Source organism: Vicia villosa, linkage group LG3 (genome assembly GCF_029867415.1).
Source record: "Vicia villosa cultivar HV-30 ecotype Madison, WI linkage group LG3, Vvil1.0, whole genome shotgun sequence".
Lineage (NCBI taxonomy): Eukaryota > Viridiplantae > Streptophyta > Magnoliopsida > Fabales > Fabaceae > Vicia > Vicia villosa.
In genome coordinates, this window is record NC_081182.1 from 191,733,574 (window position 1) to 191,877,752 (window position 144,179).

The 144,179-nt window shown below is 34.3% G+C and overlaps 5 protein-coding genes and 1 pseudogene across 11 annotated transcripts; 1 reads left to right on the forward strand and 5 right to left on the reverse strand.

The window, feature by feature from the left end:
* Positions 1 to 6,614: 6,614 nt before the first annotated feature.
* On the reverse strand, positions 6,615 to 14,686 carry LOC131593161 (putative disease resistance RPP13-like protein 1). Its single transcript, XM_058865425.1, has 5 exons — positions 14,551 to 14,686; positions 14,405 to 14,458; positions 13,661 to 13,714; positions 7,004 to 10,190; positions 6,615 to 6,891 (listed from the first exon to the last, which is right to left on the reverse strand). Exon 4 carries the CDS (start codon positions 10,182 to 10,184, stop codon positions 7,125 to 7,127), a length of 3,060 nt encoding a protein of 1,019 aa, XP_058721408.1. The 5' UTR covers positions 10,185 to 10,190; positions 13,661 to 13,714; positions 14,405 to 14,458; positions 14,551 to 14,686; the 3' UTR covers positions 6,615 to 6,891; positions 7,004 to 7,124.
* Positions 14,687 to 23,644: 8,958 nt separating this feature from the next.
* LOC131593162 (alkylated DNA repair protein ALKBH8 homolog) lies at positions 23,645 to 27,261 on the reverse strand. 2 transcript variants are annotated; one of them, XM_058865426.1, is made up of 7 exons: positions 26,866 to 27,261; positions 26,657 to 26,733; positions 26,339 to 26,467; positions 26,065 to 26,107; positions 25,861 to 25,968; positions 25,290 to 25,421; positions 23,645 to 23,909 (listed from the first exon to the last, which is right to left on the reverse strand). In XM_058865426.1, exons 3-7 carry the CDS (start codon positions 26,359 to 26,361, stop codon positions 23,862 to 23,864), a joined length of 354 nt encoding a protein of 117 aa, XP_058721409.1. In that variant the 5' UTR covers positions 26,362 to 26,467; positions 26,657 to 26,733; positions 26,866 to 27,261; the 3' UTR covers positions 23,645 to 23,861. The 2 variants fall into 2 exon arrangements, with proteins under 2 accessions (XP_058721409.1, XP_058721410.1); XM_058865427.1 differs by lacking the exon at positions 25,861 to 25,968.
* Positions 27,262 to 44,284: 17,023 nt separating this feature from the next.
* LOC131593160 (putative disease resistance RPP13-like protein 1) lies at positions 44,285 to 66,769 on the reverse strand. Of its 3 annotated transcripts, none has more exons than XM_058865424.1 (4): positions 66,589 to 66,769; positions 66,421 to 66,474; positions 45,600 to 48,991; positions 44,285 to 45,514 (listed from the first exon to the last, which is right to left on the reverse strand). In XM_058865424.1, the coding sequence occupies exon 3, from the start codon at positions 48,983 to 48,985 to the stop codon at positions 45,632 to 45,634; it is 3,354 nt and encodes a 1,117-aa protein (XP_058721407.1). In that variant the 5' UTR covers positions 48,986 to 48,991; positions 66,421 to 66,474; positions 66,589 to 66,769; the 3' UTR covers positions 44,285 to 45,514; positions 45,600 to 45,631. The 3 variants fall into 3 exon arrangements, with proteins under 3 accessions (XP_058721407.1, XP_058721406.1, XP_058721405.1); XM_058865423.1 differs by adding an exon at positions 56,647 to 56,732 and having other exon boundaries at positions 44,285 to 48,991; XM_058865422.1 differs by having other exon boundaries at positions 44,285 to 48,991.
* On the forward strand, positions 55,832 to 56,335 carry LOC131659610 (uncharacterized). The gene has a single exon (XM_058928778.1). The coding sequence runs from the start codon at positions 55,832 to 55,834 to the stop codon at positions 56,333 to 56,335; it is 504 nt and encodes a 167-aa protein (XP_058784761.1).
* A 6,148-nt stretch (positions 66,770 to 72,917) lies between the features above and the next one.
* On the reverse strand, positions 72,918 to 115,406 carry LOC131593163 (putative disease resistance RPP13-like protein 1). Of its 4 annotated transcripts, XM_058865431.1 has the most exons (6): positions 115,321 to 115,406; positions 115,153 to 115,206; positions 89,046 to 89,098; positions 86,271 to 86,345; positions 73,393 to 76,703; positions 72,918 to 73,311 (listed from the first exon to the last, which is right to left on the reverse strand). In XM_058865431.1, exon 5 carries the CDS (start codon positions 76,695 to 76,697, stop codon positions 73,425 to 73,427), a length of 3,273 nt encoding a protein of 1,090 aa, XP_058721414.1. In that variant the 5' UTR covers positions 76,698 to 76,703; positions 86,271 to 86,345; positions 89,046 to 89,098; positions 115,153 to 115,206; positions 115,321 to 115,406; the 3' UTR covers positions 72,918 to 73,311; positions 73,393 to 73,424. The 4 variants fall into 4 exon arrangements, with proteins under 4 accessions (XP_058721414.1, XP_058721413.1, XP_058721412.1 ...); XM_058865430.1 differs by lacking the exon at positions 86,271 to 86,345 and having other exon boundaries at positions 115,321 to 115,404; XM_058865429.1 differs by lacking the exons at positions 115,153 to 115,206; positions 115,321 to 115,406 and adding an exon at positions 89,187 to 89,574.
* Positions 115,407 to 120,884: 5,478 nt separating this feature from the next.
* LOC131659611 (putative disease resistance protein At3g14460) lies at positions 120,885 to 129,314 on the reverse strand (annotated as a pseudogene).
* Positions 129,315 to 144,179: the final 14,865 nt, after the last annotated feature.

Here is a 144,179-nt window from a genome sequence, read left to right on the forward strand (position 1 = left end):
TTGTAATATTATACTATTGAAGCTTATTGTACACTTGATAACATGTGAAATATGGATTGATTACTATTATCTACATGGTTATATATAGTATGAATAATTACTTGAAGTATTGATTTAACCATTGTATTCTGTTATACTTTCTTCATAATGGTTCGTATTCTCACCCTTCTGTTTTAATGTTGCCCTCATTGGCGACATGCAGGTTCTGGAGTTTAGTAGCCGCGTGTGACCTAGCCGGAGGTTCTTCCTTGGTTATTGGAGACTAGGTAGTGAGTCGATGCTCTGGTCATGTAACACTGGGTAGACTAGGTGTATTGAACTCATGTTATATTTGCGTATGTATTATGCTATGAATTGTGAACTTATTTATTGGTTATATGTCTTTTGAGAGGCTTACAAGCCAAACCTTTTGATTATGTTTTATGTTGAATTGAGACTATTAGTCGATGTATGATCATGGTATGGGACATGAATCATTATAAATCACATGAGTATCATATTTCCGTTGTGAATGCATATCCAGGTTAAATTGTGATTTGATATCGAGTGTTATTAAAATGACCAAGAGTATGGTGCTGTGTAGATACATGATGTCAGTTTTTTTTTTTTTTAGGTTTTTAGTTCTTCTAAAAGCATCGATGTGACGCCCTTTTGAATTATATGCATGTTATTCTCTGATTTTATATTGAATATTTTGGGGTATAAAAAGGGGTGTTACACTATCTCATAACAAAGTCAGTCAACATTTGTAGATAATTTAGTCTCCTTCTCTTCTTTGGCATCGTCTTTATTGTAGTTCCTTCCAAATTAAGATGGCGTAAACTGTCAAGATTGTAAAAATTTAAAGGAAAGTCAATCGAATTTTCACACCCTTCTAGTATCAGAGTCTCTAAATTATAAAGCTTACAAATTGAATCGTGCAACTTTTTAATCTCTGCCCAAGATAGGTCTAGATAGCGTAAAAGCTTTAAGTTGTCTATCTCACTTAAGTCAGTGTTGATGCAGTATTATCAATCAAAAGTGTAAGTATTTGTTTTATCGTATCCACATAATTAGTGTGATATCATTTCCATTCAATATTTACTATGGCTTTAAGCGGAAGTTTGCAAGATATTTAATGGTTAAAGTTACCAAATGTAAAAAGCTAATAAATAAAGTTTTAGAGAGATGAAAACTTGTCATGATTGGATTTCATCAACCGATAGAATATACAATTTTCCAATCAATTATACACAATCTAAACATTCGTCAATTCCATTATGTATCGCTCACAATAGAGTTTATGTCTAAACATCTGATGAGATTTCAACCTTTTAATCCACGATCTCTCATCCTATTAAACGGTTCTAACCTTATTGTCTAATCGACATCTCTCAGTCTATTAAGAAATACGGAGCATTAAGAATCAAGACTCTATGTGAATGTTAGCTTAAATCTATGTCTAGAGTTTACAACCTAATAGATGTTTATCTTAGATCAAGTTTTGAACCGTATTTCTCAATAACAATTCAAACCCAATAAGGTAACAAGTAAAAAAAACCTCAATATAGATTCATAAATAGATTGTGTACAACACCATAATTAATAAAAATACATTTCATTACGATAAAATTATATCCAATGTTAACAAGAAATGGATTTGGCCACTCATGGCAGCTAGATACAAAGAGAAGAGTGAAGATGAACAAAGATCAAACATAATTTCTTGATGATTGACGCGTGCCCAGCTTCGGATCTTCAAGATGCGCCCTCTCATTTTGTTTTCTAAGCCCCTCTCCAAAATGATGTTATACATCTAAAAATCTCAACTGAAGTCTATTTATAGAAAATAGAAAATAGCATATTGTGATAAGCACAAAATTTGGTGCAGCTAGCAGAAAAACAACTTAAACCGTCATAAATAAGTATAAGCACAAAATTTTGGACTTACCACGGTTTGCGCTAAGCACGGAAATTGAGGCTTAGCGGGGTTTCCTGTGCCCCCCCCCCCCCACACACACACACACTCGCACACACACGCACACAAAAAAACACACACACACACACCTGAAGTTACTAAGTTGAAAAAAAACAGAAAACATGTTACTAGGTTATCCGGTGTGTTAAAAAATAACCGAATTTCTTCACCTAAAGTTATCCGGTTATTGAAAATATTACAAATCGGAATTCTGCATGTTGTGCTATCCGGTTGGCATGCGTAGTTTAGACACTTGTCAGCTTCAAATTACTCATATGAATAGTAAAAGTAAAAGTGAAAATAGAAAATGACAAATTTAGAATATTTTCAAAATTGTAGGGGTAATAGGGATTACTGTTGGGGTACAGGGTAACATTTTCCAACTAAAACCAATCAGCAACCCGAAAAACAAAGTAAAGTCAAAATAAAAAAAATGGACACGTGTCAGGCCCGAATTCGTCCTGGATTTGTGCATAAATGTTCATCCATGTTCTTCACCATTTTGGTCTATGGAATTTAGCAAATGAATATTGAAAGGTCATAACTTAAGAAAAATGAAGAGAGATTTGGCTTAGTTTCATTGAATATTGGTGGTGAAAATTGTGAATGAGGAGGGGTTTATTTATAGGCTCCACCAATAGTGGTTTAGGAATTATGAAAAAGTTGTGAAAGATGCGTGAGTGAGTTCTAGAAGCTTAATTAATTAAATAATGAATTATGATGTGTAAATTACTGGAAAAATAGTGTCATACATTCATGTAATATATGAGATATTTTGGGCCTTCTAGAAACTTGATTTTTATTTTATGATGCATGAAAATGATTAATTAAATTGAAATGGATATTAAGATGATAAATCAAATGATCATAAATTTATATTTTTCAAAATGCACAATACAATTTTAATCAATTTTTTCCAACATGTAAAACATTGACTTTCCTTGACTTTTAATTATGATGCATGATAATGGTCAATGAATATTCTAAAAGATGATTTAAATGATTATCTCAACAACGATCAATAATGCATGAGTTTCTAGTCAAATTATGAAATGTTGATTTTTAATTGACTTTTGATTTATTTTAATAAAATGCATATGTGTATGATTATGATGACTTTATTTTGTGGACAAAGTACTAAATATGAAACTTGTCAAAATGAAATGTATCCGATAAATTTAAGAAAAGTCAGATAATATTAGAGTATGACAATTATGAGTTGTTGTAATTGTTTATCGAGCCTTTGAAAGGCTCTTCTATCAGTATATTTGTTTGGTGATTGAAGAAATGCATTTTGATGTTTTATAAAATAACAATATTAAAGATATTTAAATATTGATAGAAAAAATTGATTGTTTTTAAAACTAATTCAATTTAAAATTGTACAATTAATAAAAATATTAAAATTATTTAAATATTTTAATAGATTAATAGAAAAAATTGATAAATTAATAGTAAATATTGATATTTTAAAATAATATAGTTCAAAAACTTTTGATTAGGTATAGTTAGCAAATAATTTAATATTATAGAAATTTATTGAAATTTAATATTATAGTAAATAATATATATATATATATATATATATATATATATATATATATACATATATATATATATATATATATATATATATATATATATATATATATATATATATATATTGTTAAAGAAGTTAAATAAATTTTAATTTAAATTATATTTATATTTTTTAACAATAAATTTTATTTAAATCGGGCAAAGTTTTTATTCTATAACTTTTTTGGCAACATTTTTAATTTTTAATTATCTTGAAAAACATTTTTCTAATATAGAAAATAATATAAAAAATTGAAATATTTTCTATAATTTATTTTAGGAAGATAACGTGATAGAATTAAATGAGAAAAGATATCAATACTTTTATCAAATATTAAATTTAGACCATTAAATTAAATTAAATTAAATGATCATAAAGATTTGAGTAACTCTTTTAAGATACTCTTGGAATAAATATATATTTCTTCTCGTGTTTAAGGGATTTTCTTATTTCATCCATTGTTTTTTAGTGTACAATACGAAATTCTAAAAATGCCTCTGAAAAGTTGAAATATATTTCTGATTCGCACCACACAAATATAATTTCTTCTTTTTTTAGATTCGCTCAATTAGGGGTGTTCAAAACCAAACCAACCCAATAGAAAATCGCAAACCAAAGCAAATCAAACCGAAACCGCAAAAAACTGCATTTGGTTCGGATTAATTTGTGTCATCTTTTAACAAAACCGCACGGTTCGGTTTGGTTTGCGGTTTGCATTTTATAAACCGAACCAAACCGAATCAAACCGCATTATGTTACAACCTAACTTTTACTTAACTCACATCCAACCCAAACTTAAATTTATTACACCTTAGTCTTATGATTACGAACAATTTTCTCATCTTTACACATATGATTTTAGTCCCGATCTTCTCAAATCTCTAATAGCATTATCGCGCCTTCTTTGCCACATACATCTTCCCTATTTTTCTATAATCCCTACTCTCTTATATTCTTTATTTTCACCTTCTCATTTTTATGTAAATGTTCCCTATTTTAATTTCGTTTTTATCGTACATATTCTTCTCTAATCTCTTAAATCTTTTGTTTTTTTCTTTTTCACCTTCACTAATCTCCCGTCTCTTCTATTTTTTTCATTCTAATAATTTTTATATTGTTTTATACTATTATTTTATGTTTAGTATTCCACTTTTGTCTAATTTAATTTTTACATATTAAATAGAAAGCTGTTGTCAAAATATGATGAGTTTTATTGTTATTTAATAGTGTATGAATGTTTAAATACAAAGTTATGTTGTCATCTATATGTATATGTATGGCTCAATAAAATATTTGTAAAAAACCGAACCAACCAAACCGAACCAAACCGCATTAGTTTGGTTTGGTTCGGATTTTTTTTAAAAGCCAACCGAACCAAACCAAACCGCACGATTTTTTCTCTTGCGGTTCGGATGATTTTTTTCGTCAAAACCACCCAAACCGCACCGCGAACACTCCTCATAAAATTTATTTCGAAAATGCACTTTTGGTATAAATCGGAAATACATTTCTGATTTCTAATTATAATTTATTTTGTTCCTTTTCAATTGGATGTGAGAACATATCATTTATTTTCTTCTCTTTCTCTTTATGTGTAATGCTTTGATTAAAATGAAGCAAATTAATTATCAGTTTCTATTTTATACATTTTTGTGCCAATAACTGATCACGGTTAATTGTTAGATTTAATTTTTGTTTTCTATGACTCGAGTTTATTATTATAGAAATATATGTGCACTACAAACTCACCAACAAGCACAATACAACCACAATACTGTGTTTGGATTTATTAGTAAATAGAAATATATTTCTGATTTTTACTGGAAGTGTATTTCCAGTTTTATGTAAATACAATTTAAAAAAAGATGCGCACAAAAAATATGCTTCTGCATTTTAAGAAGTATTTTAAGAATTTCATAGATTTTTCTTTTTACTATAGGATGAAATAAGAAAATCCCTATTTTAATATGAATAATAAAATTCTTTTTTATTTTTATTTTTTATAGATACATTCCTCAAAGTGTAGTCAAAGTATATTTTGGCTGTTTTATTCTATTAATTTTGAAATATGATTGTCTTCCATGTTTAACATTTTTGGCTAAATAAAAAAATTCATGTTCAAGATAGACTCAATACCTATATATAGAAATCAACTTACTCTTGACCAAAAAAATTTTTTTACCATGTTAAACATTCTTACCTAAATAAAAAATATAATCTTACCATGTTAAACATTTTTACCTAATTAAAAAATATAATCATCAAGATTGGCTCATGGCCTATATAAACACACTCCTAACCAACATTGTATTCAAAAATCAAAACAATGGAGAGTGCAAGAAAATATTCATTAGCAATGGCACTGTTGTTGGCTTTTTTGATGATTTCATCAGGTATAACATTAATGATTTGTTAAATTTTGTTGTGATTATATTTTGTATACAATACTGTTCTTATTCTTATGTGCATCTATTATTTTATGTTGTAGAACTGGTTATAGAATCAGAAGCAGCCGGAGAGAATACAGAAATTAACCGCCCATGCGCGATTGATCAGAACTGTGTAGCTGACCCGCCAATTTGTCCACCCGACCGCATTCCTACTTGTATTAACCGAAAGTGTGTTTGTATTACTTAAACTAGGCAATAAAATGTTGTAAAATAATCGTTATGTTTGGACGAGAACTATATAATTGCTGTTAAAAAAATTGACACTATTACTATTTTCTTGTAGCTTTTAAAAATTTATACAAATTTATAGTATTTTTGTTGCTAGTTTACTGTTCTACGTACTTTGTACATGTAGCTTAAATTCCTGAAAAAAAATCAGTGTCTTCAGAAGACATCCTCATTCATAAACCACATGCAAACTAGTCTCACAGAACTTGAGAGAAAGTACATAGTTATGCAAAGGATAATCACTTGTACATAAGTGAAGCAGTACTATGATATTTCATAGCTCTAAATTCCTTCTGAAGACACAATTTCTGTAAACTATGTATGGTACAAATTTTTGAGGAAGACACAATTTATTGTCAAAAGACTTTTATCAGGAATTTGATAAAATCATGGTAGCCAGAGACTTTTGCACAACTTGAGATTATGATCAATAGCAAAATAAGAATATTACAATATCCAGTCTTAATGTTTTGTAGGAAACTAGACAACTAACAAAGTTAAATACAAACTCTTATTAACCACACAATAATCGAAAACAGTTGAAATCCAAATTTTTATTTATTTACACATATATACTTTTGAATTGATGAAAAGATTAGGAAAGTGGTTGCGCTTCATGTTGATGGCAATGGTGTGTCTTAGTCTGCAAGACCTTTGAGCTTCAGTTAGAATTGCCACTGTTCAATATGAAATTCAGAGTGTTACTATTTTGCCAAATAAAAAATTAAGAAAAAAATTAACAATGACAAACATCTCATTTCTACAGCTCAATTTAATGCTGCTCAATACCATCAATCTTCACTTCAGGGATGTGACTTATTGTATGCCAACGCTCTCCTACCTCCTTTTTGTACTTCTCTGAAAGTAATGGACAACTTACAACGTACAAACTAGAAAGGGAACCCCACTCCTATGGCAAGTGCTCAAGACCAGGGCAATTGACAATATATATCTTAACTTGAGATTTGAGGTGGAGAAAACCCCGCTCTTCTCTGGAAGCTTTCAATTTAGGACAATTAATTATAAAAAGGTCTCTCAAGTTGGAAGGGAAACCTCCCATAGGAAGAGATTCTAATTCTGGACAATCACGGATTTCTAGATATTCAAGATTGGGGAACAAGTGTAGTGAAAAAGGCAAGGAGGAGAACTTCCATCCTGTTATTGAAAGACTAGAAAGAGAATTATAACAAGACAAATTTAAAGAGGGACATTCTACAAAGTCCTTGAAATCCAACTTCAACACTTCCAAATTGGGATTGTTGATTAAATGATCCATGGAGAACTCAACATACTGATTTTCATGAAGGACAAACTCTTTCAAGCTGGATGAAAACTCATTTATCAAAATTCGATCGCAATTCCATATTGTTAACTCTATGATGTTATCACACTTGGGAATGGATACACCCAACATTTTGCAATGCCTAATATCCAATTTCTGTAATGAAGGAAGGTGTGGAAGGAGTGCTCTTTTCAATTTGGGACAGTTTGTAATAGAAAGCTCTTTAAGCTGAGGAAACCCTTCAATACATAAACATTCCTCCCATTCAGGCATGGAGTCAAATTCCAAAACTTCAAGGAACTTGAACGGAACATTTGTTGAGCTATTGCCAAAGATCTTTATTCCTTTACAGTTCTGCAGTATAAGGGATACTAAGTTGGGTAAATCACAACAACTTAGCCAATTTGGAAACATATTGCCATTGTAGTTTTGAATAGTGAGCCTCTTCAGATTGTTATTTGGTTGAAGGGCATCCAAGACAGACACATTGCTTTCCACTACTGAACCATCAAATATCATATGTATTTCTTCTAAAAACTTCTTATCTTGCAAACGGGTCTTTACGGCATGTGTTGGATCAGTGACATTGTTCAATCCTGAAAGACAAAGTTTTCCTTGAAGGAGATTGAGACTTTCTAACTCCTCAATATCAGACCCACTCGGCTCTCCCACAACAAAGTCAGTCAGCGTTTGTAGGTTATTTAGGTTCCTTATCTTCTTTGGCATCTTCTTTATTTCATTTACTTTCAGATTAAGATGGCATAAACGGTCAAGTTTGTAAAAATCTAAAGGGAATTCATTCAAATTTTGACACCCTTCCAATATCAGTGTCTCTAAATTATAAAGCTTACAGATAGAATCAGGCAACCTTTTAATCGTTGTCCAACTCAGGTCTAGATAGCGCAAAAGCTTTAGATTTCCTATTTTATCTTCTAGTTCAAACTCTCTGTGTTCATATCTATCACCACAAAATGACAACATCCGCAAATTTTCTAGCTTTGAAAACAAATCACATTGCACATTGCCGCTTATGAAGCTTTGAAAACCGTATCGTGGTTGTTTTATCAACAAACTGTGTAATCCCTTAGCTCTATAAATGTGCTTTAATATCCCATCGTCGGCTTTCAAATCAAGAGACCACCAAATGTGGCGTGTCCTTTCAGATATACCTTGCACATTATCACCCTTCACTTGTAAGCAAAACTCCCGAGATACTGATTTAGCCAATTCATTGACAAGATCATGCATGATAAAACAACCACGTAGTGATCTTTGGAAAAATGAAATTGATTCAAGATCTTCGAATGATTCACTACCCAACTCTTCTTTACTTTTGTCACTTTTGTAGGAATTCAGCAAACCACTTGCCATCCAAAGATTAATTAAACTGTTCTTGTCAAACGCATGACCCTTGGGAATTATGGAACAAAAAGCAAAACAACGCTTCGAAATGGAAGGAAGATTATGGTAACTCAGTCTCAATACTGGATTTATGTCACTGTCTCTCTCTGATAAACACCACATATCAGTCTTCAATATTTTATCCCATTCACTTTTAGAGAACTTTCTTCTCAAGAGCTTCCCCATTGATTCCACGGCTAATGGCAACCCTCCACACTTGTCGACTAGAATCATCCTTCCAATTGATTCATAATCTGGATATTCACTCACGTTTTTGTTGCGAAAAGCATGTGTCACAAATAAATTCCAACAATCAGTCTCCCCCAATTGTTCTAATTCAAATAACTCGGCAGATTCCATGGCTAATGCATCGTCCTTATTTCGTGTTGTCACAATAATTTTACTTCCAGAAGATCCTTTGTTAAACGGAGTTAGTAAATGCTTCCAACTTTTCTCATTTGCGTTCCAAATATCATCTAGAACAAGCAAACATTTTTTGCCTGTTACCGTATGTTGCAATTGACGTTGGAGTATTTCCAAGCTTTCACTATTTGGTGAAGAATTAAATTGCTCGAGAATTTCTTTAGTGAGTCTGGTAATATCAAATGGATTTGAAACATAGACCCAAGCTTTAAGTTCAAAGCACTTTTGCACCTTGTCTTCATTGTAGACGAGCCGAGCAAGGGTGGTCTTACCCATCCCACCAAGACCAATTATGCTCAGTATTGGTGTGGGGCTGCTACTACTACCATTGTCTAAAAGTAAGAAACTTACAATTTTCTCCTTTTCACCCCTTCTACCACATATGAGAGATTCATCCACCAAAGACGTCGTTGGCGGTCTTTTTGAAGAATTCGGACCGACTTCAACTTCATTACGAGCACTTGTTCCTTCTTTCAATCTCATAACATCACTCTGCTTTAAAAGATCTTCTAGCTTATCGAGCAAGTCTTTGATCCTAGATTTAAACTGATTTGGAAAAAAAGAGCTAAATCGTTTAACCTTGCTCTTGCTCGTTTGTCGTGCACTAGTAGAAATCTCATCCAACAGCTGATCTACTTCATATACCTCGTGCTTTAGATTGTCAAGCCAAATCCTCACCTCATCTTTTTGGTACTGCTTTGTCTCTGCATCTTCCAAGACTTTATTTATAGAATTCAAAGTGTTTGTAAGTTTTTCTAGCAGTCGTTTATTGAAGAGGTTTTCAAAATATTTTGATGCAAGACTCTCAATAGCAAGTTGAATGATAGGGGTGAGAATCGCTCCTGCAACCATCAATCCTGCCATGACTACCTGTAAGTTGGTAATATGTTAGCTTCTGCTAAGCATAATGGAACAAAAACTATCTTCTACACATTGTTTCAATATCAATGTCAAACACTTAAAACATACATATTACATAAAGTGTAAAGTTCTAAACATATATTAAGAATAATGGATTGTTTCATTAATGGCACATTATGCTGCTATGATAAGAACTATATATGAAGACTATCTTCATTGCAAACAACAAAATTATTGTTACTTGTATATTTCTTCACCACTATTCTATTTTTAGAAATCAGTGTTTTTATTCAAAATAAAAGAAAAAAGTACCAAGAAGTCGATTTAATGGACACCAAACATACCTCAAAAGTAAACACCTTATTTTGGAACACAATTGCATTCCTAACTAACCATATACTCCAAACAGCAGATAACCATATCAAGCAAATTAGTATCCTTTTTATCCTTATTCATCACAATATGGCAGTAGAAAAGAATGTAACAAGGTTGGACTCAAATATACACTCGCAAAACTTTAGTTAAAGACCAACCGGTTCAAAGAATCCAAATTCACATTATAACTACAATAATTTTTGAGTTTTAGATTTTTAAAACTTAATTCTCTCTTAAAATATGGACAGTGAAAAGATTATGGATATGTTATTTCGGTCATTAAATCCCAAATGTGAGTCAATAGAGCTTGAAGAAGTTGAAGTCTTACTGATTACGCATGAGATGTGCCTTTCAGAGTTTAACAAGAAAGTTCAACTTGATGTAGCCAATATAAATCTCATACCATCCAAGTTAGAGATTGACATTACTTTTTTTCCTAAAGAATCCTCTTCTTCGTCCTTTGCTAATGGAAATGTTGTTGGTTCAAGCTTTCCCTCTCACTACTCTTTTGGTGGAAACTCCTCTTGTGGTAGAGGTGCTAGAGGAGGAAGAGGACGTGGCAGAGGCGGATTTGATAATGTTCAATGTTATGTTTGCATTAAATTGGGCCATATTGCCCCAGTCTATTATCATCATTTTAATCAATATTTTCAAGCACCAATACCCACTGAATACCATAGTTATCCTCAAGGTTTATCATAAGCATATCAAGGTCATTTCTCTAAATCGTCCTCAAACATTACCTTCATTCAGACGCTTTCTCCCTACGCAGCCTAATGCAATGCTAACCAACACCACCAATATCCTCCCTAATACCATTTCCACTTGGTTTCCTGACTTTAGAGCCAGTTATCATGCCACAAAACAACTCTCTGAATATCCAACAATGTGTCCCTTATGAAGGTCCTAATCAATTCTTTATACGAAATAACCAAAGTCTGCAAATCAGCTCCTCTAGTTCTTCATAATTTTGTCTTCAATAGCCATCTTGTTTTACATAACTATTTTCTTTGAGTTTCACTCTAACTATTGTGTTGTCAAATCTCAGGTTACTAACCAAGTACTTTTACATTGAAGTGTTGGTAGTTATGGACTCTATGACTTTAATAGTCTCAAATTCCAGTCACCAGACTCAAGTTCCAATCATCTCTATCTCTTTCCTTCCTTTTGTCTAGTTACTAAATCTATAGTTGTTGATTCTAATCTTAAGCTTCATGATACTAGTTATTCCAATATAATAAGTCTTAATCCTAACAATGCTCAGTTTTCCTGGCATCTTAAGTCTGGACACCCTAATCCCCGTACTCTACAAATTCTAACCAAGTGCTTTTACATGGAAGTATTGATATTGATGGACTATTCCTAGTCTCAAGTTCCAGTCACAATACTCAAGTTCCAAGCATCTCTTTCGTGCCTCTTGTCTAGTTACTCAATCTAGAGTTATTCATCCTAGTCTAAAGTTTCATGATACTAGTTACCCTAATGTAATTAGTCTTATTCCTTACTGTGGAATGGAAAAATCGCACATATTACACTCCACAGCCTCATGCACATCCTACACTACTGTTGCCAAAATCATCAAAAAGTAAATTTACGGTACCGCAGAGCAAATTTCTGATACTTCTTTTTGATTGATATCGAAAATTCATTGTTTTTTACAAAATTTCGGTATCCATTTACCGGAATTTTCAAAATTTCTGGTGCAATTTAAAAAATTAAGTCCCAATATTACCGGAAATTTCAAATTTGCAGTATTTTTCATATAAGGGAAATATGTGCACTCTTAAAAGAACCTGAAATTTCATAGCACTCTTAATATAGAGAAATTTCTTGTACCGAAAATTTCATGTACCGAAAAGTTCATGTGTACTTTTTCATGTACCGAAAATTTCAAATTTCCGGTACTTCTCCACATATTGTAAATTTGAAAAATCCGATACCGGAATTTTTAATTTTCTGGTATGTAGCATCAGGCACGGTAAAATTGATAAAATCAACAAAATTTCCGGTATTTATATGAAATTTCCGGTACGGTACCAAAAATTTCAAAAAAACCGGTTTTTTACGAGGATAATTTGGTAAAAATGCCCTATTTGAAGGGGTGGCAGGTATAAAATGGAGGTGACAAGTTAAATTCTCAGATCACAGCCATGTTGACTCAAGGATTCAGGGCCAGAAGCAATTATGGCATCATCTTAATTTCAAGGAGTCATTCATTTGGATAAAAAAATCCATATGCAAGAGACCAAAATACCAAATTCTTTCATTCCTTTTTTAGAGCTCGGTAGGCGAACAAAATCGTGGTTTTAAGAGACAACAGTTCTCTTATCGAGGACGTATTAGGATATCATTAATATTCAAAGAGCTTTTCTTATATGTGGTGAAGTGTATAAGAAGAGAATTAGCTGGGTTTCGTGGGAAACAATATATAAAGCGAAACAACATGGTGCCCTTGGAGTTAAAGGATTTGAAGCCGTTGTGGTACTCCATTCTCGTGTCCAGATATGGAAACTTTAAGGGCTTTATCCTAGATTCTTCTTAGTCAGTTAATACGCACAATTGGTCCATATGGTGGAGGGATATTAGGATTTCATTAGGGGCTTGTGGTAGTGACTCCAACGGGTTTGGCAATTGTAGTCCATCATGCTAGAAAGAATGAACCGAAGGTCTTCCCATTCCAAATTGGGTGAATCGGCCAAAAAATACAGGACTCCCTAAATGATCCATCTCCAAGAATCATCACTCCAAGTATCCGAGTTACACAACTTGATACGATTAACTTGCAAACAGTCAAATAGAGCAGGGAATTGCAATTCCGTATACTCCCAGGCTGCTGACAATATTATCTCAAGCTTTGAAATTGGAGGGGCCATATCCGAGCACGGTGATTGGATAACTCGCCTAAAAACCCATCCTAAGACTCTGGATGGGCTTTATAGAGATTATAGAATAAAAAAAAAAGAGAAAAGTCTTGCTTTTTTATAAAAATACAAAAATAACCAGCTGAGATAACCTATACTTAAATTTAATTGCAGAAATAAATACAAAAATAAACTGCTAAACGAAAAATAAAAATTGTAATGACAGGGAGGGAAATATGTTACCTGAAAGTGTGTGAATAAACCAGCTGAGACTAGAATCTTGCAATGAAAAAGAACCTATGAGAATGAATATATAAACATGTAAAATTCATAAAATTAGAGGTAAGGCAACACAAAATTTGCCAATAAAAAAATAGAGTTTACAAACATACATATGAGGTGACCGGAAAACGCCTTCCCGCGGTGAGAGAAGAAGAGGACACACCCTTATTTCTGAGGGTAGATTTTGTAAAGAATATATTTGGTCCGTCTTTCTTTAGGTTTGTTAATTAGGTTTGTTAATTATTGAGTGAGTTTTTGTATAGTTCTCCTCATTTTTGTGTACTGTTTTCTTTTATTAATATAACCGTATTAAAAAAAGACCACATGGTAAAAAAATATATATATTTGTGTTAAAAAAAATTTTGGATTTCATTTTTTTAAATGCACTAAGAAAACATTTAAGAAAAAATTACTGTAAAATATTAAGAAAAAACATTTAAGAAATTTTTTTATAAATAACATAAATTGCTGTAAAATATTAAATGAAATATTTAAGTGTGTGAATTGAAAGAGAGTAACTTTTGTTGCAAGAGAATACAAAATTATTTCAAAAAAATATTATCCCCAGGAAAACTAAAGAAGTAAAAAATAAAGCAATTAAAATCAATTAACTTATATTTAAATTAATTGCAGAAATAAATACAAAAATAAATTGCTATAAAAAAAATAAAAATATATTTACAGGGAGAGAAATATATTTATTACCTGAAAGTGTGTGAATAAACTAGCTGAGAGTAGAATCTTGCAATGAAAAAGAACCTATGAGAGTGAATATATAAACATGTAATTAAATTCATAAAATTAGAGGCAACACAAAATTTGCCAATAAAAAATAGAGTTTACAAACATACATATGAGGTGAGCCGAAAACGGCTTCCCGCGGTGAGAGGAGAAAAGGACGGTGGTGGAAGTAATATATTTGAAAGAGTATGCGAAAACGGAGATGGGAGTTAGCTTCTGTTTGTTATTTGAGAATGGAATGCAAAATGAAACTGTAAATGAGTTGGAAAGGGAGGGTACCTTCTATATACTAGAATAACAACTCACCCATCAATTTTAATATTTTATTCAATAGTATCAATGAATTTTTTTAATTATAATTTTTTTTATCAATTAATAAATTTTAAAATATTTTATAAAATAATGGTTAGAAAATATAGTTGTTTTACAAGGGTATATATATATATATATATATATATATATATATATATATATATATATATATATATATATATATATATATATATATATATATATATATATATATATTATTTGAAATTATTTACTCAATAGTATCAATGTATTTTTTTAATTATTGAAAAATATTAATTTTTTTATCAATTTTAAAATATTTTACAAAATAATTTAGGAAAATAATAATTATTTTACAAACGTGTGTATATATATACACTATCTATTATCTTTTGTCAATCAAACACATGATAGGATAAATCTTATTATGTTTGTATCATATCATATCCTTATCCTGTTTGATATCCTATTATTTCTCTATCATATCCTGCGCACCAAACGGACCGTAAAAGGCCTGAGTCTGGCCTCTGATAAACTAACAAAGTTTAAGTCTGACCTATGGTCTACTATAAGTGATCAGTGGATTTTAAACGTTTATTTACCGTTAATTTTAGTTGTCTTTGCTTTATTTTGTCAAGTGTTTTACTGCATTCTTCTATATTTTATGCTTTGGTTGTGTATTGTACTGTTTGCAGGCTCAAAGGAATAAATCGAGACAAGTCAATGAGAAAAGGTACAACAAGCATAGTTTTTAAGGAAGTGAAAAATCATGCTACAGGAGACCTGACGCGACCACCCGTGTAACCTGACATTGGCCATGTTAGGATGAAGTTTGGCCAAGAAAATGAAAAAGAGATGAAAGTCACGGGGCTGACACGGCCTGTGTCAGCAAGTGTGAGATCTGGAAAATTTCAGTATGTTTCTCATCGTGACAGGCGTGTAATATTTTGATCATAACTAGAGCTTCGTAACTCGGAATGACGTGGTTTCGGCGGAAAAATTTCTCTAACGAAAAGGGCTACAACATTGATGATAAAGACCTCAAAGCCAAATTCCGAAGTCAGGGGCTGACACGGGCCGTGTCAAGGGACACGACCGTGTCAGGAGGCCTAGGACAAAACAACCAAATTTTAAGCTGACACGGGTGCCCGTGTCACGGTACACGGCTGTGTCAGCATGTGACACTGATTTTATGATTTTATTTCATTTTTTTTCATGGGTTAAGCTGTGAGGGCGTTTTGGGTACTTCCAACCGACCTAAGTGAATGCCAGCTATTTAATTTAGTTTTGAAGAAGAATGAAAGGACTTTTTGGCCGAGAGAAGAATACAAGATTGAAGATAGGAGAAGATAAAGGTTTTCATGAACGGAAGCGATTGAAGATCAAATTTTATCTCCAACACTTGTAATGTCTCTATTTTATATTTTGTTTTCTTTGAACAATATAAGTAGTTAAACCCCCCAATGTTAGGGGGTGTCCCTGATTTGATTCTGTAATGATTCTGAATTCCTAAGTTCATTAATAGATTTGTTTTCTTATTCAATTTAATTGTACAAGGTTTTTATGCTTTCTTTGTAGGACCAACAAGATTGATTTACGGTTAACAACTAGCTGGACCGTGGTTGTTAAGGTTTTTGTACGATTAGACTATAGTAGATATCACCTAGGAATAGGGATACCCTATAGTTACCGGTTAACTCTTGATAAAACAAAGGCTTGATTTCATCATAATTCGCTAAGGAATTAGAATTTAGGATGAATGTTCAAAGGTTTTCTAGCTAAGGAATTAGGGGAAAATAATTTAAAGGGCGGTAATTAAAGGTTATGAACTTGTTGAAGAAATCTAGATTCAAGGTTATTACAGGGCAAATCATACACTTTACCCTAGCATGCTCTCATATTTGTTAAAACCATTTAGTCAATTTTTTGTTATTTTTATTTATATTTAATTTATAATTGCAAATCAAAACTCCAATTTAAGTTTTTGTTTAATTGAACAACGAATTAATTTCTATACTGACACGCAGTCCTTGAGATCGACATTCGAGGAATTCCCCTTTATTACTACAGAGGCAAAATAGTACACCTGCTATTTTACCGATCAATAAGCTATTTTTTTAACAATCAAGTTTTAAAAAATATATACATAACTAACCTATATTTCAAGAAAATTACCCCAATAGTCATGTTTAGGGTGTTTTCCACGTAGGTGCCATTCCATATGGCGCCTCCTATTTTTATTTCAAATTTTTCCAGTTACCTGCAGATTTTGTGTTACTTGCGGATTTACATGCGTATTTACCTGGGATTTATATGCAGACCAAATATAAAAATATTCTGTAGGTATATTCGCAGGTAACACTAAATCCGCAGATAATTGAAAAAAATTTAAAAAAATAGGAGACGCTATATGGAATGATGCCGACGTGTGAAACACCCCAAACATAATTATTGCGATAATTTTCTTTATATATGGGTTAGATATGTATTTTTTTTAAAACATAGTTATTAAAAAAAAATTCCAAATTATGTTCATAGATTTTTATATTCTATTTATCTTTTACACGAATCCTATAAAAAGTATTTTTAAAATTGTCTTTTAAATTCCAGTATATTCAAAACTTTAGTCACAATTTTATCCACTAACTCACAATTTTATACAATTAATTTAAATTAATATAAAAAATTTATACCAAATAATTTTTTAAAAATCTATCTCATTTTGAAGAGAAAAAAAAAAAGAGTTATTAAAATTTTATATTTTTTAAATTCTTTTAAAAAATGCACTCTAAACAATTATTCACTATTACAAAAAAAATTATCCTCAGAGACGAAATGCATTTAATTTCGGCTACAAACGCGAGATAACAATGGACGTCATAAAAAGTTTTCACTTTGCCCATAAGTTTTTATAAATCGAAGACTAAACTTATTTGCACATGAGGTTTGTACTCCAACATCTACACTTTTATTATTTTCAAAACTAACGGATCATACCTCTTTGTTTATGTATAAAACTGAGAGGTTAAAAAAATTTATTTTTTAAAAAAACTCGTTACAAATACAAACTACAGAATATTACATTGTTTAAATAAAATATTAAAGTACAAAAATCACTTTTTTATATACCACTTTTTTATATATTACATTGCCTTTTTTTTAAATGATTTTTATAGTGTTATATAGTTTTATGTAAAAAAAAATTACAAAGAAACTTTTTATAAAAGCTTCAAATGTAAATTTGGTCTGAATAGTTATTCTAAAAATGTTATTCTAGGTATTTTATCTTTTTGTTGAAATTTTTTTGGATATCAAGATTTTAAAAAGTCACTTAAATTTTATTTGAGCAAATAAGAATAATGTTGCCTTAGTCTCTACGGTGCAACGACGAAGTTACGATATTGACTTAATTGGTCCCCGACAACGGCGCCAAAAACTTGATCATGACTTGGTATGTCTATAGATTCTTGATTGCAAGTGCACAGTCGTATCGCGTAGCTTTAAAGATTATCGAACCCAAAGGACCAAAAATCAATCACTGTTATCTAATGTTATGGTGTAAATCTAAGGCTAATAATATTCGGTTGACGAATAAAAGGGGGTGAAGTAATTAAAAAGAGTCTAAAACTAATTATAAGCAAATGTCGGTATGTAATTTATCTAACTTCAGGGGTTCGGTAATTTATTGGCACCATTTCAAATGTCACAAAACTTCTTTCAGTGAAAACTATCAGTTTAAAAATCTTTGTCTCACACTCTCGTGTTTATTGATTCCGACTATATATTTGGACCTAGATGATCGCTCGTTGTGTCATTTAAATCTCCAAAAATACATTTTGAAAACAAAATAGAGTTTAATTAATCTTAAAGCGCTTTCGATGTATTCAAAATTAACGTTTCATTCTTACTGTCCAGTTAAAATCTCAAACTCCCGTTCTTATTAATTTTAACCTCTATACTGTCATTTACTCTCGTAATAATACAATTTTAATATTAATAATAAGAATCGAACCAGAAAAGAGATTTGATTATAAAATAAAATGTGCCAATTCGTTACCGAATCCCTTTGATTTAATGTTACATACCGGAGTTAATATATTTAGCCAGACATGGTATTTATAACATATTCAAAGCGATAAATAGCAGACGAAATTTCAGACATATTCTCAGATATAAAATTAAAATTTCAAAGCATGTAAATAACTAAAACTTGGAAATAAAATTGAAGCTTGAAATATACTTTGAGTATCAGATGCAAATCCTCCATAGACCGTTAGGCTGTTTGCTTCTTCTCTTCTCGGATCACAAATCAAATGCAGAAAAAGAAAATAGGACGAACAGTAAAACCTAAAACTAATTTTGGAAGTTTAAAAGAAAACTAAGGGGCACTTGATTTCCGGTGTAGAAATCAAAGGCTGAAACAGGAATGAAAATTTAAGACTGAAAATAAAATGCTCTGAACTGTTATCAAAAATCTCGGTAAAAAACGGTGGACCCTCAAAATGTTCATTCAGATTCCTTTTATACTGTGAGGGTCGTAACTGCTGAAGGAGAGAATTTAGGGGACATGGACGGTTTCTTGAAGAATAGCTGAAGAATAGTTCTTTTGGAAAATTGGGAGAGTAATTGTGGCTTTGAACGTGTGAAATTCCGTTGCTGAGTGAGAAAAATCTTGAAATCTGGAAACAATTACTCTTGTGGAGGGGGCCACAAGCACAAGGGATGGACGTCTCTTTTCTTCTAGATGGTTTTCTCACGCTCAAAAAAAATGAACAACAGAGTCGCCACTGACATATCTATCCACTACAAGAAAACAACACTTTAGCGTCGGTCACAAACCGTCGCTAACATCTTTAAAACCGACGTTAATAGCTGTTAGCGTCGGCTTAGTGTGGGGGGCGGGACCGTCGCTAAACACCTCGAAGCTAATAGTAGCGTAAGGCCGTCGCTACCGTAGCGTCGGCTAGAAGTGACGCTAAGTGGTCACTACTCGTTGTCCATAGCTTATACCCATAAATGTAGCGTCGGCCGCCACCATCGCTAATATATGCTACGTGGCACCATATGGTTGGGTGTTCCCTTTTACCAACAGTACATGTTGTCTATAGCGTCGGCTTAGTGGCGTCGCAACATGATGCCACGTGTTTCATTATGATAGGATAGTTGCCAATTTGAGGTTTTACGTTTTAATAGTAGCGTCGGCGGAAGCCGACGCTTTTTTTTTTTTAATTTTTTTTTCGACCCAGTTTTTGCTAAATGGTTGACGCTACTAAATGGTTGACGCTAAAGTAAAGATATAAAAAAAAATAAAACAATTGCTTATTTCCTTAGCTAGCGTCGGTTATGTGAGACGTTAAGGTAACGCTAATAGCGTCGGAGTCGGGGCCGACGCTAAAAAATTGCATCTAAAACATGCTTTTCTTGTAGTGATCCTAAAAGGAAAGGAATGCTAGAAAACCTAAAACGAATAAGAACAAGGTCTTATGACTAAAGGTAGGGTACGAAAGTCGGTTACATGAGGGGAAGGTATTAACACCCCTTACGCCCATCGTACTCGTTGGTATCCTCCTATGTTTGTTGCTATCTAAAGGGTGTGTTAACTATAAATCTAAAGCTTAATGTAAAGGAAATGCGTGCAAAAGGAAGAAAAAGAAATACAGGGAAAATAAGGTTTATAAATAGTTGTGCTCGCTTAGGCCCCGCGACCTAATGCCTACGTATCCTTTTCAGGAATCAGAGCGTCGTAGTTCGGCTCACATGTTTTTGTTTATTTGTGTTTTTAAGTGGACGAAGTTACATTTACAATCTAGCATTAGGATAACAGCTCGTTGAATGGAGTCTTATGGTTACCTATCTGCGATCGAAAGGAAGCAACGTGTCCGATTAATGGGAAAGAATGCCCTGAAGGCAAAAGAGAGGGGAAATAAATTTGTCGAGCGTTTCAAGTACCTCCCTTAAACAAGTGAGGTTTGATATACTTTTGTTGGTGTTTGTTATGATTGAGAACTTCCACTCAGGTGATCCCCTTAAACAAGAGGGACAAGAGTTTCCATTCCCTTTTTATTATTATGACTTTTATTATATGTTTTTTAAGGTGTTTTCACTGTATTTTTTAAAGGGAATTAAATACAAATATTAGTTAGATGTTTTAATGTTGGAAAGAAAAAGAAAGGAATTCTATCCTAATGGTTATGTCTACCTAAATTTAGGGTTTTAAGGGAGAGAACTAGCCTTGTTAGCATGTGAAGATCATAAGCCCTAAGATCTAAAGGAACATACAAAATAAAATCACGATTAGGAGTCAACAAGTAAGTAACATGGTCATATAAAATTTGATATACAAGCACATAGGAAAAATACTAGAAATTGGCACAAAATTGATTAGAAAGAAACTATTATTTTTATGGGATTTTTATGGAAAGAAATGAGTTAAAAAAACTATGATGATTATCCTAAAAACTACATTTTTTAAGTATATTTTCTATGTCAAAAATTGTACTAAAAGTCTAACAATTATAAGGGGAAAATAGTATTTTTGTTGTTTCTTTTTATTACCAAAAATGAATTAAAAACCTAAAATCTAATGAGGAATTAAATGGACTCAGGGGGTGTAAATTGATATAGAGTGTATGACCTAGTAATTCAGGCGCAGGCCCAAAGGAAGGAGAGTACATGTATTTAAGACACATGATGCTTAGATGTGGCTTGCATGAAATTGACAAAATATGTGACCATTATACTTGGTGTAATAATCATACAACTGGGACAATCCACTCATGTATTGACAGAGCTATCACAAATAAAGAGTGGTTTCAGCAGAATGGTACTAGTGAGCTTCATGTGCTTGAACCTGGAATCTCAGACCATGCCATGTGTCATACCCCAAAATTTTCCCATCATATTTACTCATATTTCAGTCTATCTGACTTTCAAATGCTCAAAGATATACAAAAAGGAAGCATGCAGTCTCTCTCCTAAACAACAACCCTCAAACTAGGGTTTTGATCTTCTTAAAGTATAATCAGTTTCTGACACCTCAAATGGACTTCATAGCTTCTCATATGCCTCAAAGTATCCTCATGACAAGTTTCAAGCTCTGATTCATAAGATTGCTCAGTCAACTGATCAAATGGTCAACAGTCGACCAATCAGACCTAAAAGTCAAACTACGGTCAAACCACAGTCAAAATTCCTGATTTTTGGTCAACGTCCTTATTTTTAAGTATAATTCATCATTTTATCAAGGATTGATCATGATTCATCAAGGAAAGCTCATAAATCAACAAAAGGACAAGTTGCTAAATTAGGGTTTTAAGGATAAAGTCAACCTAACTTTGACTGATCATATCTCTCTCATACTTTATCAGAAATTCCTCAACCAAAGCTCATTCTCAAGGAAACTCAATTCTTTACAACTTTGATGTTGGGCTCAAGGTCAAGAAATGCTTCCGCATAAGAGATATAAGGCAAAACATTACAGGTCCTTCTAGAAGCTCGCAAAAAGGTGTTTTTTTGTCAAGAGCCATATCTTCAAGATAAAATTCTCAAATGCAAAAAAGGTTACAAAGTGGCTTATAGAGGACATCTTGGGCTTTCCAAAAAGTCCTAGAAAACTTCTATACAATAAAAATTGAGAGAGTTATGACTTATTAAAGTTGGGCAAAATTGAGAAAATACATGAAGTGCAAAGTGGATAATTTTGATCTTTTGAGCTCATGGGCCTAAGTTTTGGTTTTGAAACTTAATCGTAAACCTACCCACGACCCAAAGGCCCATATATTCATTTTTATTATTTTTATTTATTTTAATTTTGAATTTAATCACTTAAATTTGAATTAAAATTGAATGAAATAATGAAAATAATCAAAGATTTGATTGAGATTATATTTCTATCAAATATTGAGGAATATATAGACATAAAACCAAGAGAATTTCGTGGAGAGAGAAAGTGATATGATTTGAACTAAAATAGAATGTTTTCATGCAAATTTCCAAGTCAAATTTGTTTCAATCAATCTTTTGATTCTTTCCCAAGTTTCCAACCCTAATATATACCCTAATCATTCTTCAAAAGAGGGGGACGAAAAAAGTGGAAGAGAGGCAAGGGTATCCAAAGTTCCAACTTTTACAAACATGGTGCAATTTTTGTTTTCTCAAATTTAGTCACTATCAAAGCCAAACAACTCTTTCATTCTCCTCCTAAGGTAACACAAGGTAAGTGCATGTGGTTTATAGCATATGAAAGCATCCATCATTCGTATACCATGTTCATCACGTTTGCATGACTTCTTGAATTTGGTTTTCTGCATACACTATGCCATAAAAGACCTACGACAGCGCTTATTTTGGTCTTTTAGAGCGCTTAAAAGCGCTGTCAAAGCTAGCGCTGCCGTAGGTAACGACAGCGCTTTTGAAACTCCAAAAGTGCTCTCGTAGCCCCCTCTATAGCAGCGCTTTTTCCAGAAAAGCGCTCTCGTAGCCCCCCTATAGCAGCGCTTTTTCCAGAAAAGCGCTCTCGTAGTGTCCCCTATAGCAGCGCTTTTTCCAGAAAAGCGCTCTCGTTGTCTCTCCTATAGCAGCGCTTTTTCCAGAAAAAAACTCTCGTAGCCTCCCCTATAGCAGTTCTTTTATCCAAAAAAGCGCTCTCGTAGCCCCCTATAGCAGCGCTTTTTCCAGAAGCGCTTTCGTAGGTTGCACTTTTTTTTTATGTTTTATGCTTTATTTTTTATTTTTTATCTTTTACGTTTTTTCCTTATCTTTTTCCAGAACCTAACCTAAGCTACACCAAAGTGTTTTCGTGTCATCACAGAATTTTAAAATAAATACACTGATACTCCTATTGAGAGAAAGGATAGAATAATAAAAGTAAAATAAAAAATAAAAAACAAATTATGAATATATGATAACATCATGAATCATAACACAGCCATTAACACAAAATTGTGTAATTCATTTCCATGTAACACAACACAGCCATTAATCTATTACTGTGCCATGAATGATGATACAAAAAAGCTACATGATTCTCTTTTCAAGGATAAGAAACCAAGCTTGAAGTATCATCTGTGTAATGCTGCAAGACGCATACAATTCATGACCACACGCAATCAGTATCGCCGAAGCCTTGTAATTACGAACCTGCACGCGGACAAACCATCTCTTTCCTAGGAAAAACCACCTGCACAAAAAAAAAACTGATTTAACCAACTCATTCCAACTTGTAACAACTCCTCAAACTGAGTTATTCACAAAAACATCCTCAACTCTGCACACATACGTTCATACACAAGTCAGTCCCGAAGCCAACAAAGCATGACAGTTCGGATCACTCATGGAGGCATACAGAGTAAAATATATACCACTCAAGGAGCAGATTCAAATCAACCTAAGCAAGTTAGCTACTACATTCAAAGTACTCATCTCTAAAAAATGTCATTACGACACCAGCCCCGAACATGCCGTGTTCGTGTTCATTTCTGATGGTTGTATATATACTTTTCACCAAACATCTAAAAGTTGGCCAACTACCAACATAAAATAAAATTATAAATTAGTGACAAAAAAGAATCAATAACTTTACACTAAAAGTCTACAAAGAAAACCTGGTCCATTAACTACCGATGAAGATTGTGATAATTATAGAAGCTTGGCAGAAACAAGTACCTTAGATTTTTTAGATACATTATACCTCATGAAGTGATTTGGAATTTTCTGTAAACATAAGATTCACGGATATAGGAATATATGGGGGAGACAATAATAGAAAATGTATATTGTATTGAAGTATAGGAAGAGAAAACCAACCAAGAATGTATTACAAGAGGGACCATAACAAAAGTGAACATTCTAATAAATACAAAGAAAAATAATGGCGTATAAACCAAAATTTGCTAAACCTCAAAAACCAAAAGTGCTTTTAAAAGCCTCCAATCGTATCCTTGACACCTCACATCCTTATTACTTTTAATCAACACAAAATTGACACGTGGCAACATTATTATGCTTTCAGAATCCATTTCTCAACAATCATATAAGCTTTTTTTTTAGTATAAATAAGAGATGATTCTTCATAGACCAATGTGCTATGAGTCTTATGTATGTTAACATTTTACCTTAGCCACTTTCTTCAAATTCATTCTCCTCCAATTCTCCTCCAATACAAACATCATTTTCACAACCATACTAATATAGTAGAATTCACATAAAATTCAGCTAATAGTCTCGTCTCTTTAATAACGAGTCTTGGCATAGTTGAATTCATATAAATTTCAACCAATAATACAATTAAGTGTTTAGAAAGTGTGTTAGTATATATATATATATATATATATATATATATATATATATATATATATATATATATATATATATATATATCAAATTTTGAGGTTAGTTGGCTTAAAATTAGAACTCACCTCAAACATAAAGAGACAGTGATAACAACTCAACACATGCGTTAGAGTAAAATAATAATAACTCACAAATGAACAAATAAGACAAACTTTTTATCACTAGATTAAAATTCATTGAGATTTAGTTTAGTAGTGAGTTATCATACCTTAAGTTGTTCCAAAACTATGCTATCAGAGTCAACATTCTTGAAAGTTGGGCATGATGATATTCTTTCAAATATTGGAGACAAAAATGAGGGAAGCTCACTTAAGCATCGCCTTGTATTAACATTTTGAATCTGCACAAAGTAGAAAGAAGAGTCAGGATTAATCAAAATGTTCACTTTTTTTTTTTTTTTGCAACTTATTTGTCATCTATAATATAAATTTCCAATTAGTTCAATTTAGAGTAAGATCATAAATTATGTTAAAAGAATTATTATTTTGTTGGCTGGAACAAGCGTGGATTTTACACTGATTTAGGCATACAGGGACCAAGAAATAGCAGGGGAAATCAAAATAATACTTATAAATCTCATCATAGAAAAAATCATTTGTTTGCTGGATGCTTCTTTTATTCAACAAGTCAATATAGTAACAAGTCCATTCAAGACAATGAATGTATAATTATTTGCATATTTAGAGTCTAAATTATACCTTATTAAACATTAATGGTTAATAAAAAACAATATACCACAATCATGCATGCTTCTCAGAGAAAATGGCAGTGCAACATACATTTTTCAAATAAAAATTCAAGTTCAGAAGCAGTTCTAGTGCCATATGAATTTGAGCATGCTTTTTTGCCACATGGTTGTCCTCGTAATTAATGCCAATCTTGTTAAACTGAATAAGATACACAAACACAACAAACAAAATCATACATACAGGTAACTCAACAAACAAAAATCGTACACAAATGGCAAGACAATCAAGGCATACCCCTATAGCAGCAGCAGCAGTCACACAAATGTTGTCATTAAGGCTGCAGCAGTCAAAAGCAACAGTTATACAGGAAAGTAGTAGTACTTTGAAAATATCAAATTCAAGGTTACAATATACAGATGGAGTCTTTTACGGAGTTTAAAAAGAAGTAGCTAAATCAGCCAACCAAATAAAATGAAACTGATTGCAGAACAATTAACTAATCACACCCTTCTCTGTTTCTCTTATTTGAGACAATCGTTTAATATTTTACTTGAACCAAATTACTCACATGAGTTCATCAAGGTAGCACATAATCTCTTAAAGTCACTTATTTCCCCACTAGCACTAAGAAGGGAGTGCTTTCCAATAGGCTTCAAACGCTCAACAATCTTGTAACGCAAAGTAGATCCATAAGAACCTACACCATTAGGTCATTCCATCCATCAAACACCATTGATAGCACATACAGAGTAACACAAATACTTAAACCTTTCAACAAACTTCGCAAAGATGCTGTTTTAAACAAATCAGAAGAAAACCCCTAAAAGTAAAACCCTAAAAAAGAAATTTTCAGGTGAAGTTAAGAGAGATTTAGCATCAAACAAACCTCCCATATCAGCAGCCATAAGAATCCCATCTTTGAATTTGATAGCAACGACACAAGATTCAGTTACATACGGGTACCTAAAGATGCGAAATCAAAATTTAGGGCACAGAAAAAAGTTAATAAAAAATCAAATTGCTCGTAGTAGAAACCCTAAAATCGAATAGAAAGAGGGTTGATAACGAATGAAGAGAAAGAGAGAGGATACATACAGAGTTCTCTGGCTTTCGATACGGAATCCATCGCAAGGAGGAAGGAGGATGAATCAGAGGCGTGGTTGAATTACAGTGAAAATGAAGAAGGGATCCCAAAACCTCATCAGCACGGGACTTCATCTTCGCCGCAACAGTGGTAACCTCCTTTTGAGACTTTTTCTTTTATCTATCTCCAAAGAGGATTCAAGCTCAATAATCCTGGTAGCTGTAGAGTTTTGGAGACACGGTGGTCTCTTGGTGCACGGAGAAGGTCAGGTTTCGCAAAGAAGGTATTGAGAAATCCTAACCCTAAAATTGGATAAAAGAATCTAAGTGTGGTTTGTTGAAGAGAAGGATAAACTCATAAACATGAGGATTTGAGTTTTGATAGAGGTGAGAGAAGTCAGAATTGAATGAGAGGTAAATATCGTGAGGATTGAGTTTCAATATGAAACAAAAAAATAGGGAGTAATTTTTTGTTATATTTTAAAATAATAAAATAATAGTAATAACCTTTAGATTTGTAGTTACACTAAAATCATAAAAATGTCGACACAGTGGATCGAACAGTTGTTACTATTGTTTTAAAAAATTTAATTTTAAATAAGCTACGACAGCGCTTTTAAAAGCGCTTTCATATCTTACCCTATAGCAGCGCTTTTAATCTTTATAACAGCGCTTTTTCCCTTGTTTTTTAGTTTTGTTTTTCGCGAAACCTATAGCAGCGCTTTTTCCTAAAAGCGCTTTCGTAGATGTGCTGCTAAAAGCCAAATTTGGCGTAGTGATATGGCTATATTTTAATGAGATTGGATGATTGCTTTGAGTTTGTAAGATGTTTTAGAGAAGAACAGGACCATTAATCATGAGCTTTGAGGGCTAAACCACTAGTTGCCATTGTTAGGGCACAAAGAAGGAATCTCTTCGTTGTCCATGTTCCAGGGAGATTCAAGCAAAACCAAGGCCATATTCGTGGTCAGGAGGTTATTCTAATGAGATATGGACATTTGCTTTTTTTGTTTGATGCTGATCTATGCAGGTTCCAAGTCGTGCCATGGGTGGTGATGGATTCATAGAAAAATCTACAGGAAAAAGCGTGGCAATTTCCGCAGGTAATTCCGCAGGTCCACGCGAAGAAGAAGCTGAACCGTACATTTGACTCCTTTGAATGCATGCGTGGCTCAGGGGACGCCCCTCATTGGCCAGTCAATCTCTCCGATTCTCTCTCCAAAGCGTGGCAGCGTGTGGTTCGCAGGTAAAAGTCTTGTCTTGTGGTCTCAGTTCTGATTGGTTGGTGCAGTGCATATGGGACCCAGTGTTGACTGAAGTCTGAATTCTTTAATGTTTTCTTGATATTTATTAATTACCGGCCATTGCAATAACAACAAAAGCCACCAGCGTAATTGGCCAAGGATAACATGGAATGGGATTCCAGATCTGGGTTCGATCCCAGGGGAGGTACATTGCATTTTTTATTTATTTTTTAGAATTTTTCAACTTGTTTATTTATCTTTTCTTGATTGTTTTTATTATTCTTATTAATTAATTAATTTAGGGTAACTCAATTAAGTTAATTAGGTTATAGCTTAGAAATTAGGATTAATATTTTTTTAATTGGTAAAATTTTAACTTAGTAATTTAGTTAGTTAATTTAGATAATTAAAATGTAGGGTTTTATTTAATCAATTAATTTAATTTTAATTTAATTTGACCAATTTAGTACAATTAGGGTAATAATTATTTTTAGGGTAATAATCTGATTTTAGGCTAATTAATTATTTTCAAACCCTGATTTTATTTTTGGCTAACTATTTTTCATCATGACTATTAATCACTGTTTTTTCCTTTTCCTAACCCTTTTAATTTTTGATCTGTTACCTTATAATTTGTAAGGTTTTATTTTCGCGCCCAGTTCTTCCTCTATTTTCTCTGCAGGTGTTTATTGTAATAGTTTAGGTTTATATTTCCGCCTTTATTTTTCCGCCCACAGGTGTTTATTGTAATAGTGTAGGACTTTTAAATTCTTCCTTTAATTTTTGTATTCTTTAACTGCGTGGTTAGTAATCTTAGGGAATGCAAACCTTGAATTAACATAGCTCACTAATTACAAGATAATATAACTGAATTGAACCACGTGATTGTGCCACCCACACACCTTTTATGGTAACCCTTTTTGTTTCCTGTTGCCTGTTGCTTGTTGCCTTGTTGCCTTTTCAGTGCAGAATAGTCAAGTCCCTCGGATACGAGGACGCCTCAGCAAATGTTGCCCTCAGTTCATTCTCATCACTAAAGATCATACGTCCCTATGATGCTGCTTTCGGTTCGGTTATATGATCTCATCCCTCGAGGTTGCCTAAATATGATGTGATAGTCCCTTTCGATTGCTGAGGTGTCCTCTTGGTTGCCTAATAATGACTATTCTTATCCTTCCCTTAGACTACCTGCCCTCTTCATGGTAGGGACAGTCTTATGGCGAACGATAACTACGACGACCCTTCAACCTACAAATAAAAGGACTTCCTACCCCCTATGGTATGGATAGCCCTGAAAGGCTAAAAGAACCTTTTTAATAGGGGTAATTATCTCCTAATTGCTTGCTCTGACTTAAATCTTTTTTCTTACCCTTTATCAAAAACCTTCAAAAAGGCTACACTTATTTACAAGCTAAAGTCCTTATTTCAAATCTTTTTCTTTATTCACTGCAAACCTTTTCAAACATTTCAAGTGAGCTAAGCAATTAAGAGCCCATGGAAAACCATGGATGCAAAGGGTGCCTTACACCTTCCCTTTGTATAAATTACCCCCCGAACTCAAAATTTCTTTTAAAAGGTTTTTTTTGTTCTTTTAGCCTTTCTTTAATTTGGATAAAATAAAAGTCGGTGCCGACTCTTACTTACCGCGACATTTTCTTTAAAAGTCAGTTCTCCCACCGTATTACACCATGCTATGTATTAAATCTGAGTGCCAATAGAGAAAAAAAGAAGGCTATGTTTAAATTCATCAACAAGGTGGTTGAGGTGAATGAGTATCAAAGTCAGGTTGCGAGCAGCTGGAACAAGGCTAGCAGAGGTAATTCTACTTGTGCCCTATGGAACAAGATGAGGAGACTGCAACATGTGATCAGGAAGTTGAGTAAGCCCTTTAGTGGTATTATAGAATAGATTGATAGTGCCAGAAAAGAGCTGAAAGAGGTTCAACAGCAGCTTGTGAATGATAAAATGAATGAGAATTGGATAAAAAAGGAAAAGTATCAAACTGAGAAGCTCTTGGATTTGCTTACTACTGAGGAACATATTATGAGGCGAAGGGAAAATGTTAGTTAGATAAGACTTGGAGATGGCAATAAGGCTTATTTCCATGCTTCTATTAAGAGCAAACAGGGCAAGATGCAGATCCACAAGTTATGTAAAGAGGATGGGACTGTTGTCACTAGCTATGAGGATATAACCCAGGAGGTGCTTCATTTTTATGGCAGATTGATGGGGAAAGCTCAGCATAGTCTGGAGGCTATGGACATCAGGGCTCTAAGGAAAGGAAAGCAGTTATCCTGCAATCAAAGGCAAATGCTGATTGCTCATGTGACTGTGGCTGAGATTGAAGAGGCTTTGAATAGTATTGGAGATCTAAAAGCTCTAGGGGTGGATGGGTACAATTCGAAATTTTTTAAGGCCTCTTGGGGTACTGTAAATAATGATGTTGTGCAGGTAGTGATGAATTTTGTTGAGAAGGGTGGGCTTGACAAGAGATGGAACAAGACTCTGGTAACCTTAATCCCTAAACACGATGAGGCCAAAAGCATAAAGTAGAATCGGCCAATCTCTTGTTGTACCATTGTGTACAAAATTATAGCTAAAGTGATTGCCAAAAGAATGAGTGCAATTCTCCCTAGTATCATTAGTAGGAGTCAGGCAACATTTGTACCTGGGCAAGACATCCATGACCATATACTATTGGCTTATGAGTTGGTGAAGGGATATGATCGGTAAAATAGCAAGTGTACTATTTTCTACCGATGTAGTTATTAAAGTGGAAGTTATCCAAGTATCGATCACAAGGACTGCTGTGGCACTATAAGTCTTGACAGTAATTCAATTGAACAAAAAGCACAGGGGGTTGATTTGATTGGTTTGTTAAAGATCAAACTAAGTTGAAATAAGCAATATTTAAAAAAACGAGATTTTATAATCAAATAAGAGAAAACATGCTAGGGTAGATGTATGAACCGCCTTGTAATTCGTATGACCGCTATTTCATGAAAGATTCGTTTGTGTGAGTAAGTAACAATTCTTAAGAGTTATTTTCCCTAATTCCTTAGCGGAAAATCATATGGTACATAAATTATGTTTTAATTCCTTAACAACCTAACTTTGTACCAAGAACCATGTTCATGTAATCAAGAATGGGGTGATCACAATAGTTAAACCCTTATTCCTAAGTGATTTACTATTAGTGTTATAATTCAAAAAGCGATAAGGTGGTTTGTCCGACCTAAACCTTAACCGTAAATCAAAAATCTATTTGTCAGATAGATAGAGCAATAAGCACTTTGCACAATCAAATAATTTCACACACATAAATATTCTCTAACATAAAGGAAATTAGGTTCAATGACAATAGCAATTCAGGGACACCCCCCTAGCATTGGGGGGTTTAGCCGCTCATAATATTCAAAGAAAATACAATAGGAAGATTAGACATTACAAGAAAATAGGATTGCTTTGATCTTCAATTGCAATTGCTCTTGAAGATCTCTGTTCTCCAAAACCCTTGAGAGCTCTCCTCTTTCTTCTGCAATTCTTTCGTACGTCAAAAAGTGTCCCTTCCCTCTTCCCAATTAGGTTTTAGTAGTGTTGATTCAAGTTAAAAACATGCGAAAAGTCCGAACTACCCTTAATGAAGTTGAGGCCTTTAAAAATATAAAACTGGCAAAATTGCTCGCGCCTGCCAACACGGGCCGTGTCCTGTGACACGGGCACCCGTGTTGGCCCTCTGTCCATGTTATTTTCAAAATTTCCCCCAGGCTTCCTGACACGGGCAGTGTCACGTGACACGGGTACCCGTGTCAGGCCACTGTTTTACATGTTTTCTTTGCTTTCCCCCAGGCTTCCTGACACGGGCAGTGTCACGTGACACGGGTACCCGTGTCAGGCCACTGATTTCTCCATTCTTTTGTTTCTTCTCCTGCTTCCTGACACTGGCCGTGTCCTGTGACACTGGTACCCGTGTCAGGCCACTGTATGCACCAAATCTTCACTTTTTCTTCGATTCATCTTTGTTCAGCCCTGCATTCTTCTCATGGACTTAAACGCATAAACCTGAAACACAATCACTACCAAAAACAAGCATCAAAGCATCTTAAAAACATGAGTTCTTAGCATCAAAACAAAACACACAACTTAAGCGAAACTTTCAAAATAAGAACGAAAACTATAAAAGACGGGCCATTGTGTTACCGAATTGACGAGATTTATGCCGAGAGATTGATGAAAACACCATACAAATTGGTGACCGATCACAACCCCAAACTTAGCTCGTTGCTTGTCCTCAAGCAATGCCTGAGACATCAAACAGAGGTCACCCCTAAATTTATGCTTCCACAATACAACCGTGTTTTTCACAACTCGACTTCCACCATTCCGGTCAATCATGCTAGCTTTTACTCCCCGAATTTTCTGCTCCACTCTCATGTTAAAATTCTCCTTCACCTGTAAGCTTTTTCACACTTCTCACCAAGTCTCTCACGGTTAAAAGCAATTCACTCATAAATCACGATATGCAATATCAACTTTTAAATTTGAACAAATTCTACTTTCATACACAAACACTTTGCACACACTTTTTGAGGTCTTCGGGTTGAAACGGGGCTTAGGACAGGTGGGATAAACAAGGAAACGGATACACAAAGGTTTTGGGGGCTCGGCAATCATGTTGTCTTTCTTGTTATTGTGCTTATTTAGTACGATGGGGTTTAATCATTGACTCTTGACTTCACTCACTTATTCAAGTGTTTCAAATGTACCCAAGTCATTTAGTCAGGACGAGTGTGTTTTGGTGAGTTCTATAAAATTTTTTTTTTCTTTTCTTCTCTTTTTTTTTTCACTTGCCCTTTTTGTATCACCACCCCAAACTTAGAATTTTGCACAACTTTTTCATCCACCACGTTTATGCCGAGCACAGGTAAAAGGGAAATTTTTTTTCTTTTGGCCAAGGGGTAATATATGCGGGTTTTTAAAAACAAACAAGGGATAAAGGCACAAAGGGGTTTGGAAATGGTAAACATGAATCAGGGATGGCTAAAAAGGCTCAAGGGGAAACACAAAAAAACGTGCCTCAGTGTGTGTTATCAGGTAGTGTCATATGAATAGAACTTACGCAAATTCAAAGTGATAAAGTCATACCTGACTACTCTCTCATGATGATAAATGTCTGGCTTTTTATGATCTCACCATGTTGGGCATAGCTTACAGGATCCCGAGTGCTTATTGTGTAATGTCGCTTCTTTTCCGGTTCGTATGTACCAGCTTTCAATCTCAGACCAGTGTCATCGAGTTGCGTCCAACTATTTTTTTTCAGTTGTATCAACTTTCAGGGGTGCCTCGGGTGCAAGCTTGGGTTGGATCTTTCATCCACTCGGTACTGGTTCACCTCTCTTTGACACAATCCTCGTCCTTCTGCAACACAATGTTCCTTCAAGCAAACTAATTAAAACAGAACGAAAAACTTAGCAAATAAACTGAAAATAAAAACTGAATGCAATAAAACCCCCCCACACTTGAACCAAACATTGACCTCAATGTTTACATTCAAGATAGTGAGGGTGAACTCACAGAGGGTACTGCGACTCCAGCTGCCTCTTCCTAGCTTTCACCGGAGAGACCCACCTTTTTTTCTGAAAACAAAACAAAAAGTAAACTGCATTATTAAAACCGTGGGTTGCCTCCCACGAAGCGCTTCGTTTAACGTCGCATGGCTCGACGGTCCAATACCCTTTATTAAGGAGGGTACTTCCTCCTCCAAACTTGGTTGCTTGTCACTTCCGCAACCACAAACTTATGAAGCCGAGAAGTATGGACCACTTTTCTCTTCAAGTTACTACCCACTTTCATCTTCTCACCTTTACTTTCCACTGTTTTCTTCTTCTTGATTTCTTGAATTACCGCAGGAATTTTTATAGGTGTATGAGTTGAGGCCACCTTAGAGATGATACTTGAAACTTTTTCGGGATGGTGTGGACTTTTGCTGGCTCCCTCACTTCTGATCATACCAACTTTAGATTGATTATTCCCACCAACAGCTTCTTTTTTGACTTCTAACACCTTCAGTGTTACCTCCTCATCAAATGATTTAACTACGAGTTCCCCTTTTTCAATATCCAAATTGCAGCGACTAGTAAGCAAAAAGGGTCGCCCAAGAAGGATTGGAGTCTCTTCATCCTCAGGAATGTCCATGATGTGGAAATCAACTGGGTAAACAAACTTGTCGATCTCTACCATTACATCTTCGGCTATCCCATATGAATTCTTAATAGTGTGATCAGCAAATTGCAACTTTGTTTCACTCTCGCTTATTTTTCCAATCTCCAGCTTTTTGAAGATGGACAATGGCATCAAACTCACACTAGAACCAGAATCAATTAGCACCTTTTTGAACACTCTGTCATTTATGGTGCACGGTATTGCCACCACTCCAGGGTCTTTCTTCTTAATGGGGATCTTCCTTGCTGGCGAGACTCTACCACACTTTTCAGTCACAATTTTTGTTTCATCTCCCACTTGTCTTTTCTTAGAAATTACCTCTTTCATAAATTTCTTGTATAAAGGCATATTCTCCAGTGCTTCAAAGAAAGGTAAGTTAATCTCTAACTTCTTGAACATTGCAGCAAACTTCTCAAAATCCTTCTCTTTCGAATCCTTCTTGGCCACTCTAGAGGGGAATGGTAATTTGACCACCGGTTTAGTTTCTTTCTTATTTTTCTCTTCTAGTGGCTTAACCGGTGATATCACTACTTCAGGCTCTTTTGGATTTTCTCTAATTTCTAGATCTACCTCTATGACTAAGTTGTCATCTATCTCCTCCTCTTCTCCAGGCTCTGACGCTTTCTGACTTCTTGTTGTAACAACATTAATTTTTTCTTGGTTTTTTGGATTTGCCACAATTGAGCTTGGAAGAGTACCTTGTGCTTGTGGAGTGAGATGTTGTGCTATCTGACTCATTTGAATTTCCAGATTCTTGATTGAAGTGCTGGTGTTCCTCAGATTGCTCCTAGTTTCTTCTTGGAATTGAGAGTTTTGAGCTGCCATTTTTTCAATAGCGATCTCCCAATCTTCTTTCTTCGGTACCTGTTGTTGAAATTGTTGTTGACCTTGAGTTTGGAACTGTTGTGGATGGTGCTGGAATTGTTGTTGGTATGGTGGTTGTTGTGGAGGTATGTATTGATGTGGCTGTGGTTGATATTGTTGAGTCTGAGGTTGATATGGTTGTTGGCCTTGAACCGGCTTCTGGACGTTTCCTTGCTGGTCTTTCCATGAGAAGTTCGGATGATTTTTCCACCCCGGATTATATGTGTTGGCGTAAGGATTATTCTGCCTCAACATATGAATCTGCTCAACCTGTTCTTGAGTTGCCACACAATGCATAGCAAAGTGCGGTCCACCACATATTTCACAAAGAACCGCTTTAACTGGTTCCACCTGTGCCACTGTCTGAGTTCCAATATTCATCTTTTTTAACCTTCTCTCTACCTCTGCAGCAATCTGATCCTCCATCTTAACAACCTGCTCTGGCAACTTCAAATCAATTTTACCCTCCGGTTGGCTCATGGTTCGATCATACAACTCAAGATGCTCATTAGCAGCAATTGCCTCTATGATCCTTTTCATAACAGTGGCTGTAGCAAAATTGGTTGAACCACCAGCAGCGGTATCAATAAGCTGCTTTGTCTTAAGTCGCAAACCATTCACGAAATTCTGCATCTGCTCGGTAGCGTCCATGTTATGAGTAGGACATGCAGTCAAACACCTTTTGAACCTCTTGTATGCATCCCCCAATGATTCCCCCTCTTTTTGTTTGAAATTTACAATATCATATCTTTTTCGGATGAACACCGAAGCAGGAAAATATTCATTGAGGAATGCTGTTTCCATCTCTTGCCATGTCGTGATACTTGCAGCTGGAAGTGAGTAAAACCATTCTTCTGCATCTTCGGATAAAGTAAATGGGAACATCACGAGTCTCTTGGCTTCTTCCGAATGGCCTTCAATCTTCAATGATGTTGTTGTGGTGAGGAATCTTTGTAGATGCTTATTTGCATCTTCATTGATTCTTCCCGCAAACGGCTTGCTCTCCAACTGTCGGATAGTTGAAGGATGGAGTTGGAAGTGTGCCACATTGACCGGTTGGTTTACGATGGTCATTCTTCCAAGCGGGGCATTAGCCCTTCCATAGTCTCCTAAAAGTCTCTCTGGAGGAGGTGGATCCGCTGCCATAGGTTCTGATTCAGACTCTGAATGCTCGGACGGAATAGATAGTCCTTCTTCGTCTTCCGATTCTGAAACTATAGGTGATCCCTCTTTCGATGCCAGTCTTTTCCGCTTAACTTCTCGTAGTCGTGCTCGCAATGTTCTTTCTGGTTCTGCGTCAAAAAGAAGTTCAGCTGAGGCCTTACCTCGCATACAAGATTAGACAATGCTTAATCGGAAGCACAAATAATAACAAAAATAAAATCAAAATAAAAATTGCAGAAAAATAGAATTTTAGTTGCAGAGCAACAAAATTTCAATTGACTTATTAATCACTTATATTATGGCAGTCCCCGGCAACGGCGCCAAAAACTTGATCGGAAAATAGCAAGTGTACTATTTTTACCGATGTAGTAATAATAGGATTTATCCCAAATATCGATCTCGTGGACTGCGTAGGAAATATAAGTTATTTTAATGATTCAATTGAACAAAAGATTATGGGGGTTTTGTTGTTTGACTAGAAATAATGATAAATGACAACAAATCAATAAGAGACGTAAATGTGACTTTAAAACAATATGAGAGAATATGCTAGGGTGAGTGTATGAATTGCCTTGCAATGACCCTTAATCCTTAGTTATAAAATATCAATGTACATGAACTATTACCGAATCTCAAGAGTTATCTTCCCTAATTCCTCAGAGGAAAACCTTTTGATACTTTCTTGTATCCTAATTCCTTAGCAATTCAAGAAGTAATCAAGCGCAATATAATTTATCAAGATTATTATGGTTACTACGAAGCATCCTCATTCCTAAGCAATAACAATCGTAATATAATTTTGCAAACAGCGATAAGGTGGTTTGTCCGACCTAAACCTTAACCGTAAATCAAAAATCTATTTGTCAGATAGATAGAGCAATAAGCACTTTGCACAATCAAATAATTTCACACACATAAATATTCTCTAACATAAAGGAAATTAGGTTCAATGACAATAGCAATTCAGGGACACCCCCCTAGCATTGGGGGGTTTAGCCGCTCATAATATTCAAAGAAAATACAATAGGAAGATTAGACATTACAAGAAAATAGGATTGCTTTGATCTTCAATCGCAATTGCTCTTGAAGATCTCTATTCTCCAAAACCCTTGAGAGCTCTCCTCTTTCTTCTGCAATTCTTTCGTACGTCAAAAAGTGTCTCTTCCCTCTTCCCAATTAGGTTTTAGTAGTGTTGATTCAAGTTAAAAACATGCGAAAAGTCCGAACTACCCTTAATGAAGTTGAGGCCTTTAAAAATATAAAACTGGCAAAATTGCTCGCGCCTGCCAACACGGGCCGTGTCCTGTGACACGGGCACCCGTGTTGGCCCTCTGTCCTCCAAAACCCTTGAGAGCTCTCCTCTTTCTTCTGCAATTCTTTCGTACGTCAAAAAGTGTCCCTTCCCTCTTCCCAATTAGGTTTTAGTAGTGTTGATTCAAGTTAAAAACATGCGAAAAGTCCGAACTACCCTTAATGAAGTTGAGGCCTTTAAAAATATAAAACTGGCAAAATTGCTCGCGCCTGCCAACACGGGCCGTGTCCTGTGACACGGGCACCCGTGTTGGCCCTCTGTCCATGTTATTTTCAAAATTTCCCCCAGGCTTCCTGACACGGGCAGTGTCACGTGACACGGGTACCCGTGTCAGGCCACTGTTTTACATGTTTTCTTTGCTTTCCCCCAGGCTTCCTGACACGGGCAGTGTCACGTGACACGGGTACCCGTGTCAGGCCACTGATTTCTCCATTCTTTTGTTTCTTCTCCTGCTTCCTGACACTGTCCGTGTCCTGTGACACTGGTACCCGTGTCAGGCCACTGTATGCACCAAATCTTCACTTTTTCTTCGATTCATCTTTGTTCAGCCCTACATTCTTCTCATGGACTTAAACGCATAAACCTGAAACACAATCACTACCAAAAACAAGCATCAAAGCATCTTAAAAACATGAGTTCTTAGCATCAAAACAAAACACACAACTTAAGCGAAACTTTCAAAATAAGAACGAAAACTATAAAAGACGGGCCATTGTGTTACCGAATTGACGAGATTTATGCCGAGAGATTGATGAAAACACCATACAAATTGGTGACCGATCAGGATACAATAGGAAAGGTGAACTGCCTAGGTGTATGGTGCAAATGGATGTCCAAAAAGCTTATGACTCAGTTGATTGGATAGCTTTGAGGACAATCCTGGCTGAAGTTGGTTTCCCTCGTAGATTCATCAATTGGACAATGCATGTTGTAACTACTGTGAGTTATCAGTTTAATGTGAATGGAATGGTGTCTAAGAGTATGCAGGCTACTAAAGGGTTAAGACAAGGTGACCCAATTTCACCCTTACTCTTTGTTGTGGTTATGGAGTACTTACATAGGAAGCTGGAAGAGTTACAAACTATTCCCAACTTCAAATTCCATAGCAATTGTGAAAAGGTGGGGATCATTGATGTGAGCTTTGCTAATGATCTTCTCCTTTTCTCTAGAGGAGATAGTGTATCTGTAAAGCTGATGATGGAGAAGTTTGGTGAATTCTCAAGATCTACAGGGCTGATAGTTAATCCATCTAAATACAAATTATTTTGTGGTGGTATGGATAGAAACCAGGAGCAAAATCTTGCAGATATTACTGGATTTGCAGTGGGGAAGTTGCCTGTTAGATACCTTGGAGTTCCTCTAGAAAGTAAGAAACTGTCCATAAATCAATGTGTTCAACTGGTTGAAAAAATTGCTTGCAGGATTAATCACTGGTCAGCATATATGCTCAGCTATTCAGGAAGGCTGCAATTGATTAACAGTGTTGTGTTTAGCACTGCTAATTACTGGGTGCAATGCCTTCCGATTCCAAAAGGTGTGACAAAGATATTAGAGACCATTTGCAAGAATTTTCTGTGGACTGGGAAGGAAGGAAATTCCAGGAAGGCTCCTATTGCTTGGAGTAAAATCTGCAAACCGAAGAACCAAGGAGGTCTGAATGTTTATGATTTAGACAGGTGGAATAAACTTGCCTTTTGAAACTCCTGTGGAATCTCTGTAGGAAGACTGACAACATGTGGGTGCGTTGGGTTCATAGCTATTACATAAAAAATGAGCAAGTCATGGAGGTGAAAATCCGCACGACCTGTTCATGGATTCTGAAGGCTATCCTCAATCAAAGGAGTGAGATAGAAAAGCTACAAAGTTGGAATGAAGCTTTCCATACTGTCAGGTTTAGCAAAAGGAAAATCTACTATGGGCTTCTTAGTAATAACCAAAATGTTCCTTGGAGAAAGCTAATGTTCGATAATGAAGCGAGGCCTATAACGATGTTCATAACGTGGATGGCGTGTCATCGGCGGTTGGCTACCAAGGTCATATTGCTGAGATTTGGTATTGTGGACAATGATGATTGTGTGTTATGTGATGGTACTGAAAACTTGCAACACTTGTTGCTCATGTGCAGGGATATGAGCAATATTTGGAAGCAAGTACTTAGTTGGATTAATGTTGAACATGATCCACAAGGATGGGAGCAAGAGTTGGAGTGGATGATTCATAGTAGAAAAAACAAGAGCTGGCGTACTTGACTTTTGAAGACAGCTTTCTCTGAAACAGTCTATGGCTGTTGGCTCTATAGGAATGAGAAAGTGTTAAATAAGGAGGCCAATAATATGAATAGATACAAAAAAGTGTATAGTGAAATTGTTGATTGCATAATAAATAGAATGTGGAGGAACCCAAAGTATAAAGGGAAGACTGCCCCTTTTATTCTTTGATTTTGGGTTTGTTGGGTAGTTCTAGTTTGTGTGCTGGACCCTATGGGTCGCTTTGTATATAACTGTTTTTTGGAGATATATATATATATATATATATATATATATATATATATATATATATATATATATATATATATATATATATATATATATATATAATATCTTACTCTTTCAAAAAAAAAAGATAGAGAGATTTTAGAAATAAATGCAAAATAAAGAGATCGATATAAATAATAATTAATTTGCATTTAAGACCTATTAAAAAAATTTAAAATTCATTTCAAATATATATGTACAACCGATGAAGTTTTTAAATAAAGAAAAATAATTTAAAGTTATTTTGAATTTTAAAAATTGAAATTTATCGATCATTTTCAAAAAAAAAATTGAAAATAAAAACTAAAAAAAATTAATTATCATTGTTACTATTTAATATATAAAGAATAAAGAATAGTGTTTTTTTTATGTTTTTGTGAGATTAAAATATCATGAATATATCAAAATTTAAAGACCTTAAAATAAAATAAAAATTATTTAAAAAATTACTAAGATCTTCAACAATATAATGTTATTCATAAAATAAAGGTTATAACGTGACGCGAATGATGACATTGGAGAGAATGCACACGAAATTGAAGTACCGAAGTGTTTGCAAAGTAAAAAAGAGTTAAAAATCATGTTATAAATTTTAATGATTATTAATTTTAATTAAAAAAATTTATATTAAAAATGCGTATATCTAATATTAAAACAAAAATGTACATCTGAAACGGAATATGAAGTCATTGATCAAAATATTGATTATTAACAGGAGATGAAGTTCCTGATCTAAATGTTTTTTAATTAATTATACCTTTAATTATTATTTTTCACGGATAATCAGACATTTTTTATTAAAAAAAATATTTGAAACAAATGCGCGTCTCGTACCAGAACTCGTGCGAATGCACTGGTTTGTTACTAGTAAAAATATGAGATAGTAAAGCAATAAAATACATTTTGGATAGTCACAACTACTTTTTGACTCGATTCCACTCCTAACATTAAAAAAATTAATGAGGGTTTATTCTATACCGTATGCTACACAATCTCAAATACCAACTTGTGCTTGTGTTTCTGTATTTGAAAAAAGTGAAAAACATTTAGAGTGAATACCCATTTTAGTTCCTCACAAAAATTACACGACTCAAATTAGTCCCTCACAATAAAAAGAACTCAATTTAATCCCTTACAAAATTTAACCGGGTCATATTAGTCCTTTTATTAATATTTTTTAAACCGGTTTTTTTCCTATTTTTAAACCGTAACTAGAATGCCACGTTGTATTTTATTTTTTAAATACTAAATTAATTTTTAATCTTAATTTCATTTTTAAATAATTTTGATTTAATAAATTTAATTTAATTTTTAAACAATTCTGATTTAACAATATCCAAAAAGCCAAAATTAATTCTTATAAGGAATCGAACCCAAGAGTTTTAAACAATATCTTAAGTCTTTGCCACTAATAGTATTAAATAATTTTAAATTTAAACAAAAATTAAAAAATTTATACCAATGAGGTCTCAAATCTGAGTCCGATAAATGATAATCATTTTACAACTATACATATATTTATTTATTTGTTATTTAAAATAAGTAAATGTTTCTTCTAAATTATTAACTTAAGTTTTCATTATTAAGAATATTAAATATAGAAATTGATTTGTCAAGTTGAAAAGTGACTATCAAACTTGAGCGGACTTGGGTTTAAGACCCCATTCGTATAAATTTTAACTTTTTTGTTTTAAATTCAAAATCATTTAATATTACTAAAAACTATATGAGGAATTATTTGTCATGAATGTACATTGGACTAGTGGTAAAGACTTAAGATATTTGTTAAAGGTTCTGGGTTCAATTCCATATAAAAAACAATTTTAAAAAAAATATTAACATAAAATTTGGGTTGTCTAATTTTTGTGAGGGGCCAAAATGGGTCTTCACTCAAGAATTTATTAACTAAAAGGGAAATTGTCTAATTTTTGTGAGGGGCCAAAATGGGTCTTCACTCAAGAATTTATTAACTAAAAGGGAAATTGTCTAATTTTTGTGAGGGGCCAAAATGGGTTTTCACTCAAGAATTTATTAACTAAAAGAGAAATGCTAACTAGTGCCCTTTGGGTACTTTTTAAGTGATTAAAGTGGTAAGTTTTTTTAGTGCCCATTGTTCTCTCAACCCTAGCCGTCGTCACTTTTCTTCTTCTTCGGTATCTCCTAGAGAGGGGTGATTTAGGATCGATTTTGATCCAAAATCACCCCTCCAAATCGTTCTTGTTTCTCTATAAGTTAAATAAGTGGTTTTCACATATATTTAGTGTTTTTTTGTGATTTCGTCATTTTAGTGCGTTGTTGTTTGTTTTGATTTCCCGTCTTTGTGCGGTGTATTTTGTTTTTCTGTCGTTGTGCGTAGTGTTCATTTGTTTCAAGTTGAAAGATGAGTTTCAATCTAGTGCAGATCCTATCTATGACTTTGGTGCCATTAACGCTACAGATCTGGAGGCATGAGTATTTCAGACATTTCAATATAGTCATAGTTATATTCGTAGGCATATGCAATTTGCCGTTTTATGCTATTAACATGGATGCTGTGAGTTTGTTTGCAGATTCATCCTTTTTGTTTTTGACGATTTTTAATTTGTATTGCAACAATGTACTCTATCTATTGGAATGAATGAATATTTTATTTAGTCAAAAAAAAGTGGTAAGTTTTTTTAAAAAATGTGTGTATTCAATGCATTGAAAATACATTGGAAATTGAAATATTAATTTTTATAATGAATATTTTCTTTATTTAGTATGCTTAAAGAATACCCTGAAGGAACTCGTTAGCAAGATCCTTTTAAAAAAACCAAAACCGTATCAAAATACTTGTTAGTTGTCACTTTTGGTGTAGCACTATCATTTAGGAAATTTAATATATAAAAAAAAGTTCAATGCCCTCTATACGGTGTATTTGAATTGGCAGCAAATAAAATTGATTTTATTATTACTGAATTTGTTAAATTTGATTTTAATAAAATTGATTTTAACATAATTGATTTATGTTTAAATAAAGTGAATTGAACAATAAACTTCAGTATTAAAATTACATTTAAAGTCATAAATTATAAATTTTAGTTTCATGTAGAATCAATTTTAAAAGCAAAATCAATTCTATTTTCAAAGAATCAAACATCTCGAATATCTCAATTATATATCATTTTAAAAAAAGTGTCAAATAAGTGTGTACATTTATTTTTAGTCCAATTCAACCTCAAAATTGAAAACTCAAAGAAATAGAGCACTGACCGACACATTTTACGAGTTTTGAAAAACTTTTCTACATTGTTACTTTATCAACAACTAATTGAAGTAGTAATTATTAAAGTTAATTGCACCTGTCATTCACTAGTCGGGGTACAATAATAGTAATTCCAAGAAAGCTCAAAGAAATGTAATAGAAATCAAATCACGATGCAACCCCACCCATAAACAAATAGTTGCATCTGTCATGAACAATAGTATAATTCCACTATTCCAAGAAAGCTCAAGGAAATGTATTAGAAATCAAATCACGGTGCAAGTCCTATTGAAGAAGTAATTATTAAAGTTAATTGCAATTATTAAAGTTAATTGCATTTGGCATAAAGTAGTATAATCTTTTGACTAAAGCAAGCAACGTGTAAGACTTGCTTACTTTCCTCACAATAATTCCCTACCTTGTTCATTGCATTTTGTTTTGTCAAAAGGATCCAAATCCAACTATTAAGACCAGTGTTAAAATATATAAAAATAAAAAATTTATTGTAAAATTATATATATATATATATATATATATATATATATATATATATATATATATATAATTTCTAAGATAATTTATTTTAGAATTGATTTTTTTAATATAAACATTTTTGAGATATAATTAATGTTTTCTATAGTTATTATGAAAAAGTGATAAAATTATATTCATAGTTTTTTATATTGTATATTTTTTTACACTAATCCTATAAAAAAACTCAATTTAAGCGTGACAAAGAAAACAGTTTGTAATAATTAATACTGAAATAGAAAACTCAATTTAAGCAAGCAAACTATTTTGTGCTTACCTGCAGAATCATGGCATATCCACACCTACAACATATTGTAGCAACATTTTGGTTCATAGATTTCTACACTATGCTAATCAATAATCTAGAAATACAACCTCCACTATTCTAACCAATAATCTAGCAAAAGATAGTAAAAAGTTTAAAAACTCCTAAGGTGATACATTATAAAATAGATTTATCTTGCCTTTTAAACTTTTTACTGGTGAAGAGATAGCTCTAAATTCCTCAAAAGCACTATTTCCTTCAGAAGCCAACTTTGTTCAGAAATACTTTTATGAACTATGTATGGTGCAAATACTGCTTTTAAATGTGCATGCAAGATCAACTTCCAAACTTCTGTTGGTATTTGATATCAATTATTTGCTTGTACCAAGATCAGGGCTAGATTAGAATAACATTAAACTTTTTTATGTCCTACTTTGTACATATAGCTCTAAATTCCTGAAAAAAAATTAGTTCCTTTAGAAGAAATCCTCATTCATAAATACTTTCTATTCATTGTGTCCCATTTTAAATATCCATGAAATTTATTGTAAAGGATCTCAGCAATTTAAAACTATTTTATATAAATATATAGAATGATTCAAAATTGAAAATGAAAATTGCCATGAAATGGTTTTGAATAGCTTGAACAAGGTGCTTGGTATGCAAAACTTATGTTTTTCAGGAAGAAACTATTTATGTTTGAGGCTATGTCAATAGAGAAAGCTATTCTCAAAATAATCAATGGAATGTGAAAATGTGTTTGTAGCAGCATGCTTTGAAGATCTTTTTCTATTTAAACACACATATCAAGTGTAGCAGCATGTTGTAAAATAAAATATGGCAGTGTTAGTATTTTCTGTTGCCCGTTACTGTCCTACCTTTGCCCATGAAGTTCTCAATTTCTCAAAACATTATTGTTTTTACCTATGAACAATGACAAATAAGATGCTATATATATAAATAGGATTTGCACAGTATATGTTGATACAAAACTGAATTTGGAGTATCGCTGAGTTCAATTGTATGCAAAACTTGTGATGATCGTCATATTTTCTTGTCATATCCATCAACATATTTGAAACTGTGTCGATAGAGAGTTGGTGGCAGCATGTTCTCATTTGGAAAGGACTCCATGTGTTTTCAAGTCATCACTAACAGCATATCAGTCATTGGAATCGAAGCCTTCAAAGTTTTACAAAGATCGTTTAACCTAAAACTACAATTGTATGGGAATGTGGGTCAAATGAGATCACACAACAGATACAAATACATTATCAAGTATGCCAAAGGGTCACTTCACTGTTAAACATCAAATACATACAGAGTGTTATTATTGTGCCAAATAAAAAATTAAGAATAAAATGAACACATGGGTTGTACTTGCCTCTGACAAACATCTCATTTCTACAGCTCAATCTAATGTTGCTGAATACCATCAATCATCACAGAAGGGATGTGACTAATTGTATGCCAACGCTCTCCTCCCTCCTTTTTGTACTTCTCTTCAAGTAATGGACAGTTTTCAATGGACAAAGTATGAAGGGAGTTGGGTAGACCCTCCTCTGGCAAACTCTCAAGACTAGGGCAGTTATTAATAGATATATGAAAGAGAGATTTGAGGTGGAGAAATCCCTTGTAGTTCAATACTCTTAGCTTTGAACATTTATCGATGCTAAGAGACTCCAGAGTTGGTGGCAGTAGATTCTGCTCGGGGAAGGACTCCACATTTTCAAAATCATCACTAACCGTAAACATATGTAGAGAATTGAGTTGGAACAAACCCCACTCCTCTCTGGAAGTAATTGATTTTGGGCAATTGCATATATGAAGGGACCACAACTTGGAAGGCAAACCTCCAATAAGAAAAGTCTCCAGCCTTGGACAATCCAACAACTTTAGAAAATTTAGATTGGTGAACAAGTGTAGTGAAATAGGCAACGAGGAGGACTGCCATCCTCTTATTGAAAAATCCCAAAGAGAATTATAACACAAATCTAAAGAGGGACATTCTACCAAGTCCTTAAAATCCAACGACAACTCTTCCAGAAAGGGATTGTTGATTAAATGATCCATGGAGAACTCAACATGCTGATTTTCACCAAGGACAAACCTTTTCAAGCTTGATGACAGCTCATTTATCATAATCCGCTCATAATTCCGTAGATCCAACACTATGATTTTATCATAATTGAGAATTGACACGTCCACCATTTTGCACCCACCTATAATCAATTTATTTAATGAAGGAAGATGTTGAGGCAGTGATATCCTTTTCAATTTGGGACAATCATTTATAGAAATCTCTTTAAGCCGAGGAAACCCTTCAATACATACCCATTCCTCCCATTCAGACAAACAGTCAAATTCCAAAACTTCAAGGAACTTGAATGGAACATTTGTTGAGTTATTGCCAAAGATCTTTATTCCATTACAGTTCTGAAGTTTAAGAGATATTAAATTGGGTAAATCACACCCCCTTATCCAAGTTGGAAACATATTGCCATTGTAGTTCTGGATAGTGAGTCTCTTCAGATTGTTATTTGGTTGAAGGGCATCCAAGACAGACACATTGCTTTCCACTACTGAACCATCAAATATCATATGTATTTCTTCTAAATACTTCTTATCTTGCAAACGGCTCTTTACGGCATGTGTTGGATCGGTGACATTGTTCAATCCAGAAAGAAAAATTTTTCCTTGAAGAAGATTGAGACTTTCTAACTTCTCAATATCAGACCCACTCGACTCTCCCACAACAAAATTAGTCAGCGTTTGTAGATGGTTTAGTTTCCTTATCTGCTTTGGCATCTTCTTTATTGCAGTTCCTTCCAGATTAAGATGGCGTAAACCGTCAAGTTTGTAAAAGTCTAAAGGCAATTCAGTCAAATTACCACAGCTTCTCAATTCCAGTATCTCTAAGTTATAAAGCTTACAGATAGAGTCGGGCAACCTTTTAATATATGTCCAAGATAGGTCTAGATAGCGCAAAAGATTTAAACTCCCTATCTCATCTGCTATTTCTAGCTCTCTGGATGCATTTTTGTAATCACTAAATGATAACATCCGCAAATATTTCAATTTTGAAAACATATCACATTGCATATTGTTGCTTATCATGAAGCATTCGCCACCATACCTTGGTGATGCTACCAACAAGCTGTGTAATCCCTTAGCTCTAGAAATATGCTTTAATATCTCATCACCGGCTTTCAAATCAAGAGAACACCTAATGTGGCGTGTCCTTTCAGATATATCTTGCCCCATATCACCATTCACTTGTAAGCAAAACTCTCGAGACTCTGATTTTGCCAAGTCATTGACAAGATCATGCATGACAAACAAACCATCAGAATCTAGAAATCTTTGGAAAAATGAAATTGATTCAAGATCTTCGAACGATTCACTACCCAACTCTTCTTTACTTTTGTTACTTTTGTAGGAATTCAGCAAACCATTTGCCATCCACATATTGATTAACTTATTCTTATCAAAGATATAACCCTTGGGAAATATGGAACAATATGCAAAACAACGCTTCGAATTTGAAGGAAGATTGTGGTAACTTAGTCTCAATACTGGATTTATGTTGCTGTCTCTCTCTGATAAACGCCACATATCAGTCTTCAATATTTTCTCCCATTCACTTTTAGAGAATTTTTTTCTCAAGAGGTTCCCCATTGTTTTAACAGCTAATGGCAACCCTCCACACTTGTCTACAATCATCTTTCCAATTGGTTCAAGATCTGGATAATCAATTACGTTTCTGTCTTGAAAAGCATGTGTCACAAATAAACTCCAGCAATCACTCTTCTCGAGTTGTTCTAATTCAACTAACTTGGCAGATTCCATGGCTGATGCATCATCTTTACTTCTTGTTGTCACAATAATCTTACTTCCAGAAGAACATTTGTTAAAGGGAATTAGTAACTGCTCCCAACTTTTCTCATTTGCTTTCCAAATATCATCTAGAACAAGCAAATATTTCTTTCCCATTACTATCTGTTGCAATTGACATTGAAGTATTTCCAAGCTTTCACTATCTGTTGGAGAATTAAATTGCTCGAGAATTTCTTTAGTGAGCCCAAAAATATCAAATGGATTTGAAACATAGATCCAAGCTTTAAGTTCAAAGCCTTTTTGCACCTTGTCGTCATTGTAGACGAGCCGAGCAAGGGTTGTCTTACCCATCCCACCAAGACCAACTATGCTGATTATTGGTGCGTGGTTGCAACCACTACCAGTGTCTAAAAGTAAGAAATCAATAATTTCCTCTTTATCACCATTTCTACCAAGTATTCTAGATTCATCCACCAAAGACGTCGTTGGCACTCTTTTTGAAGATTCTGGACCGACTTCAAGTCCATTACGAGCAGATGTTCCTTCTTTCAATCCCAACACATCATTTTGCTTTAAAAGATGTTCTAGCTTATCTAGCGAGTCTTTCATCCTAGATTCAAACTGATTAGTCAGAGATGAAAAGAAGTGTTTAACCTTGCTCTTTTGTTGTGCACTTGTAGCAATCTCATCCAACAGCTGTTCTACTTCATATACCTCATGTTTTATATGATCAAGCCAAATCCTCACATTTGGATTCTGGTACTGCTTTGTCTCTGCATCATCCAACACTTGATTGATAGAATTCAAATTGATTTCGAGTTTATTCACCATTCGTTTCTTGAAGATGTCTTTGTAATCTCCTGAGGCAACCCTCTCAACAATAACTTGGATGACAGGTGTAAGAAATGCTCCTGCAACCATCAGCCCTGCCATGGCTACCTATAAGATGGTAATATGTTATCTTCTGTTAAGAATAAAAACTTATCTTCGTACACACATTGTTGCAATATCAATGTTAAACCATACATATTACATAAAGTGTAATGTTCTAAACATATATTAAAAATAATAGACTGTTTGATTAATGACACATTATGCTGTTATGATAACGGTTATACATGGAGACCATCTTCATTGCAAACAACAAAATCATTTGTGACTTTTATATTTCTACACCACTATTCTATTTTTAGAAATCAATAATTTTATTATTCGAAATAAAATTAGTACAAAGACTATGAGTGATTTATCAGATTTCATAATCATGACAATTTTTATTACATTTTCATTAATAATTAATAATGTAATTTGTTTAAAAAAACTAGTAAAAAGCTGAATAAAAAACTAGTCAAATATTTTATTAAAAACTTAAAAAATATAAGGAATTTGATAATTAATAAAGTAATTTGTTAAAAAAAAAAACTAGTAAAATATTTTATTAAATAATTAAAAACTGTAAGGAATTTGAAATTGCATTTGAATATATAGTTGGGAGAAAGTTTGCAGTTAAATTATACATAATATTAACTCCTCCAAATTTCTGGTAAAATCTTCATAATAACTCTCTTTTGCATTCTTTAATAATATATCTATAATATTGATATTTTACAAAATTTCACTAGTTTGTCAATACCTTTTTTAAAATATTAGTTTAAAATTTAATATTTAGGAAATAGAATTTTTTTAAGAAATTAATTGACATAAATTGATGGTATAAATTTTTTTACATAGTGCATACCAATTTAACTTTTAAAATCTTTTTTTAAAATAATTAAACACTTCAGTTATAATATAATGTAAGTAATATCTATTAAATCATAATGAAAAAATAAATTTTATTTAATTGTTAATTATATGATAATTAAGATTAAGTTATTACAAGTAAATAATATAATTGTATAATAATTGAAAGCTAAATGTTATGTTGTCCAAGTAATTGAAAGTTAAAATATCAATAAGAATTTATTTATGATATAAAATAAACAATTACTACAAGATTTATGTTTTCTAATAATAATAATAATAAGCATAATAATATTAATAAAAAAAATAATAATAATAATAATAGACTTTTAAATTCTATTTATAATTAATTAGAGAAAATAGTAATATGCTTTCAATATTATAATGATATAAATGACTTATTTAAAGACACAATTTTTTTTTTTTTTACGACTAAAGTTGATATTTATTAGAGCTTAAAGGTAGTGCAGTAAAATTCTTTACACAGTCTGTGCATCACAATCCTTGAAAATAAATACTTTAAATATTATTTAAAGAAAAAGTCAAACATTTATAAAAGTTAACGGTTTGAATTTCACTGACAGTGTAAAACTACTTTACATTATCAGTGTATTTCCATTAAATCCTATTTATTATTATATAAAATAAATTTCAAATATTTCTTTTTGAGTTTTCATTAATATATTATATTAATATTTAATATACAACTATAAAAGTGAAATAGTATTAGTAAATAATATTAAATTTTAAGGTAATAAAAAAAAGTATTAATGTAAATTTACAGTATAAAATTAAATAATGAATGCAACAACTAAAATTTATAACTACAATAATGAAATTTAAAATTTTATTTAGAGTCGCGATTAATTTTAAAAAAAATAATACTTTAGTGTGTATTAGATTCAAATAAAAAATTAAATTGCATTTATATTTTGAATCAAGAAAATAAATTATATATTAAATTTTTAATTTTAATAGTGATATAATGTAACATTAAAAATTATATTATGTTTAACATCACAATATATTGTTGTTAAAAATTATATATTAAATTTTTTTTAATAGTGATATGTGATTTATATTAACATTAAAAATGTGGGTATTAATAGTAAACATACATTTAAAACTTTAAAAAAATGAACTAATTTCTTTGGTTTTAAATTAATGAAAAAACAATAGTGAATTTCTAGTCATTTATAAAATTGATACACTTTTACTTTTTTGCAGTGTTTTAAAAACCGGACCGGTCATCGAACCGGTGAAGGTACTGGGTCACTGGTTTATCGGTCGAACCACTGGGTCACCGGTCGAACCACACGAGCAAACCGAATTAAACCGGATTAATCCGGATAACTCGGTTGAATAGACCTGTCATTATATAGGTATAAAATCGGTCGAACCGGATAATTCAGTCTCTAAAAAAATATAACTAGTTTTTAAATTTTTTAAAAATATCATATCATAAATTCACAATTTCATTACTTAAATTCAAATTTTAAACAAAGGTATCACACATAACAAAATAGTAAAAAATTACAAAGTCTAATTTCAACATAATCTAATTGAATAGTTTATAACAAAATAACTCTAATGTGTACCAAATTTAATTACAAATAGGATCCTCCATAAAAGAAAATCAAATAAAATTTAATATGTTTATGCTATTTAAGAAATTTTATTAGCAAAGATAACAAATAGACAATAAAGTTTTTTTTTTTGAGCAAAGAGAATAAAGTTTTTAATTTGTCACTAACGAAATGAGAATGCTATTTAAGTAATACACTATTAAATATATTAAAAAAAAAAGTTAAAAAGAAATGTTAAAAAAAGTTTTAAAAAAAATTTAAAAAAACAAGAAAAAAAAAGCAATTAAACCGCCGGTTTTCCGGTTTGATGGCATACCCGATCCGACTATTGAATCAGACCAGTTACCTAGCCGGTCCGGTTTTTAAAACTATGCTTTTTTGTCTTCATATATTTCATATAAAAGTATAAATTGTATCAATAAGAATTAATTAAGATCGCTCTTCTCGATAATATGAAAACATTATTAGAATTCTCTATATTTAACTCTTGAGAATTTTAATTAAAATTAATTTTAAATTCATTTTGTTGATCTAAAAATTATATTTCTTTTTTATATTATTATTAGGTTGTTGTTCTAACTTCTAATTATTCAACTTCTTTTATATTGTGATTTGGTGAAATACATAACGGGACATAGGGCTGGCAATGAACCAAACTAACTCGAACATAGTTCGAAACTCGATTCGAAAACTAAATCGTTGAACTAGGTTCATGAACCAAATGAGCTGAGTATGAGCTAAAAACTAAGTTCTTTAACTAAATGAGCTGAACTTGAACTATACATAGTTCGACTCGTTAGGTTCATGAGTCAACTCGATTATATATGAGATAGATTATATTGTATTTAAAAGTAGGTTTAAATATTTTCTCCAAATCTTAGTATCATATTTTATTTTAATCTAACTGTTTTAATTTATAATTTATATACTCTAGTGAGCAAAATATTTCTACAAATAATTATACAAATAAAATTATCATCGTATGAATTCCAATCTTATAACTTTAATTTTATTTCTATATTTTTTATTTAAAAAATATTAATTTAAAATGTCAAATCTATATATAAAAAAATATACTTTAAAAAATTACTTTTAAGTCCGTGAAATAAGCGAGTTGCACCTAACAAGATAAACCTAATGAGTTGAATCGAGATGTTTGTGAACTTCTAACAAGTCGAGTTTGACCTGAAAAAAAGTTCGAGATAAACTCGAACTCGAACTCAAACTCGGCCAATTGTTAACGAGTTGAGTTTGAGCTGAAAAAAAAATTCGTCATGAACTCGAACTCGAACTCGGCCAATTCTTAACGAGTCAAACTGAGCTGAGGCGAGTTCGACTCGACTCGACTCATTTCCAGCCCTAACGTCGGGACATTTTGTGAAATATGAACACGAAATTGTCATTAAACATTTTTAGAAGACAGAAAAAAATAATGAAAATGAAAAATTACTAAAGAATATCTAAAGTCAATATTAATAATAGTAATTAAAAATAACAAAATTAAGATAAAATATCATATAAGAGCTAAAATAAATTAATAATTCTTTTAAAATAAGAAAAAATTAACAGCAAAATAATTATATCTTTAATCAAATACTATTAAGAGAAAATAGATGGTCTACTTTTGGAATAATGGCTTGCCTATATGTTTTTATTAGGTTTATAGAGTCAATCAATATATCATTCTAACAACTTAGTTCTTTTAAAAGAAATATAATATCTTAGCGAGTGAGACATAAAATAAATAAATAAAACACCTCATAAATTAATGGGGATTATAAACAACATATTATGATTTTGGAATATTCGATTTTAATGTGAAAATTTGGCCATAGAAAAGTTGACATATTTAGTTAAAAAATTATAATTATTGAAATGCACTTTTTTATTTGACAAAATAAATCCAAGACATTACATATTTTTATAATTTTTATTGTAGAATTGATAAATATATATTAATTTGTAATAGACAATTCTTGGTTAAATTATAAGTAAAAATATATATTAAATTGTAATTTATGATTATTTGTTAAATTATAAGTTAACTTTTTATCTAAAGAAAAAATACTATATATTTTGAAAAAAAGGAAAAAAAAAATTAAATTCCAATATATAGATATACTTATATTTGTAAAAATTATGAATAACAATTGAAAGTTATCGTACAAAAAATTTATTACGTATATATTATTTTTTTGTAAAAAGTTTCTTTTGCATATGATGTAAATAAATTTATTATTTTTGAATCATAAAAAATATAATAGCATAATTTTATTTATGATAAGATAATAATATTAAATATTTTAATGATATACATAATTATAAATTTTCCGAAGATTCAATTTTAATGTAAAAAGTTAGCCATAGAAAATTTGACATATTTATTTAAAAAATGATAACTATTGAAATGTCACTTCTTTATTTGAAAGAATAAAACTAAAATTTTACATAAAATTTTTTTTGATAATTTTTATTGTAGGATTGATAAATATATATTAATTTGTTATAGATAATTCTTTGTTAAATTATAAATAAAAAAAATATATATTAATTGGAATTCATTATATTTGTTATATTATAAGTTAAAGTTCTATTTAAAGAAAAAAATATTTCACATTTTAAAATATACGTAAAAATATTTAAATTTAAAAATATTGTTTTTGGTAGAATGTTTTAATATTGAAAGAAAGTAATCATATAAAAAATAATAACATGATTTTATTGATGAGAAGGAAATTATGTTATATATTTTAATTATATACATAATAATATATATTTTTATATAAATTTTTTTGGTAGAATTTTAGAATAATTAATGAAAGTAATGAGAAAAAAAATTTATTATGTAAATATTATTTTTTGTAATAAAAAGATATTAAAGAAAAAATAAAATCACATAATAGAATAGGTTAGAGTTACTAAACTAGAAATGAAAGGTTTTAAGATGTTTTTTCAGAAGGATCATCTATGAATATGAATATTGATGACGCGGCGAAAATGATTTTATGTGAGAAATAATAATTTTATGTGGCAGATATGTTAGGGTTCATTTTTAATATTATATATATATATATATATATATATATATATATATATATATATATATATATATATATATATATATATATATATATATATATATATATAATCGATAATAGATGTGAACTTATTATCCAAAAATAAATTAAAATAAAAGTGCTAGACTTAACATCAGAAATAAAAAACATCATTTAAAAAAAAAAGGAAAAAGCTTTTTGTTTTTCGTGGTTAATATTATATAGTTAAAAAGTTTATTTGATTATTTGCGAAAAACTGAAATTTGTTTCGAAAGTTTCTCAATGCACCCCATGCATATCTTATACACCACGCAAATTTTAATTTTTACCCATTTTTCGTAGATGCATATTCGGAAGCACCCCATATTTTGAAAAAAAATTGATTCTTTCCGTAGATGCATCTACGGAAGTGTATAAAACATAGTAAAACTTAGGATTTACAACTTGGGATTTTCTCAATTAATTGGAAAAATCTCAAGTTCTGTATCTACGGAAGATTTTTTCTAATTAATTGATAATTTGGGATTTTCTGAATTATTAAAACTCCATCAAATCTTTCTCTAGATGTAACTAGAGAAGATTTTTCTCAATTAATTTGTAATTTAATTGAAAATTTTCCCAAATTAACTAAGTTTGTGACATTCACGTTAAATAATAGTAAAAATTGATTTTTTTCATTAATTGGGAAAATCTCAAATTAAGTTAAAAATAATTGGAAAAATCCTAAATTAATTTTTCAATTAATTGGAAAAATCTCAAATTAATTAAGTTAATAAAATCTTCCGTAAATATATCTACAGAACTTATCTTCCGTAAATCCTATTTTGAAGTCTCGCTATGGTGACTTATCGTCTTGCATTATGGGTGGAGGTAAGTTTTCTAGTGTTTATTCTTCATCTTGTTCTGTATGGTGGAAGGATTTAATAAAGTTGGGCACTACTTCATCTTCATCTTTTTCTACTTTATCTCTTGATCCGATAAAGGCTTATTCTAGATTCTTTGTTCATAACGGATATACCACTCCGTTTTGGGATTCCGTGTGGTTGGATGGTGTTTCTTTGAAAGAAGAATTTCCGGACCTTTTCGAGGCTTCTAATTTGAAGTATGTTTCGGTGGAGGCTATGGGTGGTTGGAAGGAAAATAGGTGGTGTTGGGGGGATTTAGGCTTAAACGCGGGAGTGGTGAGGGAAGGTGGTTTCGGTAACATTATGGGAGATTTAAAGGGCCGGTTGGAGGTTTTCGGGGGGTGGAAGGAAGAAAAGGACTCGGTTGTTTGGAGGGGGAATTCGGAGTCGATTTTTTCATTAGCTTCGTGCTACAATTTTTATGACCATCTTCGAATCCCTTTTGGTCCTCCTAAAAAGAATGAAGAAGCGTTTGGTTTTCTTTAGAAAATGGATGTTCCGTTCAAAATAAAGGCTTTCGGTTGGAGACTTTTCCGGAATAGACTTCCCACAAAAGATCTTTTGCTATATAGAGGTACCCCTTTGTCTCTTGATAATTTGAATTGTGTTTTGTGTGGGATTTGTGTGGAGAACATGAAGCATCTATTTTTTAGTTGTATGGTGGTTAAGAACATTAGGAGGGAAATAGCTTTGTGGGTTGGAAAAGTGGGCATTGGTGAGGAAGATGGTTTGGAGAATTTTATGAATTGGTATCGGTACTTTCGTGTTAAAAAGGTGAAAGAGAGGAAGTTAGGAGTTGTTTGGCTTGCCACTAATTGGACCATTTGGTTGCTTAGGAATGGAGTGTCTTTTCGGAAGGATAAATGGAGTATTAATGATACCATTTGGAATATTAAGATGTTGGTTTGGAGGTGGACTTTTTGTGGAAAAATTACACATTCCAATTTTTCTTTTTACGAGTTCTCAAAGGACCCGTTGTTGTTCCTCTCGTAAGCAAATTTGGTTTGTAATTTTTTCTTTTGTCGGGCTTGTTCTCGAGTCCTCTTGTAATGGCTTTGAGAACCCATTGTTCTCCCTTTAATATCTTGCTTATTGAAAAAAAAAATATCTACAGAACATTTCGAAGGTGCGTGAAAAGGACATTGGATATGTTGAGAAATTCTCATTTGTTTATTTGTTTATTGTTAATAAGTTAACTTTTAATAAATGCAATAACAATAGCAGCAAAACATGTACAAAGAGAAAGGAAAAACTTAACACAGATTAAAAAACCAACAAAATTATATTCAACAACTAAAACTAACCCACTAAATACTCCATTGCCGTAAAAAGTCCGCTATCCATTAGAGCTAGCACATATAGGCAGTGGGTAGCCCATCAGGCCGCATAACTTTACATTTAAAAAAAAAATATATTAATATTTATATTGTCTTACTCCAAAATAGCATAATGTTTTTTCTCATTTCACTAAAATTTATTTCTATTCTATTCAATCTATCTTTTTTAAATATTATACATTAATATAATCAACATTCGTATTATATTTGTTTTCTCTTAAATTAAATATTCAAGTATTATTTTATATAGTTAAAACATATATTGTATTTAGAAGCACATTATAATATTTATAAGAGATAATATATTGCTGAAAAATGTATTATGTTTAAAATAATATAATTTTTAATTTTAATCATAATAAATATTATGGAGTTTTTATTTTTATTTTTTTTAATTAAAAAACCCATTTAGGGCTCAGGTAGTCCAAAGTCCATCTAGGACCGGACTCGAGTAGTAATTCTCGAGCCCATATTATACCGGATCTTTTTTGCCCAACTCTAAAAAGCCTAGGACCCGTCAGAGCCAACCTAAATAGGCCGGATAGTCCATTTTGCCAACTCTAGTGAAAACAAAGAAAGTATAAGATCTCTTAATTAAGAAATATTTTGAGGCAACATAAAGTACTGTGAAGAAGTTGAAGTGTAAGAGAAGGAAATAGAAGAAAATGGATGAGAGAAATAGAAAAGTGAATGTCTTTCCCACAAACCACAAAAGAGATTGATATTTAATCTAAAACAAACCTCGATCACAAAAACGAGTGTCCCAAATTGAAAAATGAACCTTCTACGAAAGCTAAAAGAAATGTAAACGAAATTATTATTTTTTTTTTCAATAAGCAAGATATATTGAAGAGAGAACAATGGGTTCTCAAAACCATTACAAAAAAGCAAAAGAACAACATCCGCCGAAAAGAAAAAATTACAAACCAAATTAACTTACGAGAGGAAAAACAACGGATCCTTAGAGAACTCGTAAAAAGAGAAATTGGAATGTGTAATTTTTCCACAAAAAGTCCACCTCCAAACAATCATCTTAATATTCCAAATGGTATCATTAATACTCCATTTATCCTTCCGGAAAGACACCCCATTCCTTAACAACCAAATGGTCCAATTAGTGGCTAGCCAAACAACACCTAACTTCCTCTCTTTCACCTTTTTTAAACGAAAAAACCGGTGCCAATTCATAAAATTTTCCAAACCATCTTCCTCACCAATGCCCACTTTTCCAACCCACAAAGCAACTTCCCTCCAAATATTCTTAACCACCAAACAACTAAAAAATAAATGCTTCAAGTTCTCCACACAAATCCCACACAACACACAATTTAAATTATCAAGAGACAAAGGGGTACCTCTAGATAGCAAAAGATCTTTTGTGGGAAGTCTATTCCGGAAAAGTCTCCAACCAAATGCCTTTATTTTGAACGGAACATCCATTTTCCAAAGAAAGCCAAAAGCGCCATCATTCTTTTTTGGAGGACCGAATGGGATTCGAAGACGGTCATAAAAATTATAGCACGAAGAAACCGAAAAAATTGACTCCGAATTTCCCCTCCAAACCACCGAATCCTTCCCTTCCTTCCACCCCTCGAACGCCTCCAACCGGCCCTTCAAATCATCCAAAATATTACCGAATCCACCTTCCCTCAAAACTCCCTCATTTAAGCCTAAATCCCCCCAACACCACCTATGCTCCTTCCAACCACCCATTGCCGCCACCGAAACACTCTTCAAAATAGAAGCTTCAAAAAGGACCGGAAATTCTTCTTTCAAAGAGACCCCCTCCAACCAAATAGAATCCCAAAACGGAGTAGTAAAACCGTTATGAACCAATAATCTAGTGAAAGCCTTAATTGGATCATGAGAATGAGAAGAAAAAGATGAAGAGGTAGTATTGCCCAACTTAATTAAATCCTTCCACCACACGGAAGAAGAGGAAAAAGAAACATTACAAAACTTACCTCCGCCCATAATGCTAGTCGAAATATCTCCATATCGGGACTTCAAAATATTGTACCACAAAGAATTATGCCCTTCAAGAATTCTCCATCTCCACTTGTTAAGAAGCGCCGAGTTGAAAGAAGAGATATTCTTCACACCTAACCCCCCTTTCTCTAACGGCAAAGTTACATCATCCCACTTCACCCAATGAATTTTTCTTTTTTCCTCCACTCCCCCCCAAAGAAACTTATTTTGAATAGAAGTTATCTTCTTGACCACCACTCTCGGCATCTTGAAAAAAGACATAGTAAATATAGCTAAAGAACTAAGGACGGCCTTCAAAAGAGTAATTCTTCCTCCCAAGTTCAAATAACGATTCTTCCACCCTTCCAACCGGTTCTTCAACTTAAGCACAAGAGGATTCCAAGTAGCTTCCTTCCTTGGATTGAATCCAATCGGAATACCTAGAAAATAAAAATTACTCTCTTCCTTTTTGCAAGAAAGAAAGTAAGAAGCCGCATCCAAGAAAAAATTGTTAGTATTAATACCAATTAACTTACTTTTATGAAAGTTAATCCCGAGACCGGAAACAATTTCAAAAGCCCGTAAAACCACTTTGATTGCTCTAATATTTTTCCAATTGCCATCACCCACAATTAAGGTATCATCCGCAAATTGGAGGATGTCCACCTTGCAAGATTCCTTAATGGTGAAACTTTGGAATTCCCCCACTTCAATAGATTTTCTAACAAGACCCGTAAGACCTTCCGCAATTAACACAAAAAGAAAAGGGGAAAGGGGATCCCCTTGTCTCAAACCTCTTTGCACCATAAACTCTTTTGTTGGACTCCCATTAACTAGCACCGACATACTACTCTTGAACACCAATAATTCCATCCATTTCAACCATTTCGCACCAAACCCCATCCTTCTAAGCATGTACCTTAAGAAATTCCAATTAACTTTATCGTAGGCTTTCTCAAAATCTACTTTAAAAAGAATGCAACTTTTCCCTTCTCTTCTAGCATAGTCAACCACCTCATTTGCCACCAACACACCATCCAACAATTGTCTCCCGGGCACAAACGCATTTTGACAAGGAGAGATGATGGAGTTAAGCACTCTTTTCAATCTACTCGCCAAAAGTTTAGATACCACTTTATACATACACCCCACTAAGCAAATAGGCCTATACTCATCCAAACACACCGGGTTTTTAACCTTAGGAATTAAGGTCAAAAAAGAGGAGGAAACCGCCTTAGAAATGGTACTTCCCTCATAAAAGTAGTTGAAATAATTAATGAAGTCATCTTTAATAATATTCCAACACCTCTTTAAGAAAAGAAAGGAATATCCGTCCGGCCCCGGGCTTTTATCTCCCCCACAATCCCACACCGCCTCTTTTATCTCACTTTCAAGAAAAGGTTTTTCAAGTCCCACCGCTTCTTCCGCACTAATAGATTTGAAATCAACACCATCCAACACCGGTCTTTCCTCTTCCGAATCAAGAAACTTATTACCAAAATGATTAAACACGGCTTCTCTCACCTCCTCCACCGAATCCACCACTCCGCCCGAAGTGAAAATCGGGCCTAAATGGTTGCGCCTTCTTTTTTCTTTCATCACCTTATGAAAAAATCGACTATTAGAATCTCCCTCTTGAATCCATTTCAATTTAGATTTTTGAAGTAGCATATTCTCTCTAATACCCAAATTTTTCCAAAATCTACAACACGCCTCTCTTCTCTTCTCAAGGTTCTCATTAAAAAGCAAAATGTCTCCATCCGAATCCAACTTTTCATCGGCCATATTAATGTCCCTAACTCCTCCCTCCATCTCCAAGTCGAACACCCCAAAGACCTCCTTATTCCACCTTTTGAGCTTCTCTTTAAAAAGTTTGAGCTTCTCTTTTAACACAAAGTCTCCTCTCCCTCCAACCTTCAAAATTCTCCACTCCTTTTCCACAAAAGGGATAAAAGCATCATTAGAAAACCATTCATTGTTAAATCTAAAAGGTTTAGGACCCCAATTAGATTTATCCGACATCAACCAAATTGGACAATGATCCGACAAGTCTCTATCTCCAATGAATTGCCCGATAACCTCCCACTCGTTAACAACACAATTCGATAAGAGAAACCGGTCAATCCTACTCTTCGACTTACCATCTCCACTAAACCACGAAAATTTCTTCCCTTTGCAAGGGATATCCACCAAAGAAGTTTTATTAATGAAGTCCGCAAAAGAAACTACCTCCCTATTGTTATACATAACCGCCCTCCCTTTCCTCTCCCTAACGTTTTTAATAGCATTAAAATCTCCACCCATAATCCATTCTCCATCCTTGAATCTTTCCATTGCCATAAGTAAATCATTCCACAAAGTTTTCTTTTTAACGAATACACACGAAGAGTAAACATTAGCCACGTAATAAATTTTATTCTTCCAACTCACTTTAATCCCCAAAAAACCATCACCTTTGAAACTATTCAACACTTCAACATTGTCCTTATTCCATAAAGTGAGTATCCCCCCCGATCTTCCCAACGAGTTAGTGAAAGAAAACCCCAAATCCGAACAATTCCAAAAACTATGGGCGAGACCGTCATTCATACTAGAAATCTTAGTTTCTTGAACCAAAAAAATATCCGCTTTTCCTTTATTAATCAAAGAAGAAATTCTTCTCCTTTTGAGTGTACTCACTCCCCCTCTAATGTTCAATGATCCAATAATCATTGGGACACCATTTTCATCTCCTTCCTTACTATTCCGTCTCTTCCTCCTCCTCTTTCCAAGTTCTCTATTCTATTAATGAGCTTTTCCCTTCCCTCCGCCTCCACCACCCCTAACGCCACAATAGCCGACCAAAGTTTACTCGGAACATCATTCTCCAAAAACCCCCATTGTCTAACATTATTTCTTTGAATATCGGACTCTTCGTTTTGATTACCATAACACACCGATCCTCTCCCACTTTCGCCCTCTTCCACCACCTTATTACCATGTTTCAACAAAGAACCTTTTTTATTAACACTAGGCACCAAAGAATTTTTGACCTTCTTGTTACCAAGGACTAAATTCTTACTCTTTTTACTTCTATTACTTCCTTTCCCCAAACACCCATTACCTACACCTCCCACCCCATTAACATTCTTCCACTTTAACTTTTTAATTCCTTTGTTATTAATCATATTCTCCCTTAATCTTATCGAGCATTCCACCATTGTTTGGTCCAGACTAGGCTTCGACATACCACTCCTCATTCTAACCTCCTCCCCTGTTTCCTCCCCACTCAAATCCCTTATTCTTGCCAACTCACCATCAAAACCTCCATTCTTGCAATTATTACAATTGCTCACTGCCTCATGACTCAGTGTGTGCACCGAATCCCCACCATTAACATTACCGTCCCTCGAAACCGTGTTCAGCCCCTCTTTAATAGCCGGAACCTCCAAACAATTAATGTCACTGCCTCCAGTTTCCCTCCCAACACATTCCACCGTCTCCGTCCCAGACTCACACCCCTGCTTCATATAACAATTATTCTGTTTATTCCAAACCACCAAAGGCGAAGACAGCACCGCCTCCCCACTATAAGTTTCGTTCACATTATTGCCATGGAACCTGTTGGTACTTTTTTTTTCAGATTCAGAGGAAAATCTATGAATGCTGTCTTCAGAATCTACCGTATTAAAATCATCTCCCGCCTCTCCGTTATTATCACAGCTGAATTCATCGAATTCCGATGAATCAGAAACAGAAGAAAAAGAATTCGGAATACCTGGACACGAGCGAATGATTCCCATCACGTCTTCTCTTACGAAGACCTTGATCAAAACACCGTCAATGCTAACCGAAACATTGCTCGGAAACGAAGTATCCAGAGGAACTCTCAACATCACTCGTGCGACATCCAAGACTTTACCATCTGCGGTTTTCTCGTCGATGCAAATAAAAGAGCCCCAGATCTCTGCCAGTTTGACGAAGAAATCCGAGTGCCAAGCTAAAGCCGGAATTCCGTAGATCCTCAACCACACCTCTCTAAATTCATCTACCATTCCAAGTTCCCACCTTTTGATTTCACTAAACCAAGCGTTCCACCAGTTTTCATTTTGTCCCAGAAAGTCTTCAATATACCCTGACTCCAATTCTTCTAACAAACATAAGTTACCACCAAGAGGAGTGACCTTGATAGCATGAATTCCCTCCATCTCCATATGAACCTGAATGTTGTAAGCTGCTCCTGGAATCAAAGCAGTTCCCACAAAGGCCTTCTTCAATCTCTGTCTTCTTTCTTCATTAGAGTAGAACACCAACATCGGATTAGGACTCACATCCATGGCAGGAGAATCGGCAGAACCCGCCACCACTTTAGCAAAAGTTCTAGAATCCCTAATCGCTACCACCGGATCTCGTACCACCCCTTTCTGCTGAATAGGAACGAATCCACTCCCAACCCTAACCCCCTTCTCCTTCACGACACCCCTTCCATACCGTGGGAGATTTACATGGATCTTCTTCCCAGCAATCAAAATGTTATCCAATCTGACCGCCATCATTCGCCCATCCTCCACATCAAGAAAACGAGCAAAACCGAAACGTTTTCCTATATTGTTCCTCCTCGGCGCCACCGCTACCTCCACCACATTCCCCACACATCCGAATAGTTCAAACAACATTCTCGCAGAATGGGTATCTGGGAACTCCGATACATAGAATGATACCGCCTCCTCCACCTTCCTCGCGTCACTGAACTTAGCGTTTGTATTTCTCCCTCCCCATGGAAAAACATCCCACCCCACAGTCTTCCCTCCTCCGCTCCGATTATGCACCACCTTCCTCCAGCCTCCATTGTCCTTGCCATTAGAATCGAAGACCATGAAAATCGCAATCGGAACCCTAACTCTCTCCTAGAGAGAAGTTAGAGCTTTCGAAGAGAGAGAAAAAATAGGCCTTCTTGATGAGAAGTTTGTTTGTTATCGACAACCAATTATTTCCATGTGCCATAAAGTCTAGATTCTTGACTTTTGATAGATACACTAGTAACCTATAATAAATGGAAAATTATCATTGCACCCATACCATCGTCGGTGAAAATCTCAAAATACTCTTATATTTCAGATATACATATTCGAAGACAATTCTTTTAAAAAAAGTGTGACTTCGCATATACATCTCCGAAATCACTCATTTTTCTGTGTAAAATATGGCGACTTCGGAGATGCATATGCGAAGTCATCTTAAAAAAATTTGTGTTTTCGGATATGCATATTCAAAATAATTTGGGGTATTTCAGAAAACGCAATACAGCCACCCCCACTGTTTGCATTCTCTTCAACTACCAAATTTTCACTTCAAAACCATTTTTTACCAAATTCCATTCAGGCATTCCTACTCTACAAGTTCCATTCAAGCATTTCTAAGCTCAAAGCTCATTTCAAGTTCTACTCAAAGCTCCAAAATTTTGTAAGTTTTCTCTACTTTCTACCTCTAGCTCAAAGTTGTTATTAGGATTGTTAGAATTTAGGATAATGTGTAGGTTGATGTTATTGTAGTTCAATGTTAGTGTTTAGCACTTTAGATGTAGAAAACTGGATTTTGGATGAGTTAGGGCAAGAATTGGAAGTTTCTCAAAAATGGTTGTTCGCAGGTTAGTCGGGAGGAGGAGGAGGTACCTGAAGTGGAAGAGGTACCTGAGGTTCACCTTGAGCATGACGAAGATGCTCAGGACGATGTACATGATGCACAAGAGCGTGGTTACCTGGGAGGGCCTTCAGACACGTCTGTCTTGATATACTATCATGACCATGCCACTCAACATATTTAGGATGTAGAGAATTTTTTTTTGTTGCACTTTTTAATTTAAACGGTTTACTTACAAATAGTTGAAATGAATTTAAACGATTTATTCAGGATCCAACAACAACTAACATTGTTTTCTTTTGTGACAGGTTATTAGACCATTCCCGAATACAAAGAGTTGAATCCATGGAGTGGATGGTGAATTATCTGGGTATGGACGCATATATGGCCAATTATGATTGAAGAACAACAAATAGGGCGTGTATCCGGTTCTCCAGCTTAAAAGAGATTAACGAGAACAACTTGGTGGCGGCAATTGAGGCTAAGGAGGAGGGTGATGCGATTTTTGTTGAGTACCGCCGAGCTTGTGCTTTGTGGTGTTGGTTCATGTTCTTGGTTGGCACGCCCCTCTTTGTGGACAAAAGTGCAATCTACGTGGACGTGACATATATTCGGTACTTTATTGATTCGTCTACAATTCATGAGTGGAACTAAGGTGTCGCCATTCTGATATACCTATACCCGAAGCTGAATAAAGCATGCAACTGGAGGACCAGCCAATTGACTGGCTCTTACATACTCCTCACGGTACATTTCTTTTTAATTATTTGTGTGTAGCCTTTTGTTCATCCGTTGCATTTTCTACAACCTTCACGTGCCGATTCTCATAATTTCGACTTTTCAGAATTGGGAGACTCGCCAAAAAATGCTCATTCAGATAGTTTATCGGATGATTCATCGCGCTATGCTTTATAAGAATCACACAACCAGTGCTTTAGGTACCAGGTGTTGAAATTACACAAAATATGTGGAGAATTCTTAATCAATATTGATGAACAAGAATCAATCACACCGATCCATTTCGCCTCTTGTTCTTCACTCTTCAATCGAGTGAACCAACCAACCTTGATTGCAAGATGATTCTGTTGCACAATCGATAATGGAAGAAGAGAAAAAAATGAATTGGGAAAGAGAGAAAATTAGGGTTTTAGCAAAAGTAGGGGAAGGATAAGAGAATATCTGCAGAGTTTCTCTGCTCTAAAAAGTGAAACTTATCAATTATGAAACTGCATGTTATTTACAACATTAGGGTAACTCCCTGTTTATAGGTTGGGTTTGCTCGCTCCCTAAGCAAACACCAAATAACCTAATTCTTATAAAATGTGCAAAATAAGCCTAAGTCAATTTTTTTGTCGAAGCAAACTCTTTCGACATTTCGACAACAGTAGGTATTTTGACAATATTATGATTCGATTCCATGAATTACATTCTCAACATAAATTTCTTTATTGTTAATAAGTTAATTTTTGTAATACTTACAATAACAGCTTAATGAGAAAACTAATGAGAAAACTTCATTGCAAACCAATCGAATTTAGTTTTATTTAAATTAAATCAAACTTTTAAATTTATATATTATAAATTTTTGGATTAAATATGTTTAAAGTCCCTCTAAACTTAAGTATTTTCACTTTTTATCATTTTAAATAATTTCGTTAAATAACCATCCTCCTAATTTATGAGATTCACACTTTTGATCCCTTCGGCTAAAATTGTCGCTAATTTAGTTATTAAATGGTAAATCATTGTAAATCAGTCGTTAAGTTGTGAAAACTGTCATTAAATTGCAGGAGAGGCCAAAAATGTTGTTAAATATATTTACGAGGACTATTCTTTAACTAATATTTTTAAATATACAAAAAGTAAAAAAATTTAATTTTAGAGAAATTTTAAAAATATTAAACCATAAATTTTTTAATTATTAAAATTATTATATAGGTTAAAATTTAATATTATGAGACAAAGGCGATTTTCAATAAATTGAAACTTCCAATGAAAAAGAATCCAAGGGTGAACAAAAAATTAGAAAAATGATATCAAGTCTAAATAAGCTGGAAATTAAGGAAGAGAAATCAATTAAAACTAAATTTGGTTGTAAAAATTTCAGTTAAAGAAAGTAAAACATATATTTAAGAGGGGAGAAGAAGATATTACCTGTAAAATATGTGAGTAAACAAATTGAGACTATAATCTTCCGCGTAAGATAACCTGAAAGTAAATATAAAAATTAGAGTAAGATTTAGAAAATTAGAAACAATAAAAAATATAAAATATACTTCTAACAGTTGATAATAAGTTCTCTGAATGAAAGAGAGAAATTACTTTTGGAGAGTGCTTGTGGAAACAAAGAAACTTAGAAATAAGATCTCTTAATTAAGAAATTGAAACCGAAAAGTGAATGTCTTTCCCACACACCACCACATGATATTTAATCTTAGAACAAACTGAAAAATGAACCTTCCAAGAAAACTCAAAGAAATATAATAGAAATCAATATGCAAGTTGTATAACATTAATTTTGCTTATAAAAAAAAAATGCAAGTTGTATTGGAGTATATAATTATTGAAGTTTGTTTTTTTATCGACAACCAATTAATTGAATTGCTTGTGCCATAAAATATACTTCTAAGACTGGCTTACTTTTCGATAATTTCCTACCTTATTCATTTTAATATTATTTTGTCAAACTAACTCTTAAGACCACAGTATAAAAATACAAATTTTTAAGTAGTGGTAGAATTATGTTGTAATATTTTATTTTTCCGCTAGTTGTTTAAAAAAATTATTTAAAATAGTCTTTAAATTTCATTATATTTGTATGACTACCAACAACTAGCAAAACTGAAAGCATCTATTGATTAAAAATTCTATTAAATTTATAGAGGTGATAATTTAATCCATTAACTCATTATCCATTTAATTTATCTAATAAAATAATAAGAAATTGGTCAAACACTTCTCCAAATTACTAAAGCCTAAAGAACGTGCTAACTAAGTTTCATCATACACACCATATTCATATTCGATAATTTACTAATAGAGAGCCCTCCAAAATATTTAGGTAGCATCAAATTTTCTAATCAATCATATGAATTTTCCTGTTAACGTCATCATCTCCCCCATATAAACCTCTATGGAGCTTCTGAATTCCCATCATACAACTCTTTGGAATGGGAGTTCTCATCATCCAATATACCGGAATCACTTGAATCACCGATTTAGAGAGAGAACACGTCCAACAAAGCTTAAATTTTTAAGCATAACGAAAAAGAAAACGATGTGTAATTCATGTGCACAATAAAGGGAAGACAGAATAGAAAATTATTTGGTTACCTTAAAAATAGTATGTACCAATTACTACTGAAATAAATCTCAATATAAAGCACAGAAAGTTATTTCGTTTTGCTTACATACAGAATCATGGCATATCCATGAGAACATGTACTAAATTAGAGAACCAACATACACCAAAAAGTAGAAAACAAAAGCAAAAGTGGAAGAACTTTTATCACGATGAGATAATGATAAATGACATACACCAAAGAATGTGCAATGGACTTTCTTGAGCATTTTGAGAACTTCTTTTTCAGCAAGAATATATTCAATTTGTTCTTCTTTCATCACTATTCAATTCAGCAACATATTTGCACTTGAAACCATAAAGTGGATAACTTGAAACCAAAAAAATAAGCATCACATTATCCTTATGTCTCATCCACCCCTACAACACTACAGTAGACATGTAAAGAAACACCATCTCAGACATTCAGACAAGAGTTTTATTAGCTTCAGAAAAGTTCATCCACCAAAAAGAGAATAAACAAAGAAGACAAGCACGTGACTTGTTACAAATGTGGAAAGTCGGGTCATTATCGTACAATGTGTCATAACCTAAATAAGCGCTACAATAAATAATGTTTTAAGTGGTGGAGGCATACTTGTGAGAGAACTCATGGTGGCAGAGAACATTGTTATTCAATGGCAGCAGGTACTTCGAGAGGCAATGCTGCTAAAGAATGATTGAAAAACCTAAAAACCCACGAATACAATAATAAATATAAAATCAACTCTAATCAGTTATATTTACATCATTAACGTATACTAAACAACTCTAGAAGAAAAGAATACTAATGACAACATTTAATGAAGACAAATACATGATTGCACGATCAACAGATTATGAGCAGGTTATGATGGTATGCAGTTTGAAGACCAAATTACCTTTAAAAGGAATAAGAGGTTAGATATATACATAAATCACTGACAATAGTCTTTCTTGTGACATTTTGTACATAAAACTTGACTACAAAGAAAGATAGAATAGTGACACATGGCTATCTCTGACCTGCGTGCCTTCCAAAATTTTCATAATTTAACTTTTAACCAAAAGTTACATTTCAAATATGTTGTAGAAAATAACTATCTTTCTTTAAATGGTAACCTGGAACAAATCTTGTTGAATCATTGGAATGTGAAAATGTGGTTTTAGACTCCACTTGGCTAGCCACTCTAGGACCTCATGTAGCGGATTATGCAGCGCTGACATTAAAATTCTTCCTGAAGAATCAGTTTATCACACTGCAGGATGAAGACAATAGGGAAGAAACACAAGCTCAACTGAATCACTTCAAGAGGTTGCATAACACAAAGGCAATTGATGAGTGTTTTACAATACAAATAATACCACGAGATATGCCAGAAGATCACTGGAGAGAGTTACCTTCCAATGAGGCCCTTACAAATGCACCAGCAATATTCCAATGCTTAATGAATAAAATATTTCAAAGTGCACTCCAAAAGTTTGTTCTTGTTTTTTTGTTAATATACCGATATACAGTGCATCATGGAGGGATCATTTATGGCACTTAGAATCAGTCTTACAAACATTGTAACAACATCAGCTATATGCCAGGCTTTCCAAATTCTCTTTTGGCGCTACTGATGTGGTTTACTTACGGCACAAGGTTTCGGGTAGAGGAGTTTCGATGGAAATGAGCAAAGTGCAAGTAGTTTTGGAATGGCTCACACCAAGCAATATCAAACTGTTGAAGGTTTATCAAAGCCTATGCCAACATTTCTGCTCCATTAATGGATCTTTTGAAGAAGGGCAGCTTCAGATGGACCCCTGATGCAGACATAGCCTTACGAAAACTAAAAACAGCCATGACGGAAGCACCAGTGTTAGGTTTACCGGACTTCTCACATCCATTTATTATAGAAACTAAAGCCTCGGGCATAGGGGTGGGAGTTGTACTGGGACAAAAAGGCCCTCTTATTGCCTACTTCTCCAAGAAAGTGTCACCTCGTAAGCAAAAGCAATCCTCCTACACAAGGGAATTATTGGCTATTACCGAAGCGTTGGCCAAATTCAGGCACTATTTGTTAGGCAACCAGTCTATCATCAGAACTGACCATCGAAGTTTGAAAAGCCTGATGGATCAATCCCTTTAAATACCCGCACAACAAGCGTGGCTACATAAGTTTTTTTGGGTATGGCTTTAAAATTGAATACACGCCCGGAAAGGATAATAAAGTTGCGGATGCATATCACGAATTTTTATGTTTGCATGGTCTGAGCTGCACTCCTTGTTTCTAGAAGAAATAATTGCTAATTAGTTGTTGATCCGTATTACAAGCAATTAATTGATACATACAAACAAGTCGCTGAACCAACTCAATACAGTGTCAGGGAAGGATTGCTTTATTGGAAGAATAGATTAGTGATACCATCAGAAGAAGAGATAGTGCAAAAGTTACTTAGTAAATTTCACCGTTCTCCTATATGTGGTCATGCTAACACCACAAGAAATGGGACCAATTATGCAGGCCATGGAAGTGTTGGCGACTAGAACCATCATCAAAAGGCCACATCAGGTTGACAATTTGACTTGACAGCTAGCTATCCCAATTTCATCAGTATGGTCAACTTTGTTCTGAAATACTTCTATTAACTATCTATGGTACAAATGCTTCCTTTGAAAATTGAGATGAAATCTCCAAATCATTATCTGCTTGCACAAGTGCATCACCTAAACTCTATTGCCATGAAATATCAGGACTAGATTAGAATAAATCAGTTCTTTTTGTTTGCACTAGCATATCAGGTGTAGCACAATGCTGTTAAAGTTTAAACTTTCTTATGTCCTACTTTGTACATATAGCTCTAAATTCCTCAACAGAAAAAAAAAACAGTTCCTTTGCAAGACATCCTTATTCATAAATACTTTCTATTCATTGTGTCCCATTTTGAGTATCCATGAAATTTATTGTAAAGAATCTCAGCAATTTAAAACCATTTTATATAAATATATAGAATGATTCAAAATTGAAAATGAAAATTGCCATGATATGGTTTTGAATAGCTTGAAGAAGTTGCTTGGTATGCAAAACTTATGTTTTTCAGGAAGAAACTATTTCTGTATGAGGCTATGTCAATAGAGAAAGCTATTCAGAATATTTAGCATGAACCACAATAAATTTGATTAGATCATAGTAGACAAACAATTTGTGATGATCATCAATTGCAAAATTAGAAAAATAATGCAAAGTAAGTCTCTGACAGACACCTCATTTCTTATGAACCACAAAAGGAAACCAGACAAATAAGAAAGGGAAATACAAAGGCTTATTTTTTGAGAATAAATAATAGGAAACGGTCGCGGTTGCGGTCGCGTAAAGGCTTCGTGATTTTGGTCGGTACAGGTGTCGTGACACTGATTGCGGTCGTTGCAGTGTGAATTAACAACAATTTATTCTTTAACATAAAAATATTGAATAACGACATCGGTATCAGCAACTGCCGAAACAGTTTTGTCACGACCGTAAACTATGGAGGCTTAAACACTATATTCCATATGCAAAATCTCTCATTACTTGGAGGCTTATACACAATGTCATTGACACATGTGATAATCTAAGTAAGAGAAGAGTGACCTTGGTTTCTAGCTTCTCTCTATGCATTCAAGACTTTGAAACTCCTCAGTAGCGCTTCTTGCAGTGCAGTCATACAATGAAATATTGGAGTTGGTTTGCAATCAAGGATGGAGTCCACATATGAATAATTAATTGTGTTGTTCGGATGGATTGTTAAGTATAACTTTAGTAAACATGACGAATTCAGAGCCGAAATTATGTCACGTGTGTGTTGGTAAGTAAATAACGTGTGAACATGGGCGTCTGGTGATGAGAAGGACTGTGACAATCGTGAAGAACGAGAATTTGGTTGAAAACACAAAGAAAGGCATATCTAGTTTCATGCGTGTGGGCCTCATGAGCCAAAGGAAGTGCTTGCAGCGACTAATGAGGCCGAGACTTCGTCATAGGGTTCGGGGGAGAGTTACAAACTAAATGGTGGAGGCATACCGGTGAGAGAACGCGCGCATGGTGGAAGAGAATATTGTCTCTCAATGTCAGCAAAGAAGGACTGAAAAACCTTAAAAATACTGATACCATGTAGAAACTGTATAATTGTATATGGTACATGTCATGGTGACTGTTTTAGTGGAAGAGATAATAGAAATTCATTCTTGTATTTAAGTAAAATGAAATTCTTAACTAAATTAAAATGAGTGATCTCAGCACTATGTCACTGTAACAACAAAGCACCTTTGCTCATACATAAAAGAAATCAAGTTTAATGTGCTAGTCCTAGCATTGAGCACTCTGTTATGAGCAAAGAGTACAAAACTTTGAACCTGAATAGTAAGAACAACAGTTTTGTTAAGCTTGACAAATAAAACATACATAATAATGGACTAAAAGAATAGGAACATTTAGATGAATAATATTCTAATGAACGAGTTCACAAAAGTACCGCACACTGGTTCGTGCGTTACAATTCACGGTTCTCTAGGTGTCCCAGCGATTTATGTGACTATATGTCATAATTTAACTTTTAACAGAAAGTTACATGACAAATATGTTAGAGTAAGGCTTTCTTTAAATTGTAACCCGGAGCAGATCTTGTTGAATCGATAGAATGTGAAAATATGGTTGCAGCAGTATGTTGTAATGGTTTAAATTTGATTTGCACGGTTTATGTCAATGCTAAACTGAAATTGGAGAATCTATAAGTTCAATTGTATGCAAAACTTGTGATGATGATCATATTTATTTGGCATATGACATGAATATAGCATAGCAAAATGAGAAAAGTTATTGTAGCCAGAGTCCTATTTGAAGCTGTGTCAAATTTACCAAAATGCTATCTCATGAAAATACCTTTCAGCCTTTGGAATGGAAGTCTCCAAATTTTTACAAAGATCTTGTAACAACACTATCGATACCGTGTAAGAATTGCATGGTAATGTATGTAAAATGAGACCAAATGTAGAATCATTACAATATCAAGTCTATATCTAATAGCATAGTATCTATCCTTTACATAATCCATAGCATAACCATAAAAACAGCTATTGCATCAGTTCACAAAAACTCAGAAAATACATTCGGCACATGCCTGGCAGAACTGCCAGAACTGGTTGAAGTCGATTGCGTAATATGCACTCCTACCAAACTGAAACACTGCCACTACATAGAATCCTAACCAAAATTTTGACACTCTACTCTATCCCTTCTTGAGGTAGCCAAATTTCTGTGTGGTAAAACATTTTTACAAAGAAAACACCCTTCACACTGTTGCTAGCATTGGCTATAAATGCAACAAGGATAAAAAGCCTTCCCTTACCTAAACAGTGTATCTCAAAAGTAAGCACTATATTTTTCAGGAAGAAACTATTTCTGTCAATCGAGAGATCTATTTAGAATGTTATAAAGCATGAATAACAAAATAAGAAAATCACTCTAGCCAGTCTCAAGTCTCAATGTTTGGAGACAGGCACAAAACACATTACAAAACAAAGGAAAGTGGACACTTAAGAAAGGGAAATACAAAGTCTTATATTTTTTTAAGAATGATTACAGACTCTTCTTAACCACAAAATTAATAGAAAAATACTTGAAATCCATAGTTTTGATATTGATGGCAAAGGAATGTCTTAGTCGGCAATATCTCTGAGGATCACATCACTGTTAAACATGACATCACTGTTAAACATGAAATACAGAGTGTTATTATTGTGCAAAATAAAAAATGAAGAAAAAAATGAACACATTGATTGTACTTGCCTGTGACAAACATCTCATTTCTACCGCTCAATCTAATGCTGAGGAATACCGTCAATCATCACATCAGGGATGTGACTAATTGTATGCCAACGCTCTCCTCCCTCTTTTTTGTACTTCTCTTCAAGTAATGGACATCTACTAATCGTCAACATTTTAAGTGAGTTGGGTAGACTTTCTTCTGGCAAGCTCTCAAGACTAGGGCAGCTGTCAATCCGTATATGACTAAGAGTTTTGAGGTGGAGAAATCCCTTGTTGTTCAATATTCTTAGCTTTGAACATTTAGCCAAGGTAAGAACATTCAGAGTTGGTGGCAGTAGATTCTGCTCGGGGAAGCACTCCTCGTTTTCAAAATCATCACTAACAATTAGTTTTGGGCAATTATGAATTTCAAGATACCTCAAGTTGGAAGGAAACCCTCCCATAGGAAAAGACTCCAGCCTTGTACAATCTGACAATATGAGAGAATCCAGATTAGTGAACAAGTGTAGTGAAAGAGGCAAGGAGGAGGACCGCCATCCACTTATTGAAAGTTCCGACAGAGAATTATAACAACGCAAATTTAAAGAGGGACATTCTACAAAGTCCTTGAAATCCAACGCCAACACTTTCAGAAAGGGACTGTTGATTAAATGATCCATGGAGAACTCAACATATTGATTTTCATGAAGGACAAACTTTTTCAAGCTGGATGACAACTTGTTTATCAAAATTCGATCACATCTCCATATATGTAACTCTATGATATTATCACAATTGGGAATTGATACGTCCAACATTTTGCAACCGAAAATCACCAATTTCTGTAATGAAGGAAGGTGTTGAGGCAGTACCCCTTTCAATTTGGGACAATCTCTTATGTAAAGCTCTTTAAGCATAGGAAACTCATCAATACATAACCATTCGTCCCACTCATACATGCGGTCAAATACCAAAACTTCAAGGAACTTGAACGGGACATTTGTTGAGTTATTGCCAATGATCTTTATTCCTTTACAGTTCTTGAGTTTAAGAGATATTAAGTTGGGTAAATCACAACCACTTAGCCAATTTGGAAACATATCGCCATTGTAGTTCTCAATGATGAGCCTTTTCAGATTATTATTTGGTTGAAGGGCATCCAAGACATACACATTGCTGTCAACTACTGAACCATTAAATATCATATGTATTTTTTCTAAAAACTTCTTATCTTGCAAACGGGTCTTTACGGCATGTGTTGGATCAGTGACATTGTTCAATCCTGAAAGACAAAGTTTTCCTTGAAGAAGATTGAGACTTTCTAACTCCTCAATATCAGACCCACTTGACTCTTCCACAATAAAGTTAGTCAATGTTTGTAGATGGTTTAGTTCCCTTATGTTCTTTGGCATCTTCTTTATTGCAGACCCTTTTAGATTAAGATGGCGTAAACGGTCAAGTTTGAAAAAATCTAAAGGAAATTCAGTCAAATTAGAACACCCTTCCAATATCAATGACTCTAAATTGTAAAGCTTACAAATAGAATTAGGCAACCTTACAATACTTGTCCAAGACACGTCTAGATAGCGCAAAAACTTTAAATTGCCTATCTCATCTGCTAGCTCTAACTCTGTAAGTAAAGACCTACTACCAAGAAATGACAACATCCGCAAATATTTTAGTTTTGAAAATATATCACATTGCACATTATTGCTTATCTCGGTCCATTTGTAACTTTTTGGTTCTACCAACAAGCTATGCAATCCCTTACTTCTATAAGTGTGCTTTAATATTCTATCCCCATCTTCCGAATCAAAAGAGAACCAAATGTGGCGTGTCCGTTTAGAAATGTGATTTACCTTCTTATCATCCTCTACTTGTAAGCAAAACTCTCTAGACATTGATTTTGCCAAGTCATTGACAAGATCATGCATGGTAAAACCACCATCAAAATCTTGTGATTTTTGGAAAAATGAAATTGACTCAAGAACGTTGAATAATTCACTACCCAACTTTTCTTTACTTTTGTCACTTTTGTAGGAATTCAGCAAACCATTTGCCATCCACATTTTGATTAACTTGTTCTTGTCAAACTTATAACCCTTGGGAAATATTGAGCAGTATGCAAAACAAGGCTTCAAATTAGAAGGAAGATTATGGTAACCCAGTCTCAATACTGGATTTATGCCACTGTCTTTCTCTGATAAACCCCACATATCATCCTCCAATATTTCATTCCATTCACTTTGAGAGAATTTTGCTCTCAAGAGTTTCCCCATAGTTATCACGGCTAATGGCAACCCTCCACACTTGCCTACAATCTTTTTTCCAATTGGTTCAAGATATGGATATTCACTCCCTTTTTTGTTTGGAAAAGCATGTCTCTCAAATAAACTCCAAGAATCACTCTCTCCCAATTGAAATAATTCAAAAAACTTAGATTCCATGGCAGATGCATTCTTCTGATTTCGTGTTGTCACAATAATCTTACTTCCTGAAGATCCTTCGTTAAAAAAACTTAGTAACTTCTCACAACTTTCCCGGTCTACTTTCCAGATATCATCTAGAACAAGCAAACATTTCTTTCCTGTTATCTCTTCCTGCAGTTGACATTGGAGTCGATCTAGATTTTCAGTGTTTGGCGAAGAACCAAATGACTCGAGAATTGCTTTAGTGAGTCCAATAACATCAAATGATTCTGAAACATAGACCCAAGCTTTAAGATCAAAGTTCTTTTGCACCCTGTGGTCTTTGTAGACAAGCTGAGCCAGGGTGGTCTTACCCATCCCAGCAAGACCAACTATGCTGATTATTGGTGCTTGGTTGCTGCTACTACTACCATTGTCTAAAAGTAAGAAACTGATAATTTCCTCTTTTTCACGATGTCTACCATATTTGCTAGATTCATCCACCAAAGACGTCGTTGGCACTCTTTCTGAAAGTTCATTACGAGCAAATATTCCTTCATTCAAATTCAGCGAATCCTTTTCGTCTAAAAGAACTTTTAGGTTGTTTAGCAAATCTTTGATCTTAGGTTTAAATCGGCTAACTAAACGAAAGAGATGAACCTTGGACTTTCGTTGTGCACTTGTAGCAATCTCGTCCAACAGTTGTTCTACTTCATATACCACATGTTTTAGTTTATCAAGCCAAAACCTCACTCTTTCGTCATGGTATTGTTTTGCCTCTGCATCATCCAACACTTTTTGGATTGAATTCAATCTAATTTTAAGTTTATTCACCGACCGTTTAATGAAGAGGTCTTTGTAATCTCTTGAGGCAACACTTTCAACAATGACTTGAATGACAGGTGTAAGAAATGCTCCTGCAACCATCAGTCCTGCCATGGCTACCTAAAAGTTGGTAATATGTTAGCTTCTGCTAAGAATAATGGAACAAAAACTAGCTTCTACACATTGTTGAAATATCTATGTCAAACACTTAAAACATACATATATTAAAAAGGATGGATTGTTCCATTAATGGCACATTATGCTGCTATGATAACAACTATATATATGAAGACTATCTTCATTGCCAACAACAAAATCATTTGTGACTTTTATATTTCTTGATCACTATTCTATTTTTAAAAATCAATATTTTTATTCGAAATAAAAAAAGCATAATATTAAAATTATTTATAAGATTAAAATTATTTAATCATGACAATTTATTACATTTAAGATTTTTGCTAATGTGATATGTACTCTTGTTTCATTGTATCTAATATAATAATAACCCAGTGTAAGAAGATGGAACTCAAATATACACTAAAAAAAACTTTAGTTAAAGACGAACCACATCAGAGAATCCAAATTTAAATTATATCTAAAATAATCTATGAATTTAGATTTTAAAACTTAATTTTCTCTTGAAATGTGGAGGGTTAAAAGAAATAATAAAAAAATTGACGCTTGACTTTGGAGGTCATGCAAGATGTAAGATAGTAACATGTTGTTGTATGAAATGATAATTATTTAACAAATAATTAAAATGTATTGATGTTGTTATATAATAAGTAAAATGTTTTGTTAAAAAAAACTAGTAAAAAGCTTAATAAATAATTAGTAAAATATTATATTTAATAATTTAAAAATTAGAGCATTTGAATTTGCATTTAAGTATATAGTTGAAAAGGAAACAAATTTTTAAATATAATTAAAAAATATTTAATAATTATTCTACATATTTGAATTTCAATTTCAAACATTTATAAAAAAAATTAAATTATCTAAAATATGATAATTATTAAACTAAAAATATAAAAAACAAAATAAATATTTGATTTTTAATTTTTGGTGGTCTTTTTTAATTGGCTTAATTACACTTTTGATCCTCTATTTTAGCCAATTTACAAAATTAATCCGCTTATTTCAAATATAAATAATTTTGGTCTATTTTTTATATTCTTGCACTAAAAATGAATGATGTTTCTATTTTTAAATATCGTATTATTTGTGAAATATGATAATTCATAATAAAATAACATTTTATAAAAGTTTGTAGATAAAAAAGGTATCTTAAAAAATGCACATCATGTCAATTTCTAATGCAAAAAATAGAAAGAAATTAAAAATATTTAAATTTAAAATGAGTGATTAATTTCGTGAATCAAGTAAAATGGAAGGATTACAATTATAATTAAGCCTTTTTTAATTTCATTTCAATTCATTTTTACATATAGTATAAAAAATTAATATTTTTCTATTTTTATTCTCTATTTACATACAAATGATAAAGAACATTTTATCTATTTATTTCTATTCCCCATTTATCAGTTTTGTTTCTTAAAAAACACATAGAATTTATTATCCAAAAAAAATATTTTAAAAAAGGACGTAAGTGAACAAGAAAATAATTTAGTTTGGGGGCAATTTATACTTCATTGGTCAATAGACCTGTCAAGGTCGGTCCAATCAATTCAAGAATCATGTTTTAATTTAAGAAATAGGCCTAAAAATATGAATTTATGACGATTTTAAAAAGAAAAAAAAACTAGTATAAAATCATAGATTTTGAAAACAAATTATATTTTTGAAATTGTTATTAAAAAAAGTGTAAAATAGATTCTTAAAGCAAATTATATTTTATATCTATTTTTAAAAAACAATATTAATTTGATAATTAAAAATAATTATTGTGCCCTGCAGGATCTAGGGTCAGGATCTAGGGTCAGTGTGGTAGCACATGATGCACCTGTATTGGGCCGCCCCTAAGACCAACAACTTATATCCATTAACTCAACTAGAAATTATGAACACGTTCATTTCAATTTTTTTAAATAATTTTTATAGAGTTACATGTTTTTTGTTAAAACATTAAAAAAGAACTTTTATAAAAAAATTGAAATAAAAAATTAGTTTAAATAGTTTTTCCTAAAATATTATTTAAGATATTGCATTAATTTTCCATGTTTTTTTAACAAAAGTTTAACAATACGTTAAATTTAAAATTATTGTGAATAATTTTTCATGAAAATTATATAACTCTGACTATGTTTTAATCTTTTTATGAAAAAATATTTTCCCGATATATCTTTTTCAGTAATATATGTTTATATTACTAAATATTAAAGTTAATCTTTAAAAATATAAAAAAAAAAAAAATTGTTTGTAAACCTAAAGCTAACCACTTTCAATTCATTTCTCATAAGGTTAGAAATAAACTAGCATCTTGGAAAGCAAGTCTTCTCTCGATTGTAGAAAGAGTTCAATTGGTTAAAGTTGTGGTCCATAGTATGTTTATTCACTATATGTCTATTTACAATTGACTTGCTAGCATCATTCATTTCATTGAGTGTTGGATGAGGAATTTTATCTGGAGTGGAAGTTTGATTTTGTCGGTTCCTCTGGTGGTCCCTTGGTTGTTGGTTCTAGTTCACTATTAGGCTCAACGCCCTCTCCCCCCGAGGTAATGGAACAACAACATTTTTTTCCGTGTTTTGGGCTGCCCAAGATCTAATGGTTGGAATGCAAATTTGGATCCATCCCCCCAAATAGTATATCTTGTAACCCTCATACAATTTGGTCTTTTTTCTCTTTGTGGAGGTGGAAATCCACCAATATTTAAGGTATCTTTGGATTTTATTGACACTTTTCTACCTGTTTGTGAAGAGGTTTCTAGGTATTACAATGTTCGCAAATAAATTTTGTCATCTCATATATCTTTCCCTCAAAGGCTAGGATGTGAGAATATCTCTTTGCTTTCGTAGAGTGTAGAGTTGCATCAGTGGCTAGTTCAAGATATTCCCTTGCTATTGTGTGATTTCCATAAGCTTTACCTTATGATAATCGTGCGTCACACTCAGGCTCAAACCCTATTCCAGACCAGTTGATCTAGGGGTTCCCCACCCCTCTTTAAGAGTTAGATAACCCTTATTGTGATCTTTGTACTTGTTCGTAACTGTTTGCAGGATAATATTCATACGCCTATACCAGAGGGGGGTTTGTGTTCATAGAGGTTTTCTTTATTTGTTTGTTTAGAAGGCTCTCAATTTCCTTCTTATTCATGTTTGTTGTCTCTAGAGAAAAGTTTATCCGATGTGTCTTTAAATGTTGATAGTGATGTAGCTAAAATAGTTTTGAGAGTTACAAAGCAGTTAGGTTGTGAGCAATTTCTAAGTGGCAAGGTTGAGTTAGAAAAGATTATGTGTCTGGAAAAGAAAGATAGGAATAAAAGCGCTTCTCGTTTTTCCAAGGTGATGGGTAGATTTTAATTTGATTCTTTAATATTGGAGGTTTGGGGAGTAAAACCAAAAGAAGGCTTCTTGGGCTCTTTATAGTGTTTTTTTATCATTGTCCTATCTTTCTTAAGTATTCTAATCAGTTGTGGGGTCCAAAATTGTTTTTGTTTGAAAATCAGTGGTTGTCACATACTGATTTCATTGTGTGTCCTAAATTCTTGGCATGTTCCTTCAAATCCATGTTGGAAGGCCTTTATTCTTATGGGTAAGGTTAGACCTTTTAAAACCTCTCAATTATTGGAATAAGAAAATGTTTGTAAGTTGGATTATTAAATTTAGTCCCTTAGAGTGGTGATTGGGGACTTAGATCTGTTGGCAGACCAAAAGGACCTTTATGTGGAGGAAGTGAACACTACATCTTCTGCCATTAATGATCATTGGGCTCTGCTTAGGACAAAGGATTTTTAGTTATCCCAAAGAGAAAAGTCTAGATGGCTAAAGGAAGAGGATGCCAATTCGAGTTTTCTTTATGCCTTGATCAAGTGAATGAGCAGGAGAAATTCAATCTTAACTCTTAAAGTCGGTAATGGTTGGCTTAAATGAGTGGCTGAGATTTAGAAAGAGATCTTTAATTATTTCTCTAAGCAGTTTTCTAAACTGAATGTTCACTGACCTAGGTTTCTTAGGGTGCCTTTTCGGTATCTCTTAAAGGAGGACAATTTGGCCTTGACCTCTGTTTTCCTTCTTGAGGAACTTTACATGGTGGTGTCCCTGAGTGATGGTAATAAGAGTCTACATCCTAATGGCTTTAATTTTCCTTCTTTAAAATATTCTAGACTTGTTAAAGGTAGATTTGTGGATTATGTTTGTTATGTTTCACTATTTTGCATTTCTACCTCACAGTTTTGCTTCCTTTTTTGCGACTCTTATTGTCAAGGTCAAGAACCCCGACTTCTTGGCAGAATTTTGGTCTATCTCCCGAGCTGGATCCCTCTAAAATTTGGTAGCCAAAGTTTTGACTAAGAGACCGAGATTGGTTATAGATAAGTCGATATCTTCGAATCAGTCAAAATTTTTAAAAGGGAGAATGATGGTTGATAGAGTCGTTGTATTTAATAAGATTATATTTTTGGCCAAACGCTTTAGAAAGGATTTTTCATCATTACAGCTGACTTTGAGAAAACGTATGATCCAGTTAATTGGAGCTTTCTAAATTTTATGCATATCAAATTTGGTTGTAATGATAAATGGAAATCATGGATCAGAGCTTGTGTTTTTGCAAGAAATTTGGCCATGTTGGTCAATGGCTTTCTTACTAAAGAGATTAAAACTTAAATAGGATTGAAGTAAGGAGACCCCATAACTCCTCTTCTTTTCCTCCTTGTGGTAGAAGGCCTCATTAGGCAAATCAAGAGAGATTCTGATCTCAATCTCTTCTCTGGGTTTAGAGTTGCTCTTTGCTTGGTAGTCTCTGATCTTCAATATGCCAATGACACTTTACTTTTGTTTGAGCCTTCAAGTGGGAATTTATGGACTATTAAAATAGTTCTAAGGTGGTAAACCTAAAGCGATCACCACTTTCAATTCATTTTAATAAGGTTATAAGTAAACTGGCAGCTTGGAAAGTAAGTCTTCTCTCTATTGCATGAAGAGTTTAATTGGTTCAAGTTACGGTCCATAGTATGTTAATTCACTATATGTCTATTTATCATTGGCTTTCTAGCATCATTCATTTCATTGAGTGTTGGATGAGGAATTTTATATGGAGTGGCAGTTTGATTTTGTCGGATCCTCTAGTGGTCCCTTGGTTGTTGGTTCTAGTCCACTTTTAAGCTCGACACCCCCCCCCCTTTTCTTTGGATGTAGGATTTTCTTTTGTAGGTAGTAATGGAATAACATATTTTTCTAGTCCATGTTTTGGGCCGCCCAAGATCTAATGGTTGGAATTCAAATTTGGATCCATCCCCCCAAATAGTATATCTTGTAACCCTCCTACAATTTGGTTCTTTTTCTCTTTGTGGGGATGAAAATCCACCAATATTTATATGAGTTTGGGTTTTGTTGACACTTTGCTACCTGTTTGTGAAAAGGTTTCTAAGGATTGCAATATTCGGATACGACTCTTCTCATCTTATCTATCTTTCCCTCAAATGTTAGGATGTGAGACTATATCTTAGCTTTCATAGAGTGCGGAGTTATCATGGATGGCAAGTTTAAGATATTCTCTTACTATTGTGTGCCTGCCATAAGCTTTACCTTATGATCATTGTGTGTCACACTTAGGCTAAAAGTTTATTCCATACTAGTTTATCTAGGGGTTCCCCACTCCTCCTCAAGAGTTAGATATGACTAACCCTTATTGTGATCTTTGTACTTCTATTCGTAATTATTTGCAGGATAATAATCATACGCCTATACTAGAGGGAGGTTTGTGTTCATAGAGGTTTTCTTTATTTGTTTATTTATAAGGCTCTCAATTTCCTTCTTCTTCATGTTTGTTATCTTTAGAGAACTGTTTTCCCGATGTGTCTTTAAATGTTGATAGTGATGTAGCTAAAATAGTTTTGAGAATTACAAAGCACTTAGGTTGTGAACACTTTCTAACTGACAAGGTTAAGTTAGAAAAGATTACGTATCTTGAAAATAATGATAGGAATAAAAGAGCTTCTTGTTTTTCTAGGGTGGGGGTAGATGTTAATTTGATCCTTTAATATTAGAGGTTTGCAGGGAAGAATCAAAAGAAGGATGATGAGGGATCTTATTCTAGCCAATTCCTTGGATTTTGTGTTTATTCAAGAGACCATAATCCTTCGTGCCATTGATTTTATTCCTTATTCCCTTCAGGAGAATTCATCCTATGAATAAAGTTTTACTCCAGTGGTTGGTAATAGTGATCGGGTTCTTTTGATCCAGTGTATTTCAAAATGATGGCCCTTTTATTCTTCTCGAGTCCCTGTGTCCTTGATGTGTGTTTAAAATGGGGAGATTATAAGACAATTTATTTTGTGGAAAAATCTATTTGAAATCGTCTTTATATGGGAAAAATGTATGTGGGACAGATCTCTGTCTTTGCAAGGCTTCTCTTTGAGGAGAGGTTCGACGAGTTTTGGGAGATTTCAATTACATCTCCTATCCCACAGAGAGAATGTGTTATGATAGTTTTTCTAAACTCTTTAGTAATGTCCCGTGTGTGGCTTTTTCAACCTTTATTTTCATTATCAACTTGTTGGATCTTCCCCATTTGGGAAAGAAGCTTACTTGGTTTCAACCTAGAAAAGGGGCAGTTAGTAGGCTAGATCTGATCTTGATTTCTGATGTTTGGCAAGGTTGCAGGATACCAACAGCATAATGGGAGCTCTTTATAGTGTTTTTTTAATGATTGTCCTATCTTTCTTAAGTACTCTAATCAGTTGCGGGGTGCAAAATTGTTTCAGTTTAAAAATCAACATACTGATTTTGTTGTGTTGGTCCTAAATTCTTGGCATGTTACTTCAAATCCATATTGGAAGGCCTTTGTTCTTATGGGTAAGGTTATATCTCTTAAAACCTCTCAAATATTGGAATAAGCAGGTGTTTGTAAGTTGGATTCCAAAATTTAGTCCGTTAGAGTGGTGATTAGGGACTTAGATATGTTGGACGACCAAAAGGGCCTTTCTATGGAGGAAGTGGACACTACATATTTTTCCATTGATGATCATTAGGCTCTGTTAGGGCAAAGGATCCTTAGCTATCCCAAATAGAAAAGGTTAAATTGCTCAAGGAAGGGGATGCCAATTCGAGTTTCTTCGAATCAGTCGAAATTCTTAAAAGGGAGAATGATGGTTGATGGAGTCGTGGCAGTTAATAAGATTATATTTTTGGCCAAATGCTCTAGAAAGGATTTTTTACAACTGACTTTGAGAAAATGTATGATCCAGTTAGCTGGAGTTTCCTGAATTTTATGCATATCAAATTTGGTTTTAGTGATAAATGGAAATCTTGGATCAGAGTTTGTGTTTTTGCAAGAAATTCGGCCATGTTGGTCAATGGCTTTCTAACTAAAGAGATTAAAACTTAAATAGGATTGAAGTAAGGAGACCCCATAACTCCTCTTCTTTTCCTCCTTGTGGTAGAAGGCCTCATTAGGCTGATCAAGAGAGATTTTGATCTCAATCTCTTATCTGGGTTTAGAGTTGCTCTTTGCTTGGTAGTCTCTGATCTTCAATATGCCAATGACACTTTACTTTTGTTTGAGCCTTCAAGTGGGAATTTATGGACTATCTAAATAGTTATAAGGTGGTTTGAGCTAGCTTTTAACCTTGAGATTAGTTTTCATAAGAGTATCTTGATTGGGATTAATTTTGACCCTTCCTTTTTAGAGTTAGTTTAGGATTTCCTCAATTGCAAGAATGAGTCTCTCCCTTTTAGGTATCCCAGGATCCCAGTAGGTGTCAATCCTTGGTTGGAATATACCTGAAAGCCCCTTATCAACCTGATTTGGAAGACACTTCATTCCAAGATCTCTTAGGTTAATTGGTTTATTATTTGTAAGTGTAAGTGAGGTGATAGCTTAGATATTAGAGATCTTCGACTGTTCAATCTAGAACATTTTATCCAAATGGAGATGGAGGCTTTTGTCGGGTGCTTTCAGGTTTGTGGATTGATATGCTCTCTTCCAAGTATGGTGCCTTAAAGGTTTACTCATTGTGTGGGGGTAGGTCTTCGGGGCTCCATTCTATTTCTTCTTGGTGGGACAGGAGTGCCCCTCCTGGAATCCCAAATGGATTACCCTACTAATTGGTTTGGGGAATGGTTTGTTAATAAGGTGAGGAAAAGTCTCAATATATCCTTTTTAGAAAGCCATTAGTTAGGTAGCTTTCCTCTTAAGATTATATTTCAGAAATTTTTTAACATACCTCAATTTCAATACAGAACAGTGATTAAGGTAGGGAGGAGGGGGGAGGTGAGGATTTTACTGGACCTTAGGTGGATGAGATATTTATTCATCTATGAAGAATCTTTCGTTTGTAATAGTTTTCTTGGATCTCAGAGAGTTCCAATTTAGTGAAGGGAGTGATAGGTGGGTTTAGAGGCATTCCAGAGATGATATCTTGTTTTTGGCGTCTGCGTACCATGCCATTGCAGCTCGCGATCAACCCTTAGAGCCCCCCTTAGTTAAGGAGTTTCCATCTCTTTCCTTTATTTGGAATAGTTGGGCTCCATCTAGGGTGGATGGTGGTCTTTTCCTGACAAATTTTACAGGATATGCTTTCTTCTAGAGAAAATATGTTCAATTTGAAGGTAATTGTCGATCAGGAGGTTGTCAATTGTTTTTTTAGCCTCAAGTATTAGACATATGATCTTCGAGTGGTTAGGGGTGAAGTTGGATATTCCTAGGGATCTTAGGACACTTTTTAAGTTTTCCCTCTCATTAGGGCCAAAGGTCAAGTCTATGGGAGTCTTCGCCATGATTTGACATGTAGTTGTGTGGACTTTTTAGTTCATGTTTAATGGTAAGTTCTTCTATAGTTCGTTAACAAACGTGAAAGAGGTGGTTGATAACAATATTTTTTGGCTTAGTGCTAGTTTGAAGTCGTTCATCTCTCTCTCATCTCTCTGATTGGTTTCAGAACCCTATCATGTGTCTTAACTAATAATAGATCAAAATGTATGATCGTCTTCAGGTGTGTTAATTTTTTTTTTTGGTGTTGTTGTGGTTCTCCTGGTTTGCCAATAGTGGGTTTAGCGATATGAACTCTAGTTGGGTTTTTGTTAGGTGGAACTTTGTTGTGAGGGTGCAACTCTTAATTTTTTTATTCCTGTTTATGGCTGATTGGGTATTCGTTCGCTTTTGTTATGGGGTGTTTGTTTTTCAATGTTTTGTCTTTTTTTTCTTCGATACCTCTTGTGCCAATTTGACTTTATTTTTGTATTTGTAATTGGGATTTCTTCCCTTTATTTATTATACATATATTTTACCATTCAAAAAAAGTCTCTAATAATATATATTTATGTTACTTGATGTCAAAATTAATTTTTTAATATATTAAAAAATGAGTTAATTTTTTTTAAAAATGTAAATTTTGTTATAAAAAATCAATTTTGATAATATAAATAAATTTTAAAACTATAATAAATTGGTCCTTAATATCATATAACTTTTTTGGTTTCATTATGTTATATTTCATTTTAATAAAATAATTTCATATTTAAATATTATATCCATCAAAATTGAACAGGGAAGTCGAACGCAAACCTTATACTTTATTTGAGTGGAACTTTTTTTGTTCACCAACTATTAACAAACCCGTGCATATCCACGTGTTCTGTTCTGTTACGCACATTTGGATACATCATTTATTTTAAATAAAATGTTAAAAATAAAAAATAAATATTTAGATAAATAATTGATTATTTCGTATATAAAAATATTTAGATCAATAATAGATTTTTTCCCGTATACCATTTTTTAATCAAAAATATTTGATCATAAATATCATTTCTCTTATATAAAAATATTTAGATCAATAATAAATCTTTTTCCCATATACAAACTTCATTTTTGCTTAAGTATCATTTACAAAAATATTTGGATCAATAGTAAATTTCGTATATAAAATTATTTAGATCAATAGTAGATTTTTTCGCGTATATCATTTTTGAATAAAAAATATTTGGATCATAAATATCATTTGTAGAATATAAAAATGTTTAGATCAATAATAAAAAAATTTCCCGTATACAAACTTCATTTTTGTTTAGGTATCATTTACAAAAGTATTTGGATAAATAGTAAATTTCGTATATAAAGATATTTAGATCAATAGTAAATTTTTTCTCGTATACCATTTTTGAATGAAAAATATTTGGATCATAAAGACCAATTTTTGTAATTAATATATTTTTTTCCGAATACAAATATTATTTTTGTTTAAGTATCATTTACAAAAAAATTTGAATCAATATTAAATTTTCGTATATAAAAATATTTAGATTAATATTAGATTTTTTCCCGTATACCATTTTTGAGTAAAAAATATTTGATCATAAATACAATTTCTCGTATATAAAAATATTTAGATCAATAATAAATCTTTTCCCCATATACAGACTTCATTTTTTTCTTAGGTATCATTTACAAAAATATTTAGATGAATAGTAACTTTTGTATATAAAAATATTTAGATCAATAGTAGATTTTTTTCCTGTATACAATTTTTGAATTAAAATATTTGAGTCATAAATACCATTTTTTGTAAATAATAGATTTTTTTCGTTTATAAATATTATTTTTGTTTAGGTATCTTTTACAAAAATATTTGGATCAATATTAAATTTTCGTATATAAAAATATTTAGATCGATAATAGGTTTTGTGGCATATGCCATTATTGAATAAAAATATTTAGATCAATAATAGATTTTTTGGCCTATGCCATTGTTGAATAAAAAAATATTTGGATTATAAATAACATTTTTCGTATATAAAAATATTTAGATCAATAATATTTTTTTTTCGTATACAGACTTCATTTTTGTTTAGGCATCATTTACTAAAAAAATTGGATCAATAGTAAATTTCGTATATTAAAATATTTATATAAAAGGTAGATTTTTTTCCCGTATACCATTTTTGAATAAAAATATTTTGATCATAAATACCATTTTTTCTAAATAATAAATATTTTTCCGTAAATATTATTTTTGTTTAGATATCATTTACAAAAATATTTATCTAAACAAAAATATTTGGATCAATATTAAATTTTCATATATAAAAATATTTATATCAATAATAGATTTTTTGAACAAATTTTTTCCGTATACCATTTTTTAATGAAAAATATTTCGATCACAAATATCATTTTTCGTATATAAAAATATTTATATCAATAATAAATTTTTTTTGTAGAAGAAAGAAGTGAGACAGTGATGAAAGAAAAAAATAGAGAATGGAGAGAGATTTGGTAAGTTTGATAAAATATGAGGATTGTATTATTTTAATAATAAAATTAAAAAACTTTATGGTGAAAAAGCCAAATAACCATAGTTTTAATGTGGTGGCAAAAAATCAAATAAGCGTATTGTAACTTTTCTACAACAATTAATTTTCTTATATTATAGATTCCTAATTGAAAGTTGGAGTATTGAAACCCGGTATACCTGTACCTATAAAAGGTGTTAAGGACAATATCTGTTGAAAAAAATGATTTGGATCAATTTTAAAATAAAAATGGTTTGCATCAATTTTAAAATAAAAATAATTTGGATCAATTTTAAAGTAAATATATGTGTTTTGATTTGATTTTGGATGACAACTTAAAAAAGTATAATTCAAACATTTAATTTAATGTGATTTAATTTGAAATTTTTTATTTTAAATTTGATTTACTATTTAATTAATAATTTTATTAAAAAGCGATAAAAAAATATAATATATATAATAGATAATACATTAAATTTTGATATTATGAAATAAAATATATCCATTATGCTTAAAGCATATAAAAAATTTAAAAACCAAAAATTAAATTATACTATTAAATTGATTAAAAATAAAAAACCAACTAATAATAAATTAATAAAATACATCATACAAATATAAGAGTATCAAAATATTGTACGGTTTAAGTTGATTTTAAATTTTCCATTTGAAAGCTAATCTGACTTAAATAGTTTGTTTGATTTTTTCAATTTTTTAAACCAATTTGAAATTTTATTCTAAATCAATTTAAATTTAAACATTCTTTAAAAAAATATAATAATTTTTTAATAGACAAAAATAGTTGTTTTGATTCTCTTAAGCTAGAGACAAAATTGAAGATTTCAACGAAAAAGAAACTAAAATTAAAATTAGAGTAAAATTTAGAAAATTAAACAACACAAAATTATGTCAATATTATAAATAGATTGTGAAAATTAAGTAATAAAAATCAACTAACCTAAAATTAAATCTGGTTGTAGATCTAAATAAAGTAGAATATTTTCAACTAAAAGATATATTAAAAAAAGGGAAAAAGATATATTATTACCAGTCAATATGTGAGTAAACAAATTGAAGTTATGATCTCCTGTAAAAGAAAACCTGAAAGTGAATATAAAAATGAGTAAGATTTAGGAAATTAAAAACAATAAAAAAAATATAAGATCTCCAAATGAAATAGAGAAATTACTTGACGGATAGTGATTGTGGGAACAAAGAAACTTAGAATAAGATCTCTTAATTAAGAAAATATTTAGAGGCAACACAAAGTACTGAAGAAGTTGAAGTGTAAGAGAACTCAATAGAAAATGGATGAGATATATAGAAAAATGAATGTCTCTCCCACAAACCACACAAGAGATTGATATTTAATCTAGAACAAACCTCGACCACAAAAGCGAGTGTCCCAAATTGAAAAATGAACCTTCTAAGAAAGCTAAAAGAAAAGTAAAACGAAATTATTAAAGTTTGTTTGTTATCGACAACCAATTAATTTCATATGCCACAAAGTCTAGTGACTAGTTTCTTAACTTGTGATAGATACACTAGTAACCTATAATAATTGGAAAATTATCATTGTACCCATACGACCTTCCATAAAAGTTTCAAAATATTTTTATATTTCGGATATACATGTTTAAAGACAAGTTTTTTTAGAAAAAGTGTGACTTCGCATATGCATCTTTGAAATGACTCTTTTTTTTTTTGTAAAATAGAACGACTTCGGAGATACATATGTGAAGTCACCTTTTAAAAAAATGGTGTTTTCGGATAAACATATCTGAAATAATTTAGGGTATTTCAGAAAACGCAAACAGCCACCCCCGCTGTTTGCATTCTCTTCAAACAATAAATTTTCACTTCAAACTCATTTTTTACCAAGTTCCATTCCAGTATTCCTACTCTACAAGTTCCATTCAAGCATTTCTAAAAGCTAAAAGCTCATTTCAAGTTCTACTCAAAGCTCATTTCAAGTTCTACTCAAAGCTCCAAAAATTTGTAAGTTTTCTCTACTTTCTACCTCTAGCTCAGAGTTGTTATTAGAATTGTTAGAATTTAGGATAATGTGTAGGTTGATGTTATTGTAGTTCAATGTTAGTGTTAAAATGTAGAAAATTGGATTTTGGATGAGTTAGTGCAAGAATTGGAAGTTTCTCAAAAATGGTTGTTCGCATGTTATTTTGAAAGTGCATATCTGAAATCTCCTTCAACTAGTTTTCGGATATGCACTTCTGAAATATTCTCTAAGTTGTTTTTCTTTTAGTTTCAAATTTGTTTCATACTTTTATCATTGACATTTTTTTACGAAAATGGCTGACAAGGCACCAACTGATCGACTAAGATAGGGGAGGCCAACCCATACAGCCTCAGCTCGATGCGAGAGAGCCGCACAACAAGGAGTGACTCAGGGACGTGGTCCGAGTCCAAGTCCAAATGGAAGAGGCGCCTACAGTATCCTCATTTGCACCGAGGAGTCGCTTCTCTTGGGCGTCTTCCTCTCGTGAGGTTAGTCGGGAGGAGGAGGTGCCCGAAGAGGATGAGGTATCTGAGGTTCAACCTGAGCACGAAGAGGATGCTCAGGACGATGTACATGATGCACAAGAGGGTGGCTACCCGGGAGGGCCTTCAGACACGTCTGTCTTAATATACTATTATGACCATGTCGCTCGACATATTTGGGATGGCGAGATTGTTTTTTATTACACTTTTTAATTTAAACGGTTTACTTACAAATAGTTGAAATGAATTTAAACGATTTACTCAGGATCCAACAACAACTAATATTTTTTTTTGTGACAGGAACGAATGCCCATAAAATTCGCGAAAAATGTTTAATCTCTTTAAACCGCAGGCTGAGTGGCTTATTGATGTTGTTGCTGGATTTGGGCTTGGCGGATTATGTTGTACCAGATATGTTACCATAAGTCATAGCATGCAGGGGGAATTTGCCGAAAGATGACACAAGGAGACGTCTTCTTTCCACTTTTCTATTAGGGAGTTGACGATCACCCTCCACGATGTGACTTGTCTGCTCCACCTGCCCATCAGAGGAAGGTTATTAGACCATTCCCGAATAGAAAGAGTTGAATCCATCAAGTGGATGGTGAATTATCTAGATATGGAAGCATATATGGCCAATTATGAGTGCAGAACAACAAATGGGGTGTGTATCAAGTTTTCCAGCTTGAAAGAGCTTAACGAGAATCACTTGGTGGCGGCAATTGAGGCCAAGGAGGAGGGTGATGCGGTTTTTATTGAGTATCATCGATCTTGTGCTTTGTGGTGTTGCTTCATGTTCTTGGTTGGCACGTCCCTCGTTGTGGACAAAAGTGTAACCTATGTGGACGTGACATACCTCCGGTACTTTATTGATTTGTCTACACTTCATGAGTGGGATTGAGGTGCCCCCATTCTGATATACCTATACCAGAAGCTGAATAAAGCATGCAAGTGGAGGACCAGCCAGTTGACTGGCTCTTGCACACTCCTCACGGTACATTTCTTTATAATTATATGACATTTAATCTGTTATTTGTTAACTTGTTCTAACATATTTTCATATTTGTGTTTCAGTGTTGGATCATCTCCTACTTCCACCGCATTCATGGCTACGATCCTAATCCCTTATACACTAACGGCATGCCTAGGGTTGCACTATATGTCCTCCATAGGGGGAACCATAAAGTGGCGCCATATCGGGTATACCTCAATCGTACTACTCACTATGACATCAATTGGACGCCCTTCCGTGATTACCATAATGTTGTCCCATTCGAACGCATCTTATTATATTCCGGATGTTTGGCGTGTGTGATAAACATCATGGTCAAATATCTACCGAAGTGGTGCATAAGACAATTTGGACGTGTGTAGATGATACCGAAATCTCCATTTGAGACTGCTCCCGACACCGTTACCCGTCGAGATCTCACTGCTATCTTTCAGGATTGGGAGCATCATTTGGTGCCAGACGAGTATCGGTGTATGTGTTTATCAGTGATTTCTGACAAACAACCGCTAGTCTTCCAAACTCTATAATTTGGTAACTTACAAGATCGACTAGATTGATCCTAGGACATGTGTCTTAATGTTTTAGTCTTCTTTAAGTTCATTTCATAAGTGAGCAAGATTTTAACTTATCAAGGGAAACAAGATTTATTGTAAAGCAAATTAATATTGTCTAAGTACAAAGACTAAACCTTCGACTGTAAATACTGAGTAAAATGTAAAGTTTGAATTTAAAGGTTTCCAGAAATTGTAAAGTACAAAAAATTAAAGGTTCGACAGGAATTTACAAGGTTCTAGCTTAAAATAAAGAGAAATAAATGACGAAAGACTGAAAGATATTGATAAAATCGTAAAGCTTGAAGTAAAGAAAACAATGGTGTTCTAATTTAAATAACTCGGCAGATTCCATGGCTAATACATCATCTTTATTTCTTGTTGTCACAATAATCTTACTTCCAGAAGAACCTTTGTTAAAGGGAATTAGTAAATGCTCCCAACATTTTTCATTTGTGTTCCAAATATCATCTAGAACAAGCAAATATTTCTTGTTAGTAACCGTCTGTTGCAATTGACGTTGGAGTATTTCCAAGCTTCCACTATTTTGTGGAGAATTAAATTGCTCGAGAATTTCTTTAGTGAGTCCAATAATATTAAATGGAGTTGAAACATGGACCCATGCTTTAAGTTCAAAGCCTTTTTGCACTCTGTTGTCATTGTAAACAAATTGAGCAAGAGTGGTTTTACCCATCCCACCAAGGCCAACTATGCTGATTATTGGAGTGTGGTTGTCTAAAAGTAAGAAACTGATAATTTCCTCCTGACGTATCAGTAGAACATGTTTTGAACGAGTTTTTCTTGAGAATATTTCTAGCTCACAAGTTCAGTTGTGCAAGCCGGTAATATCCGAAAGAAAAATGTAGACTCTGACGTATCAGTAGAACATGTTTTGCAGGTGATAAACCCTAGTACTATCCCATGTTTGGTTCTCTGACCTCATGCTCGTGACGCTGGACTTTTGAACCTGTGTGTACCATGTTTGTGTTACCATGTTTGTAGTACCATGTTTGCGTTACCATGTTTGAACTACCATGTTTGCTTTACCATGTTTGAATATGTGGCATCCATGCATCCATGCATTCATACATTCATTAAAAAACCCATCTTTTTCCATAAAAACATGATTTTTCCAAAATTTTAGAGAATTTTTCCTTGCAAACATTATAGGATTAAGTTATGGAGTGGGTAAAAAGGCATACCAAAAAGTACGATTTCAAAATGCCTAATTTGGAAAGGCTGAAAGAGTTAGCATCTTCTGTACAAGATCCTTCTGATTTTAGGAAAAGCCATGGAAAGCTTTTGCCTATCTTGAACACTCATGTTGATGAAGGACTTCTCAAAACTCTGGTTCAGTTCTATGATCCCGTCTACCGGTGTTTCACCTTTCCAGACTATCAGTTGGTACCAACCTTGGAAGAATATGCCAATCTTTTGGGTATTCCTGTGTCTGACAAAATACCTTTCAATGGTTTGGAAGCCATTCCTAAGTCACCAGCCATTGCAGCAAGTATCCACTTGAAGAAATCTGAAATAGAAAGTAATTGGACTACTAAAGGAAACTTTCCGGGTTTAACTTCGCAGTTTCTAATAAAGAAAGCCTTTGATTTCATTGACACTGGTAGCATGATAGCTTTTGAAGCTGTACTAGCCTTGCTCATCTATGGGTTGGTTCTGTTTCCCAACGTCAACGACTTTGTTGATATCAACGCCATAAAGATCTTTCTGAATGGAAATCCTGTTCCGACTTTGCTTGGTGACATGTATTTCTCTGTCCATCATAGGAATCGCCAAGGCGGTGGAATCATTGTATGTTGTGCACCTCTTTTGTACAAATGGATTGTTTCACACTTACCTAAGTCTCCTACTTTCACGGAAAACCGAGAGGGCTTACGTTGGCCTCGAAGACTTATGTCACTTACTAATAATGATATTCATTGGTATACCTTGGCTCGCTGTGGTACAGAAACCATTGATAGTTGTGGAGAGTTCGCCAACGTACCTCTCATTGGCACACAAGGAGGAATTAACTATAATCCGGTCCTAGCCCGACGACAACTCGGGTATGCAAACTCAGTTAAACCAATGGGTCTCGCAGTGGAATGCTACTTTTACCGAGAAGGGGAGGATCCTCAAAGGTTGAAGACAAGAATGGTGAGAGCTTGGTGCGACGTCCGAAGAAAAGAAAAAGGTGGGATAAGGAACTGCATTGCTACGAACGCCTACACCAGCTGGGTAAAGAAAAGAGCAAAGGAGTTTCAAATGCCTTACGATTATGAAAAACCCATGTTCCCTGTGGTGTCTCAACTACACAACATTCCCATTGACACTACGGAAGAATACCAAGAGATTTTAGCCAAGATGAGGTCAGAAAAAGACGCTTGGGAAGAAAAGTTTCGTAAAACTGAGGAGGAAAATAGAAAGTTGAAGAAAAGAGTGAAAGATCACGAAGAAACTCTTTATTATCAAGATGGTTGGCTCATGAGTAAAGATGAGAAGATCCGTCAGAAAGACGCCGCAATCAGAAGATACATCAAAGAAAGCAAGAAAAATCCTGAAGCCTCGACAAGCAACGCTCCGATGCCTGACAATTGGAAGAATGTTGTTGACAAGCTGAGAGCTGAAAAGGCCGAGTTGAAAGCTTACTATGGGAAAGAAATCATGAAGCTCAAGCTGCACAACGCATTTGGTTCTTCGTCTGATGAAGATGTTTAGGATTTGTTTAGATTTTCATTTATCATTTGCTTTTGTAAGGAGCTACGCTCCAATGTTGTAACATTTCCCATTATTGCAAAAAAAATGAATGAATAAAAGATTTGTTTGTGTTCAAATGTTTGCAAGGAAATAATCTCTAAAATAATTGGAAAAATCATAAATTTCTTTTTGCATACATCATTCTGCATATCGAGTCTGTTGTATAGAGTCTCATCTTTTGGATCTTTCTCCATTAGATCGTCAAGCTGTCGCGTCTCAAAGTTTCTCGACCGCGTTCGCAATCAGATCACAGATACAATACTCGTTCAAGCAGAAGAAGAGTAATGGAACACTCTGAACAAGAGAATATTGAGCTCCGAGGTACAGTGACCACCCTTCAGGAAAAGTTGGAAAGTCTCACTACTCTGGTTGACTCCTTGATGGCCGCACAGAATCAGCCGCCACCACCCAACAGTCAAGCAACGGTAACATCTGAAGTCACTACTCCAGTTTCTACAGTTGCATTCGGTATTCCATCTTTCTCTATGCCAGAAGGTTGGGGCCCGCCTTTCAGCTTTGGTACAGGTTTCCGCCATAATTTCTCTGGGGTTCAAACAGCTACAACTGAAGCGCCTGCTGCGCAAGGTTCGGCGTTTATTCCGCATTCAGGGGTAACTTTTTCCCAAATCACTATGGCACTTTCTCAACCCACTATGACAGTTCCGACCCCTACGGTTCACACTGTTCCTTATGATGGCAATGAGATTTATCATGATCAAGGTGATAGCACAAATCAGCGTAACCTTGTGGAAGATCTCCAAGAACAGTTCAACAAGATTCAACTGGAAGTCAAAGCTATTCGTGGCAAAGATTTGTTTGGAAAGAATGCCCAGGAGCTATGTTTGGTTCCCAGTGTACAAATACCAGCTAAATTCAAGGTCCCAGACTTTGAGAAGTACAAAGGTAGTTCTTGTCCACAAAGCCATCTTGTGATGTATGCCAGAAAGATGTCTACTTATGCAGATAATCATCAGTTGCTTATCCATTACTTTCAAGACAGTTTGATTGGTGCCGCACTGAAGTGGTACACAGGCTTGGATAGCACTAATATTCGAACATTCAATGACCTAGGTGAGGCCTTTGTCCGACAATACAAGTATAACTCGGATATGGCTCCGGACAGAGATCAGCTTCGATCCATGGCTCAGAAAGACCATGAAGCTTTCAAAGAGTATGCCCAACGATGGAGAGAAACTGCTGCTCAGATTAATCCACCATTAAAAGAGAAAGAGATGACAAAGATCTTCTTGAATACTCTCAGTCCGTTTTATTATGAACGCATGATTGCTAGTGCCCCAAGTGATTTCACCGAAATGGTAAACATGGGGATGCGTCTAGAAGAAGGAGTCCGAACCGGACGTCTGACTAAAGAAGGTGGATCTTCGAGTGGAACCAAAAAGTTTGGAAGTGGTTTCCCAAAGAAGAAAGAACAAAGTATTGACATGGTATCCCAAGGGAGGCCAAGAGGAAATGTCAATCGTCAGCGACAGGTAGCTGCTATTGCACCAGTCGTTAATACAGCGCCGAATCCGGGATTTACCCCGCAGTTTCAACAACAACAGCCTCGACAACAGGCTCAGCAGTTCAACAATAATCAGAATCGTGTGCAAAGAGCTCCACAGTTCGATCCGATTCCAATGACCTACACAGAATTGTACCCTGCGCTGGTTGAAAAAGGTCTCGTTCAAACTAGAGCACCACCACCAGTACCTGAGAAACTCCCATGGTGGTACAAAGCAGAGGTCTCATGCCCTTATCATCAAGGAGCACCTGGACATGATCTTGAGCATTGCATAGCCTTGAAATATGAAGTTCAGAGGTTGGTTAAATCTAATCTCCTCTCGTTCAGAAATTTGAATCCAAATGTGCAAGCAAATCCACTGCCCAATCATGGAGGGCATGTTGTAAACATGGTGAATGGATGTCCTGGTCCATACCGAGTCTATAATATCAATTTCTCAAGAGCAGATTTGGTACAAATGCACGCTACTCTTTGTCGAGGGCAGAATTTTCGCCAGCATCAATACGGTTCCTGTAGAATATGTTGTGTGGATCCTCACGGATGTTCAATTGTGAGAAGAGATCTCCAAGTTTTGCTAGATAATGGTACTATTGAGATCTACAGAAATAGGGATGAAAATGAAGTTAACATGATAGGATGTTATCCGCATGAGCTTTTAGTCTCAGATATCAACTCGGAAATGCCTACAGTTAACGTCATCGTTCCTCATTTCAACATGCCTGAGCGCATAGAAGTTACTTACAACAAGCCAAAGGTTCCTGTTGCTCCTTTGATCATTTGTCTACCTGGACCTGTTCCTTATGACTCTGACAAGGCAATTCCATACAACTACAATGCAACAATGATAAAGGATGGACAAGAAGTTCCTTTACCAACTCTCTCATCTGTCGTAAACATCGCTGATGTGAGTCGAGTAACAAGAAGTGGACGTGTGTATACTCCACTACCTCCAAAGCAGCCTGTTGTTCCTGCAGCCGGACAAAATCATGTCAATATTCCAGTGGGAAATCCTGTGGAAACTCCTGTCAGTAATACAAGCACTAATGTTGGTCAATCCAGTGGAACCAATGTGAATCCTGATTTTGATGAAATTTTGAAGCTTATCAAAAGAAGTGAATACAAGATTGTGGATCAGCTTATGCAGACTCCTTCAAAAATCTCAATACTTTCATTGCTGTTAAACTCAGAAGCCCACAGGGAAGCCCTGATGAAGGTCTTGGATCAGGCTTTTGTAGATCATGATGTGACTGTTGACCATTTTGATGGGATAATAGCCAACATAACTGCTTGCAACAATTTAAGCTTCTGTGATGAAGAACTCCCCGAGGAGGGCAGAAATCACAATCTTGCTTTGCACATTTCTATGAACTGTCAGTCAGACTCTTTGTCCAATGTATTGGTAGACACCGGATCTTCCTTGAATGTGATGCCAAAGACGACTCTTGCTCGCTTGTCTTACCAAGGAATGCCTATGAAGTTCAGTGGTGTAGTTGTCAAAGCATTTGATGGATCGCGAAAATCTGTTATCGGCGAAGTCAACCTTCCCATGACAATTGGTCCACATACATTTCAAATTACCTTCCAGGTCATGGACATTCAAGCTGCTTATAGCTGTCTGTTAGGACGACCATGGATCCATGAAGCAGGGGCAGTAACTTCTACGCTCCATCAAAAGTTAAAATTTGTAACAAATGGAAAATTGGTAATAATAAGTGGAGAACAAGCCTTGATGGTGAGCCATTTATCCAATTTCTCTTTCATCAGTGCTGATGATGTGGAAGGAACTCAGTTCCAAGGTCTCTCTTTAGAAGACGAATCTTCCAAAAAGAAAGCATCAATCTCTTCTTACAAAGAGGCAGTAAAAGTAGTGAAAGATGGAACTGCCACTGGCTGGGGGCAAGTTGTGATCCCGACCAAGAATGAAACCAGAGCAGGTCTCGGATGTTCACCAACATTCTCAAACTACACCAAGAAGGATGAAACCCTTCGTCCGATCAAAGAAACGTTCCATAGTGGAGGGTTCCTTAATCCAATTCCTCAAGAGGTTAATGTCCTTATCGAAGAATGCATCGAAGAAGGTCTACCTGATCTTGAAGAAGAATGGAAATGTTATCTCAATGACTCGAGATACATATCTCAGGAAGAACCATATCCTCCTTCAGAGAAAACAAGTGCTAAAGAAATTCCGCCTATTCCTGCAGAGGTTTGGGACACCTTGGGACAACCAAATGGAAAATTTGATTATATGGTGAAATACACTGTACCTGAAAGTTACAAGATTGCGATTGAGGATATCCAACCAACTGGATGGGGAGATTCCTTCGAATATAATAGTCAACCAGAAGAGGCTTATCAGCCCTGTCAATTTCCTCAGCAGCTTGAAATTACTGAAGATTTTGGCTTCAACGTATCTACCAAGATTTATAATCCTGAAGATGGTTACTATCACATAAATGCCATTTTTGAAGATGAAGGGGAAGATGGTCCCGCAGTTGACTCAGAAAGTGTCGCTGACAATGAGTCTCTTCATCCTGAATACTGGGAAATACATCCTGAAAATTCTGAAGATTGTGACTCATCATATGCTCTTCAAGAAGTAGAAGAAGACCGTTTCAACTCTACAAAGAACAAGAGTGACAAACCAGGACCTTCAAATCCTGCTCGACCAGCGGTCAATGTCAAAACTGAAGATAATTCTGGGGAGAATTTTCCTGAATACATAATGCACAGAGGAGTTCGTTGCTACTGGAAGGCTGTCGACGTTCCGAATGTTGTTCGCCGCTCAAAGTAATCACCTCGTCGTTATTTTGACCTCCTGCCTTGCCCAAAGCAGAGAGATGTTTTATAGGGTTTTTCTTTTAAATGTTCCGCCCAAATAACTTTGTGTATAGGGCTTTGTTTTAAAAGTTTCCCTCTTTGTCCTGCCCAAGACAAATGAGTTTGTGTTTAGGGCCTTGTTTCAAAAATGAATCATAAATAAAGTGTCATTTTGAATTCCCTACATTACATGTTTTATTTTTTGCTTTTTTTTCTGGAAATGGTAATCCTAAAAAACCCAAAAAAAAAAAACTTTTTCAAAAAAATCTGCATACACTCCTGCATTCATAAATTTTCTGAAATAAATATAAATCACATGTGCAGATTTACTATTGATAAACCCATTGAATGCAATAACCCTATGCCCTCTCCCAACTTTGAGTTTCCTGTGTTCGAAGCCGAAGAAGAGGAAGAAGAGGAGATTCCGGACGAGATCTCTCGGTTACTTAAGCACGAGGAAAGAGCCATTCTGCCTCACAAAGAGCCTTTAGAAAAGATCAATTTGGGTTCTGAAGAAGACAAAAAAGAAGTGACCATTGGATCGCTGCTTGATGCTGATATCAAGAGTAAGTTGACAGACCTTCTCAAAGAATATGTTGACGTGTTTGCCTGGTCCTACCAAGACATGCCTGGGTTGGATACCAATATTGTTCAGCATTACTTGCCATTGAAGCCAGAATGTCCGCCAGTTAAGCAGAAATTGCGAAGGACTCACCCTGATATGGCTAACAAGATCAAAGTGGAGGTTCAAAAGCAACTCGACGCAGGTTTTCTAGTCACCTCTGAGTATCCTCAATGGTTGGCCAACATAGTGCCAGTTCCGAAGAAAGATGGCAAAGTTAGAATGTGTGTTGACTACCGTGACTTGAACAGGGCCAGTCCAAAAGATGACTTTCCCTTACCACATATCGACATGCTGGTCGATAACACCGCTAAGTTCAACGTCTTTTCCTTCATGGACGGGTTCTCCGGTTATAATCAGATCAAGATGGCTCCTGAAGACATGGAGAAGACATCTTTCGTCACCCCATGGGGTACCTTTTGCTACAAAGTGATGCCGTTTGGATTAAAGAATGCAGGCGCAACTTACCAAAGGGCAATGACTACTCTCTTTCATGACATGATGCATAAAGAAATTGAAGTTTATGTGGACGACATGATAGCCAAGTCCAGCACAGAAGAAGAACATATTGAATACCTTTTGAAGTTGTTTCAACGACTAAGGAAATATCAGCTTCGCTTGAATCCTAACAAATGTACTTTTGGGGTTAGATCTGGAAAACTCTTGGGTTTCATTGTCAGCCAAAGAGGTATTGAAGTAGATCCCGACAAAGTCAGAGCTATTCAAGAGATGCCTGCACCAAAAACTGAAAAGCAAGTAAGAGGATTTCTCGGACGATTAAACTATATCACCAGATTCATCTCTCAAATGACTGCTACTTGTGGGCCAATTTTCAAGCTTCTTCGCAAAGATCAAGGGGTTGTATGGACTGAAGATTGCCAGAAAGCGTTTAACAGTATCAAGGAATACTTGTTAGAACCACCAATATTGATTCCTCCGGTTGAAGGAAGACCATTAATCATGTACCTTACTGTGTTGGAAGAATCCATGGGCTGTATGCTTGGACAGCAAGATGAGACCGGTAAGAAGGAGCATGCCATCTATTACCTGAGTAAGAAATTCACAGACTGTGAGTCTCGTTACTCCATGCTCGAAAAAACATGTTGTGCTTTGGCTTGGGCTTCAAAACGTCTCCGCCAATACATGATCAACAATACTACTTGGTTAATCTCCAAAATGGATCCGATCAAGTATGTCTTTGAAAAGCCTGCCTTAACAGGAAGGATTGCCCGATGGCAAATGTTGTTATCCGAATATGACATTGAATACCGTGCTCAAAAAGCAGTCAAAGGAAGCATTCTCGCCGATCACTTGGCGCATCAACCGATTAATGAATATCAATCTCTCAAGTTTGACTTTCCTGACGAAGATGTCATGTACTTGAAGATGAAAGATTGTGACGAACCGTTACCTAAAGAAGGTCCTGAGCCTGGATCAAGATGGGGCCTAATTTTTGATGGAGCAGTAAACGCTTTTGGCAATGGAATTGGGGCAATCATCATCACTCCCAAGGGTACTCATATCCCGTTCTCTGCCAGACTGCTATTTGATTGCACCAACAACATCGCAGAATACGAAGCTTGTATCATGGGTCTCGAAGAAGCCATTGACTTAAGGATCAAGATCCTTGACATATATGGAGATTCAGCCCTCGTGATCAACCAAATCAAAGACAAATGGGAAACTTACCACCCTGGCTTGATTCCCTACAGAGATTATGCAAGACGTCTGTTGACTTTCTTCAACAAGGTTGAATTGCATCATATACCTCGAGATCAGAATCGAATGGCAGACGCCTTGGCTACTCTATCTTCCATGTTCAAAGTCAGTCACTGGAATGATGTGCCTAAAGTCAGAATTACGCGCCTTGAAAGGCCCGCCTATGTGTTTGCAACTGAAGCAGTCATCGATGATAAACCGTGGTTCCACGACATCAAACGCTTCCTTCAAACTCAAGAGTACCCGCTTGGGGCATCAAACAAAGATAAGAAAACCCTAAGGAGGCTTTCTGGCAGTTTCTTCCTGAACGGAGATGTGCTATACAAAAGAAATTTCGACATGGTTTTGCTCAGATGCGTGATAGACACGAAGCAGACATGTTAATGCATGAAGTGCATGAAGGGTCCTTTGGAACTCATTCAAATGGGCATGCAATGTCCAAAAAGATCTTAAGAGCAGGATACTATTGGTTGACAATGGAATCTGACTGTTACAAACACGTGAAGAGATGTCACAAGTGCCAGATCTACGCAGATAAGATCCATGTGCCACTGACTCTACTCAACGTTCTCTCATCTCCATGGCCTTTCTCCATGTGGGGTATCGACATGATTGGAATGATCGAACCGAAAGCTTCAAACGGTCACCGTTTCATCTTGGTAGCAATTGATTACTTCACCAAATGGGTCGAAGCAGCATCTTACGCCAATGTTACAAGACAAGTGGTTGTGAGGTTTATCAAGAACAACATCATTTGCCGATATGGTATTCCCAGCAAGATCATTACTGACAATGGTTCAAACTTGAACAACAAGATGATGAAAGAATTATGTGAGGAATTCAAGATTGAGCATCATAACTCTTCTCCTTACAGACCAAAAATGAACGGCGCCGTTGAAGCTGCCAACAAGAACATTAAGAAGATCGTCCAGAAAATGGTCGTCACTTACAAAGACTGGCATGAGATGCTGCCATTTGCTTTACATGGATACCGTACTTCAGTGCGTACTTCAACAGGGGCAACTCCCTTTTCTCTAGTATACGGCATGGAAGCTGTGCTCCCCGTAGAAGTTGAAATCCCATCAATGAGAGTCCTCATGGAGACCAAGTTATCAGAGGCTGAATGGTGTCAAAACAGATACGATCAGTTGAACTTAATCGAAGAAAAACGTATGACTGCTCTATGCCATGGACAGTTATACCAAGCAAGGATGAAACAAGCCTTCAACAAAAAGGTTCGACCTCGTGAATTTCGAGAAGGCGACCTCGTGCTTAAAAAGATCTTGTCTTTTCAACCAGATTCTAGGGGCAAATGGTCTCCTAATTACGAAGGCCCGTATGTTGTCAAAAGAACATTTTCTGGCGGCGCCATGATTCTTACAACCATGGATGGTGATGAACTCCCGCATCCTGTGAATGCTGATGCAGTCAAGAAATACTTTGTCTAAAAAGAAAAGAACAGCTCGGTAAGTTGAAAACCCGCAAAGGGCGACTTAGGCAAAAATGAGCGTCTCGGTGGACTGAAAACCCGAAAGGGCGGTCCAGGCAAAAATTAGAGACAATAAACAGAAAAATTCATCCTGGTAGATTGAAAACCTGAAAGGGCAATCTAGGCAAAAATTAGGGATTTATGACAAAGTAACTGCATCAGTCTGTACTTCGTCACCTGAAGAGTCTGTACTTCATCAGAGGATCTTCAATCAAATCATTGCCAATCTGAAGCAACAAGCACAGTTGGAACTCAAAGTTGTTTAGGGGGAATAGTGGTTATTGTTTTCAATGTAGCCTTTTCCGCATAATTACCATTTCCAACTTTTGTAAATACTCCATGGAATCACGCCTTTAGTTGATTTCCATCCTATTAAATAAATTTGAGCCTTGTGCCTACTTGTTTGCAATCTTTAATTTCTTTTAGCTTGCAAAATGACGCTTTGATTGTGTTATTCACTTTTGGAAAAAAAAGAAAAAAAGTTTTAAATGAATTTACTTTTCTTTTTCAAAATAAAAGCGAAACTTTCCTTTGAGTTGTGAACAACGGAAGGAACATCAGCAGTTGTCTCCGTAAGATGAACAAAAGGATTCTCCCTGAAAATTGTTGAGACAACGGTATTCTGGTCCCAAAAAAAAAAGAATTCCTGAAGCAATTACCCCTCGAGGTAAAGAAGCTCTTCTATCCCCAGTGAAGAAGCTCTTCTATCCCCAGTGAAGAAGGTCTTCTATCCCCAGTGTCGAAGATTTTCCATCTCCAGTAAAGAAGATTTTTCCATCTCAGTGAGAAAAAGATGCTTATCTTCCCCAAAGAAGTTGAAAGCACGCAGCATCATTCATCACCTGTGTTATCTACACCGTGTTGAAGAACATTTACCAAGTATCTGGTTGTGTTGCGACATTGGTCCGTCTCCAGTATATACTTCATTATCTGTCAGTATTGTTAGCATGCATGCGACATTCATGACATTCATCATTCATACATATTTGCATCATTTATGCATTCTTGCATTTTTTTAATGATTGCTTCGAAATCATTCATTCAGGATATATTTATCCTCAAAAAGAAAAAAGAAAGAAAAAAAGAAAAAAAAGAAGAAAGAAAAAGAGGAAAAAGAAACAGTATGGGCGTGTCATCTCTCCAAGTAGGTTGTCACCCATAAGCCGAAATAAAATCTTCTTTCTCCAGTTCCCCACTAAGATCATTCCTCGTGGAAGAAGGTTGCTTTAGTTTTCTCCTCTCAAAACAAAGGAGAAAATCCCCAGTCGAGTTCATTCCTCATTGGGTACAAAGTCTTGTTTGACTGTTTCTTTCCAATTCATTCATGGTTAGAACTTTGTCTTTACCAAAAATTCAAATTCCGATTCTCCAAATAGAGTCAAGAAAAAATTGAACCATAAACAATCGCCTCGTCATCTGAGCAGTTTATGTTTCTTTCAAAAATTTCCTCTCAAGGAAATCAATCATGAAGACCATTTGACAATCAGGGCCTTATTACTGTTCACAAGGCTGAATAACCAGTAATTTCCCTAGCAAAGTCTCCAGAAATCATTTTATCACTTGGCTGATAATTGATCATGTCTTCAAAACCGCTATCACGAGGCTGGTAGTCGGTAACCTTTTGTTCTGGTTATATTATTAAACATGTCTATCACCAGGCTGATAGTCGATAATATTAACCGAACCTGTGAAACTCTTTTTACTTTGTCAAGTCTATCACCATGCTGATAGTCGGTAATACAGTTTCATACCTTTCACCTTCGCATTATTAAACAAGTCTATCCCCATGCTGATAGTCGATAATGTCGATAGGTAAGCTTTTCTTACAAAGCTATCATTCCCCGGTGAAGCATACACTTGCTTTCCCGAAAAAAAAATGGATTCTCTTCCTAAAACGGATTGAGACATCCTTCCTAACCTCTTTTCCCCAGCGGAGTCAGTTCTTGATATCCCCTCGGTAAAGACATCCTTGCATTATTTCGCAATTTTGGTATCTTAGGTCCAAAATTTGCGTCTTCTGATATTTAAGTCTCTTCCACCCTATCAAAACGAAGATTTTCAATCTTCATGTCTCAGGTTGAAGAAACTTAAATAGGGGCATCTGTCATACCCCAATTTTTGACCTAAGATACCACCTCATATCATTGCATATGCATCATCTGCATCTCTAACAAGTTGCATAGCTTGTGTTTGTTAATTGTGACTCAACAGGATTTAAACAAGAAATCACTCATCAGTACAAGTAACAATCAATTAGGGTTTTGTTCTCCCTCCATCTCAAAAGAACTATCTTCATCAACAATCAACATTTGGTCCTCAGAGGTTCATTTCAACAAGCTCGAAGGCTCTGAATCGACTGAATTAGGGTTTTGACTGAAGACAACATACTCTTGACTTTTACTCAGGATTTGACCTAATGACTTGGGACATGACCTCAAGACTCCCGGTGCATCATTTTGACCTAATCCATTGGCTCATAACATCTCCTACACAAAGATTGATCAGACAAATCCTCAGATCAGGGTTTTGAACTATCAGGGACTGAAATCAGGGATCACATTTGGGAAACCCTAAAAATCCCCAGGAAGTCAATCAAAGGTTTCAATCATCTTCAAATAATCTCTATGACAATATCCAATGGAAATTACATCTCAATTCAAGATCCACAGTCATCAATTTCATCAGATCGACAATTAGGTTTTTTGACCTAATTCACTAAACCATTGACTTTTTAATCAGGACATGGTGCCACAACTCAAACCATGGCTCAATATCCTCTAATGCTTCAATATGATCCATTCATACCATTCATATGGTGAGGATAGCCTGTTTCATTTGAAATCTCCAGAAACGCGATTCGTCTGAAAAAGTCAACTGTACAAGATCACCATTGACTTTTGGGGAATTTTGGTCAACCATGACTTTTGAAGTTTTGAATCATCAATATATGATATATGAAGTCATTTGATCAAGAAAAATCAAGAAAATCAATCAAGAATCAAAAAGTCAAAAGTTTGACTTTTCATACTTAGAAAAATTTCTAAGTGTTTTTCATGGTTTTTTCCAAACTTTGGAAGGGAATTTCTCAAAATTTCACCTACAAACTGAAAAAAACTTCCAACATGAAAGTTGTAGATTTTGATCCAATAAACAACTTTGACACATATAAATTTTTTCCATAAGATCAACCATTTAAGAGATATGGAGCTTCAAAGTTGGTATCTTTTGAAAATTTCACTTAAAACTTCATTTTCTTCAAAGTTCATGGATCTTTTTCACCCACTTCCTTAAGGATCTTGAAGAAACTTTCAACTAGGGTTTTGAAGTGTGTAATATGAGCTTTCCAAAATGTCCAAGAGCAAGAAAAAATATGGAGTGTAGCTATGGTTTTGAATTATGCATTTAGTGATCTTTTTCACTTGAATTTTCACCATTTTTCACTAAGTTTCAAGACTACATGACCTATAATCCAAGCAATGATGCATAGGAGCAATAATTGAGAGATATTTTCTGATTAGAAGATCAGAATGGAAGAGGATAAGAAGCTTGAGAAATAACCATGGTTAAGTCACTTTTAACCATTTGCATTTAATGTGAAAGATTCCTTTTTATCTCTTAAGCCACATCATCATTCTTGATCAACTTGCAAGAGCTTTGTATTCAGAAACTTTGGCCTATAAATAGAGGTCCTTACCTCATTCAAAATCACACCAAAACCTCACAATTATAGGTTTTCTCTCTTCTTTCTTGAATTGCAAGTTTCATAGTTTTCAAAGAGGTAGAAAACTCAACCTCCAAACCCTTGAAGTTATGGCCAAAGTGATGGTTCTAGCAACTCATAAACATCATATGGGATGTGTTTGAACCACTCACACACCCCAAATCACCCCAAAACTCAGATTCACTCTTCAACCTCCATATGAACACATAAAGAGCCTTATCATGCCAATTTTCATTCCAGATCATTTCTGTCCAAATTTACACTTCCCACACCTCACATATATCACATATAAGCTATCTAAACACTCATCACCAACCTGAAACATCAGAATCATAGAGCTCGATTCACACTTAGGCTTAACTGCAGATCGGGTACCTCCAACTACTCCAGGTGTTTTCAATCCACTCCAAGCATCCAGACACCTTCCATATGGTTCATTGAAGCTGTCCAGATCAAGCAACAACATCTGTAACACCTCCTTCGCAAAATTCAATCTCCAGCTTGGCCGTTTTTGAGGTAAGTGTTCATGAACTTCAAACTCTATCATACATGCATCATAAATGCAAAACTGAGTTACCATCTTGTTTCTGCACCATCACTGAATAATAACCCTCAATCAATTGCATCATATCATGATCATACACGATTTCACAAAGATTTTTCATATTAGGGTTCTTCGTGTTCATCAGAGGATTAATCATCTTAGAGCAAAAATAAATGAAATTAAAGGTCATCATCATGTTCCTCGTCCAAAACCGAGTGAGATAGCCCCTTTGATCGATCAAAACAACACAGTTTTGAAGAATTTTGAAAATCAGTTAGGGTTGTGTTCTTGGCGCCAGATTTGGTTTGGGAAATTCAAATTCTTGATTTAAAATATATTTTATCAAACGCGTATGTTTAACAAGCCACAAGCGTGGCTCAGTTGGTTCATGTTTTGGCTGGTGAGAGAGAGGGCGTGAGTTCAAGCCCTAGTGGAGACAAAACCAATTTTTTGCAACCTATTTTCTTTCTTTTTTTTAACAAACTTCACCAATTAATTTAACCAATCAAAATTCATCATTTTCACTTCATTTTTTTTACACTCTTTATTTAATATACATATTTTGATAATATTAAAAAAAATCACAAAAAAGGATTCATTTAATATATTTTTAATTGAGTTTAAAATGACATGTTTTAAATGTTTTAATACTTTTTAAATATTGTTTTTTCACTTGATTTTTCAAACTTAATCACTTATAAATATTTTTGGAGCAAACCCTAATCATCTAAGTGTTAATTGAGGATAACCTTTTTGTTTATTTTGATTAATTTGATTCCTTTCAAAATTCAAATCGTTTTAAAACAAGCGATCGCGATTCTTTTCAAAAACGATAAACCATTTCTTTTTGATTCTCAAAGGAAACTATTGATTAAATCTTTTTTATTGATCAATTGATTTTCAAAATGAAGTGGGGCCTCTCGAATATTAGAGAGTGTAAGTCCCATTTCTTTTCTTTTTGTACAGTTTTCGAAACAATAAAACTTCTTAACAAAATCTTTTTCAAAACAATTTTCAAATCATTTTCAAAACAACGAAACTCCAAAGAAACAAAACTTTTCAAAATATACCATGGGCCTCCACGTAGGTATAAGTCCCAAGCCCCTTTTGTACATACCCATTCCAGTACATGAAATTAGGTATTTCATTGTACGCCTTTTGTACATATCTCAATCAATTTGTTTTTAACCTTGAATAACAAACCAAAAATGAAGGTTTCTTTAAATCTTCCCAAAAATACCATGGGCCTCCATGTAGGTATAAGTCCCAAGCCCTTTTGTAAATACCTGTTTACATAGCTTTGAATAAACTCAAGTGGACTTCTCCCCGAGTATAAGTCCCGAGCCCTGTGTATACAACTGGATCATGCTTACAGGTATATTTCCTTCATAAACTCCATTATATACACACACTTTGTCATATATGTATAACTGTTCATAATTGTTCATGTACTTGTTCATGTTTGTTCGTACTTGTCCATATTTGTGATTGTGTTATATATGCTTATCCAACTTAGTACAACACTAGGTTCCCCATAGCCTCCTATTGGGCTTCGTGCAAAGAATCTCCCTAGTTTAGGTTAGGACATAGAGTATGGTTTCCCGGTGAAATCGCTCTAAGAGCTCAAACCAACTATACCATGCCTCCCCTTGGGCTTTGTACAAACGAGTGACCCTCCCATAGCCTCCTCTTGGGCTTACAATGCAAGGACCCTGGATTGTCCCTCCCATAGCCTCCTCTTGGGCTTACAATGCAAGGACCCTCGGATAGCCTCCTCTTGGGCTTCGTACAAGGACCCACGGGCTTCTTATAAGCATCCCCAATATCCAAATCAAAATACCCTAGGAGATTAGACATTTATCATCTCTATGATAGGAGTATCTCATCTATATCATCACAAACAATTAATCAATCAAACTTTTTGCCACAAGGCTGGCTAATCAATCAAACTGTTTTACCACCGTACTGGATGATTAATCAAAGTTTTTGTCACAAGGCTGACTTCATTGAAACTTTTGCCACAAGGCTGGCTGATTAATCAAAGTTTTTGTCACAAGGCTGACTTCATTGAAACTTTTGCCACAAGGCTGGTTAAACAAAAACATCTTTATCATTCTAAGCACCCTAAGTGGCATGGCCCCGGGCTTATAATGAAAAGATTTTCAAACAAAAATCAAACAGATGTATGTGATGATATAGATTAGATACATCGAACATTTAGATGACATTTGTCTCTTTTCCTTTGCTTCCACTAGCATAAGTGGGAACTACGATTGCTCTGACTTTCTCAACATCCCTTTGAGAATACGTAGGCACAAGGTCGATCCTTGGCGAGCAAAACAAACAAAAAAAAACCATTCAAACCTTAGCACCCGTAGACCCCGAGCTACAGATGCTCTGATTCCCTCTAAGGGATATGTATGCAGAGGATCGCGATGATCTTTGCGAGCATAATCAAACAAACACCTTAGGTCCCACCTCTTTCTCACAAGAACCTCCACCATAACAAGAATGGAATAAACAAAACAAAGAAACTTATAGAGTACTATAGATACGTTGGGTGCTAATACCTTCCCTTCGTATAACCAACCCTCTTACCCAAGATCTCTCCCCACTTTTAAGGTTATTGCAGCTTTTTTCCTTTTCCTCTTTTGGAAACAATAAAAAGTTTGGTCGGTACAAAAGAAAAATCATTTTTATGAGCACTCGAGCCCAAAGAAGGCATCAGGTGTCTCATCCTACAAAAAAAAGGACAAACGATTTTTCCCCGCGACAGATTCTTTGTTGTAATCTCTTCGACCAGATTCACCATCCTTGTTGTTTGACATGCACAAAGAGAAGCAACCATGTATTATGCTTCACGCGACGATAGTGCCACAACTGGTTCTTTTATTATTACAAGAAACATGTGCACCACCTAACATAAACACATAACCAACCGTGGATTTTCTATCCTTAGAATCACTATACCAACTCTAGTCGGTGTAGCCCAGTAGCTTACATTCTTTTCCTTCATCAATTGCAGGAAACAAAATTCCATAGTCGAGAGTTCCTTTGAGATACCTTATTATCCTCTTCGTCGCAGCTAAGTGAGATACGTTTGGCTTATGCATGAATCTAATCACCATATCTACAATGTATGCTAGATCAAGCCTTGTATGACAAAGGTGCCTTAATGATCCAATAATTCTTATGAACTGATTTGGATCGACATCATATTCATATGAGTCGTTAGAAAGTTGCAGTCTTGGCTCAACCGATGTCGAAATCAAATTGCAATCTTCCATCTCAAATATCTTGAGTATTTCACTTGCACATTTTCTTTGATGCATCATCAAGCCTATACCACTTTTGTAGAATTCGAAACCAGTGAAGTATGAAATGTTGCCCAGCTCTGACATTTCAAAAACTCCTTACTAGGATCATCTTTGAAGTCTTTGATCTCTTTCTTGCAGCTACCTATTATTAACAAGTCATTGACATAGAGACATAGTATAAACAATGCACTCTTACTTCTTCTTACGTATACTCCATGTTCAGTTGTGCATTTCACAAATTCCTTATCCCTCGGGAAACTATCTACGTACCTTCTTATTCTGAGATCTTAGATCGTGTTTAAGTCCACATAAGGATTCATGCAGCATGTAACCTTGCTTTCTTCACCTTGTTTCACAAAGCCAACAGGTTATGTAACTTAAACTTCTTCTTCTAAGGGGCCATTCAAAAATTCACATTTCACATCCATATGACACATATTCTAGTTGTTCATGTTTGCTAGACCAACAACCAACTTGATTATTTTGATCCTTGCATTTGATGCAAGAACGTCTTCGAAGTCGATTCCTTCCTTCTAAGTAAATGCTTTTGCCATAAGTCTTGCCTTGTGTCAATTTACTTCTCATTTGGGATTAAACTTCACCTCATATACCCACTTCACATTGATTTTCTTCTTGGCTTGAGGAAAATGAACAAGTGACCAAGTGTTGTTAACTTTGATGGACTTCAATCCCTCATTCATCACTTTCATCCACTTCGAATCCTTTAATGCCTCACATGCATTGACTGGTTTGACATCTGGAAATAAATCATAGAGTAACAACTCAACTTTGTAATCGACCACATCATCTAATGTAATCATACATTCTTGCAACCCTGTAGGTATGTGTCTTGTTCTTCAATGTCTACTTGTGCTTCCTTGACCTCTGACTTCATCATGTTAAACTTCTCTTTCGACTTCACTTGTTGGTTCTTCACATAAGATTCTCACTGAATCTTTCTTTACATTTTCAGTTCAATCACATTCCTTAAGCTCATATATGATTACATCCCGATTGATCATAATTTGCTTATTATCTTGGTCGAACAACTTGTATCTACCAATCGAATGATATCCTATTAGGATCATTTGACTCAACTTGTCATCAAGTTTTCTTCTCAGTTGGCCAGGAACATGTCTATGTGCTATAGATCCTTATACTTTCACATGGCTTAATCTAGGCTTGACACCATACCAACATTCTTCTGGCGTAACTCCTTCTAGCTTTTTGTTGGACATCTATTCAAGATGTATGTTACAATTGACACAACTTGTCCCCATAATTCTTTAGGTGGATACTTACCTTTCAACTTAATTCTCACCATATTCATGATGGTTCTATTCTTTCTTTCAAAAGTTCCATTTTGTTTTGGAGTGTAGGGTGGCACCACCTCATGCATAATCCCTTTTTTCACACAAAGTGTCGAATTCTTTTGACACATATTCTCCATCACCACCAGTCCTCTGAATCTTGATCTTTCAAACACCTTGCCTTTCGACCATGGATTTAAACTTGGAAAATACCCCAATCACTTCACTTTTCTTCTTGATCAGGTAAGTCCATAATTTTCGACTAAAATCATCTATGAATGTGACAAAGTATATGTTACCTCCAATCAAATCCACCTGGATAGGACCACAAACATCAGAGCATAAGACTTCAAGAATTGCCTTTGACTCGGTTCCTGCATCCTTGCTGAAGCTATTCTTGTGTTGCTTTGCCTGCCCATATTCCTCACACACTTCATTTGGAATGTCGATTTCTGGTAACACTGAAACCATATTTCTTCTTTTCAGATCTCTGATGTATTGGAAGTTGAGAAGGCCAAGTATATAGTACCATATCCATTCATATCTGTTAGTTGCAGTTACAAGGAACTTGTGCTCCATCACATTAAGTTCAATCTTGAAGGTTCTATTCTGAGACATAGGAGCCTTTAATATTAACTATCCACCTGAGTCGAGAACTCTCATCATCTTGTCTTCAATCGACATTTTGTAGTTCTTTTCGACCAACTGCCCTATGTTGAGAATATTACTTTTCATGCATGGTATATTTAACACATTGGAAATTACTGACCTTTTGCCACATTCCTCATAATCAGAACATCATCAATACCTTCGACAGCTAGAGTATAGTCATTTACAAATTTCACCATGTTCTTCATCGAGGTTTTTATGTTGACAAATCAATTTTTCCTACCAGTCATGTGTTTTAAAATCCTGACTCCAAGTACCATTGGTCCTTGAATCTTTCTTCATCTCTTGTTGTGACCATCACCAACATCTCCTCTTCTTCATGTTTTGCAAGCTTTGCACCAGTTTCCTAATTCTTTTATTTTTCAGGACCATCGCTAGAATAATGGCCATATTTCTGAAAATTGAAACATTGAATGTGCCTTTTGTCAAGTTTTCCTCCACCGCCTCTTACTCTACCTGTAGCAACACCTCTTTGATTGCTTTGGTATGATGATTTTCTCCAATTCAACCAGCTTTCCTTTTGCTGATTTCGACAAGTCGAATTGTTGTAGCCTCCTCTACTTTTGTTGACATTCCAACTTCTTTGCCTTTATTTTGTTTTGTTGATTGCGTCTCCAGAGCCACATCACTCTTCGACTTGCCTGTAACTCTTTCAACCATTATTTGTTCATGAGATTCAACCGTCCCTTGAATCTCTTCCTTTGTCAATGTTGACAAATTTTTTTACTCTTCCATGACAACTACCATGTGGTCATCTTTGGAGCCAATGACCTCAATATCTTTGCAGTAACTGATCTTGATGTCAACACTTCCCCACATACTTTCATTTTCGTAACCTTGGTGAAGAAATTAGTTATACTTTCATTTTCTTTCATCTGAAGCAATTCATACGTTCTTTTGTGAGTTTGTAACTTCACCTCTTTCACATTCTCAATGCCTCCAAACGATTTTTCTAGAATTTCCCGTGCTTCTTTATTTGATTCAACATCACCCAACTTTTCAAAATTATCTGGATCAACACGTTGATGAATTATAAAGAGGGATTTATAATCTTTCTTCTTCAATTCTTTGTGTGTAGCTTTTTGTTCATCAGTTGCATTTTTTTGCAAGTGGTGTTAATCCTTCCTTCACAGGACCACAAAGATCTTGATAATAAAAAACAACCTTCATGTGCTTATACCAATTCTCATAATTTCGACTCTCCAGAATTGGGAGACTCACTAGAAAATGCCCATTCAGATGGTTTATCGGATGATTCATCGCACTATGCTTCCCAAGAATCACATAACCAGTGCTTTAGAGACCATATGTTGGAATTACACCAAACCTATGGAGAATTCCGAATCAATCTTTATGAACAAGAATCAATCATACCGATCAATTTCGCCTCTTGTTCTTCACTCTTCACTTGAGTGAACTAAATCGATAATGGAAGAAGAGAAAGAAATCAACTGGAAAAGAGAGAAAATTAGGGTTTTAGAGAAAATAGGGGAAGAAGAGAATATCTGTAGAGTTTCTCTCTGCTCTCAAAAGTAAAACTTATCAGTTATCAATAATGCAACTGCATGTTATTTACTACAATAGGGTAAGTCCCTATTTATAGGTTGAGTTTTCTTGCTCCCTAAGCAAAACCCAAATAACCTGATTCTTCTAAAACATGCAAAATAAGCCTAAGGCAAAAAATTTGTCGAGACAAACTCCTTCGACATTTCGACAACACTAGGTGTTTCGATAATACCATGCTTGGACACCATTAATTACGTTCTCAACATAAATTTCTTTATTGTTAATAAGTTAATTTTTGTAATAATTACAATAACAAAAGGAGCATAGCATGTACAAAAGGAAAGGAAAGGCACAAAACCGGGACAAAAGACCGAAAAAAATCAGCCAACTAAATAAATACTCCATTGAAACTTGATGTAAAAAACTCCATTGCAAACCAATCGAAGTTAATTTTATTTGAATTAAATTAGACTTTGAAATTTAAATTAAATTTATATATTATAAATTTTGAATTAAATACGTTTAAAGTCCCTCTAAATTTAAGTATTTTTACTTTTTATCATTTTAAATAATTTCGTTAAAGAATCATCCTCCTAATTTATGAGTTCTACACTTTTAATCCCTTCGGCTAAAACCGTCGTCAAATCTGTCGATAATTCAACTGTTAAGTAGTAAACAGTCCCTATCGCTAATTTAGTTGTTAAGTTGAAGAACCGTCACTAAATTGCAGGAGAGATAAAAAATGTTATTAAATATTTTTAAGAAGACTATTCTTTAACGAAATCTTATAGAGATATAAAAAGTGAAAATATTTAATTTTAGATAAATTTTAAACATATTTAATCCTAAGTTTTTTAATTAGTAAAATTATTATAAAGGTTAAAATGTAATATTATGAGACAAAAGCGATTATCAAATAATTGAAATTTCCAATGAAAAAGAATCCAATAAAATTAGAAAAATGATATCAAGTCTAAGTAAACTGAAAATTAAGGAAGAAAAATCAATTAAAACTAAATTTGGTTGTAGATCCAAGTAAAAGTAGAAAATTTTCAGTTAAAGAAAGTAAAACATATATTTAAGAGGGGAGAAGAAGATATTACCTGTAAAATTTGTGAGTAAACAAATTGAGACTATAATCTTCCGCTTAAGAAAACCTGAAAGTAAATATAAAAGTCAGAGTAAGATTTAGAAAATTAGAAACAATAAAAAATATGAAATATACTTCTAACAGTTGATAATAAGATCTCTGAATGAAAGAGAGAAATTACTTGTGGAAACAAAGAAACTTAGAAATAAGATCTCTTAATTAAGAAATTGAAACAGAAAAGTGAATGTCTTTCCCACACACCACCACATGATATTTAATCTTAGAACAAACTGAATAATGAACCTTCCAAGAAAACTCAAAGAAATATAATAGAAATCAATATGCAAGTTGTATAACATTAATTTTGCTTATAAAAAAAAAAAAATGCAAGTTGTATTGGAGTATATAATTATTGAAGTTTGTTTTTTATCGACAACCAATTAATATTATTTTGTCAAACTAACTCTTAAGACCACAGTATAAAAATACAAATTTTTAAGTAGTGGTAGAATTATGTTGTAATATTTTATTTTTACGCAAGTTGTTTAAAAAAAATTTTAAAATTGTCTTTAAATTTCATGATATTTGTATGACTATTTCTTTATCACACTTTCACCAACAACTAGCAAAACTGAAAGCATCTATTGATTAAAAATTCTATTAAATTTATAGAGGTGATAATTTAATCCATTAACTCATTATCCATTTAATTCATCTAATAAAATAATAAGAAATATTTATATAATTTAAAATTCAAATGATTTAATTTTTTTAAAATTATAATGTTCCTGCAAAATAATATTGATAACCACACCGATATTGGTCGGGAGAGGTTGCAGAAAAATGATATGTTTCTCGTTTTAACGTTGATCCTGGAGCAAATTCTCTCTTTTTTTAGTTATAAATTTTTCATCTTTGGTAAGCATGAAATTGGTCAAACACTTCTCCAAATTATATCTTTGGTGAATTCTTATTACTAAAGCCTAAAGAACGTGCTAACCAAGTTTCATCATACACACCATATTCATATTCGATAATTTACTAATAGTATCAAATTTTCTAATCAATCATATGAATTTTCCTGTTAACGTCATCATCTCCCCCATATAAACCTCTATGGAGCTTCTGAATTCCCATCATACAACTCTTTGGAATGGGAGTTCTCATCATCCAATATACCGGAATCACTTGAATCACCGATTTAGAGAGAGAACACGTCCAACAAAGCTTAAATTTTTAAGCATAACGAAAAAGAAAACGATGTGTAATTCATGTGCACAATAAAGGGAAGACAGAATAGAAAATTATTTGGTTACCTTAAAAATAGTATGTACCAATTACTACTGAAATAAATCTCAATATAAGGCATAGAAAGTTATTTCGTTTTGCTTACATAGTACATACCATGCGAACATATACTAAATTAGAGAACCAACATACACCGAAAAGTAGAAAATAAAAGCAAAAGTGGAAGAACTTTTATGAGCATTTTGAGAACTTCTTTTTCAGCAAGAATATATTCAATTTGTTCTTTTTTCATCACTATTCAATTCAGCAACATATTTGCAATTGAAACCATCAAGTGGACAACTTGAAACCAAAATAATAAGCATCACATTATCCTTAAGGATCACATCCACCCCCACAACACTACAGTAGACATGTAAAGAAACACCATCTCAGACATTCAGACAAGAATTTGATTAGCTTCAGAAAAGTTCATCCACCAAAAAGAGAATAAACAAAGAAGACAAGCACGTGACTTGTTATAAATGTGGAAAGTCGGGTCATTATCGTACAATGTGTGTAAGAGACTCTAAAGGATAGATTGAAGTACTGTTATATATATCAGAATGTTGAGTATCAACTTCTTACAATAGTTATAGAATATTAAGACAATGGATGGAGTAATCACTCCTTGCAGCAAGGACAATTACAAGAAATATGAAAATAATACTCCCAAAATGAAATACCACTACTGGTGTGAGGAAGGTTCTCCCTCCCAGTCCTGCTACCACTCCAATCCAATCCCCCTTGCATCATGCGTGACCTCCTCTTTTAAACATCTCTCCTTCCCTCATTCTCATGCTTCCATCCACTCCTTGACTTCCACGTGTGCAATTAGTTATTCTCTCTGTCCCCACCACCTCCTCATTCCCTTGGAAGAAACACAAGCTCAATTGAATCACTTCAAGAGGTTGCAAAACACAGAGGCAATTGATGAGTGTTTTGCAATCCAAATGATACCACAAGATATCCCAGAAGATCACTGGAGAGAGTTACCTTCAAATGTGGCCCGTACATATGCACCAGCAATATTCCAATGCTTAATGAATAAAATATTTCAAAGTGCACTCCAAAAGTTTTTTCTTGTTTTTCTTATGATATACCGATATACAGTGCATCATGGAAGGATCATTTATGGGACTTAGAATCAGTCTTACAAACATTGTAACAACATCAGCTATATGCCAGGTTTTCCAAATTCTCTTTTGGCGCTACTGAAGTGGATTACTTACGGCACAAGGTTTCGGGTAGAGAAGTTCCGATAGAAATGAGCAAAGTGCAAGTAGTTTTGGAATGGCTCACACTAAGCAATATCAAACTGTTGAAGGTTTATCAAAGCCTATGCCAACATTTCTGCTCCATTAATGGATCTTTTGAAGAAGGACAGTTTCAGATGGACCCCTGATGCTGATGTTAGGTTTACCGGACTTCTCACATCCATTTATTATAGAAACTAAAGCCACATGCATAGGGGTGGGAGTTGTACTGGGACAAAAAGGCCATCTTATTGCGTACTTCTCCAGGAAAGTGTCACCTCCCAAGCAAAAGCAATCCGCCTACACAAGGGAATTATTGGCTATTACGGAAGCGTTGGACAAATTCAGGCACTAATTGTTAGGCAACCAGTTTATCATCAGAACTGACCAGCAAAGTTTGAAAAGCCTGATGGATCAATCCCTTCAAACACCCGCACAACAAGCGTGGCTACATAAGTTTTTTGGGGGATGGCTTTAAAATTGAATACACTCCAGGAAAGGATAATAAAGTTGCGGATGCATATCACGAATTTTTATGTTTGCATGGTCTGAGCTGCATTCTTTGTTTCTAGAAGCAGTTAATTGATACATACAAACAAGCCACTGAACCAACTCAATACACTGTCAGGGAAGGATTGCTTTATTGGAAGAATAGATTAGTGATACCATCAGAAGAAGAGATAGTGCAAAAGTTACTTAGTAAATTTCACATTTCTCCTATATGTGGCCATGACGGAAGCACCAGTGTAAGCCTACTCCATGAATGACCCTGCAGAGGTTAGAGAGCAGTTATCCAACATAGATGCCTTGTTATCTTGTTTGAAAGCCAAATTATGGAGAGCACAACAAAGTTAAGAAGAGTTGGGATGATAAGAAGAGACGAGAGGTAACATTGCAAGTGGGAGATGAAGTATAGGTCTAGCTACAAGACTACAACCATATAGACAACATTCTGCTGCGCTGAGAAAGAATAAAAACATTTCGAAGAAATACTGTGGACCATTCAAAGTGTTGGCAAAGATTGGCCTTGTGGCATACAAATTGGAGCTACCCCCACTGCAAGAATACATCCTATCTTCCATGTATCTCAACTTAATATGCCTCTACTTTTGACTGTCTCAGAAATGGGACCAATTATGCAGCCCATGGAAGTGTTGGCGACTAGAACCATCATCAAAAGGCCACATCAGGTTGACAATTTGACTTGACAACTAGCTATCCCAATTTCATCAGTAAGGTCAACTTTGTTCTGAAATACTTCTATTAACTATCTATGGTACAAATGCTTCCTTTGAAAAGTGAGATGAAATCTCCAAATCATTGTCTGCTTGAACAAGTGCATCACCTAAACTCTATTGCCATGAAATATCAGGACTAGATTAGAATAAATGAGTTCCTTTTTGTTTGCACTAGCATATATATCAGATGTAGCACAATGTTGTTAAAGTTTAAACTTTCTTATGTCCTACTTTGTACAAAAAAACAGTTCCTTTGCAAAAAAAAAAACCATGAAATTTCTCAACAAAAAAAAAAAAACAGTTCCTTTGCAAGACATATCCTCATTCATAACTATCCATGAAATTTATTGTAAAGGATCTCAGCAATTTAAAACCATTTTATATAAGTATATAGAATGATTCAAAACTGAAAATGAAAATTGCCATGAAATGGTTTTGAATAGCTTGAAGCAGTTGCTTGGTATGCAAAACTTATAGTTTTTCAGGAAGAAACTATTTATGGACCACAAGGAGTTTGATTAAATCATGGTAGACAGACAATTTGTGATGATCATCAATTGCAAAATAAGAAAAATAATGTAGCCATTCACATTTCTTTTCTCAAGTCTTTTGTAGACAGACGCAAGATAATAGAAAATACTTGCCAGTGACAACCACCTCATTTCTTATGAACCACAAAAGGAAACTAGACAAATAAGAAAGGGAAACTATGGAGGCTTATACACTATATTCCACCTGCAAAATCTCTCATCACTTGGAGGCTTATACACAACATCATTGGCACATGTGATAATTTAAGTAAGAGAAGAGTGACTGAGTGTGTTAGTCCTTTTCTCATACAAAAAGAATAGATCAAGTTTCATGTGTTAGTCCTAGCATGGAGCACTGGTTATGAGCTAGGTTTCCTTTAAAGGAAACAACATATCTGTTGAGCATGATAGAAAACATACATAATAAAGAACAAATACAATAAGAAACTATTTGGTTTCCTTTAAAATTGTCTGTACCGATAAATACTGAAAGGATCTTAGAACATTTCAATCTAAACTCCCTAAATAGAGAATGTACCTTGTAGGATAACTAGATACAATTTCAAAAAATGAAATACAACCTACACTATGCTAACTAATAATCTAGAAAAAGAATAGTAAAAATTTTAAAAACTCCTAAGGTAACACATGATAACTAGATTAATCTTGCTTTTAAACTTCTTACTCATGACAAGAGATAAAAAATCTTGTTGAATCTTGTTGGGAAGATCTTTTTCTATTTAATCAGACATATCAGATGTAGCAGAATGTTGTAATAGTTTAAACTCGCTAAACATAAAGTATTCCTCTAAATATAAATAGGATTTGCACAATTTATGCCGATGAAACTTATGATGATGATCATAATTATTTAGTATATGACACGAATATAGCATATAGCAAAATGAGAAAATTATTGTAGCCACAGTCCTATTTGAAGTTGTGTCAATTTACCAAAATGCTAACAAATGAAAATAGCTTTTACAAAACTATCGATACCGTGTAAGAATCATACGGTAATGTGTGTAAAGTGAGACCTAAAAACAGCCGTTATATCAGTAGTCAGCTCATAAAAACTCAGAAAATACTGCTACTACATCTGAAAAGACTTGACCCTCTATCAGACGGGTGCGGTAAAACATTTCTACTAGCATTGGATTCAAATGTAGCAAGGAAAAATGAGTCAATGACAAGTATGAGCCATCAAATTTATTGTAAAGGATCTCAACAATTTAAAACCTTTTTAAATTGAAAATGAAGAATGCCATGAAATGGTTTTGAATAATTTGTGTTAATTCCAAACTTATGATGATGATGATGATGATATATAGCTTTCAGGAAGACACTATTTCTGTTTAAGGCTATGTGAATAGAGAGAGAAAGAATTTGATTAATTCATGGTAGACAAACAATTTGTGATGATCATCAGTAGAATAATAAGAAAATCAATGTAGCCATTCACATTTATTTTCTCAAGTCTTAATGTTATGTAGACAGACACAAGACACACTACAGAAAAAGGAAACTGGACAATTAACAATAGGAATACAAAGTCTTATTTTTTGAGAATAAATACAGACTCTTATGAACCACACAATAATAGAAAATAATTGAAATCCATAGTTTGATTTAATTACTCATACTTTTGAATTGATGAAAAGATTAGGAAAGTGGATGTGCTTCATTTTGATGGCAATGGTATGTCTTGGTCTGCAAGATCTTTGAGGGGCACTTCCCATACTACAAAGGGATCGGATCATATGGACTTGCCACTGATCAACATCAAATACATACAGAGTGTTATTATTGTGCCAAACAAAATTATGAAGAAAAAAATGAACTCATGAGTTGTACTTGCCTCTGGCAAACATGTCTTTTCCACCAATCAATTCAGACAATCATTTGCTGCACATAACCGTCAATCATCACTTCAGGGATGTGACTAATTGTATGCCATCGCTCTCCTCCCTCCTTTTTGTACTTCTCCGTAAGTAACGGACATTCTTCAATCATCAACTCTTTAAGAGAATTTGGTAGACTCTCCTCTGGCAAGAGCTCAAGACCAGGGCAGTTTTTAATATATATTTGTCTGAGAGATTTGAGGTGGAGAAAACCCTTGCAGTTTATTATTCTTAGCTTTGAACATTTTGACATCCAAAGATACATGAGAGATTGGGGTAGTAGATCCTCCTCTGGGAAGGATTCCACGTTTTCAAAATCATCCTTAACACTGAAAATAGTCAGAGAATTGAGTTGGAATAAACCCCACTCCTCTCTGGAAGCAATTAATTTTGGGCAATTGTGTATTTTAAGGTACCCCAAGTTGGAAGGCAAACCTCCCATAGGAAAAGACCCCAGCCTTGGACAATTTGACAAACTAAGAGAATTAAGACCGGGGAACAAGTGTACTGAAAAAGGCAAGGAGGACTGCCATCCTTTTATTGAAAGACTATAAAGAGAATTATAACAACACAAATCCAATGAGGGACATTTTACAAAGTCCTTGAAATCCAACTTCAACATTTCCAGACTGGGACTATTGATTAAATGTTCCATGCAGAACTCAACATACTGATTTTTACAAAGGACAAACCTTTTCAAGCTGGATGACAACTTATTTATCAAAACTCGATCACATCTCGATATATCTAACTCTATGATATTATCACAATTGGGAATTGATACGTCCAACATTTCACACCTTCTGATCACCAACTTCTGTAATGAAGGAAGTTGTCGAGGCAGTGATGCCCTTTTCAATTTGGGACAATTTTCTATAGAAAGCTCTTTAAGCCGGGGAAACCCTTCAATACATAACCATTCCTCCCATTCCGACATCCAGTCAAATTCCAAAACTTCAAGGAACTTGAACGGAACATTTGTTGAGTTATTTCCAAAGATCTTTATTCCATGACAGTACTTCAGTTTAAGAGATATTAAGTTGGGTAAATCACAACCCCTTAGCCAAATTGGAAACATACTGCCATTGTAGTTGTTAATGGTGAGCCTCTTCAGATTGTTATTTGGTTGAAGGGCATCCAAGACAGACACATTGCTTTCCACTACTGAACCATCAAATATCATACGTATTTCTTCTAAAAACTTCTTATCTTGCAAACGGGTCTTTACGGTATGTGTTGGATCAGTGACATTGTTCAATCCTGAAAGACAAAGTTCTCCTTGAAGAAGATTGAGACTTTCTAACTCCTCAATATCAGAACCACTCGGCTCTCCCACAACAAAGTTAGCCAAAGTTTGTAAATGGTTTAGTTTCCTTATGTTCTTTGGCATCTTTTTTATTGCAGTTCCATTCAGATTAAGATGGCGTAAACGGTCAAGTTTGGAAAGATCTAAAGGAAATTCAGTCAAACAATAACAACATTCCAATATCAGTGTCTCTAAATTGTAAAGCTTACTGATGTGGATCACTATACCCACGAAATGACAACATCCGCAAATATTTTAGCTTTGAAAATAAATCACATTGCATACTGTTGCTTATCCTGAAGCATTTGCCGCTTCCTGGTGGTTGTTCTGCAAACAAGCTGTGTAGTCCCTTAGCTCTATAAATGTGCTTTAAAATTCCATCAAAATCTTCCAAATCAAGAGAGCACCCAATGTGGCGTGTCGTCTCAGTTATATCCTGCAGCTTATCATCTTCCACTTGTAAGCAAAACTTATGAGACACTGATTTTGCCAAGTCATTGACAAGATCGTGCATGATAAAATAACCATCAAAATCTAGTGATCTTTGGAAAAATGAAACTGACTCAAGATCATTGAATAATTCACTACCCAACTCTTCTTTACTTTTGTCACTTTTGTAGGAATTCAGGAAACCAATTGCCATCCACATTTTGATTAACTTGTTCTTTTCAAAATAAAAACCCTTAGGAAATATGGAACAGTAAGCAAAACAAGACTTCAAATTGGAAGGAAGATTATGGTAACCCAGTCTCAATACTGGATTTATGCCAGTGTCTTTCTCTGATAAACCCCACATATCATTCTCCAATATTTCAATCCATTCACTTTGAGAGAATTTTGCTCTCAAGAGTTTCCCCATAGTTATCACGGCTAATGGCAATCCTCCACACTTGCCAACAATCCTCTTTCCAATTGATGATATCAGATGTAGCATAATGTTGTTAAAGTTTGAACTTCCTAAGCATCCTGTTTAAGAAATGCCACTATTATTATTTTTCTTGTTGCTTTAAAAAACCCCAACTTTTAGTATTTTTTTTATGCAAATTTACTGTTTAAAGAATGTTCACATAAGCAAGCTTTGAAACTAATTCACCTATGAACAATGAGTCATTGACAAGTATGATTATCCATGAAACTTTTTTTTTTTGTAATCAATTATCCATGAAACTTACTGTAAAGGATATCAGCAATTTGAAACATTTTTATATAAATATATAGATTGATTCAAAATTGAAAATGAAGAATGCCATGAAATGGTTTTGAATAATTTGAGTCAATGTAACACTGAAATTAGAGATTGTTAGTATTTTCTGTTTTTACCTATGAACTGTGACAAATACTCATGAGGAAAAGTATCTCAACAAATAAGATGCTTTGTATATAAATAGGATTTGCACAGTATATGTTGATACAAAACAGAAATTGGAGTATCGCTAAGTTCAATTGTATGCAAAACTTGTTTGTCATATCCATCAGGGGCGGATCCAGACATTGCACATTGGTGTGGCTAAAAATAAAAGAAACTATGAACTAAATTATACTGAGAATAAGAAATAATATTTTTAATGCAATATATTTACAATGAAAATCGTCTACCATCTATTTCTTAAAAATGAGTTAAAATAGCATAGTTGTTAATTATTTTGAGAATATTTTTTTATTTAAAATTTATATGACGATCATTTAATCACTAATCACTTATTTTGTTACATAGACGACTCTTCACAAAATTAATAACTGAAAAATACGTCTAATTTTTAAAATTGCTAACGACAAGACTAAAACCAACTTAAAAGAATTGGCTTTAGTCTTTGAGCATTCTTCCGGTCACAAAAACCGTATTCTATAAATTGATGTCCCTCCCTCTCTAATTTAGAGACATGAAAAACAAAATAAAATAAAATGCTAGGTTCTTATATTCCCTGTAATCAATCTAATTATACAAATAAAATAAAATGTTAGGTCCTTATCTTACCTTATTTTGAATGTCAGGACCATACTTTGAAACTACAAGCCTAATTTTTAGATTTGTTTTCAAAAATTCATAATTAACAATTTTAATACTCTCATTTTGTTGAGTTTCAAATCACCCATAAATGCAGACGAGTGGGTAAAATTAGAGAAAGAAAATGAGGGGTTGTGACTGAATTTGAATCAGTTTTACTTGTAATGAGAATTGAATGAAAAATAGCATACATCTTGATTGTTGGAAGATTTAAATAAAAAATAAAATGAAATTTGGGGGCTATGGGGAGGGTTAGCCGCTGGCAATGAAGAGGAATATGAGTGGGAGAGAGAAATGTGACTAAGGTGAGGTTGAAGGAGAAAAAAATTGAGAAAATTTGATGTGGCTAAAGCCACAGTATGCCTATATATGGATCCGTCCATGATATCCATCAACATATTTTAAACTGTGTCGATAGAGAGTTGGTGGCAGCATGTTCTCATTTGGAAAGTACCTCCATGTTTTCAAAGTCAACACTAACAGCATATCGACCATCGGAATGGAAGCTTCCAAAGTTCTATAAAGACCGTGTAACCTAAAACTACCGATACCGTGTAAGAATTGTATGGGAGTGTGTGTCAAATGAGATCACACAACAGATACAAATACAATATAAAGTCTATCCATATCAGTACTCAGTTCATAAAAACACAGATAATACATTCTGCATATGCGATGCGGCAGCTACCATAAAAGGTTGAATTCGATTCAATAATCGCATTCCTACTGAACTGAAACACAACTACTATATTTTAGAAAACTCGACCATGTATCAGTTATCCGAGTCTGGTATGAAACTAATTCACCTATGAACAATGAGTCAATGACAGGTATGAATATCCATGAAATTTATTGTAAGGATATCAGCAATTCAAAACCGTTTTATATAAATATATAGAATGATTCAAAATTGAAAATGAAGAATACCATGAAATAGTTTTGAATAACTAGAGATGATGATCAATAGCATAATAAGAAAAATATTGTATCCTGTCTCAATAGATACTACAGAAAGGGAAATTGGACAATTAACAAAGGGAAACTAGACAAATTCTTATTGATCAGACAATAACCGAAAACAGTTGATATCCATATTTTTATTTAGTTACACAAACTTTTGAATTGATGAAAAGTATGGGAAACTGAAAAGTATGGGAAACTGATATCCATATTTTCACTTCACTGTTAAACATCAAATACATACAGAGTGTTATTATTGTGGCCAATAAAAAATTTAGAAAAAAATGAACACATGGGTTGTACTTGCCTCTGACAAACATCTCATTTCTACAGCTCAATCTAAGGCTGCTCAATACCATCAATCTCCACTTTAGGGATGTGACTAACTGTATGCCAACGCTCTCCTCCCTCCTTTTTGTACTTCTCTTCAAGTAATGGACAATTTTCAATGTACAAACTATCAAGGGAGTTGGGTAGACCCTCCTCCGTCAAAATGTCAAGACTAGGGCAGCTGTAAATCCCTAAAGTACCAAGAGAATTGAGGTGGAGAAATCCCTTGTAGTTCAATATTCTTAGCTTTGAACAGTTGTTCAAATAGAGATCCGTGAGAGTTGGTGGCAGTAGATTCTGCTCGGGGAATGACTTCACGTTTTCAAAATCATCACTAACCATGAAATGAGACAAAGAATTGAGTTGGAATAAACCCCACTCCTCTCTGGAAGCAATTAATTTTGGGCAATTGTGTATTACAAGGTACCACAACTTGGAAGGCAAACCTCCAATAAGAAAAGACTCCAGCCTTGGACAATCAAACAACTTTAGAATACATAGATTGGTGAACAAGTGTAGTGAAATAGGTAAGGAGGAGGACCGCCAACCTGTTATTGAAAGGTACGAAAGAGAATTATAACAACACAAATCTAAAGAGGGACATTCTACAAAGTCCTTGAAATCCAACTCCAACGATTCCATAAAGGAATTGTTGATTAAATGATCCATGGATAACTCAACATACTGATTTCCGTCAAGTCTGAACTCTTTCAAGTTGGATGACAACTCATTTATCAAAGTTCTACCGCAATTCGATATTCTTAACTCTAGGATATTTTCACAATTGGGAATTGACACGTCCAGCATTTTGCAACCAGTAATTACCAATTTTTGTAATGAAGGAAGATGTTGAGGCAGTGATACCCTTTTCAATTTGGGACAATCATTTATAGAAATCTCTTTAAGCCGAGGAAACCCTTCAATACAAACCCATTCCTCCCATTCAGACACGAAGTCAAATTCCAAAACTTCAAGGGACTTGAACGGAACATTTGTTGAGTTATTGCCGAAGATCTTTATTCCATTACAGTTCTGCAGTTTAAGAGATACTAAATTGGGTAAATCACATCCACTTAGCCAATTTGGAAACATATTGCCACTGTAGTTCTCAATAGTGAGCCTCTTCAGATTGTTATTTGGTTGAAGGGCATCCAAGACAGACACATTGCTTTCCACTACTGAACCATCAAATATAATATGTATTTCTTCTAAAAACTTCTTATCTTGCAAACGGCTCTTTACGGCATGTGTTGGATCAGTGACATTGTTCAATCCTGAAAGACAAAGTTTTCCTTGAAGAAGATTGAGAATTTCTAACTCCTCAATATCAGACCCACTCGACTCTCCCACAACAAAATTAGTCAGCGTATGTAGATGGGTTAGTTTTCTTATCTTCTTTGGCATCTTCTTTATTGCAGTTCCTTCCAAATTCAGATGGCCTAAACGGCCAAGTTTGTAAAAATCTAAAGGAAATTCAGTCAAATTATAACACCCTTCCAATTCCAATCTCTCTAAGTTATAAAGCTTACAGATAGAGTTGGGCAACCTTTTAATATCTGTCCAAGATAGGTCTACATGACGCAAAAGACTTAAACTGCCTATCTCATCTGCTAGTTCTAGATTTTCATATGGAAAACCATAACCCCTATACAAAAACATCCGCAGAAATTTTAGCTTTGAAAACAAATCACTTTGCACATTTTTGCTTTTCAAGAAGCATTCGCCACCATCTTCTACCAACAAACTGTGTAGTCCCTTAGCTTTATAAATATGCTTTAATATCCCGTCGCCAGCTTTCAAATTACGAGAACACCGAATGTGGCGTGTCCTTTCAGATATCTCTTGCACTTTATCACCTTCTACTTGTAAGCAAAACTCTCGAGACTCTGATTTTGCCAACTCATTGACAAGATCATGCATGACAAAATAACCATGAAAATATAGTGATACTTGGAAAAATGAAATTGATTCAAGATCATCAAATGACTCACTACCCAACTCTTCTTTACTTTTGTTACTTTTGTAGGAATTCAACAAACCATTTGCCATCCACGTTTTGATTAACTCATTCTTGTCAAACATATAGCCCTTGGGAAATATGGAACAGTATGCAAAACAACGCTTCGAATTTGAAGGAAGATTATGGTAACTCAGTCTCAATACTAGATTTATGTCACTGTCTCTCTCTGATAAACACCACATATCAGTCTTCAATATTTTCTCCCATTCACTTTTAGAGAATTTTTTTCTCAAGAGGTTCCCCATTGTTTTCACGGCTATTGGCAACCCTCCACACTTGTCTACAATCAGCCTTCCGATGGATTCAAGATCTGGATATTCACTCACGTTTCTGTCGTGAAAAGCATGTGTCACAAATAAACTCCAACAATCACTCTCCCTCAATTTTTCTAGTTCAAGTAACTCGGCAGAATCCATGGCTAATGCATCATCTTTACTTCTTGATGTCACAATAATCTTACTTCCACAAGAACATTTGTTAAAGGGAATTAGTAACTGCTCCAAAGTTTTCTCATTTGTGTTCCAAATATCATCTAGAACAAGCAAATATTTTTTGTCTGTTACCGTCTCTTCCAATCGACGTTGGAGTATTTCCAAGCTTTCACTATTTGGTGCAGAATTAAATTGCTCGAGAATTTCTTTAGTGAGCTGAAAAATATCAAATGAAGTTGAAACATAGACCCAAGCTTTAAGTTCAAAGCTCTTTTGAATCTCCTGTTCATTGTAGACAAGTTGAGCAAGGGTGGTTTTACCCATCCCACCAAGACCAACTATGCTGATTATTGGCGCGTGGTTGCTACTACTACCATTGTCTAAAAGTAAGAAACTGATAATTTTCTCCTTTTCACTCTATCTACCACATATGCGAGACTCATCTACCAGAGACGTCGTTGGTAGTCTTTTCGAAGATATCAGACCGACTTCAACTTCATTACGAGCACATGTTCCTTCTTTCAATCCCAACACATCATTTTGCTTTAAAAGATATTCTAGCTTATCTAGCAAGTCTTTTATTCTAGATTCAAACTGATTAGTCAGAGATGAAAAGAAGTGTTTAACCTTGCTCTTTCGTTGTGCACTTGTAGCAATCTCATCCAACAGTTGATCTACTTCATATACCTCATGTTTTATATGATCAAGCCATATCCTCCCATTTGGATTCTGGTACTGCTTTGTCTCTGCATCATCCAACACTTGATTGATAGAATTCAAAGTGATTTCGAGTTTATTCACCATTCGTTTCTTGAAGATGTCTTTGTAATCTCCTGAGGCAACCCTCTCAACAATGACTTGGATGACAGGTGTAAGAAACGCTCCCGCAACCATCAGCCCTGCCATGGCTACCTGAAAGATGGTAAAATTTTATCTTCTGCTAAGCAAAGCATAATGGAACAAAAAGCATCTTCTATACATTGTTGAAATATTAATGTCAAACACTTAAACTATACATTTTACATAAAATGTAAAGTTCTAAACATATATTGAAAATAATGAACGCACATTATCTTGCCATGATAACAACTATGAAGACTATCTTCACCGCAAACAACAAAATTATTTATGACTTTTATTTTTCTTCATCACTATTCTATGTTTAGAAATAAATATCTTTATTCGAAATAAAACCAAAGTACAAAGAGTATGAGTGATTTCTCTAGTTTCATAAGACAGGCCAATTCAACTTCCGATAATATTAAAATCATTTAATCATGACAATAAATTGAAATTTCCAAGGAAAAAAATCTAAGGGCATTGTTTTAAAAATCATACCGGTCATCAAACCGGTAAGGATACTGGGTCACTGGTTCATTGATTGAACCACCAAATTATTGGTCGAACCGCATGACTAAATCGGATTAAACCGGATAACTCGATTAAATAAACCGATCTATATTGCAATGCTATATATTTATTAAATCGGTCAAACTGGATGACTTAGTTTCTAAAAAATATCACAACACCTACAAAATTTTAAAATATCATAATTTCACATGTTTATTCTTTACATTCAAATTCTAAATATAATCATCACTCACAACAAAATATCATAAAATATAAATTTAAATAAATTTTAAATCAGGTCTAATTGGAAACAGGGAAAAATTGTTCCAAACTGATTATATTTTAATTAAATTTTTTTTTTAAAAAAAAATCATGAAAACAGCGTCGTTTTATGCAAAAAAAAAAAGAGCATGCATTTGAACCACTGGTTTTCTAAAACTGTCCGTTCATCGATTTTTTCCAGTTTTGGCCGGTTCTCACCAATTTAATAGCATACCTAGTCCAACAATCAGACCAGACCGGTGACCTCTCCGGTGTCCGATCCGACCGGCCAGTTCGATCCAATTTTTAAAATACTGCCTAAGGGTGAACGTGAAATTAGGAAAATGATATCAAATCTAAAAAATTTGAAAATTAAGGAAAAGAAATCAATTAACTTAAAACTAAATTTAGTTGTTGATCTAGAAAATTTTCAGTTAAAGAAAGTAAAACATATATTTAAGAGGGGAGAAACATATTACCGGTAAAATATGTGAGTAAACAAATTGAGAGTATTATCTCCCGTGAAAAGAAAAAAAAACCTGAAATATAAAAATTGGAGTAAGATTTAGAATAAAAAATATAGTACTGAAAGTTAATAATAAGATCTCGGAATGAAAGAGAGAAATTACTTGATGGAGAAACTTAGGAATATTAAGAAAATATGTTGAGGCAACAGAAAGTATTGTGAAGTTGAAGTATTATAAAAATTGATAGATAGAATGAAATATGTTGAGGCAACAGAAAGTAGTAATTGTGAAGAAAGCTCAAAGAAATGTTGATAGAAATGATTCAAGATGCAAGTTGTATTGGAGTGAGTATATAATTATTAAACTTTGATTTTTATCGACAACCAATTAATTGCATTGCATGTGCCATATAGTATAGTATAGTTTCTTGATTAACTTATGGAGCGTGTAAGACCTGCATACTTTTCGATACACTAGTAACCTATAAGGGTTACAATTTTTTCTGCCAACCTTTTTTTCTATTCAATTTATCTATTAAACAACTTTTCCTTGCTGTGTTCTCACCCAATGGTATCTGAAAAAAATGGTGGAGGAACACTTTGGTACAATAAGAATGCTTGTCTCTTTCAAGCGAGAGGACTCTAGACCTTTATCCGAGCCATACTTTAATGATTATTTGCAGTTCAACATGGAAGACGAAAGGTGTTGAGAAAAGGTGTGAGAAAGTCCTACATTCATTAGAAAATTAGAGACTGAATGAGAAAAGCCACATATATATTTATTATCTTAAGATTTTAGTGGAATACATGGTATGTCTCTTACGATGTGTGTTCTTCTTAAAGAAAGACCTCAATAAAAAATGTCTCCTCATATTAACCCTAATGAAAAATATTCTCTCACTTATAAAATACTCAATCTTCATTTTTTTAATCAAAGTGGGACTTCCCCACATTTGTTTCTCAACATTTTCAACTCACACTTATTTTTCTCAACAAAAGATTGGCTTAAGAGGAATATGGAGAGATGAAGGTGTTAGAGAAATAATTTAAATCGAATAGATGGAGGCTAGAATCGGGAGTGAATCACTTTCTTTATATTATTTCAGGCACTCTCAAATTGTCTTAGAGTTGCTACGCAGGAATATCCAAGATAATTAAGCTTTTTACCGAGTTTGCGCAAGACCGACGAAAACTCGAATGTCGCGAAGAGTGTCTGTAATTTTCAGTGAAGAGGGTGTATGTTTTTTTGATATTTTTCTAAATTTGGAATGCTCAATTTACAGGCCAAATTGGTGTTGTTTCATAACGTTGTGACCCTTGATAAAACATACACTTTCAGCAACACTTTTACCAAATGTTGCACTGTTTCGCCTACATCAACACTTTTTACCAACTGGTATAATATTTCGCCTACATCAACACTTCAGAAGTGTTGCCTATATCTGAATTCAAAATACAAACTGCCTACTGCAACACTTCACAAGTGTTGCTTATTTGTGATTTCAAAAAACAATCTTCAGTTGCATATTTTCTTTTCATTTTGAAACACATATGGCGATTAATTATTATTAATTACAACAATCCCCACTTGTTCTAATAATGTCAAGATCAATTCCAGAAAAAAAGAAACAAAGAATGTTAATAAAGTTAAGTATCTTTCGATTTGAACTTAACTTTAGTAATGACGATGCAAAGTCTAATCCGAACGTTAGGTAGCTATGCTTTGAACCGTTATCCCATGAGTGACGCTATCATACACACACTCTTTAATGGTTTTTCTCCTACATCTCTCGCCTAGCATTATTTATGTTCATGTGTTTTTTTTTCGTTTCTCATGAATTTTTCACGAGAGAAACTCCAACTCTCACTTTGAGACGACACCATCTTGAAATTCATATAGGTGAATTTCAATTTGTATCTATTTCTTGAGATATATATTCTCGATATAGAACTTTATTAAGAGTTTGAAAAACTCAACCCTCAATATGTAATAGTTAATATTGTCACATAATGTGGCACAAACCTCCAAATCAACGACTTGTTGTTACCAATTGAATTTTAGGTTAAGATTTGTTAACTTTAGATTGAATTGCTATTGTTGTCGGAACCATTATTCAAGGTGTTTCAATTTCTTACCTTTTGAGGTAGTCAATACTAAGTCTCTGGCCAGTGACTTGGTAAACTTGAAATTAATATAAAAATTAGAGTAAGATTTATAAAATTAGAAACAAAAAAAAATAAAAAATACACTACTGAAAGATGATAATAAGATCTCGCAACGAAAGAGAGAAATTACTTGATGGAGAGCAATGGCGGAGCCAGCGCCCGGCCAGCTAGGACAGCTGCCATGCTCCGTCCGGCAACGAAGTATTTTTTAACGCGATTCTGCGGATAAAATTACTTATTCCTAACGCGGACTTTTGATGGAGCATATCGTATACTCAACTCTCGATTGAGAGAATGACTCAGTTTCTAACTTCCGATGAGAATTCGATTTGATTTCGGTTACAATCTTCTTCGTCTCTCTTCTTTGATTGCTGTTGTGTGATTGCTGTTTAGTTATGGTTTGACAATCAGAGCCAAATTTCTTAATGTATTTGCCACTTCGTACTTGCATGCCAAGTTCTCAATGGAATGACTGAATTCTTTTGTTTATTTGTCTTAAAATCTTTTTCGATTTTCTTGATGCGTGGCAGCTTGGTGATTACCGCTGGTTTTTTATCATCACATTTAACAAGTTAAAAAATTTTCGAGTTTGGAAGTGAAGGACTTGACATTAACAGTGTTATCTCTTTATTTCTCTTCTTCCCCGACAACAATGCCATGTCTTTCTTCTAAAACCTATGACTACAATCTTGTTTCTCTACACTTCAGAAAACATTATTTGTTTCAGTGTTCTATTTAGTTTTTGTTTTTATTATGATCATTGCCTGATTTTTTTTTGGAAAACAAGCAAACCAAAAGGAAAAGAATCAGAATGAGAATGTTGAAGACAGAAGAACAGTTCAGAAAAATCCTGAATTTGGTTGTATGTTTCTTCACATTATCAAGTACTTGTAATATAACATGTAATACTAATAACACTGGTGTCATATAATTTCATTCTCTCATGGATAAATTACCAGGAAGTGGAATGATTTCAATCCAAACGGTATTCAATTAAATCCATGGATAAGATTACTTTCATAGTAAGCATAGAAGGATTATTCTCTCATGGACATAATTTTTTTATAATTGTTTTTATATTCAAAATTTAAAAAAAAATTGTATCCCTACAATGTTAGAGAATTAGTAAAAAAACTCACGTGATAAAAAAAAATAGTAAAAATTATCAAAACAAAAAATGTATTTTATACCCTACAATTTTAGTGAATTTTGATTTTTCCCTCATAATAAAAAATAATTAGTAAAATAGTGAATTTTAAAAAATAAATAAAAATTAAAAGAAAATCAACATGGACATGTCACGTAAGTAAAATTGAAGATTTCATGCCATTTGGTCAACTGAGAGGCTAAACACCTGAAATCTTAACATTAAAAGGAATAATTTATTTTTTTTAAAGGGCGTAAACCGAATCTCGCTAATATTACATGATTTTTGTATATTTAACTCATAAAATAATAAAAATTATTTATATAATTATAAAATTTAAATAATTTAATTGAGAAAGTGGATTCACTTTCTTTTTGCTTTTAACTAACTTATATGCCATCATAATTAGTTAAAGTGGCACTAAAAAAACTAAGACAAGATTATGAAATATCTTAACATTTTTGTTGTGCAAATGTTTGTAATATAATAATTATAAGATAAGCTATTGAAATTAACATGTTGAACTTCGACACAAGGAAGTCAGTTACAGTATGTGAGTCTATTCAATGTTTTCAATCAAGGATAGATGGAATCCACATAAGAGGAACTCAGTTGTGTTGTTCAGGATGAGTTGTTACATTAAATGATAAAAATTATCAAGACAGGTTTACACATTCATATTCTCCAATTTTAGAGTGTTGAGACTAAGAACAACATTAATTATAGAGACAGTGGATATTGTTGCATTATAATTTCAGGTCTTTTCCCACACATCATAGCAAGTGATGAATGATTGGTATTACAGTTGGAGATATAGAGTGTTGAGCCTATGTTGTAGTTGGTTTTTCTGGTTAGTTTTTCACACAAAGTGAGTATAACTTTTGTAAACGTGACAAATTAAAAGTCAGAATCTCGTAAGTAAAATTTTTTTTGAAAGACAAATTGTTAGTGGTTAATTGTTAATGTATATTTACATCTTTGTCGGGACTTAAACCCTAGACCTCCAACTCCTTTTAACCTTAACTCAACTGTTTCAAGTCACTTGAGCTACCCCTCCTACCCGTGTTCATAAGTAAATAACGTGTAAACATGCGTGTTTGGTGATGAGAAGGAATGTGATGATTGCGAAGAACGAAAAATTTGGTCAAAATGCAAAGAGAAGCATATCTAGTCTCCGGGGCTCATGAGCCAGGGGGTTGTCCTGTCTCAATAGACACTACATAAAAGGGAAATCGGACAGTTAACAAAGGGGAACTAGACAAATTCTTATTGATCAGGTACAATAACCGAAAACAGTTGAAATCCATAATTTTATTTAGTTACACATACTTTTGAATTGATGAAAAGATTGGTAAACTGATCATGCTTCTTGATGATGGCAATGGTATGTCTTGGTCTGCAAGATCTTTGAGGATCACGTCACTGTTAAACATCAAATACATACAGAGTGATATTACTGTGAACACATGGGTTGTACTTGCCTCTGACAAACATCTCATTTCTACAGCTCAATCAAATGCTGCTCAATACCATCAATCTTCACATAAGGGATGTGACTAATTGTATGCCAACGCTCTCCTCCCTCCTTTTTGTACTTCTCTTCAAGTAATGGACAATTTTCAATGTACAAACCAGAAAGGGAGTTGAATACCGCTAATCCACACTCTTGGGATGTGACTAATTGTATGCCAACGCTCTCCTGCCTCCTTTTTGTACTTCTCTTCAAGTAATGGACAATTTTCAATGTACAAACTATAATTGGAACCCCACTCCTCTGGCAAGTGCTCAAGACTAGGGCAGTTGCAAATCTTCACAATACTAAGAGATTTTAGACAATTAGTTATAGAAATCTCTTTAAGCCGAGGAAACCCTTCAATATATACTCATTCCTCCCGTTCAGACAAACAGTCAAATTCCAAAACTTCAAGGAACTTGAATGGAACATTTGTTGAGTTATTGCCAACGATCTTTATTCCATTACAGTTCTGAAGTTTAAGAGATATTAAATTGGGTAAATCACATCCCCTTAGCCAATTTGGAGACCTATTGCCGTAGTTCTTAATGGTGAGCCTCTTCAAATTGATATTTGGTTGAAGGGCATCCAAGACAGACACATTTCTTTCCACTACTGAAACATTTTTGAGCGTTGGAATCAAACTTACCAAGATGGTCTTTAGTGTTCAGAATAAAACATACACATCCAAAAGGATGGAAATATGAAATGTTGGGCTTTTTATTCTTCCACAATTCATAGGGAGTCTTATTTAGAATAGGTCTGATAGAGATTCTATTCTGAATATAGCATGCAGTGTTTATTGCTTCTGCCCAGAAATGCTTAGCCATATTGGTTTCATTGATCATGGTTCTGGCCATTTCTTGCAGAGTCCTATTCTTTCGTTCTACAACCCCATTTTGCTGTGGAGTTCTAGGACAAGAGAAATCATGGGCAATACCATTTTCTTTGAAGAACTCTTCAAAGGATCTGTTCTCAAATTCACCACCATGATCACTTCTGACCTTTATGATTTTACACTCTTTTTCAGATTGAATCTGAATGCAGAAATCAAAGAACACTGAATGAGTCTCATCCTTGTGTTTTAAGAATTTCACCCATGTCCAGCGGCTATAATCATCTACGATGACTAATCCATATTTCTTTCCTCTGACAGATGCTGTTTTGACTGGTCCAAACAGATCAATGTGCAAGAGTTCTAATGGCCTTGAGGTAGAAACAACATTCTTAGACTTGAATGCAGGTTTGGAGAACTTGCCCTTCTGACATGCTTCACAAAGAGCATCTGATTTGAATTTCAGATTAGGGAGTCCTCTGACAAGATTCAGTTTGTTAATCTGAGAAATCTTTCTCAAACTAGCATGACCTAATCGTCTATGCCAGACCCACTGCTCTTCAGAAACAGACATAAGACAAGTCACCTTCTGACTCATAAGATCTTGCAGATCTGTCTTATAAATGTTGTTCTTCCTTTTGCCTGTAAATAGGATTGAGCCATCCTTCTGATTTACAGCCTTGCAAGACTTTTGATTGAAGATTATATCATAACCATTGTCACTTAATTGACTGATAGATAAGAGGTTATGAGTTAAACCTTCTACAAGAAGTACATTAGAAATGGAAGGAGAGTTACCAGACTTTATAGTTCCAGAGCCAATTATCTTGCCCTTCTGATCTCCTCCAAACTTGACTTCTCCTCCAGACTTAAGCACCAGGTCTTGGAACATAGACCTTCTTCCTGTCATGTGTCGCGAGCATCCAGAGTCCAGGTACCATGACATGTTGTGCTTTGTCCTTCTTGCAGCCAAGGATATCTGCAATAGGAATAATCTTATCCTTAGGTACCCACATTTTCTTGGGTCCTTTCTTGTTAGATTTTCTCAAGTTCTGATTGAACTTGGGTTTGACATTATAAGCAATAGGAGGAACAACATGATAATTCTTAATATGAGTTTCATGATATTTCCTAGGTTGTGTCACATGCTTCTTGGTGTGTGTTATGTGAAAACTTTGTGCATGTGAAGTGTGCCTAATATCATGAGAGTGGCCATACTTGAACTGATCATACAATGGCTTGTATGTGAGTTTCATTTCATCAACAGGTTCAAGTTTGTATGGGGTTTCACCCTCATAACCAATGCCGACTCTTTTGTTTCCAGACACAGCATATATCATAGAAGCTAGCTGACTTCTGCCAATACTTCTAGATAAGAACTTTCTGAAACTTAAATCATATTCTTTCAGAATATGGTTCAGACTAGGAGTGGATTTTTCTGAATCAGAAGGAGATCCAACATTATTGGATAATTTTAAAAGTTTTTCTTTTAATTCAGAATTCTCCAACTCAAGCTTCTTTGTTTCAAATTCAAATTGCTTTTTCAGCTTTTTGTATTTGAGACTAATCTGAGACTTGAGTTCCAGAAGTTCAGTTAGACCGGAAACTAACTCATCTCTAGTAAGTTCAGAAAATACCTCTTCAGAATCTGATTCTGATGTAGATTCTGATCCGTCATCTTCTGTCGCCATCAGCGCACAGTTGGCCTGCTCATCTTCTGAATCATCTTCTGACTCATCCCAGGTTGCCATAAGACCTTTCTTCTTATGAAACTTTTTCTTGGGATTCTCCTTCTGAAGATTTGGACATTCATTCCTGAAGTGTCCTGGTTCATTGCATTCATAGCACATGACCTTCTTCTTGTCAGATCTTCTGTCATCAGAAGATTCTCCACGTTCAAATTTCCTTGAACTTCTGAAGCCTCTGAACTTCCTTTGCTTGGTCTTCCAGAGTTGATTTAGCCTTCTGGAGATCAGGGACAGTTCATCTTCTTCTTCAGATTCTGATTCTTCAGGATCTTCTTCTCTGGCCTGAAAAGCGTTAGTGCAATTCTTGATATTAGATTTTAATGCAATAGATTTACCTTTCTTTTGAGGCTCATTTGCATCCAGCTCTATTTCATGACTTCTCAAGGCGCTGATAAGCTCTTCCAGAGAAACTTCATTCAGATTCTTTGCAATCTTGAATGCAGTCACCATAGGACCCCATCTTCTGGGTAAGCTTCTGATGATCTTCTTTACATGATCAGCCTTGGTGTATCCTTTGTCAAGAACTCTCAATCTAGCAGTCAGAGTTTGAAATCTTGAAAACATCTTTTCAATGTCTTCATCATCCTCCATCTTGAAGGCTTCATACTTCTGGATTAAGGCTAGAGCTTTAGTCTCCTTGACTTGAGCGTTTCCTTCATGAGTCATTTTCAAGGACTCATATATGTCATAGGCCGTTTCCCTGTTAGATATCTTCTCATACTCAGCATGAGAGATAGCATTCAGCAAAACAGTTCTGCATTTATGATGATTCCTGAAAAGCTTCTTCTGATCATCATTCATTTCTTGCCTTGACAGCTTTACGCCTCTGGCATTTATGGGATGTTTGTAACCATCCATTAGAAGATCCCATAGATCACCATCTAGACCCAGAAAGTAACTTTCCAGTTTATCTTTCCAGTATTCAAAGTTTTCACCATCAAATACCGGCGGTCTAGTATAACCATTGTTACCGTTGTATTGCTCGGCAGAGCCAGATGTAGATGCAGGTGTAGGTGTAGTCCTTTCACTTTCATCAACCATCTTTTAAATGAAGCGTTTTTCTCTTCCTGAATCTTTTCTAAACACGGTTAAGTGCTTGCACCTTAGAACCGGCGCTCTGATGCCAATTGAAGGATAGAAAAACACTTAGAAAGGGGGGGATTGAATAAGTGTAACTTTAAATCTTGAACGATAAAAATAAATTGCACAATTATTTTTATCCTGGTTCACTGTTAACGAAGCTACTCCAGTCCACCCCCGCAGAGATGATTTACCTCAACCTGAGGATTTAATCCACTAATCGCACGGATTACAATGGTTTTCCACTTAGTCCACGACTAAGTCTTCCAGAGTATACAGATCACAACTTGATCACTCCAGGAACAACTGCTTAGTTCACTCCTAAGACTTTTCTAGAGTCTACTGATCAACACGATCACTCTAGGCTTAGTTCACTCCTAAGACTTTCTGCTCAGCCAACTGCCAAGACTTCCTAGAGTATACAGATCACACGATCACTCTAGTTCCTTACAACTTAATGTAATCAATTCAAGAGTTTACAAATGCTTCTTAAAAGCGATAATCACAACTGTGATATTTCTCTTACAGTTTAAGCTTAATCTCACTAAAATATTACAACAGCAATGTAGTGAGCTTTGATGAAGATGAAGATTCTGAGTTTTTGATTGAACAGAGTTTCAGCAAGTTAATTTGAATTGTATTGGTGCGAAATCGTTAACCTTGCTTCTCATCAGAACTTCATATTTATAGGCGTTGAGAAGATGACCGTTGAATGCATTTAATGCTTTGCGTGTTCCGTACAGCTTTGCATTTAATGTTATACGCTTTTGTCAACTACCTCGAGCCTTGTTCACGCTGTGTCTACTGACGTAGCCTTTAGTAGCTTTAACGTTCCTTTTGTCAGTCAGCGTAGTCTGCCACGTGTACTTCCTTCTGATCTGATGTTTGTGAATACGACGTTTGAATATCATCAGAGTCAAACAGCTTGGTGCATAGCATCTTCTGATTTTGAAGTGCTTCTGTTGCGTGATACCATCTTCTGATCTTAAGTGCTTCTGATCTCATGTTCTTCTGATGCTTCCATAGACCCATGTTCTGATTCTGCTTCGACCATCTTCTGATGTCTTGCCAGACCATGTTCTGATGTTGCATGCTGAACCATTTGAGACACAACTTCTGAGCGCTGAATTATGCGTACTCTTTATATATTTCCTGAAAGGGAAATTGCATTGGATTAGAGTACCATATTATCTTAAGCAAAATTCATATTATTGTTATCATCAAAACTAAGATAATTGATAAGAACAAATCTTGTTCTAACAATCTCCCCCTTTTTGATGATGACAAAAACATATATAAATGATATGAATTTGCGATCAGAAAGAGTAGACGGCAAAAGACAAATTACACAGCTATAGCATAAGCATATGAATATGTCCCCCCCTGAGATTAACAATCTCCCCCTGAGATAAATAATCTCCCCCTGAAATAAATACTCGAAGAACTTTGATAAAAGACTTCCCTGATTATTTCGGTAGAGACGATCATATAAGCTTCTGTCTTCAGAGAATTCATAGCTTCTGACTTCTGCTTCCATTGGACAGCTTCAGAACTTGAATTTCTTTAGATCCTTAGAACACTCACAGCTTCTGATTCCTGCTTCCATCGTGGACAGCTTCAGAACTTGAATTTCTTTGATCTTCAGAACATTCACAGCTTCTGATTTCTGCTTCCATTCAGGACAGCTTCAGAACTTGAGTTTTCTGGATCTTTTAGAGCATTCACATCTTCTGATTTCTGCTTCCCTCGGATAGCTTCAGAACTTTGAATGTCTACCAATCATCACTTCATGCTAGATTTGTATCAGAACATTGTTGAATGTACCAGAGCATCATCAGAGCATCTCTACATCCTGAAATGTTACAGAACAAAAACTAAACGACAAAAGTCAGCATGAACGAGTTAGAACACATTATATGTATCAGAGCCATATAGGCTGAAATAATGTATCAGAGCACATAATGTATCAGAGCCATAACATTATATGTATCAGAGCAAATAGAATTTTGTCATAACAGGATAGACAATGATATTCAAATTCTATTATCAGTGCTTCTGATCGTGCTACTGATTCCTGAAGCTTGACAGCACTCAGCTTGCTTCAGTTTCCAAGAGCTTATTCTTTTTACAGAATAACGCTTCTTATGGTTTTGCTTCTAGTGTTTGCTTTGAAGATTCACTTCACTTCTCTGTACCTGCAAAACACTTAAACCATATAGAACTTGCAGTTCTTGTTAGTGAATGTGTGGGAGCCTTTACCCAGCAACTGATAGATTTAATCAAATCATTTATCATTTATCTTCTCCCCCTTTTTGTCATAACATCAAAAAGAATATTTAAAAAAGATTCAGATGTATAAAACGACAAAAAGAAAACATTTACTGGAATGTAAAACACAAAGAAACTTTTCATTGATAATCAAAAGATATTACAAAAGGTTCCTATGTTTAACAAGCTGAGAAACATTCCTAGCAAATACAAAATAGAATTTCCAAAGAGGAAATTACTATAAAAAAATTAAAAAAAAAACAACATTCGGTCAAGAAACTCAACATAGAAGTTGAGTATATCTTCCCACAACTCAAGAAATTCTTCTGTCTTTGGATGAAAGTTGATAACAACATCAAAGAAGAGTCTGACTTGAGCGGTATTAGAAGAGCCATCCCGAGATGCACAGAGATCTGTCGCCTTTGAGTCATGGAGCTACAACAGGCTTAGGATGAACGCTAGGTTTTGAGAGAAGAAATGAAAAACGAGAGAGAGAAAGAGAGAGAGAAGAAAAACTTTAAGAGGGAAACAAGGAGATAGAAAACCAAAAACCATTTTGAAGAGATTTTAAAGGAAAATAAAATGAAACGAATGATGACTAGCATTTAATGTTACGTGACGTGAGGAGAGATAATAAAGACAAAAGAGGTGACTAGCACAGTTACCTATGGTCGGCGTCCCTTCAACTGCACGCGCGCTTATCCATGAATAGTAACGACAGGTTTACCATCCCGAGATAAAACGTAACAGCTGTTTTGCTTTAAAAGAGGTTCTGAATCAACTTAGACAATGAAACGTTAGTAATAACCGAATCATAATTTCTAAAAGAATTCAATCAGAACTTCTAACAAAAAAATGTTCCACATTCATTTCAGAAGATACTCATATATAAGAACTTCTCATCTTCTCATTCTGGGCATAAATCCATACTGATGTTCTTCAGAATGAACTTAAACCTATCTTCAGCCAGGGGTTTTGTAAAGATATCAGCCCATTGATGGTCTGTATCAACAAAGTTTAAAGATATAACACCCTTCTGAACATAGTCCCTTATGAAATGATGTTTAATCTCAATATGTTTAGCTTTTGAATGAAGAATAGGATTCTTAGATAAACATATAGCAGAAGTATTATCACAGAATATAGGAATGTTACTCTCAAATATCTGATAATCTTCCAACTGACTCTTCATCCAGAGCATCTGTGTACTACAACCAGCAGCAGCAACATATTCTGCTTCTGTTGTTGATAGAGCAATGGTTGCTTGCTTCTTGCTGTACCAGGAGATTAAGTGACTTCCAAGAAATTGGCAACTTCCTGAAGTACTTTTTCTTTCAATTCTGTCTCCAGCATAATCAGCATCGCAGAATCCTACTAAGTTGTATTCTTTAGATTTTCTGTAAACTAAACCAACATTAGTAGTACCTTTCAGATACCTTAGAATTCTCTTAACAGCAGTTAAATGAGATTCTCTAGGATCTGATTGGAATCTAGCACACAAACAAACACTGAACAGAATGTCAGGTCTAGAAGCAGTCAGATATAGAAGAGATCCAATCATACCTCTGTATAACTTCTGATCTACCTTCTTACTTACCTCATCCTTACCTAGGATGCATGTTGGATGCATAGGAGTTTTGGCTTCTTTGCAGTCCAGAAGATTAAACTTCTTCAGAAGTTCCTTCACATACTTGGTTTGGTGAACATATGTTCCTTCTGATGTTTGATTTATTTGTATTCCAAGGAAATACTTGAGTTCTCCCATCATGCTCATTTCAAACTCAGCCTGCATAGATTTAGCAAACTCCTTTCCAAGTGTAGCATTAGATGTTCCAAAAATAATATCATCTACATATATTTGACAAATTAAAATATCCTTTTCAAAGGTTTTACAAAAGAGAGTAGTGTCCACTTTTCCTCTAGTGAAACCATTATCTAGAAGGAAAGAACTTAAGCGTTCATACCAAGCTCTGGGAGCCTGTTTCAATCCATACAATGATTTTTTAAGCTTAAAAACATGATTCGGAGACATAGAGTCTTCAAAACCAGGAGGTTGGTGGACATAAACTTCTTCATCTATATAACCATTTAAGAAGGCACTCTTAACATCCATCTGATAGAGAGTGATGTTATGTTGAGTGGCAAAATAAATTAATAGACGAATAGACTCTAACCTGGCTACTGGTGCGAAGGTTTCTGTATAGTCAATCCCTTCTTGCTGACTATAACCCTGAGCCACCAGTCTGGCTTTGTTTCTTACCACTTCACCTTTCTCACTGAGCTTGTTTCTGAAGACCCATTTTGTACCAATTATATTGAATCCATCTGGTCTAGGAACAAGATCCCAAACATCATTCCTTGTGAACTGATTTAATTCTTCTTGCATAGCAATTATCCAGTCTGGATCTTCTAGAGCATGATCAACAGAAGTTGGCTCGATCAAAGATACAAGACCTAATTGACAGTCTGCATTGTTCCTAAGGAATGCTCTTGTTCTGATTGGATCATCCTTCTTTCCAAGAATGACATCTTCTGAATGACCAGAGATGAGTCTGGATGATCTTCTGACAGATGGTTCTTCAGAAATACTTAGATCCTCCAGAGAAGCTGATACTTGATCTTCAGATTCTTTGCTTCTGAGAAGCTCTGCTTCTGATGCGTTGCTTCTTGGTTCAACAACTTCTGATATGTCAATATCATAACCTGCAAAATTATCAACCTGCTTTGGTTTTTCAGAACCAAGCTTATCATCAAACCTGATATCGATTGATTCTTCTACAACCAATGTTTCAGTATTGTATACTCTGTAGCCTTTTGAGCGTTCAGAATATCCAAGAAGGAAACATTTTTGAGCGTTGGAATCAAACTTACCAAGATGGTCTTTAGTGTTCAGAATAAAACATACACATCCAAAAGGATGGAAATATGAAATGTTGGGCTTT

Excerpts from the sequence above, each read along its gene's own strand:
- LOC131593161 (XM_058865425.1), bottom strand. The coding sequence starts at position 10,184 with ATGGCAGGATTGATGGTTGCAGGAGCGATTCTCACCCCTATCATTCAA.
- LOC131593162 (XM_058865426.1), bottom strand. The coding sequence starts at position 26,361 with ATGTGCTACCTTGATGAACTCAT. Across the intron at positions 26,108-26,338 it reads TGCTACCTTGATGAACTCAT|CCTTAATGACAACATTTGTG; the intron begins GTGAGTAATTTG and ends TGACTGCTGCAG. Across the intron at positions 23,910-25,289 it reads TAGTTTTGGAACAACTTAAG|GTGGTTTTTCCTAGGAAAGA; the intron begins GTATGATAACTC and ends TTTTTTGTGCAG.
- LOC131593160 (XM_058865424.1), bottom strand. The coding sequence starts at position 48,985 with ATGGCAGGGCTGATGGTTGCAGGAGCATTTCTTACACCTGTCATCCAA.
- LOC131659610 (XM_058928778.1), top strand. The coding sequence starts at position 55,832 with ATGGATGTTCCGTTCAAAATAAAGGCTTTCGGTTGGAGACTTTTCCGG.
- LOC131593163 (XM_058865431.1), bottom strand. The coding sequence starts at position 76,697 with ATGGCAGGACTGATGGTTGCAGGAGCATTTCTTACACCTGTCATTCAA.